General features: G+C 41.2%; 1 long non-coding RNA gene across 2 annotated transcripts; it reads right to left on the bottom strand.

Annotated features, from left to right (window-relative positions):
• Window positions 1-53,993: 53,993 nt before the first annotated feature.
• Window positions 53,994-138,660, bottom strand: LOC109282217 (uncharacterized). Of its 2 annotated transcripts, none has more exons than XR_002089140.2 (3): window positions 138,550-138,660; window positions 118,395-118,558; window positions 53,994-54,094 (listed from the first exon to the last, which is right to left on the bottom strand). It is a non-coding gene; the product is annotated as an uncharacterized LOC109282217 (long non-coding RNA). The 2 variants fall into 2 exon arrangements; XR_002089142.2 differs by lacking the exon at window positions 138,550-138,660 and adding an exon at window positions 129,685-129,799.
• Window positions 138,661-144,179: the final 5,519 nt, after the last annotated feature.

Below are 144,179 nucleotides of genomic sequence, written 5' to 3'. Positions count from 1 at the left end.
AAGAGAAATTGCATCTTAAGGGGGAAAAAAAGCCATTTACTATTGTGATAGATGCAGTGTCTAACTAGGATAGTATGGGACTCTTTACTGCACATGCACAGCAAATATGCAAGGGATTCTACACTTTCCTCTTTCTAAATTAACTATAAAATTCAATTTTAACAATTGCAGTCACTTCTTGCACCCAGTACCAATAGCTTCTCTTTTAAAAAGATGAACTAAAAACAAAATGTATTCTCTTCCTTTTTCAAGCTCCCCATTAAATATTTGTGCATGGAATTCATGGAGCCAGATATGTTCCTGCTCCCCACCCTTTGATCAAAGTACAAAGCAAGTCTGCATCCTTTCCACAGCCATTTAGTCCAGGCCATAGACTGAAATAAGGATTGTTATATTTGCTCCCACTGTAGGCTGCAATCTGCAGATTACATTAACAGATCTATTTTTCCCCTTCCAAATCAATGGGAGCTTTGCCATTAACCTCAATGGATCCTGGATTTCATCTGGGATCTTTTCTATCATAGACACACCAGTCAAATTTCTGTGCAAAAAGAGGGTTTCAATATTTTATCCACCACACTAGCTCATGTGTAGCTAATGTCAAGATCAGATCATCTACATGCAAGAGCTAACGAATTACCAAACCATCATGTAATAAAGCAACAGTCAGACTCAGAGCCTTCCATAATCCAGCGCAGTTAAGTCGATCTCATGTGTTCAGCAGACATAGCACTGTAAAAACTAGTTACGTAATCCATGAACATATGCAGGAGGTCTATATCTTGCTTTACAAGAAGATATATCAGGTGACTCAAGCCACTATTACTACATCTGCTCACAGAAATAAATAAAGCATATTTCAAATACAGTGTTGTAAAAGCAAGGGTAGCATGACTGAGCAGATGGGTTTTCTGTAGGATTTAACTCCATCGCTATGTATCCATAGGTAACCTTATAGTCCTAAAGATTTAATAAAACAAGAGTGATAAAACAATATTACAAAGTCTTCTTAAAGAGGAAATAATGGATCATTAATTATAAAAACATAGTTTATTTCTAAAGCATGTCAATAGAAAACTGCACCCATACAGCTCAGTGGGGGTCTCTGAAAGCTCATATTGTGAGACATGTTTCTTGACAGGGTTTTGGATGTAATATTTAATCAAGATGTTTAAACAAAGCATACCTCTCTATCCAGTTATTAAACACATATCTAAACAGTGCAGACATTGACAGGCAGTCTTTTAGTGAACTCCTAATATGGGCAATGTAGAAGACAGAAAGTGTTTTTTCTAAATGTACTTCAAAAATACAGGAGATTTAAAAAGCTGTTTTTAAAATAGAGAGATGTATAGGTATCTTAAAGATAGATAGATAGATAGATAGATAGATAGATAGATAGATAGATAGATAGATAGATAGATAGATAGATAGATAGATAGATAATGTGACCCAGTTTTCAATTCATAAGAAGCATTTCTTACCATGAGAATCTTGAGACCAAGGCTTCAAGTAAACTGGATTCAGCTTTCTTTTTAAAGGCATCTGCCATACAACAAACAAATAGTATCCAATGATTTCTATCATGGTAGTTGCACACTACATTGAACACAAGATAAAACACAAACCTCATACAAGTACACAGTGTTTTATCATTATAGAGGGCAATAGATGTTGGTTAATGGGACTAAGAAAGTGTACACTTCAACTAGAATTCATAACTGTAAAGGAAAGGTCACATATGTACTCACAGTTGGAATGTGAGTTAATGAAAGTATGAATGATAACTATGGCAACCTCCTTCTAAGCCTATATTACAAACTGCCATTATATAATAAGGCTGCTTGATCTCTTCTCAAAGCTAAATTAAACCCCATTCTAATTTCTCTATAGCACATGAACTATTTGAATCTCAGGGAAGGTGTTACATGAAAAAAACAGTTGCAGTGTCAAATATTGCATCCCCAAAATAAGTCTGTGATGCAGTACAGAAGACCATAGCTAATACCACTCAGCTATACTTTAATCCAAGTTATTCCTGGACTTACCCATCATTTTACTGAAATGAGAAAACATGTTTTAACAAAGAATTTAGTATATGATTATAAATGAATCCTGTTAAATCTATGCTGCATGTACTATATTGTTCTCACTATGAAGCAGAGAAATATTTTACTAAACTATCCTTAGATCATTTCATACCAACAATTCCTAACCTATCGATCAATTTGCCAGCCTTGGGCAAAGCCTGACTAAATCTACTTTGCTTTGAGTTTTTCCAAATAATAGCCTCATTAACAGTGTCACTTTTGCAATCCCCAGACAGCATTATCCTCCAAACATACTGAACTGCTTCTATAGAAAATTCTTAGCCCATGGTCCCAGAGCAGGTCCTGGGCTTTGCCCACAACTCCATCATATTTATGGCTCTTTGGTTCCTTTTGTCCCACTCTTTCATCTACAGTAGGATGGATGCGGGCTTTAATTTTCTCCTTTTTCCCCTCCCACAAAAGGATGAGAAAGGAGTGGTACCAATCAAAACCATGGCCCTAGATCTGCAGTGAAGGATGGACAGAACTTAGGAGGATACCCAGAGGCCAGTACTAGCTCTCAGACCAAGAGCTCCCTTCCCCATAAGCCACAGAAACACAGGTTCCTCCAGACCCATATTGCTGCTTTCCAAGCCACACTCCCCTTTTCTCCCCATAAGGAGTTTTCCATGTGTAAAAACAGATGATGCTGAAAAAGTCATATTAAAAAGTGTTTAAAAGTTGAAATAGAATGTTAGTCTTAATGCTGATTTTATTTGCACTTGTTTTATGTCAAAATCTTTGAGTATTCGGTGGTAGATGTGTTTTTTAAATATATTTATATATGTAATGGGTGTTCCCATGTTTAAAAGGAAACTCCTTCAGGGAAGATTTTAAAGTTGGTATTTATTTACCTGAAAATAAATGTTGCAGAAAGGGCCTCAACAGACAGTGTTCCTAAAAAATAAGTTATTTACCAGCGAATAGTAAATTTACCAGCTCTCATTAAATGTATCATTTATTTGATAGATGGTGGAATAGCTCCAAAGAACATATTCTGGCCTACCAGGTGGGTATTGTAAATATTTATTTGCACATTCTTTTATGATGCATTGAATTTGCGCAGTAGACCAGTATTGAAGAGGTCGTTCTGGTCTATTGGATTAATATAGTGCCATGAACCAAAAATTGTTCCAGTCCCATGAAGCTATTCAAGTTTCAAAGGCCCTGTCCCATGAGTTCCCTTGATGTGGTCCTTAGAGTAATTAGCAAAACTGGATGTATCACCCTGTAGTTCTGGCAGTGGATGCCAGGTGGTGCTATAAAAAAAAAAGTAAATTTTCTTGCACTTCTCTGAATGCCAGCTGGTATCAACCAGCTTGATATAAGATAAATGGCAGATTGTCTCCTCAAATACTGTGACTCTAGAACGAAAAGCCAGACAACCCTGCATATACTATAGAGTGCACAGTTTTACCTGTGAGCATTCACTAGAGAGAACAAAACCAAAGTTAGACTTTTATAAAACTATCACTAGTGAACACTAGGAATATTCATCCCTTTTTCCATAGTAGAAAACTGAATGATTTGGGGGCAGGGAACCTCACTAAATCAACATTTTGTATGAGATTTTAATTCTCCCCTGCCCCCAAATGCTTCAAATTGCTACAGAGGCATGCAGTAGTCCTGTATGCTTCTTGGCCTCCAGTCTGTTGTCATTCCTGAGGGCAGCTAAGTACACAGGAGCGCTCTTATTGGTTATCAACCCTCCTGACCACTCCCTTCCTCCTTCCCCACCCACCCCATTGTGGAAGAAGGTGGGAATGGAGAAGTGTGGGACTCCAGAAGACCACTGGAGCTCACAGATGTTTTTGGAAGCACTTCAAAAGGAAGTGCTGCAAAGATGTGATTCATATTGACACGTTGTTTAAGAGCTTTGGCCAATGTTAAGTGCTGCTTCAGCCATGGATGTTTTTACCCTTATTGGTTGGAGCTCTGCAAAGACACTTAGAGTGCTTCAAATAATAAGTCTTTCTGTAGCTTTAAAGGAAAAATATTGGTATTTAGAAACCATAACTCAATATTCTTGCTTTCCAGTAAATCTAGGACTCCCCTACTTTGGAGGCCTTTAACAGGACCCCTAGCTGGGGTCATGTGACCTCAGCATGCATTCCTGCCCAGGGCAGGGGGTTGGACTCAATGATCTACTAAGGTCCCTTCCATAGTTTCATAGTTGGTAGGGTCAGAAGGGACCTGAGCAGATCATCAAGTCTGACCCCCTGCCATGGGCAGGAAAAGATAGGTGATTATCTAGCCTCCTTTTGAAAACCCCCAGGGTAGGAGCAAGCACCACTTCCCTTGGAAGTTGGTTCCAGATCCTAGCCGCCCTGACTGTGAAGTAGTACCTCCTGATATCTAGCCTGAAGTGCCTCCTGATATCTAGCCTGATTTAGGATTTCCAATCCTAAACATCTATGAAATCTATGAAATCTCGCAGGGTAAACTGAGAAGGCAGAAAGGAGTGTGAGTGTTCAGTGTTCAGGCCATATATGTAGCTGACCAGCCATCAAAGCATCAGAATTACTGTAAGGGCTAGTTTATGTTGCTAATAAGGATCCTGTTGTTCAGTAGATTAAAAGCAAACTTGTAAGATGAAAATGGAATCTTCTTTGGGTGATGGGGCCGTACATTTAAATACTATTAAAAGTACTCAGCATGTCATAATTGCTTGGCCTGAGTGGTTCTATCATGTAAATTCTTTTTTAATCTCATATTGACCGAATTCATGATATTATCTGTTATCATGTCCATATAAATACCTACATTTAAAATGACTATATGTGCTTTTATTTCACTGGAAAGTGTAAAGCAAGATTTAGGATAACTCCCATTTTGCTTTTTAAAAAAGATGGCATTTTGATTTGTTCAGATACAAAAAGTACAGAAGTTTTGGTAAGATAAAAACAGTCAGATCGAGTTTAATACATAAATATTGTTAAATAAAACAGAAGACCTCCTTCCTGGAGTGCCTGATCCTCCATGCCAAGTATGCAGAATGCATTTTTATAACTGATTTATAAGCCTATGTGGAACAGGGGCTTATGTTTAACAGAGGTACTAGTACATCCTGAGTATGCCATTACAGTTGATATAGGTAGCATCAAAGAAAAACGACAGCTGTTTCAGAGACTCCTGCAGACATGCTAACTTTTTAACCCTTGCCAGAAGATATCAAGGGATGAAGAGACTGAGTTAAACAATACTTCTTGGCAATATTATAATTAAGGGATTGTAAGCAGTAATATGTGTCCTGTAGATGAAACAACAACCTTTAACCTACCTGAGAGCAGCTCAGAAAATAGAATGACATCACATGTACCCAGAGCACATTATATCTGTTACTGCTTTGTAGCTTTTTAGGACTAGTGGGTTGATTTTAGCAACCTTAAATCCATAAGAAATACCAGTTTTATTATACCTTTTACAAACATTAGACTTCAGCTATCAGAGCTTTGAAAGCTTATTTATAACAGCCCCACCTACAGCCACTAACCATCATTCCTTACCTAGGACATAATTAAACTTCTCCAGATCCCCATTAACCTGTTCCTTTGATCTCTGCTGTGATGATATGCAAAGCCATCCTATAAGGCCTCATCTCTTACTATTGGTTAGGATTTTTGATAACTGTATGCAGAGTTCTGAAGAAGCGAAACCTATTGAAGATTTTCTCAAGCTATGGACAAATCCAGCTCAAAAGACCAATTTAAAAAAATCCACGTAGCAACTGAAGTGTCTTCATTAGGGTCTAAGGCCTAAAAGAAAATACCAGACCAGGGAAATTCTGAAGGTCTGTGGCTGACCTTTCTTTGGTTTTAATCACTGAAACTCCCGACAGCTTAATAAGTTGAAGGTGCTGGATCACAGTCGAACTTAATAAGGCCCACAGCAGAGCCTTGGCCACCTTTGATTGCTCCCATAAGTCTTAGCACATCTGGTACTCTGTCCTTGGGTGAGAAATGTTTTCCATAACTTTCCTCATGTTCACTACCCTGCATATAAATTGTTTTTATTAAACCACGAATGATACAGCACTGTATATATATGTGAGCTTTTGCAGTTTTCAGCCTTCATCCTACCAAGAGAGATGATTGTTTTCTCCAAAATAGAATTAAACGTGGTTTATCACAAGAATCTGCTTTGCTTTTTTTTCCCCCACTACTTGCTTTAGTATGAATCACATGGGTCAGCCTAACCTTCAGCTATGACACAAGATTAAAGAACTAAAGATCGCAAAAAGTCGGGTAGGGGTGATCTGCAATGTAGCATACTTGTTCTCATAAAAATAAATAAATAAATAAAGGGCCTAGGCAGAGCTAGATAGAATGATCATTTCATTTAAGAAAACATCAAGCTAAGATGTAAGGGGCACCAAAACAAAAACAGTACCTCTTTTTGGTGTGTATATTGTATATGCAATATACAATTACTGAATGCATGAATACAATTATCAGCACAATGTTTGCTAATGCTTATACCCACATTTAAAAATGCTGCAGTTTCTGAGATGCTGCAGTTTTTCTTACTCTAAGTAAAGGAAAACCTGAAACATTCTCACAAACCCCATTATGTTGTAAATACAGACATTTTAATGGTAACCATTAAATATATAGATTATATATATTATAGATATAGCATATATATAAATATATAGATATAGCATGTGCTATATCTTTAGGGTGACCATACGTCCCAGTTTAGCCAGGACAGTCCCAGATTTCATAGGCTGTCATGGCATCCTGGCCAGTTAGTGGAATTTCAAACAAAAGTTGTAAATTAGCACCATCACCTGCCCCCCATACCCATCTGGCTTTTCCTGAGTAGCGGCTGGGGGTAAGCTGATTGGGGTGAGGTGAGTGATGGGGCATCAAGAACGCTGCTGTGAGTGTGGTCTGCTCACACATACATTCCCCCTTTCACAGTCCAGTGCTTCCCTGGGAAATTGGAAGTTGGGTGTTTCAAACCCCTGTCCAGAGGGGAGTGGTGTCCCTCCCTCCCTCTCCTGCCCACCCTTCTGCTGGGGACCCATCTTCGGGTCGGGGGGTGGCTACAAGTTCTGCTGTGAAACTGCATCCCCGGCCGGCTTTGTCCTGCCTTGGACTGGCTACTGGAGACTAGAGCCTGGAGCTCGGTTTAGCACTCTTCCCACTACCACCGAGTGTGTGTGCATGTGTACTGGGGGGGACAGAGAGGGAGGACAAGCTGGAGAGGGAGAGAGAGGAGGGGAGGAGCAAGAAAGAGAGGAGTGAGCAGAGGGTCGCATGGGGGAAGTCTGGGGAGCAAGGCAGTTTGGAGGGGGAGTGATGGGAAAGGAGAGGCAGAGGGAGAAGGAGTGAATGGGGGTGTGAGGAGAGAGGCACAGGGAAGGGATCTGAAGCTGGGGAGGAACAGGGAGGAGTCTATAGAGGGGGCATGTTGGAGGCAAGAGAAGGCTGCTCAGCTTCAACCTCTCGCTGACATAATGGCCAAGCAGCTGCCCAAGGCATGGCACACGCATGTGCCCATATAGCAGCCTAGATCCAGAGCAGCTGCACACACACACACACACACACACACACACACACACACACACAGAGCTGGTGAAAATTAAAACCAGCAGCCATATGTGTATGTGTGTTAGTGTGTAGAGTCCCGGAATCACAGGGACATGGGGCACAATCCAGCAGGGAGACAAAGTGGCATGTTGCTGGGGGGAAAGGCAGGGGCAGCATCCCAGAATTCCTTAAAAATAATGTGGTTGTGCTATATATCTGTAACAGTTGTCCATTTGCACACCAGGATAGCAAACACTTCGGAGCGGGGGAAAAAGCTATCTCCAGCAGTTCGGAAAAATCTTATCAGCCATAGATTTCCAGGCTGGGTGTATTTTTTATTTTTTTTTTTTGTTTTCTATTTGATTTTATTCAGATTCATATTCTGCACTCATTATTGTGGTATGTGAGCACCTTCCAATAATGCAATAAGCAACATGACTAGGATCTGTCACAAGTAATTCATTCTTTCTCTCATCCTCTGCCAGAGGGAGAATTGTGTGCAGCCTAGTTTTTTGTTTAGGGCCTGGGTTTTGAAGGCTTTTTTTTTAAATGTATGTGCTATTGTGCGTTTTTCTTAGAAAAGAAAGTTGAAGTATGTAAGTATGTACCTTTTACTCACAGCAAAAGATAGAGGGGTTTGCGATGGTCCTTCCTCTGGGAGGTCATTCCACCATCTTGTTCCAGTCCCTACAGTATGAACATTCAAAAACTGGTTGGTATATGTTCATGGATGAGTATGGTTCTAATTAAGAGCAGTTGAGTAGTTTAGAATGTTCCAAAATTCACAGTTTTACTTTGGAGTTCATTTTTTTTTGGAGAGAAAATTGGTTAAAGAATGGCAAAGATCATTCATAACAGATTAAAGAATTGAGAGAAAAAAAATATGTTTAATGGATTAAATGGAACAGCTTTTTTGGTAATTGCTGTTACTTACTGTTTGTGCTACTATACTATCATCCAGAATCTTTGAGTACTAGGTGATATTCACACACTGATTATGACAGTCCTTGCCCCAAAAAGTGTGATTAGCCAAGCAAAGGTTGGTGCTTGAGACCTTTACCTGTAATCCTACAAAGACTCTCAGTTTTTAAAATTAGGCACTGGGATAAATGGGCTTGAGTACTGGGTTTAATCTTGAATCCCCTCTGGCGAATATAAAAAAAATCATTGGCTTCAATGGGGTCAACAATTTGCTAGGGGCATAATGTTAAATGTGTGCATAAATTTTTGCAGATGTAAACCTGCAGGTGAGGTTCTGGGTTTCAGCTCTTTGAGGTGCGGTACTGAATTTGCAGCTCATGAAAAGAAGCAGAGATGGGAATTAGACTACTTGAATTCTGGACTGTTACATACCAGAGAGAGCCGTCCGATCTACATTATGGCAAGGTTCTGAGGCAGCCATATGGGTCAGATGCAGACATGTAGGCAGATGCAGTTTCTAGCACCACAAACTGCATGCCTGGCATGTTAAAATGTGCCCCATGCTGCAAATTTGCAGCCCAGAGGCAAAATTGGCTACCTAGAAATCCCGGTAGCAAAAAAACAAATGCCCCCCAAAAAGGTGGTGTGGCACACATGACAGGAGTGTGTGCTGGCAGACATCGAGGCTTGGTCCTTCGGGGTAGAACCAGGGTCCTTCCTCCTCTGGTTCTACCCCAGCTCCTCTAGTATGCCAGAAGCTAGGAGGAGCAAGGAAACAGCTGTTTCCCCTAAGTGAGGCATTTTGCCCCACATCAAACCCCATTGAAGGGGTGTGCACACACCCTTGCATGTGAGGATGTGCCCATGGGCTCCAGTGCACAGTTCTGTGCTATCATTTCCAATGCATCCCTTGCCCCCTCAGCCCTGATCCCATTATGCCTCCTATGCCAGGCTTTATGAAGAGACCTTTTGTAGATAGCTTTATACTTGCAGTGACTTAGCCAATGGAATTTTTCCACCATGCCTTTACGATTCCTACCTCTTTTATGTGGCAGAAAGAGTACAGAACCAAGATAAGGAACTCACCTGGGAACTTTGCTCTTCTGACAAGTAGTTTTTGAACCCATCCTGATTTGTTATTAACTTAGCTATCACCCTTATTGAAGTGGTAAACTGACCAGCCTAAGGTCAACCACCACTATTCCATAGTTGTTTTGAAAGAGGATCTTTTTTCTTTCATGTACATTGCAATATTTTCTTTTTATAACATGCTGCATTTAGAAGTAAGGTAATAGGCAGTTTTCATCAGTCTTCAAGAAAAGTATTCCAGTAGTTTCAAGGTTTCAAAGATTTATTTTTTTTTGCTAGGTCCAGGCATCACACAATTACAGGTATACCCTGCTTCAGCTGACACAGCAGTTCTTACAAGAAAAAAATCCCAGACTTCTGTGATATTGGACATTATGCTGCAAGATATAAACCTCTATGAGATTTTCTTCTTGCCAGCTCAGTATTACTAAAAACTTGAATGTGGTGGTTTTCAATACCATTTTTATATTCCTTTGCTACAGGAAATGAACTAGATGACACCCCCATAAACTACAGTTCCTAATTATTTATTTTATAATGAAGTTATCTTACAAAATAATTATTTTTGTAATTGCTTGACTGAATTTCTTTCCATTATTTTTATTGATGCCTGCCAGTGGCAGAAAATTAAAATCTCCTCCAGAATAAAGTCTGTAGCACCAGTGAGAGTATTTGAAATGTTAAAAATGCAAAAAATAAAAAACAAAAAAAAAAAAATTACTAGGGCTGATTTAACAAACCATTTTCCTTGACAGGATCATGAATGGCCATACCAAAGTTCTGTGCTTTTCTTTATCCTTCAGCACCAAATTCATTGGGATTAAAGAAAAAGGATGGTCTTGCTCTGCTTTGCATCATACTTCTTGTATATGACATTAGTCAAGTCAAGTAATCTCTTTGTTAGGTCTCCTTCTGTGAATCAGTCAAACTTTCTTTCTTCCATGTTTTCCTGTTTAGTTAGTTGTAACCACCCCCCTCCTCACCACAGTGCATGGGTTGTTCCTTGTTAAATGTATATGTAGCCCCTAGCACATTTGGGGGGCTTCCAGGCATTCCTGTAATACAAATAGTAATAGGAATATTAATCAAGAGTAATAAATTGGCAAGCTAAAATAAAAGCCACTTTGAATCTTTACCTCAAATTGAATCATTAATAAAATATCAAAATGTTTAAACTACTCTTATTTTAATTTCCTTTTCACTTTTTCCCGTATCTTCTTGGGTCTTTCCAGACTAGGAAAGCAATACCCACAGATACCACCAAATATTTCCCACCCACAAGGAAGTATAAAAAAAGTCATAGGTATTCATCCCCACATGATTTCCAGCTTAATATAGTCGATTCCTGAGGTCTGTCTTTGGAGGCGCCTATGCACTAGTGTAGAGGCTGTCCCAACACACTGGAATTCCAATGCATTGGAGCAGACTCAGTTAATCAAGCCTGCTGGAGCATGGCAATTGCTGTGCTCCAGCAGCCTCCCGTGTCTCGTGTATCAGCGTCCCCACACTTAAAAATAACGGCGGAGGCTCTTGAACTAAAGCTCATTGAATGAGTTTAGTGCAAGCACCCCTGCTGTCATTTTCAAATGTGGGGATCCTGATATATAAAACGCAGCAGCCCTTTAATTAGAACATCTCTCAGAAACGCTTTAATTAAAGCCTTGCTTCCCACAACCCCAGAGCATATGTAAAAGTGCCCTAGGTGCTCACCCACTGCATAGTTGTTGAGATTCGCCTCTGACTATAAGTTAGGCAAATCATGGAAGCTTTTTTTATATACAAATATTTTATTCTGCTTACGACACTTGTTTATGCAGCACTAAACCAGTTAATCATGCCTTAAGTTGTGACCTAGATCCACATTCAATTAATGGTGTGATAAAACAAGCTACAAAGTTTTCCAACAAATATGTGGAATAACTTTGTAGCTTTTCTTAATGATGCTGTTATTTGAACATGTGTCCAAGTCTTCCCCTGTGGTTGGGAGCCCCATCAACTAAGACACCACCCATTGCCAGCCCCAGAGCTAACAAGGCTCCTAGTGATGGCAGTGTTCCCAGCCTCATCAACCATGGGGCTTGCAGCAGGGAGAATGCTGTCCCACAGTGTGAGCCTGATAAGGCACAGGGCCCACAACAGGGGCAGTGCCATGAATGCTGCCACCACTGTGAGCCTTGTCAGCTACAGAGCTCGCAGAGAGGGCAGCTTCATTGGCTGTGGGGCTTGCAGTAGGAGCAGTGGGAGAACACTGCCACTGCTATGAACCTTGTCAGGTGTGCGCCGTGCAATGGTGGCAGTGTTGTTCCCACTGCCCCCAGTGGCAGCTGTGGAGCCCACGAGGCTTGCAGCAGTGGAAGCACTCCTGGTGCTGCCCCTGCTGTGAGCCATGCACCTGATGAGGTTCGCAGCAGCGGCAGAGTTCTCCCCCACTGCCCCTGCTGTGAGCCCTACAGCTGCCAACACTGCCCCTACTGTGAGGCCTACAGTTGACTAGGCTCACAGCAGTGGCGTTATTCCTGGTGCTGTCCCCAGTGCAAGCCCCACAGCCAACATCAGCTGCACAGCTCACAGAGGGCACAGTGCCCAAAACACTAACCCCACTGTGAGCCCCATCAGCTGCAGGGCTTGCAGCCATGGGAGCCAGTGCAGGGGGAGCTGGGGATCATGATCTCGGGCTCTTCCTGCACTAGTGATAAGGTGTGATAGAACCTAATGCATGATCTAACACAGTTACACCTCCTGCCGTGCATGTGTGGTATGGCAGGAGGTGCAACTGTGTGGATCACTCATTAGATCCCATTGCACCTTTACCTGTACATGCAGAGTGGCCCTTAGGAGCAGCAGAACTCAGGCAAATTGCCTCTCTACAGCCTGTATTCTTCACTATTAAATTCATCAAACCTTATAACTCATATCCTTTCCCTCCTCTTGCCCCCTATTACCAGCTGCTTGCTGCTTGTTTTTTCCTTTTAGGCAAGAGAGTTAGAGTGAAGGATCTCCCATGTGCAGCTGCTAATATAAGACAGGTTTTAGCAACTGGACTAGAAACAAGGGGGAAAAGTTGTTTTAAAAATATATCACCTGGCTTCTTGCCATGGGAGAACTTTCCTTCTTTTGTTGGAGCATTCAAGGCTCTCCTCTTTTTGTTCTTTTGGGTTTAATAAAACCCTTTGTACCCATTCCACTCCCTCTCCCCTTGGTGGTCTACATGACTGCTGATTGAGGTCAGCTGCAAGAGACATAATGCCTTGAGTACAGTGTAGCAGCCTTGAATCTGATATTAGAGTTACAGCACTCTGGAGGCTAGAGACATTATTGTTTTCCTGGCTGACTGACCTCAGCCAGCAGTTGTTCTGGTCACCCAGTGAGAGCCCACCTAGTGAAGGCATTAGAAGAATTCTTTGCATATGCTTTATGATCAGAAGCAGTTCTGCTTTGGAGTGGGAGGGACACACTGGTAGCCAAGATGTTGGTGTCAGACAGGGAAAATCTAGCTGGCCTTCAGTACTCATAAGAGTATTTAAATTTTGGCTTCACAGACTAGTAGAGGCTCTAGAGTCCCAGGGAGTTTCTGTGAGCAATCAGCCATGCTTTGGCATGGTTATTGTATGAGGCTGTTAGGTGAGTTAAAGGGACCAAGTGGGATATAGCAACTCTTAAGTCGCAGATCTTTTTCCAAAGAAATCAGTTTGGCTTTGAATAGAGTTATTGTCTTCTAGCCTGTGGCAGATACTGGTTTCTTATTCCCATTTGTTTAGTTCAAAAAATGAGAAAGGGCCAATTTGTTAGCAAATGTAATCAACCATTTACAAACTTGTCTTACTCTAATATAGATTAGGGTCCATATTCACCTTAATCCATCCTTCTTTGTGTCACCTTGTTGGGCTTTGGGGCCAGTGGTACACAGGCAGGCATTGCACAGAACTTAGCTTTGCCCATGGCACTTCAGCTTTGTATCCAAATCAATTGTGTTTGGTGATAACTGGACTTAGACTTATATGTCATCTGGAAAGCAATTATATCTTTTCTTATAAACATTGTAAAAAAAGTGTGATAAATAGATCCTTAGTGTACCATGCCATACATATGTCTTCACAAGTATAAAAGCTGATTATTTTTTAATGGGAACATCAAGGATTTACTGAGCTGGCAATTTCCTGGAGCATTTTGGCTGGATGGGATTCCATGGATATAGTGCACTTTGTTCGCCTCCCCTACAGCTGAAGCATAAGATTTAGGCAGCAGTATTCAACCTTATACTTCTGAACATCATCAAACAGATGCAAGAAGAACCATCATGGCCTCAAATTGTGACTTTTTTCTGCATGCTGGCCTGCTGTTAAAATGCATCTTCGCATGTTATTTTGGCAGCTCTGTGGTACAGGCATTGAATCATTGAGCCATGAATCTGCTATATATTTTTTTCCATATCTCCACATCTCCTCCTGTGCACCTGAGCCTTGATGTGAGAGTGCAAGACATTTTCCTCCCTTGCCACATTTCTGACACTCAAAAAGAGGGGTTTTCTCTTTTCTCTCTGCTTCCAGAATGGGAGGAGAGTAAGCCCTTTGATTTCCAAGTAACCATTCTGATTTCTTGAAAGCCAAGAAGTCTCTCAGTATGTTATCGTTGCTTCCTGTGTTTTGAGAAACTTATATAGGATCAGTACAATAGCAGGTAATAGATAAAACTAGAGGTGACTTACTTGACTCCTAAGCACTGTTACCAGCATGTTGTCCTCCAAGGAGTTGTGTGTGTCAATATTCCCAATTTACCACATTGCGCTTCAACCAGCAAATCATCAGAAGTCTTTTTCTATATAATGCATATCCTGGTTAACAGGGTGTATAATGCGATCGCACATGAGAGGAAAAACTAGCAGTGCTAGAACTGTTAACTCATGCATCTCACAAGCCTCGTTGCTCAGTGCTAATGATTTCTCTCTCAGGTTTTTCTTGTATGCAGCAGCTGCTTCCTTTGTGCCTGTAAATGTAGGAAGATGTATATTGCCCAAACAGAAGCTTCCACGCTGTTGGAAAACACCTTCCAGTTTAAATGTAATTTGAAGGCTAGTTAGGCTCTTCATGAACATTCTTCACTTTTAGGACAGAAAAGTTTTTAAATGGTTTCCAACTTTGAATTGCAGATTTAAATGTTTTGTAAAGCACATGATTTAATCGAAGTATTAAAGTTGGTGTTGGACTGGTTCAGTGGTTTTCCCTCCTGACTTCAATGTGCCAGAAAATCCAGCCTGTGATAAATATACATAACTGAGGTCATTGTTACTCAGATTCTGATGGGGCTGCTGCTCAGCTGTTGATTCTCCATATATCAAATCCTGATATTTAATCAGCAATGTAATTGATTTTAAAGAGATTCTTTTAACATAGTTTCTGAGGTTTAATAAGCACATAAGAACAGCATAAGAAGTGCCATACTGGGTCAGACCAATGGTCCATCTAGTCCTGTATTCTGTCTCTGACAATGGCAAAAATAGATGCTATACATTAGGACTGTGCGAAGCTTTGGTCCCTGATTCAATTTGGCAGAGATGCAGCGGCCAAATCTCTGAATCTAAATCAAATCAGAGGACCCTTTAATCTCTCCGAATCAAATCTGAACCCCCTGAATCAATTCAGAGAGATTCAGAAAAATTCAGAGATTTGGACATAGACACAGCTTTAAATGTTTTTTCTATGTACGTCTAGATAGCAGGGGCTTGTGAGTGTTGCAATGCTGGGGCACATGGAATGTCCCACAAAAGTGCCAGGGGCTCCCCAGCACACTTGGTAGTGGACCCAGAAGTGGACAAGAAGCACTTCTGGTCCACTTCCGGGTCTGTCGGGGAGCACGCTGGGGGGCCCCCATACCTGCCCAGCTCAGTGACTGGTGTCACCTGGGTCTGGGGGGGCACCCGGGGTCCCCCTGTGGCTGATCGCCAAGCTGGAGGAGTGCAGGGGGGCCATGCATGCTCCCCAGTGGACCCAGAAGTGGACTGGTAGTACTTCTAGGTTTGCCACTGAGCATGTGGAGAGCCCCCCTGCACTCCTGTGGGATACTCTATCCACCTTAGCATCACAGTCTCACAAGTTGTGCTGGTACCTCGATGTACATAGAAAAAATATTTAAAGCTGTGTCTATGTCCGAGTTGCTGATTCTCTGAATCAGCATTGAATCTTCAGGTTCAGATTCAGTCAAATCTAATCAGGGACAGTGATCTGAATCAATGAGTCGAATCAGCATCCTTGATTCGGGCCAAATCCGAATCGAATAGGGCCCACTTCACACATCCCTACTATACATGGAAAGCATTGAACCGGAGAACTGTAGAGTGAACTACCCCTTTTCAAAACAATCCCCAGCATCCACCATTATTGTTTTAGACATGCCAGAGGAAACATCACCAACCATTCTCTTCAGCAGCCATTAATGCCTCTATTATCCATGATAACTTCTTTGAAAATGCATGTTAAAAATTGACATACCCATTTAAAGCAGATTGGTCAAGCAGTTTTCACTATACATGCTGGGGAGAAGGTTAAGAACTAGGTTTGGGATTCTTGATTCTTTGATAGTGGCAGCTGGGACCAATGGTGTAACTAGGGGAGCAATAAGGACAATCACCCTGATGCCAGGTGGGTGAGGTGAAGAAAAGCAACTGCTGCTGGTAGCTGTATGTTTGCAGTTATGAACATGGCAACTACGAGAGGTCACCATTTCCACTTTTCTGTGGGTGCCCAAGCACTTCCCTGCCTGCTGGCTGAGAGTGTTTTGCAAAGGTGGTACCCACAGGGTATCTTTGCACATGCTCTAGGGTAGAGAGGGACATTTTAATTAAAACACCCTCAATGTATATTCAGTGTCCTGTGCTTCAAAATGGCAGCAGGGGCACTTTAACTAAAACTCATTCAATGAACTTTAGTTAAAGCACCCCCACCACCACTTTGAAATGCAAGGACACTGAATACATATGACGCTGAGGCTGCTGGAAAATGCTAATTAGAGTGTTTACAATAACTGGGGATGCGCAAAAAGGGAGTGAGGCTTATAGGGAGGAAACCCAGCTTGATGGGATGTGTAACCCCCCCCCCCCCCAAAGCTGTTCTTACCTAAAAGATAAAATATGATTGCTCTCCCCAGAAGAGTCAGCAAGACTATGGAGAGACTTTTGGATTAGGACTAATATAGAAAAAGATAACCAGAATGATGTCTATGAGAATATCAGTTGTAAAAAACAGATGCATTTATTGTGTGAAGTGATCTCTTGCTTCTGTTTCATGATACAGATGCAATACAGGCCCAGGACTGAGAGCCACAAACTTCTGAATTCTAATCCCAGTTCTAAAAAGTGACTCCTAGCCTTGGGCATATCACCTAACCTTATTACTCAGTTTCATCATTCTTTAAATAGAGGGCTTAATTAGTTAAAGCTGTAAAATGCTCTAAAGATAAAAAAAAAGTCTTAAACAAGTGCCATGTGCAGTCTACTTATTCTTCTATTATTGTACCTGTCTCTGCTGCTTAGATTATTTCATCAAGTGAGTAACCAGAGAGTGCTGAGAAACACCATGTAATTCAATGGGAAATACCAAGAACTCAAATCTGTTCTGTACCATGATGAAGAAAACACTGCCAGCGGGGTAGAGGCAAAAGTGCATATTTATGCATATCTATTCGTTAGAGATATTTAACATAATTAATTTGTGTTGTTTATTATCCAATATAATATCAAGAATTTCCCAAAGGGGGTGCAGTGGCAGCAACCCACATTTCAGGGGTGGCTGCACCCCCTGTTCCCAGCTTTTCCTCCTGTTCCCAACTGATGCACGCAGCCTGGGAACCACTGGGAACTTTTTAAAGTCCCTATAGCAGAAAATCCCCACTCCCTTCCCCTTCTGCCGTCTCCCACCTACTGCTGCTGCTTTCCCCTCTATCCTAGGGAGGGAAAGTGAAGCTCCAGAGCCATTTCCGCCTGCTCCAGCTAGGCTGCACAGGGGCTGGGCTCAGTTGGGAACAGTAGCAATGGGAATGGGCCAGGGGGTCCCCCCTTCCCATACTTGCTTCTATGGGACTAGACAGAGAGGGGGAAACTACTCTCCCACCACACTGTTGCATACGTCCTCCATCCCCAATTGAGCCCAGCCCCTGCAAAGCCTGGCTGGGGCAGGAAGGAGCAGCTCTGGAGCTTCCCTCACTCCTGGGACACCAGGAAAAGCAGAAGTGACAGGCAGGAGAGTGGGGGGAGCACGGAGGGAGGTGCAACCCTGCCAGTGCATCCCCTCTCAGTCTACTCCTCTCTCCAGTCAAATGTCAGGGCTCAATTGTGTGAGGCAATGTGCATATAACACACAGGATCCTTGCCCCTAAGAGCTTGCAATCTACATTTTTTTTAACTCTTATTGCCTGCCCTGCAATTGAACAATCCATAAGACTGCACCTTTGTCAGATCCAGAACCATCACAATGTTCAGTCACTCAGCCTACATGGTTCACCTGTGTGTCAGGTGTTTCATAATAACAGCTCAAGGGATCCCATGCAAGGCTACAAGTGGTATGCAGCCAGGCCCCATTAAAACTGTGTGTCATTTGTTCCAAACTTAGCATTTTGTCATTAGAATCATCAAAAGAGACATTAGAACTAATTTGAGCTTGTGCTCAATTATGTACAGAATAATTAGAAATTCCACAAGAATTTCAGATACAATTTTCTGAAGAACCTAAATTGCCTTTGAAAATCCCCAGAAGATCATTTGGGGCTCTTTTGTGCAGGGAGCTCCAAAGAAGAGCAATACTAAGCTATGTGTAGAGTGAGATGAGAAAATGAAACTAAGATAGGAAAGAGGATGAGTGACAGTGAAGAGTCTCAGCATTTCCTTTGGGAGTATATTCTTAGCCAAACTGATGAAATTATTGTCCCTTTTCCACTTGTCAAGTAATTGGCCTTCCTCTTTCCTCTGTCATGGGCTACACTTCTTTCACCAGAGCTAACCTAAGCAAATGTCTTTGTTTTTTGGTGATCTTCATTTCCTCTTTCTTTACCCCAAAACCAAAGGGCTCTTGTTCCATACATTTCTCATTCTTAAAGATTAATTCCAGTTTGCAGTACCTTTCATATTCTATAGCTCTTAAACCTACCTCTTTTCCTTTCCACAACTAGAGGTCTTTCATTCAACAATTAAAATGAGGATTCAATTTAAGATCCATATCCTTCCCTGTTATACCCACATAAGTGGCATAATAATTTACTGGCAATCTATGAATCCCAGAATGAAGAGAATGTCTGCCAGGGAGCTTCAGAGTACAGATTTCCCATTCTGGGGCTTATCAATGGAAAGAAACAGTATACTCAGTGACCGAACATGCCAACAATTTTGCAATGAGGCGCCAACTAGGGTCAAGTAAAAAGGGTGCCAGACCTGCTGGATATCCGATCATAAAACATAGGGGAAGTCCTTTGAGAATGGCAACACACTTTTTTTCTGAATTGGATAAAAACAGTAGTAGAAACTAGAATATGTACTTGTGCTTTTATGCAGAATCCAAATATGCTTTACAATTCAATTGTAGCATTTAAAGGAGGTTAGACAATGAACTCTTTAGGCTTCATGGATGGACACTAGACACTAATGCAGGAAGCTGAGGCTGGGCAGAAGACATCTGCAGTGAGACCAACCATTTTGTTTAACTGGATTTTCCAGACAGCACTACAAGCAGAAAAGAAAACAGATTCTACCATTAAATTGTGAGCAAAGCAAGGGCTTAGAATCTAGAATAACCTAAATTCTTCTAAATGGAATTGATTCTGGCCTGATTGATTTTTCTTTTGTTGTGGAACCCAAGGAGGAAACAAGAGATGAATGATTAGAAAGATTGGAAAGAGTGAATCTTTAATACTAATACCCAGGAAATTGGGATCATATTTGCAATTAGCTGCATAGGCACTCACATGGATAGACAATCCTAAATCTGTGTGGTAGGATTTATCAGACATGGAGCCTTCACTGTGTGTTCTTTTTTCCAAATGGAGTACACACTGTAATCCAACTGATGCAATCAGTTGAGGGATTTTTTTTTAGTTTTTTATGTACATTAATGTTAAAATTACTTTTTGGCCCACTGAACATATGCCCTGCCTGTTTGTTTATTAGCGTAACTAACCTACTGCTTTTCTTATTTAACTCCTGGCCAGTTGGCCACCAGAAAAGGAAATTATCTCATTTTAATCTACATTTTTAGATTAAAAATCATAGTCAAAGAAAGAACATAGTCAAAATTGTATAGAGGATCAGACAGACTAAGATAGATGTATATTATCATCATAATGATAAGATTCTAATAATATTTTGATATAAGAATTAAATATTCACCTGTCATATGCAAGGAAATTTAATCACTTTTATTAGAATTGTCACTTGTTTGTCATACTTCATGAGTTTGACATACAGTTGGTGAATTACAAGGTTTTTCAGATCACAGAGCCAATGTCAATCTATTGACTCCCAGGGTTATTCTAGTTTAAGCAGGAGAAGAATCAAATATTTTAAACAAGATGTCATATTGAAAAGAGCACAATGAAGAAATGGAGACCAACTAGGGGAAAGGAAGGAAAGATGGAGAAGGAAGAGCAGAAAAAGAATTGAACGTGAGGGTATGAAACTGTAAACAAAAATATCCTTGCAGTAGGAAATGAAAAACTAGGCAACTTAAAATTAAGGCTATAACAGCATTTTGTGTTTCTGGTGAAATGGCAATCCATTCATACCTTTTTTGTGATTTATGATGTCGCCTTTAAACCCTTCAGTGGCATTATATCTATGTCATTCACAGTTGTATGACATTTTTTCTATGTACTGTATAATAACTCATTGTGTAGCTACTTCTCTCTCTCTCTTTCTCTGTTTCACACACAGAGGTACACACAAATCTGAATATAAATATGTGCAGTGAATTTATCATCTATGCAAACCATGTCAATTTAGATATACATATGTGAGGGGGAAAAAAATACATGTTTTGAAGGTACAACCAAGAGCAGAGTATCGGACTATCCTATATTATTCCTCAGGTGCTGACTCAAGAGCCATTGTCTAGTGGCAAGATGCACAATTTGGAAAACATACTGTCCATAACTATTTTAATGGATTTATTTTTTTTTAAGTATTGAAGGACGAATACATGTAGGGTCAGCCAGGAGTCATCATTGACGGGAAATATGTGAGATCACACAGAGATTAAGGAGGAAATATATTCAATTCATCCAAACATTACAATAATAGGATTAGAAAATAATAGGATTATAAATACTAAACTTTTGAGGATAAATTCTACTGTTGAAGAGATCTGTGGCTGGATCATTTGATTGTCTGCCGATCTTTGCACATGACCAGAGGAGCAGGAATCATTTGGAATCTTTCCTGATTTGCAACATAGACCTTGTGGTGTGAACATTAAGCTGGGGGAGATTTTTGGAATGACATATCTCAAGCGTGTGATTAGTGTTTGGCCAGCAGGCCTCTACCATATCTGAGAGTCCTTGATTCAAGGCATTTTTGTTCATGCTGCTGCATTCATAGCAAAAGAGTTACTCTCTAGCTTGACATTAAAGAGAATATGTACAGGTTATTACTAATATATCTTTTATCTCGTCTATCTCTATATATCAGTAAACATTATAAAAATGTTTCTGTGGATTATCTTAGTCAATAGGTCTGGTTCTCAAATTCATGACATCTTGTGTAGTCATTGACATCTTTTGAATGTGGTAATGTTTAACATTCATTTTGGACAGGTACAAATAACTACAGTAGTTTCAATGTTCTTCAGACCTAATGACATACTGTCAATAAAGGAAGTGATAGGTTGCTATCTAATTCTCTGTGCTAGCAGATTTCTAGGTGACTGGCTAGCCCAGAAGGAGCATAATAGTGACAAGTAGTAATTTTGATCCCCCACAGAAGGACACATTGGGGCAAGTTGCATGTCTCAGCCATTTATTCACATTTTAGGACAAATTTCAAGCAGATGTGTGGCTGCATCTCTCCTGTACATGGCTCACAGATTCAACTACACTCATTCAAGAATGAATTTCATGCAATACTGTTCAGAACTAGCACTTCTTCAACAACACTTACATTAGATTAAATGTGTGAAGACATCAGTCCACCTCTTTAGTGGAACACAGCTAAGGAAACTACATTGATATATTGTATATCAGTAACTATATTGCATATCAGTGATTCTGCCTAAAAGATAAATAAATAAATATAAATATAAATCAGACACTCATTTAAACTACCATCAGGATAAAAGAATCTAAGTTACTGACACATCATACCAAAAATACCCCTTGGGGAAACCTCTGAGCCATGAGACAGAAAAGTAGGTTTCCATTTGGAGTGCAAAAGAATTCTATGGCTGTTAGCACACATTTCATCCCCTAAAATACTCCAGCTAAGCTGCTTATCCTAAAACTGCCCCATGAATTTAAAGGTTTAATTTGGTTTCTAGTTATGATCTGTTCCTCTTGCATGTAAAATGTTTATTGACTTCAATAATGTTGAGTGAGGACTGGAGGTGTTAGTTGGGAGATGCTACTTCTCTCCAATAAGAGAACTTCAGTTTTTCTCAATGTTTACAAGGACATTTTGTAATTGTAGCGCTTCACTTCAGTTAGCATATATGTTGTTTATTCTATTGTCGTTTATCCGGGTGGTTTTATGCTATAATACATCTTTGCAGATGGGTTTTCCATTAAAAATGCATGTTCTTTTTTTATTAACTAGTGTCTCATGGTCTCTTCTGGTGTGTACCCTGAAAAACAGTTATTTGGAATATTACATTGCGAGTCAAATGCAAGACACCTAGGTCACGTCCCCACATGCAGGCGGTGTGGTTTGTTGCACCACAAAACGCTTGTGGCACCACAAACAGCACACGGGGAATGTTAAAACATGCCCCTTACAGCAAATTTGCAGCACAGGGGCAACATTTACTACTGGGATTTCCCAGTGGAAAAAAAAAAACAAACCCCAGAAAAAAAAGGGGCATGCTACAATAGCATACACTAGAACAAACAGAGGCTTGGTCCTCAAGGGAGATGATCTGGTTGCCGACCAGAGTATTTCCACTCCTCCACTTGTGCCCTGGCTGCTCCAGCACGCCAAGAGCCAGGAGGAGTTGGGCAAGGGCAGTTTGCCCAAAGCAGAACACAGTATCCTGCAACAAAGTACACATGCAGGAACATGTGCTGCAGCGCAAAGCAGCAACACAAATTTGTGCTGCTACCATTTGTGTTGCTGCAGGCCCCTGAACATCTGGACATGGCCATAATGTTTATCCTTGCACAGTACCTTTACAATACTGTGCAAACAATACTAACAATGCAAATGACTTCTCCAAAGAAGAGAGTACATCGGGATTTAGCCACTATATGGTAGATCACACTCCCTGTGTCCCTTGCCCCTCAGGTGAGTGTTCTTAGCACCAGACTACAGAATTATTCTCTCTCTCTTGCTGGCCCAATGAATGCTTAATTCTTTATAAAAGGAAAAGAGCTTCACTAGGAGATAGTGAAATCCACCCTTGAATACCCAGTGTTTTGGGCACCCTTTTGAGAGATGGGAGATCTGGTTTCAAGTTCGTTTCAAATCTGTTAGAAAGAGAACATGATACAAGGCCACCTTACATTCTAGCTGTTTTCTTACCACCAGACAGAAGGTAGAAAACACTTTCTGTTCCTGAATGATACTAAAATCATCTTGAGAATCTAGGCCTGTGTTCTCAATTTTTTTTTCATTTAACTGAATTGTAATAAAAATAAATGCAATAATTTCATTGCATTTTATCTAAGAATTGCCTTTGTTTTATTGAATTTTAAGCTTAAAATTGATTTAAAAACAAAGTTTTTATCAAAGTAAAAACAAATCTTTGTTTCAGCTTGATCCACAGGGAAATATTATTTCATATTTTTGTTTTACCTCCAAACTGAAAAATCAGTTATCCTTGCATCTCTATTTACTCCACAATAAGGTGAAGACCTTTTAAGTTATTAACTAGTTAATGTACAAAACCTGGAAAATTAATCTAAAGTAATGCTCTAAATATTTTCCAATGCCATTTTCCACTGCTATAAATATGGGCTGAGCACAAAAAAAAAGTGCGTATGTCAATTCGTGTGCTTTTTTCCAGCTTTTGATCAGCTGTCAGTTGTTGGGCTTTTTTTTATCCACAAGAGATGCTGAAAATTAGTATCCCCCATTTGTGTAGTGCACTACATCACATCTTGCTCCCTAGACACCCCCTGCTGCCTAACTGAATAGACATTAGTAATATCAGAGAAGTGAAGGACTGGCTGTCTGAGGATGAGGTGCCAACTGCACTTTGCTTCAGCACCCCTAATAGCAGATTGCTAAAGCAGCATTAACAATGGCAGAAGAGCTTCCCTGCCTTCCTTTGCAGCTAGAGTGACAGAGTAGCAGGAAGAATTGAAGAAAGTGGCCAATGCTCAAATGTGTTGGGGTGGCTACTTAATGGGGAAATGCAAGAGACACTTATCTCCTCGTTATCTTCAGAAACCTTTTCATCTTTTCTTCTTCAGATAAGTTAGGGATACTTATCTGAAGAAGAAAAGATGAAAAGTCTTGTGTAAGTTCTCATCTAGGCTTCAATGGGAGATTATTTTATGTCATCATAAATATCCTGTACTTTAAGTGGTAAATGTAGTGCTTAGAATTCCCCAATTAAGGCTATGTTGACTACTAGGTTTATAAGTAGGGACCTACCAAATTCATCATTTCACAGATTTCGTGGATTCCATAAAATCCAGGCAATGTCCATGAAATCCACAAAATCCACAAAAAAAACCCAACAACAAAACTTATATAAAATAAAATGCTGGCTCTCCAGAGGGAGGCAACAGTCTTCAACACATTGCAGCAGCCTGGTGGGACAGGGAAGTGCGGAGGTTGGGTAGCCTGCTCAAATGGCTGCAGATAAGATGACTGCTGCTCCCACCCCTTGCTGGTGATTGCCTGTGAGGGCTATTTGTCATGTGGACCCACCCCTCTCCTGTGAGGGGCAGGGACATATGATAGGCACCCCCACAGCCAATCAGCGGTGAGGAACAAGCCCACTTATGCCCCTTAGCCAATCAGAGACATGGGGGGCCTGCCACATTACAACAGAGAAATTGCTGCTGGGGCATGTGTTCTACCCACAAAATCAGGGGTAGCCCCTGCAAATGAGGTAGATCCCTATATACAGGTATCTCTGTTATTAAAAGGCTGTAGCATGGACTGCAGCATTTAGCCAATAACTATATGCTGAGAGTCCTGGCTACAAGACTTCACCCACAGAGCCCATGGGGAAGAGCCAATACCAGAACTTACTTAAGGTGAATTCTTTTTAGGTTGAAAGGTCCAGGAGGTTCAAGGAAATTACACTTTCCTACACCAATTTAAGTCAATATGATCTACTGTAATGTCTGGTATCTACTTCTACGTATGCACGTTCCACTCCCTCACCATTCTGGGAATTATTGACCTCCTAGTATGACACCATTAGTTGTTATTTCTAGAAGAGTGAAATCAGAGCAGTAATAAATCTGACATTTCTGATCCCAGAATATTTTCCAAAACAAGCAATTGTGTGAGTGAGTGAGCTAATAAGATACAATCACTCTTACATTTCAGAACCACTTAAAATAATGTTATACTCTGGTAGGTATATAGAAGCATTATACGCTTTGATTCTTATCCATAGGTCATTGGGTACATCCATGATACAATGCTCTCCTTTCCTTACAGGAATAGAGGCCATCCCTCATTTTTTATTTAAAAAGGGAAGGGGAAAATGTTTTTGGAATTGTATTCTTCTAATTGGTTACAAAGCCTGTTCCCCGCCCAGCTCCACACTTATGAAGCTGGGTGGGGAACAGACTCCCCAGCCCTCACCAGAAGGGAGTTCCCAGCACCAGCTCCACAGTTGTGGGGCTCAGGCTGGGAGATAAGGATCTCCCAGTGCTGGCCCCATGACTAAAGAGGTGGCACGGGGAGATAAGGATTTCCCAGCCCCCACCCCCCAATCACAATATTAGAACAGGGTGCTTACAGGTCCCTGCTGTCAGGTCAGAGGGACATAGGCCCTACCCAGGCTCCAGTGGCAGAGCCCACCCTGGCAGCAGGCAGCTCCTAGGGGCAGGGAGCAATCTGCCATCCCCTGGTGGCCAGCTGACCAGGAGCAGATTGGCTCCTGGTCAGGTGACTATCCATGCGTTACTATGCAGTATCTATTTGCAACTAAATTTACCAATTGCATTTACAGGTAGCAAATTTGCTTGTGATTAGCAAGGTTTACTGTGCAGTAAGCATGTGCATGTGTATACCCACATGCTTACTGTGTGGTAAACTATGCTACTTTGCAGCAAAGTGTCTTGTGTAAGCACACCCACTTTGAAGATAATTAGGCAACTGCAGTAAGCATCTCATGTAGATGTACCCAGGATATTTCATATTCTGTCATTTCTTTTTTGAATTATAGGATCCAGGTAGATTTAAAATAATACACATTTAAAAAGGGGAAGGAGGTAAATATCTCAACTGATATAAGAACTGTCATCCTTTGAGCTTAGCTTGCACAAAGTGTATTGTTTGGAAAATATCCATTTTTAATCACATGGAATTTGTCTCTGAGAGCTGGGAATAATTAATTTTTGGTTGACATCACGCAGTTCTGACATAGATCCACATAAACTTTTTTGATCTGAATACTCCCCAGGAAGTTAGCTAGAGTGAGGAAAACCATACCAAGTAGACGAGAGGTTTAGGAAGTAGGAATTTTTGGAATATATGAGATTTATTCTCCTAGTATAAATTCAAGGATTTTTAAGTTCAAATGGTATAGAGAATATTTATGAAATGGGTCATAAGCTTTTCCAGAAAAAATGGCAACACTGACTGAAAGTGAACTATAAAATACTTCCAAAGCAAATGGGACTATCCCAGTACTTTAAGGGACAACATTTTTTAAACAGGGTGTAAAATAAATCTTTGCAATATTTTCAGAAACATCTCTCCCTTCAAAGCTTTTTTTAAAGCCTAAAGCTGTTGAGAAGCAGAAGAAAATTGAGAAATGGTAGCTAGGTGAGTCAATATGAACAGTCAGCTGACCTCTTTCAGAAATTTACAGAGCTCAAATAAATGGACAGAATGTTTAAAATTGGGCTGCACTTAATGAAAGTGCCCTGTTAGAAGTATTAGACACCCAAAGACAACACGAGGCTCTTCAGACAAGTGATGAAGTCTGAATTGCAGCTATGTATTGAAAAGCTAGGGTTGTAAACCAGAAGGAAATTTGAGCAGCATTTCATTAGATGTACTCAGTATCCCAACCATGATGTTTTTTGTGAGTGTGAACTGATGATAAATTGAAAAGAAGGGTTTTGTAAGTAAATACCCATTTAACCTGTTGTCATTTTGTATTCAATTTCTATCTTTTGCTATTAATTTTTCCCAATTCCAGACAAAAATATAAATTTGTTTTATACATATATGCATACATGCATCTAGGCATTTCTGTATGTTTGTGCAGCTGTCATTCTGAAGGAGGTAAACCCAAAGTACCATAATTCATCAGAAAGCAAACACACTGTGAAGCAGTACATTGCCATGCCTGTTTACACAGAAGTATCAAGAAAAACCTAAGGATTTTTCTCTGTCATTTCACCAGATCCTATCTCTCTTTATTTAATCTTTGACATGGAATCTAAGATAGAAAAAGGCTTTTTAAAAACAATAAATAGTTCATGGAATATTGGGTCAGTTCTATAGAAATATTTCTCATTACCTGTAAAGAATTAGAGCCATTCATTTCTGTTTAAAAGTAGGGAGGGAAGGGCTTAACACGTCACTAGTGTGTCACAGAGAGACACTGAAAGGAAACTGCCTTTTTCTCATCAAACAAAATGGTTTCGGTTTTATACAGCCTCCTCCAGGGGCAGAAAATTTCATGGGTGATATCATACCCTGAGAAATCATCTATTCATTTCTGCCCTTCTTTGGATGCCATCTTTAAAAAAAAGGATGATCCTCTGTATGCTCTTCATCAGGAAGATCCTTGAAAGACAATTGTTTTATATGCTCTTTCAGGTTTTTTATTTTAACAAAGCACACCACAGGTTTTAGAATAGATGACAGCCAAGATACATAAACTTTATTGTTATTATTGTCCATTTGATGAGCCAGCGTCCCGAATGACTGCCTATTGGCTATTCAAATGGAAAACAAAAGCCTGTTTATCAGCTGGATAATTATACTGAAATATGAAATAAGTCTCCCAAGATGGAAACTCCCTCCCATATCTTTTTCTCACCCAAAATGTAAGCTACTTGTGAACTGAACACTTTTCAGTGTTCAAGTATTTATCGCAGAGAACCATATCTGACTGTCGACCTTTCCTCTATCAATGACTCAGTTGTTGTCAGATGCATAGTCATAGTATTGAAGTAAACAAGTTTCCTGACATTTTCAAACTTCCTTTTATCTTTATTTCTCACCTCAGAAATGAAATAGTCAGTCACCAAAAGAGTGTGCTCTTGAAATATTTCTGAAAATGAATCTGATGGAAGCACAATTGCAGGACTAGATGTTCAGGGGGTTGATAATAGTATATAGGACCTTTCATGTCTAGGCTGCTATTTCAAATCCAGTCTATATCAGACTGATTGAAAGCTGACACCATCTCAGAATGGCTTAGTAGCATATATGGAGTGAGCTCGGTGGTCTCTGTCTTCTCCCAGTGCCCAGTTATAAACATAAAAATCTCATTGCTGATGAGAGTATTAGTCATTTCATCATTTAAGCCAAAAAATCTGTTTTGTGACTAAAAAGAAGACAGCTCACCAAAGATAACTTCCTAGCAACTTTCACAAGCACCAGATTTTCACTAAACTTGGAAAGGCAAGTTTTAAAAAGTGCAAATATTCACTTTTTTTTTTACGTCATTGTGTGAATTTTCCAAATTTAGCAGAATCATTCTTTGCTCACAGCAAGATAGGAGAGCTGAAGTGGAACAGATTCAACAGTACCACCAACTCATCTGAAATTCACAAGTTACCCTCACTCTTGCTGGCTTGCAGAGTCGTATCCTGTGGCTTGCTGTGCCCTGGTTACATTAATCAAGAAGGAATATTTTGTAGACCCTGTAAATCTCATCTCAATATCTGGTCTGGATAAAAACTCTTCAGGCTGGACTTGGAGGCTAACTAGAGATATTTGGGGGGCTAGGGGAAGGTTAGATCATATTAAAATGGCCACCCAGTATAAGATAAGCAGGGATGGTGGGGAAGGGGCTAGCAGAAGGGCTTGGGGGAATGAGGGGTCAAGCAGGCTGGTGGGGTATTGGGTGATTGGGGGTACAAGCAGCGTCCTCAGTGGGGGTGGGAGGAGCAGACAGCATCCACAGGAGGGATCGGGGGAATCAGAGGTGCAGGCAGTGCCCACAGGAGGGATCAGGAGATTTGGGGACATGCAGGATCCACCAGAGGGATCAGGGGGATGGGGAGGCAGGTAGCAGCCACAGGAGGGATCGGGGCATTGGAGAGCAGAAGGGATCTGCAGGAGGGATGGTGGAGCAGGTAGGATCTGCAGAAGCAATCAGGAGGCAGGTGAGATCTGTAGGAGATTGGTGAGATCTGGGGGAGCATGGTGGGATCAGAGGGTCTTACAGGGTCTGTGGAGAGGTTTGGAGGGACTGGGGGCTATTTTCAGACCCCCCAACACCCCCCTGTGAACCTAACACCCCATCCCTCCTGCCCCTCCACACATTGATATTTACTTCCTTGGCTCCCAGGAGCAGTGAACACTGATAAAACCAGCACCTAGAGTGGTTTGTGGGATGGGGAAGTTGTGGGGGAGGGGGTGGCTGACTGGTCTGCAGGCTGGGGGTGAGGAGCCAGGGGGCTAAAAACAGCTCAGTGTCAGGGAGGCAGGTAGGAAAAGTGCAGCATCAGGGCTGGGGTGAGTGGCTGGGCTTTCCCAGACCTTGGGCTGCACAGGTAACTGTACAGAAGTTCCATTCACTAGTCTAACTGAGATCAATTGAGTGTACATCAATCCAGGTCTATCTTGGACCAGGATCCACCATTTTTAGACTGGTCTACATGCATGGAACTTCTGTTCTGTTACAGGTTTATATTGATTTCCGATCACTGAGACGAAACAAAATTATATATATATATATATATATATATATATGTATAATTATTGTTAAATACAAGACAAAAGCTGTACAATAGACAACCCTTAGCAGACAATTTCCTCTCTTCAGGGGACCACTTCAGAGCATTTCCTTCTTATTTCCTAGCACATTACCTCTGTTTAGTGGGAATGGAACACAAGCCTCCTGAGTCCTAACACAATGATTTAATTACAAAACCACCTTTTCCCATTCATAGAAACTTACATTTTATGTGTTTCCTGCACTCCTAAAGAAACAGCATAATTATATGTTGATTGCTCCTTTATACAAGTGCTTTCTAAACTTGTTTTTTTTCTACAGTTATGATTTATACATTTTCCACCACTGAGGTAGATAGTAGGTTTTATTATTTGTCCACAATATTTTTTACCTCTTAGACCATCATCATCTAATCTATTAAACAGTGGAAAGCAAAGGTTCTCAAACATTTATTTCTCATATGTCAACCATGGTGAAGCAACAAGTTACCTCTCTTCTCAAATTTGGGTAATACCTCTCCAAGTATAGCCTGACTTTTTGCTATCTTTGCAAGCATAGAACAAGTCCTCAAAGAACTTCACTTTTTATCAGGACTGCACCTCAGATGTTAGACTTAATCCTGCTTAGTATCAAGGTGTGCATCTACACGTGCAATTAAGGTGGAACAATAAACTTTAGTGTAGTTCATACCAGAGTCAACTGCTCCCGGGTGCAGTGTCTACACATGCATCCAGGACTGCAGCACTTTGAACCACAGCAAAGCAGCCCAAGGCTGGCAGGGAATCTGAGGGGTCAGCTCCAGATTCTGATTGGTGGCATCTAGTGGTGGAGGGGCTTGCTAGGGCACGAGGTGTTAAAGTGCAGGGCTAGGTGGCAGGCAGCCCCTGCAATTTAACACAGTCATGCCCCAGCCAGCCTCCATCACTGTTTACATGTGAGTTTCAGCACACATAAGTACTCTGCTGTAAGATCTTATGGCAGAGTTAATTAATTTAATGCACCCTAATAATGGCACACATGTAGATAGTGACACTTTACTGTGGAGCTAATTAGTCTACTCTACAGTAAAGTACATGTGTAGATTTACCTAAAATGCTTTTGTGTGATACAGAATTGAGAGTAAGCCTTCTCACATTAGAGGACAGCCTAGTCTTATATTTGTATGCTCTGTAAATCCTTGAAAATAATGCTTGAAAAATAGACTCAGTATTCTTTTCTCCTCCAAAGAATAATCAATCCATATAACTTGTAAAATGATCTGCTCAGTATAAATTAAATCTGCTTGCTTTTTGGAGAGCTGTAGTCTGTGTATTTCTCTAGGTGTCCATGGTCAGGTGCTGTAAAACAACAATTAGAAAATCTTTCTCTGAAGAAAAGTGTGTGAACCAGTACAGAATGGAAGATGGATCTTGAAGCTATGTCAGAAGAGGAAACACATCCTGATTGCCAAGCATATTCCCAGGATGGAGGCAAGTGTGTTTATATCCTGAGATTTTCCTCAAGCTTTCTCACTAGAATGAATCTCAAGAGATGGATCTGTTTTCCAGCTCTCAGAGTCATCATAGTCTCAAATTTCTCATTTTCAGTCTCTTGGTGAATCCCCAGTTCCTATAGCTATAAATAGCTTTCCCAGGGCTCCAGGAAGTACAGGAATAAGTTACAAAGGACAAAAAGGGAAAATACTTGCTGATGTGTCCTCATTCCTTCTCTAGATCATGATTTCTCACTTCAGTTTTACAGTTCCTGAAACATAGAAATTCAACACATACATTGGGATTAGGACCCTTCTGTCCCAAACCATTGAACTCTCCAGTGATTGCAAGTTTACTGGCAAGCAATTCTTGCAAAATGTGTAAGATTTTAGGAACACACTATTCAACTTCTTCTTGCAGGCTGGAAAAAGCCTAATAGCAAATTACATGGCTAGGTTTATGATGGGTTTTCTTGAAGAGAGCCAGGAATGACAAGTTATTGTTCAGGGTCCCTTGTTATCTTATTACATAGTAGCAGATAGTAAATTCATGGCCACCATTAGGACATATGCTTTGATTTTGACCTCCCTTTTGCCAGTGGTAATAAGAGCTCAGAAATTTGGCACGTTAGTCAAGGCCATGGAGCCAAAGTATGATTCATTCTGGGACATAGGCTACATACTACCCCATTCCCAAGCCAGTCTTTCTGGTTCAATATGGTTGGGTTCATTGTCCTAACTCCAGAATTGAGTCCCTAACTTCCCAGACTATTGTTATACTCATTAACAGGCCACATTGTGCAGGTACTAAGGAAGGAATAGAGACATATCATTGCCTTCTTTGTCTATTCTTCAATACGAGGATGATGTCTGTGGGGTGGGGTGGGGGTGTTGCTGGCATTGGTGCAGTGGTCTTCCCATTTAATACAAAGAGAGAAGAGGACTTGCTTCAGGAGATGAGTGCCAGCCATCTGTACACAGTGACCAGCCCAGTGGAATTGATGTTTCATGATTCATAGATTCATAGATTGTTAGGGGCTGGAAGGGACCTTGCAGATCAGTGGGTCCAGCCCCTCCCCGCTCTAGGCAGGAAGACAACTGGGGTTAGGTGACCCCAGTGAGGTGACTGTCTAGTCTCCTCTTAAAAACCTCCAGGGTAGGTGTATGCACCACCTCTGGAGGGTGTTTATTCCACAGCCTGGACACCCTGACTGTGAAGGAGTTTTTCCTGGTATTAAACCTGAAGCTGCCTTCCAGGAGTTTGTATCCAGTCTTTGCCTCAATTCTAGTTATCTTAGCTGCAGAGAGATTGCTGGCATTGGTGCAGTGGTCTTCCCATCTAATGCAAAGTATCTTCCTGAGGCAGTGCTAATGGAACCATTCCAGGCACTTAAGATGGCTTCAATATGTCACCCACATCTCACACCTGTAGAAGAACATGGGATAACCACTGCATTGTAGACCAGGATCTTCAATTCCATCTTCAGATCTCAGTCAGCAAAGACATGATAAAGCAGCTTGCCGAAGGATATGCTGGCACAGCAAGTCCTATGTTTGATTTCTACATCAAGACTGACTGACTGGGAGAGGTGGATCCCAAGGTATGGGAAATTCTCAACATTTTCCAGGGGTTCTCCACCAATGGTAATTTGGAGGGGAGGGGGCAGCTTGTGCTGGGGCAGACTGATACAGCACCTTGGTCTTCCTAATATTAAGAGAGAGTCACAGGCTATGATAGGCACCTAAAAAAATGTCAAGGTTAGACTGCAGATTGGTTTCAGTGTACATGAGTATAACACAGTAGTCAGCATACTGAAGGTTGGTGATGCCAGTCTTGGTAATTTTCCTTTTGTTGTGGAGGTGCTGTGGGTTGAAAAGCTAACCATCCATTCAATAGTCAACCCCAGTTCTGGGAGGAGGGCAGTCATGGATAAGAATCAAAATCACAGCAAGGTAGATGGAGAAAAAGGTTAGGGCAATGACACAGCCCTGCTTGACACCAGTATGGATAATAAATGGGTCTGTCTCTGATCCATTACAAAGGACTATGGAGGTCAGCTCATCATGGAGTAGCCTGAGGCTGCTAATGAACTTCAGTGGACAACCAAACCTAGCCAGTACCTTCCAGAAGGCTTCATGATTGATGGAGTCGAAGGTCTCAGTTAGGTCAATGAATGCCATAAACAGTTGCTTTCTACACTTCTCCTGGATCTGTTGTGCAACAAAAATCATGTCAGTGGCACCCCATGATGGTCTAAAGCCACGCTGGGATTCTAGAAGGACATTTTTGGCAAGGGGGAGGAGGTGATTCAGAAGTATGTGAGTAAGAATCTTCCTGACAACAGAGAGGAGGGCAATGCCTTGGTTGTTCCCACACACTGACTTGTCCCCTTTCTTGAAGATGGTCACAATGTTGGCACTCTTTAAGTCAGGTGGAGCTTCCTCATTAACCCATATTTTAATGAAAAGTTGATGAAGTTTTTGCACTAGTGCTATTCCACCAGCTTTGAAGACCTCCACGGGATACCATCTGTTCCTGGTGCCTTAATGTTCTTGGTCTGAGTCATGGCACACCAAACTTCCTTAAAGGATGGGGGATCAGCAAGAGATTCTATTACTGGGTGTTGAGGGATGGACTTTATAGTGGCAGCTGAAACCTTAGGTTCACGGTTGAGTAGAACCAGGAAGTGCTTTTTTCAGCATTGTTTGATGGATACATTATCCATGAGAAGGGTGGAGATGTCCTGAGATCACAAAGGGATTGGGCCATTGGAATGTGACCCAAGGATGGCTTTCATTGCTTGAGAAAAGCTTCTCATGTCATGTTGATCAGTGAAACTCTGGATCCCCATGGCCTTCACTCACCACCACTAGTTCTTGATGTCCCATAGCCTCCTCTGAACTACAGCTTTAAGCTGGTGGTAAGCCTTGTTTCTGCTGGTTCAAGGGTTCATTCTGCCAGCTGCAGCATGCAGTTCTCTTCTGATGGTTAAGTGCTGGGATTTCCTCATTATTCTTGTCAAACCAAATGGTTCTCATTTTCAAAAAAGGGAGGAAGGAGGACCCAGGAAACTATAGGCCAGTCAGTCTTACCACAGTCCTGGGTAAGCTTTTTGAGAGAGTTATCCTGGCGCATGTCCATGAGGGGCCAGCAGGGGAGATTATGCTTAGGGGCAACCAACATGGGTTCATTAGAGGCAGGTCCTGTCAGACCAACCTGGTGGCCTTCTATGACCAGGTCACAAAATCCTTAGATGCAGGTGTAGCAGTGGACATAGTCTTTCTGGACTTTAGGAAGGCCTTCGACACTGTCTCTCACCCCATTCTCATTAAAAAACTAGGGGAGTGTGACGTCGACACCTACACAGTCAAATGGGTCACTAGTTGTCTGGAGGGCTGTACCCAGAGAGTGGTGGTGGACAGGTCATTTTCGACCTGGAGGGATGTGGGCAGTGGGGTTCTGCAGGGCTCAGTCCTCGGGCCCACACTATTCAACATCTTCATCAGCGACTTGGACAAGGGTGTAAAAAGCACCCTGTTCAAATTCACAGACAACACTTAGATGTGGGGAGAAGTGGGCATGCTAGAAGGGAGGAATAGGCTGCAATCAGACCTAGACAGGTTACAGGGGTGGGCAGATGAGAATAGGATGGGTTTCAACACTGACAAGTGCAAGGTACTGCACCTGGGGAGGAAGAACCAGCAGCATACCTACAAGCTGGGGAACTCCCTTCTTGTCAGTGCAGAGGCAGAAAAGGATCTTGGAGTCATTATTGATGCCAAAATGAACATGGACCGACAATGTGGGGAAGCGGTCAGGAAGGCCAACCGTACCTTGTCATGCATTCACAGATGCATCTCAAGCGGGTCCAAGGAGGTGATCCTCCCCCTCTATGTGACACTGGTCAGGCCGCAGTTGGAGTACTGCATCCAGTTCTGGGCGCCGCACTTCAGGAGGGATATGGACAACTTGGAGCAGGTCCAGAGGAGGGCCATCCCACATGATCGGGGGCAGCAGGGCAGGCCCTACGAGGAGAGGTTAAGGAACCTGAACATGTTCAGCCTCCACAAGAGAAGGCTGAGGGGAGATCTAGTGGCTGTTTACAAACTGGTCGGGGGGGACCAGCAGGCATTGGTGGAGTCCCTGTTCCCCCAAGCACTACCAGGAGTGACAAGAAATAACGGTCACAAGCTGGCAAAGGGTAGATTTAGACTAGATATCAGGAGGCGCTACTTCACTGTCAGGGTGGCTAGGATCTGGAACCAACTTCCAAGAGAACTGGTGCTGGCTCCTACCTTGGGGGTCTTTAAGAGGAGGCTGGATGAACACCTCACTGGGGTCATTTGATCCCAGTACTCTTTCTTGCCATGGCAGGGGGTCGGACTTGATGATCTACTCAGGTCCCTTCTGACCCTACCAAGTATGAAACTATGAAACTATAAGTAGAGTATCCAGTTGATTCAGAACATGCCTTATGAATAACATTCTTAAGTTCCTCCCAGTGTGCCTGGATGTCCTTGATACCATCAAGTAGGTCAGAGAGCCTCTCAGTAAGGCATTACTAAAAAGCCTCATATCTAACTTGGTCTTGGAGTTCCTAGATGTTAAATCTCTTCTGCATTCCCTTCCATTGTTTATGGTGTTGTGGTGTAAGCTGCATGTCCATGATTGATTTGACTAAAGGGTGTTCCATCCAATAGTCAGCTGCACCTCTCAGGGCTTGAGTGATATAGACAGCAGTATGATCACAGGCTCTGACAATAATATAGTCAAGAAGATACCAATGATGGGAGCATAGGTGTTTCCAAGTAGTCTTATAGTTGTCAATCTGTCTGAGGATACTATTCGTGATGAGATAGTCATGCTCTGCACATTTGCTTTGGAGGAGGATACCACTGCAATTGACTTTCCCCACCCCTTCTTTCCCAATGGTACCACTCCAGAGTTCAGAGTGTCACCCAACTCTTGCGTTGAAGTCACCCATGAGGATGAGCTTGTCTTACTTGGCAGCGGCAGCCAGGACTGTGTCAAGAACATAGTAGAACTGTTCCTTGTTGACTTCTTCACCGTCAAGCGTGGGGGCATATACACTGGTGACCATAGCATACTGGATGTTACTGAGCTTGAGGCAGAGTCACAAGGTGTCCATTAGTGCCCACAGGGAGTTCTGAAAGCTGACTGACAATCTTGTCCTTAATGGCAAAGACACACCCATGAATGCACCTCTCTTCGGGTGACTTTCCTTTCCAAAAAAAGGTGTAGAACCACCTCTGTCTTTCAGCTGGCCTTCATCTGCCCAGCAGGTCTCACTTAGGGCAGCAATACCAATATCATATCTTGCAAGCTCTCTAGCTACTATGACAGTTCTTCTTTCAAGACAGTCACTGTTTGGGGAGACCATGAGAGTACGGGCATTCCATTGATGAATATCAGTACTTTATTTTCTTGGTGTTGACTGCAGGTAGAGTAATCCCACTGGATGCTGCAATCCAGCCAGTGGGGCTTGAGACAGCCTATGTTTAGGGCACCTTTTCTAGCTCCTTCCCCATTCAGGGTGAGTAGAGGGGATCCTAAAAAGGATTGCTCAGTCACAGCTGCAGCTGTCAAATTGTACTTCTGTCTCAGTAAGTACAAAATGACCATCACATGACCACCACCTACATGCAGATTTGTGACTAGGGTCTCCCATAGATCACTGTTCCTGTCCCCACTGCCACTCATCCGTAGCCACAGGATTTGGTTTGTGGGAAATGTTAACATCCCTGGCAAAGGCTTGCATGTTACATCTTTTAACATGGAGAAGCCAGTGAGCAAATGACAACCACACAAACTTGACAGGAAGGAGCTCTGAACCCAGTGGCAAGGATGTCCAAGACAACTGGAGACCTCAATCGTGCTGCAGCGCTCATCTGCCTTCATAGCTCCAGTGAACCATAGCTGCAGAGAACCTGCAATTACAGTGTTTCAGAGCAGCCTCACTGCACATGTATAGGCACTCGTAGATATTGAAATATTTACCCTCCAGGAAGCACCAAGACTAGACAGACCCTGATTATCCTGATGCCTTTTGAAGGGGGATGTATCATATACTTCTTCCCATGTGTGCTTCTATGTAGGGCTACAGCTAGTTTATGTATTTTTTTATTAAGGTATTGATTCCTTAATACTCTTTTCCAGTTCAGCGCAAAAGGTTTGTATTTTGCAGGTGTTCTGTCCTTCTTCAGGTGTTAACCAAAGTCAGCTGCAGAGAAGATATGCCTCTTTACACAAGAGGCCCTTATATCCAGTGAAAAGTTGGGTGAGATTGTCAAGTAGGTCAACAGCTGCTATTATTTAAGAGACTGTGAAGAATTACCTTTCCTTTAAAGAGATTTACCTGACCTTACATGCAAAAGAAATCTGTTTATGTTTGGATTACACAGCTTGCTCTGATTTTTTTTTTTTTTTTTGTTCTCTAGCAACTTCTTACATGATATCCTGGGAGTATAGCTTTTAATTAGACACCCAAGTAGGCAGACAAAGTCAGCATGTGAGCTCTTTGTATACGACTGTGAGAGAGTTCTCTTGGGTTGCCAAGTAATTTTTTTTTAAACTAACTCCAGTTCTGACCTTTGCCATTTGCAAATAGTTTCCATGGTTTTAAATATAGACTTTTATTATGACTATAAGATTACTCTTGCAGACTGTCCAGTCATAGGAGCTGAGCCTGAGTTGCAGAGTTCAAATGCAGATTCAGACTTCCATAAAGTCTGAGGCCATTTCTGTTCAGAGGCTTTGTGCATTATTTGACTCCTGTTCCGAGAATACAATCCTTCCACGAGATGAAGACAAACTATAGAAAAATGAAAATACTTTGCTCTAAAACCCTGAATACCTCCCTGGCTTTTAACAGTTTGTTTTAAAGGTTTTATGCAAACTCTGGAACTTAGAAATACCGTCTCTGTCAACTGTAGCAGTATCTTTTCCTCTTAGCTGGAAAAAATTAAGCCCACAAATTAACTTCCTCCTGTTTTTCTTGTTGCATTCCACTTACACTCCCTCTCTCATTTCTTCATTTCTCTCTAAAGATTCATAATGTGCAGTAACACCTGCTAGGGCGGTAACAGCAGTTTGAGCTTCCCCATAATAGTGCCCTGCTAATGTTTAAAGTGATACAGATCAGTATCTCAAACCTTCTCATTGCCCACCCTTCAGTTATATACTTGCTCCAAGGGATAACCACACTCCAGAGCAGTCCTCATGCCTAGTGGGGCAAGACCTAGAAACTTGGTCCTATTTGCAGTTATTATGAACCCTAACAGACTGATGACACTGAGAACAGAATTATTGTCTTTCTAGTACAGATGGTCAACAGACTTAAGTGAGCTAATGCTTTGAGTCCAGGCCAGATCTGTTTTAATTATACTAAATGCCCTATCATTCCAGGTTTGCTATCTCTCTGCTCAGGTAGTTACTTTTAGGACATGAAACATGTAGTTAAATAGCTGCCAACTTAAAAAGCATTATTTAAATAACCCTAAAATCTTTTCTGCATTAGCTTTTTCAACCTTTCTCAGGAAAATCTGAGCATAATTTTTATGGATTTATGGAGATATGAAAGCCTAAAGTAATGTTTCAGCACTAACAAATGTGGGTAGATGTGACTTAAAAACAAGCTGATCATGCATTGGAACAACAAAGACTCAAGGATTAAGGCAGTCAGTAAAGATGAAAGTGTAGGCAAATCTGCAGGAAAAAATAACTTAAGAAGAGATCCTAAACAAGTTGAACACAGGGAAAATGTTTAAAGATTTGCCCTCGTGATTTTTTGAGCCAACAGGTAGATTACAATATCATGAATGTGTAAGTATTCTCAGCTTTAAATATTCCCCATTTCTTCATTTAAGGGTGGGGGAAATGAAAGGAAAATAGTTTCCTGGTCCCTGTGGCCTTATGGCATCATTTAGCAGCGTTATCCTTAGAAAAGCTCTTAGTGATTTGAGTTAGGAATATTTCACACAAAAAATACACTGCATAAGGATGGAAACCCATGTGAAACTACTTAGTTAGCTCTCCTGTAATGGACAAGTGTGAGTTTAAGCATTCATAAAGAACTTTTGCGATATTTCCTTGTTATATACGCACACTTTTTTCCCTAGTTGAACAATGCCAAAAAGTGATAACTTGAAGTCTGAGAATTGTGCTGACAGTCAGCTGTCATTCATTGTCCTTTATTCTGACAACCTCAGGCATTCAGCCATGGATTCATGAGTTTTTCCCTTTCTCTTTATTTTTAAAGGGGGTGGGGGATGGGTGAGTATATCAGAGGATTCAGCCCTGAATAGACTTTTGTTTTGCTCTTTCTTTTGCCTCCTGACTGTGTCAAATGCAGTGTGTGTCTCATGCAGTTTCACTCTTTAGAGAGCCTTGACTGGGCTGGCTAGTTAGTATTCAGAAACAAGTCAAAGAGGATAAAATTCTTCTCTCTGGCTTGCTGAGACTGCAAATAAGCAATTAAACTAAAAGCTGTGTATTGGAAAAAGACGACTTTTCCAGCCTTTGTTATTGACTGGTACCTGCCAACATACTTTAAAACTTTCAGAATTTCACGAGAGAGAGAAATACCAAACATTATAAGGGACATATGATGGTTAAGGTACTGTATTTGGCAGAAGACAGCTCAGCTGAGTGCTGTACACTGTGAGAAGTAAAATTTGTCATTTTGTGTTGTTTATTTATTGTAATAAGAAACAAACAGGGGAGGTTAGTATCAGAAATGGAAAATTCACCTGTCCCTCAGATGTATTTGAGATGTTTCACAGTGAGATATACATGACGGTATATAGATACCTATTTCCATTTCATTCCTTGCTTCACATTAGCTCCCTCTTCAAATTCTTCTACTGCCAGGCTTCTACTTTTCTATGGCATCATGCTCAATCTTCTCATCACTGCCCTCATACCTCTGCTCCTCCACACTAATTCATTCTCATCTCTGACTGCTTCATACTCTTTTCTGCTAGTAATGTCACCCTTGACTTTTTTGCTCCTCCAAATAGTGCATTTTTTCCTTGCTGACCATACAAAGCACCCTCCCTGAAGTCATCAAGGCTATAAAGCTATCCTTGTTCAGATTCTTTCTCAATACCCACGTTTTCAAAAATTCCTCTAAAAATACTAAAGAGCCAATAAGAAAACAAGTTGAAGTCTAATAGATTATAGCTGGTGAATATTTATTTATTGAAGAAAATATTACATTTCAAATTGCCTATATTGGATTGGATTGCTTCTCATCTTTGTAAGGCAAGGTTGGCACCTCTTGTGCATGGGGATATCTCGTAGCATTGTGTAGGCACTGCCAGAATACAAAAAGTAGTAAGAATTAGAATCTAATTTTTAAAATCTGTACAGTGTTTCATGTACCACTTTCTGGGCAATAACATGAAAGGATTCCATGCTTTGAAAACTTAACTGGCTCTCTATTAAAAGAATTATTTACAAGGATGGTACCAATGCAGCTAGCCTTCTAGCCATGAACACATAGAATGAATCCTTGGTGCCTCCTCCAGCCAGTAACCTATGCTCTTCTTTTCAGCTTCCACATAGATGGTTATATATTCTTTTTAAATTATGTTTTTTTTTCATATTGTGTTTTCAGTACAACTGCTTGCTAGGGATCAGAATTTGCTAGTACATAGTGTGTTCTACAGATATGGTTCTTACCTCCATTCCAGTGCAATTTTTCTAGGCTTCATTGTCCTTCAAGAGTACTGGACTTCAAACAAGTCTCCCATTTCTTGTCTGCCTTATCATCAAGGATCCTGGTTTTCTCTGCTTACAAATTGCAAATTCTCTGGGAAACCCCCAAATTCTCTGATTTTAAAGCGCCAAAATCTGTGTTTTTCCATGATTGAAATGAAACACTACTATATAGCTAAGTATCAATTTCACAATGTTTTATTGATATATTTACAATTTTAAAGCAATTTGGAAACCTACCAGTACCTCAGTCATTATAATAAAATAAATTCTAAATACCTATATATTTTGGCACTTGATTTGGGGGGGAAGGGGGGGGTTATCGTGGAAAATCAGAGCTCCTCCTGCCCCCTTCATTTCACCAGGACATGAGTCCAGCTGCGGCTGTCCCCCCACTGATTTGTAGCACTGAGAAGCCCTGATATACCAGTGCCCTGTCCCTGCCCATGCTGTTGCCCCTCACTCCCAACCAGAGCTGACCCTAGGGGAGTATGGGGCCCAGGGCAAATCAGCCTGTGCAGGGCCCTTTTAACCATGGGACCCCCACAAAGGCAGGGCATGGCAGTGCCGTAGCAATGAAATTTGGCACCCGGGGACAAGCAGATCCTATGTGCTCCAGATGAGCCGTTCTTCAGTGGATGCAAAGCTGGTGGCACGCAGCGGGGGGGAGGTGTGGCAAGTGGTCGGATGCCTCTTCTGTGATGCGGGGCTGAGCTGCCAGCGCCAGGCAGGCCCCATGGAAGGGGCTGCAACCACTCCATCTGGCTTAATGGGGCCCCCCAAAGCATGGGGCCTGGGGCGGTAGCCCCAATTCGCCCTACCTAAGAGATGGCTCTGCTTCCAACCCACAGCACCCTGGCCATGCCAATGCCCCTCACTTCCAACCAACAGTCCCCTCCCACACCTCTGGCCATGCTGTTGCCCCTCACTCCTAACCTACAGCCCCCTGGCTCTGCCAGGGCCCCACACTCCCAACCCACAATCCCATCCCTCCTGGTGTCCCTCACCCACAAGACACAGATCTCCACCTTGTCAGTGCCCCTCGCTCCTGGACCACAGCTGTCTGCCTCCCCAAGCCCTGCCAGAAGGGTTCCCCAGCTTCCCCCACCCCACCTGGCCTTGCACAGACTCACAGGATGGTGGTCTTCTGCGACATAGCAGAGATGGCCTCAAGCATGAGGTGCATGCAGGACACCTCATGAAGAACCACGGGCAGCAGCTGGGGCATGACACACACTCCTCGTGAAGCTGAGCATGGCTTTGGCCTGGCCACACTGCAGGCAGCAGGAGGAACATGAAGGACTCCAGGACCTTCGGAAGGATACTAAAAACTAGACAGAAAGAATAAATTTTTGCAGAAACAATTGGTGACAGACAGGGGGGACAAGGCTGAACTCCTGAATGAGTTCTTTGCCTCCGTGTTCCTAAGCGAGGGGCACGACAAGTCTCTCACTGGGGTTGTAGAGAGGCAGCAGCAAGGCGCCAGACTTCCATGCATAGATCCTGAGATGGTGCAGAGTCACTTGGAAGAACTGGATGCCTTTAAGTCGGCAGGCTCGGATGAGCTCCATCCAAGGGTGCTGAAGGCACTGGCCGACATCACTGCAGAGCCACTGGCGGGAATATTCGAACGCTCGTGGCGCACGGGCCAAGTCCCGGAGGACTGGAAAAGGGCCAATGTGGTCCCCATTTTCAAAAAGGGGAGGAAGGAGGACCCAGGCAACTATAGGCCAGTCAGTCTCACCTCCATCCTTGGCAAAGTCTTTGAAAAAATTATCAAGGCTCACATTTGTGAGAGCCCAGCAGGGCAAATTATGCTGAGGGGAAACCAGCACGGGTTTGTGGCGGGCAGATCGTGCCTGACCAATCTAGTCTCCTTCTATGACCAGGTTACGAAATGCCTGGACACAGGAGGAGGGGTGGATGTCGTATACTTAGACTTCAGGAAGGCCTTTGATACAGTATCCCACCCCATACTGGTGAACAAGTTAAGAGGCTGTGACATGGATGACTAGAGGGCCGCATCCAGAGAGTCGTGGTGGATGAGTCGGTCTCGACCTGGAAGGGTGTGGGCAGTGGGGTCCCGCAGGGCTTGGTCCTTGGACCGATACTCTTTAATGTCTTCATCAGTGACTTGGACGAGGGAGTGAAATGTACTCTGTCCAAGTTTGCAGATGACACAAAGCTATGGGGAGATGTGGACATGCCGGAGGGCAGGGAACAGCTGCAGGCAGACCTGGATAGGTTGGACAAGTGGGCAGAAAATAACAGGATGCAGTTCAACAAGGAGAAATGCAAAGTGCTGCACCTAGGGAGGAAAAATGTCCAGCACACCTACAGCCTAGGGAATGACCTGCTGGGTGGCACAGAGGTGGAAAGGGATCTTGGAGTCCTAGTGGACTCCAAGATGAACATGAGCCGGCAGTGTGACGAAGCCATCAAAAAAGCCAATGGCACTTTATCGTGCATCAGCAGATGCATGACGAATAGGTCCAAGGAGGTGATACTTCCCCTCTATCGGTCGCTGGTCAGACCGCAGTTGGAGTACTGCGTGCAATTCTGGGCACCACACTTCAAGAAGGATGCGGATAACCTGAAGAGGGTCCAGAGAAGGGCAACTCGTATGGTCAAGGGCCTGCAGACCAAGCCCTACGAGGAGAGACTAGAGAAACTGGACCTTTTCAGCCTCCGCAAGAGAAGGTTGAGAGGAGACCTTGTGGCTGCCTTTAAGTTCATCACGGGGGCACAGAAGGGAATTGGTGAGTATTTATTCACCAAGGCGCCCCCGGGGGTTACAAGAAACAATGGCAACAAGCTAGCAGAGAGCAGATTTAGATTGGACATTAGGAAGAACTTCTTCACAGTTCGAGTGGCCAAGGTCTGGAACGGGCTCCCAAGGGAGGTGGTGCTCTCCCCTACCCTGGGGGTCTTCAAGAGGAGGTTAGATGAGCATCTAGCTGGGGTCATCTAGACCCAGCACTCTTTCCTGCCTATGCAGGGGGTCGGACTCGATGATCTATTGAGGTCCCTTCCGACCCTAACATCTATGAATCTATGAATCTATGACCTGTCCCACCCAGGCTGGAGCATGGTGACTGTGGCTACAGTACTCCAACTTGTGTGGATGACAGCAGAACAAGTCTGTCCCTGGCATAGGCTGGAGGGAGGAGGAAGGGATGCCTGTGTCACCCCATGCCCTGGGCTGGGCCCCCTGCACTGCACCAGGTGGCCGAGCCATCCCCCCGACCACCCCAAACAGCATCTCCCAGCTGCCTAGCCCCTGCCCCTGAGGGTACAGGCACCAGCCCTGTGCTGCCAGCCCAACCACACAGCTCCCCACTGCCCCTGAAGTGCCCCCCACCCCCTTCCCTGGCTGTAGGGGCAGGCATCTCTGGGCAGGCCACACTGCAGCAGCATGGAGCTGGGCTCATTGGTGGCACTGAGCACTGCCTCAGATCCCCTGCTGTGCCCCAGCCCCAGCACCTGGACACCTTCCTTCAGCACCAGCAGGCACCCATGCCCCCTCATACGTCCATCCCCTTCACACGGTCCTTCCCACTCCAGACAGTCCCCAAGCCCTGGCCCTCCAATCCCCACCGCCAAAAGACTTATTTGCATTCAACTGCCAGGGCTGCTCTCATCACCCTGCCTTGGTGTATTGCTTGCCACGTGCATGTGTGCATGCACATGCACGTGGGACTCCCTGCCTCCAATCACACTCCCTCCACTTCCCCCAACCCCAAGCAGCTCCTTGCAGCCTGTGAGGCTGTCAGCCAGCAAGGGGAAACCCATGGTTTCCTGAGGTTTTCTTCTTTAAAAGGAAAATCTATGTTTTTCTCCGTCAAATGAGAAAATCCACGTTTTTTCTGTAGCAAATGGAAAACCCAGATCCCTTGTTATCTTTGTCAGTGGAAGACTTGTTTTTATCCTGGTTCTGCCTTCATTCTGTCTGCCTCTAGGACAAAAAGCTTTCTGTTCTATCTCCATTGGTCTTCCTCGGCCTTTTTTTACTGTCAGCTTTGTGCCTCCATTGCTTTCTAGATCCTCAGGGGAGATGCCATCTGTTCAAATTCTCATCTGGCGCCAGAGTTCATTTGAATGTAGGTGCATCATTCTGTGACCCATGGTCATAACATCTCAGGTATGCTTTACTTAACCAAATACACCTCCAGTTTCCTGATCACAGTTCTTTCCTAACTGTCCTCCAGCTGCTCCACCTTCCAAAACCTGTCCCATTAAAAGTAGTTTGTGACTCTCAAAATACACAGGTCTATTCCAGGCCTTTTTAGGGTTGGGCAGGGCTTTGATGAGGCAAATAGTTTCCTTTCTTTGTCAGTCATTATATTCTTTGCACAGCTTGTACTTCTCTATGTACACTCTCAATTGAGCATTTCAGTAGATACACTGCCTGGTTCATTCTGGCATTTTCTATACTCAAATACCATGTCATGATGTCAGATCTTAAATCTGGAGAGATTATTGCTTTATCCCTTTAAACCAAATCCAGTCTTGCATTCCTAGCTCCTTTCTTACCAGGTAGAAGGATCTGACACCTGCGGCACTAGTTCTTTGTGATCTGGCTAAGCCTAAATCAGGAATTGCTTGACTGTCTGTAGCAACCCTACCTGGTCAGTGCTTTGCTGCTTCCCATTAGAGGTGCAAAGATATCGTAGCATAGACCAAAGATAGAAAGTGAACTGATGGAATCATTCTATTCCAAGGAGCAGAGCTTCTTTTTAGAAATATATTCCCATCTTCATCTGGCAAATGTTATAGTTTCACATCAGTACTGCTCTTAGACCTCTGTATATGCATTGCACCCTAGCTGTTCTATGTGGTTATAGGATTTGCGCCTCTCACCTGCACTAATTAGTCTATCTGCAGCACCACACTAACGCTAGAATGTTGCACTATAGAGATTGTGCTCCCTCCCTCATTTCTCATTGGGTGAAAAGATGTAATGAAATCAAATTAACTGTTTGTCCTGCCTGTTGTCCAGCAGTGAATGTCCGCCTATGTATTAACTATACTGCTACAAACTCCAGATTCTAACACCTCATTTTGTGGGATTTTTATCAACATCCAACTGGCCTCAGAATGATTTTATTGTATGTTACCAGCATTTGTCCATTTTCTCCAGTCCAATATTGCTGCCTATCCATATTGCTGAGACTATATTGCTCAACAGTGCAGCCTGAATCAATTTGGTTATTGATCTAAGAGCAAGGCAACACATATGGCAGTTTAATGTTGGCAGCCTTCTCTTGAACTTCATATATATTGAGAGTCTATGGATTTCCTAACATCAAACTGCACACATCCTCCACTTCCCAGGGTAACTAAATCATTGGCATATACAGTGGGTCTGTTTCCACACCCTTTGCATCACTGTCATTTCTGCCTTTTGTTTTTCTTCCCATAGTACATTACCTAAACTGTGATGCTTGTTATTTGATCTGTCTCTGTCTTGTTTCCTGCGCTCCTTTAGCTTAAGCATGTGTACTTTCTCAACTGTTATTGTTTTGGACCTTTCCATGGACACTTCATCTTCCTTTCCATTTGGATGAAACTCTCTTGAGTTATACTGGTTTCTGTCTCAACAGTCTCACCTGTAAATTGAAATCATGCATCCTACAAATAATCCTGACTTCAGTCAGGAAATTTTTGAGGTTTCAGAAGTTATTTTAGATACCAGTATGGATGCACAGTTCCCTCTATGGCTTCTTGGTTTCAGGTAGATAAAACCAATATCTCTTTATAGTCTCATTCTCTGTAGGGTCACAAAGCTCATCAAATACCCTTATCGGGTTTTCTAATGTTCAGGTATTATTCCTAGCAAAAAAGTCTCATTCTCAGTCTTTGCTTTCCTGCAAATCACAATCCTCTTTCTTCTTGTTGTTCTCCATTACATTCCCTAGAGCTGCCACCATATTTCTTGTACCATGCACAGGGTAATAACATGAAAGGACTCCAGGCAGTAAAAAGTAAGCTTTTTTGATTTTTTATTAAAGGAACTATTTCAAGAGATGCTTCAGTTCCAGTTGGCATTCCAGCAATGGGCACTATTTCCTGTGTCCCTACCATACTCTTCTCTTCTAAACAATTGCTCTACCTTGCATCACCATGAATGCTGTTATGTCCTGAAGACTTTTCAATCCTATATCATTCTATAAAATACTGTACATTTTTATTGAATTGTTTAATGATGCAGTATAATTCAGTGGTCCCCATATACAGGTATATAAGCCAGCACAGATGCATAGTCCTGTGTGACTGGTACATAATAGCTCCCCTACCAATCTTAGGGACTGATCTAACCCTTATTGAAGTCAGTAGGAGTTTGAATGGGCCTTTAATGTTGAGCATCTGTGCTGAACCCTGGTGTATCATCAATGCCCACCTCTCCTGCAGCTGTGCAAGCTCTTATCTACAGTGAATCCAAAGCCCCAGCTTGCAGTCACCAAAGCTAAACTGTAGGTTAGAATGCACACCATTGCATTAAAGATCTTGGATTGGTAAATTCATCCAATTGAAGGTGGGGGAAAATAAAAGAAAACTAATGCATTAGTTCTTACAATCGCAGACCAACTATACAATTGGGATCTCTTTTACTACTGAAATTGTATTGGAACAAGAATAGATTCAAGCTAACAGAAAAATTGTTAATCATCACAGTTTTACTGTTTGAAGCAATTTGCCTGCAGTTAGTAAGCTGATAAATACCAACAAAACAGGTGCTAAAATGAATAACTCTTCTGCTGTGATACATTTGACTCTACATTGTATTTTACATTTTTATATATGCAGTATTACCTTTTAGAAGAAAGAATCATTGCAACTTTGGTGGCAGCTGAGACACTCTGAACTGTCTCCTAGGAGAAGAAGATATTGTAGTATAACAACTTTTAAAAAAAATTGCATTGCAAATCACAATTTAAGACTGTCAAAAGCAGTTGATCCGGGAGAAGTCATCTTTCATGACAATTTCCAGCTAGACAGTACATTTTTTAAAAACTCTGTTTAAGCAGAAGACATATGTTAGTCTCTTCAGCTGAACACTTTTGAATGTTTTCCCTCCTAGTACTAATAATATAACACCATTTTTTAGGAAACTTTTTAGGGAGAATAATATTTTTTTCAAAACATCTACACTGCTTAAATTTTTTAATTCTCATATTTTCTATTTTCTCTGTTGTACAAAAGCTACAGTTCTACATATGTCTCATTCTACACATACGTAGACATATTTAAAAGTATATCTAAATATATCTATAGCTTTCACATATATCTAAATGTTTTATCTGTCTGGATATTTGTAAAATATATATAAACCCTATATTATTCTTGTCAAGAATAGTATTTATATTAATTTTATATTGATATAAGCAAATATTTAGTACAGAAAATGGTTTTAGTACATAGCCTAATTATATGGTGCAAGCCACTTGTATGAAAGATGTCATTGAGACTCTCTAGATGCATAACAGATATACTGTATGCAATGCAAGATCAGGGCCTATATGATTATGGTATGTAAGTGGAAGGGTTTTATTGTCACATAGCACTTTTTTTAATGGGAAAGGGTACATATTGGCATAGTTTCTGTAGGTACAAACCTTGATAACTAACAAGTATAAGGAAAATAGCTGCATTCTAATTTATAGATCACTTTTAAGGCAACTTGATGAGCTCTTTTTATCAAAAGGCTTTTTAGAATCTTCATTTTGCACTAAATATAAATAAAGATTGAATTTCTCTTTGTATCTAATTATATAAAAGTTTTCTTACATTTTGCTTTTTTTTTCTTTAAACACAGAATTACCTACATTTTTCTCAGTTCTTTATTGCATAAAAAAGTCAATGAAGTAAATGGCTTTTGCTTCTCTTCATGATGGCATTCTGCAGTAGGTGGTAAAGTATTTGAGTCATTCCAAAGTCATGTAAACCATCCTAAAAATGCACTGGGAAGAAAAAAGAGGCTGCAATTCATTATTTTTTGCAATGGATTGACATGAAAGAGAACATTTAAAGAATCCAGTGACTTCGTTTTCATTGTGCAGTAAGTATCAATGGTTCCATACCATGAATGTTTTGCCTATTACATGCATAATGAATTCTTTGATAAACACTGGATTGATTTTCAGTCAAAAGGGAAACAGTTTGGTGGGAATCTGTCTTTTGGTCTGTCTTTTTCCACATAGTAAAATGTAGCATATTGCTGCCTTTTTTTTTTTTACTTTCTACTATCTCGAAATAGTTCTTAAACTCTCACCCAGATTTAGATTTATTATTGTTATTCCTGGAAAGTGGAAAATTAAGGTACTTAAGAAAAATGTTTTTCCCTTATGGGATTATAATTCTCAGATTTTGCCACCCTTTCTCTCACACAGTAGTATTTTAGATTCCCAGTCCAGCAGTTTTTAGGTACATGTGTAACTTTAAGCACATGAGGAGTTCACTGGAAGTTTTGGGAACTTTTCACTTTACAGTTATGCCCATGCTTAACCATCTAGTGGCTGGGGGCCTAAAGTTAGTGCTATATGGAAAAAAAGTGTGATAGAATCTAGCTTGTGGGAATCTCAAAGATTAATGCCAACATTTTGAAGAGAGATCTATGAAAATAGTGGAGATATAAAAGAATTAGGAACTAATGGAATAGACTGGATTTTAGAAGCAATACTGTCTATGCAGTTGTCTTCTAGTATATGTCTCAGTTTAAGACTATGGCAAATGTAATCTCTTGCTTTTGCCATATAATCTATCAACTTGGAATATTTTTTTCTGTTCCAAGCAGTGTCACTTATCATAGCAGGGTACATGATTCTTTCTTTTTTGCATGGTGAATCCGTGATGTTTTTGCCATTCAGAAGCAATGCTGACACATGCAAGAAATGACAGCTGGCATTAGTGTAATAAAAGAGTTAAATCAAAACCAAAGCACAGATGTATTTCTAGTTGTTGTGAAAGCACTGACCTAAGCACCTCCATAGGATTTTATTAGTAAAGTCTAAAAATATTTGGAGGTGAGCAGTACTCTAATAGTCTAAAAGAGCTGACTTGTCATCAACTGTTTGAGATGCCTTTATCTAGAACCAGCTTCATGCTTGTTTGTGAAAGAGGAATTTTTTAGGCCTTTGTCCATGACTCCTGGGAGGTTATTGGGTGTTAGGTGTCAAAGCTTAGACCAACCTGTCACAGATGCAAAAGTGTGAAAAGATGAAAAATACTTAGAGAGACAACAAAATAAAAGCCAGCTTTCTGTAATGGCCAATCTTTTAAGTAGCCCTTTGTCCAAAATCTCAAAATCAGTTTGTGCACAGACCTAGTGGAGCCTTAATGGACAAATGTCACTACCTGCAAAAATGTCAATACAACGTTAATAATCAACAAAGCAGGTGAAGAATGCCATTCTGTACTTTGCCAGTGATTAAAAGTCTTTTATTTTCTTCATGTAAAATGTGTGTTAGATACTAGGGAAAAGGTTTTGATCCCTGTCCCAAAGAGCTTCCACTCTGAATTCTCAATTGAACCCATTTGAGTGAAATCCTGTATCCATGTAAAAACCCATTGCACAGATGGGCCCTAAGTACAACACTGCTTGACTACACCATCTGTAGGAAACATTAACAAAATGGCAATGGCATTTGTTTTTTTTCTTCAGGTGTGAATGATGATTCATTACGGTAATAGGTAAGGAGAGCGGAGTTATATTTTGTTGATATTGGTTAACAGAAGGCCATTCTATATGGAAACAAGGTCAACCCCCCCAAAATGAGACAGCTGGAATTTCAGTGTTGGTTCCATTACATTCCCTAGAGCTGCTTACTTCAGCTCAGCAGAGTGAAGTGGATATTGTGGTGTTTTTCACATCAAGCACTAAAAATAGATAACTAAATAACCAGGCAACCTACTACACTATGACCCTTTCCAGTCCAAAAGCAACTATGCAGAGAACTGTTCAATTAAGCTGTGCAGTTACTTTTAATGAGAGCTGTTATGGAATAATTGGAAACATATGTTACCTATGCACCACCAAAGCGACTACAGAAGTAGAGACAGCATTCTTTTCTATTGATTAGGACTGATACCGTGTCAGTGAGACTCTCAGTAACTTTGGCTTTGATTTCTATCCCAAATTAATTGCTCTTAAAAGATTGTATATTTTTGACTTTACAGTGTATTTCCAACATGTTTGGCTCTGCCTAATTAATAATTGGCCTACTATATGTTACCCAGTTTCACCAGCTATAGCCTGAATTCATTGATATCTTTTCCTTAAAAGTTTGAAACCCCCCAGTGACAGGAATGTTAATGTGCCAACACTGTCATATCTATTTCAGCTCATACATATGCAATGTCTTTGTTTTCAAAGATTTATGTCAGACTTTGCTGAAGTGAGGTATTCTACCATTTTAGATAATAGCATGCCAAAGTGATGTTATCAGGCACATTCAGCACTCAGTCAAGCAAACGGGAAGGAGCATCCATTCCTTCATAGCTTAAACACATAGAAACTGTTATTTATCCTTATTTGATGAGGAAATCTTTCAGGAGGAAATGGTGTATTTTTAGAAGAAGATTATGGTCATCCTGTGGATTATCTTTTAATTAAGAATGGATGATTTGTGCCCACTCTGCTGTAGCAAACGTCTTGCTGCTAATGAAGTTTAAACAGACTTACTTTATTTAATTACAGCTAATCACTAGGGTAAAATGTGGAATTGTCTTTGATCCGCATGTAGAGTGGTAATCCTTGTGGCAGATAGCATCTCTTATTCCCTCAAACTCTTTTCAGTTTCTCCAGGAGGTCCCAGCTTAACTAAGGGTTAATTGAGATAGCTGGACTGGTGTGATTGATGTATTTTTGCTTAGGGAAGCCATCCTGCTTTTCCAAGGACTTCTCTCCCTCTCTCTCTCTCTCTCTCTCTCTCTCTCTCAGTCTGTGCAGTCACCTTCAGGCCGTGTAATGTAGTAGATGCCTGCTTGTTTGACATAAGGGACCTGAGGGGGCCAAGGTCCTGCTGGATCAGTAAGAGAAAGAACAGAAACTGCTAGAGGGAGAGTAGAGGTTAGGAGAGGGCAGCAGAGACCAATGTAAAGCAGAAGAGGGCACTAGTAAACTGACCTATTTCAACCAGGACTGTTATACTCAGTGCTGGTTACAGAACAAAACAGTTGATTTTATATTTGGGGTAGTAATACACATTTTTCACGTTTAGGAATAAAATAATAGCAATTAATTTATTTTTGTTTCTTAAAGAAAGAATTCTCCAATCCGGTCACATAAAAGAAGACTGTAACTTCGGACTTCTTAACATCTATCAACAAAATAACTCTTATGAAATGAATTCCAACAGTTGAGAGAAGAGGAGTGAATGAGATTCAGGCCTGGGCATCTATCGATAATTGTTGACCTAAAGTACATTTTGGGCCCATGTGTCCTTCCCTTATAACTTTCCCTGCCGTTCCAAATATGCATGTTACTTTGTCTGGTAGAGTATAAAAGAACCAATGCTGCCTGTTAGCCATTAACTTCACAATTTTAAATATTTCCATTTTGCTAATCAGCCAATACCAGGACCCTACAAACATTTGCATACATGAATAACTTCAGTAGACTTATTCTTTGGCATAAATTACTCCCATGAATAAAATTACCCAAATAGAAAAAGTATTTGTAGTACAGGGACTCAGGTGCCTTTCTCTGTTTCAGGGTTCACAAAAGTTCTAATTCTGGAGTCTGGATCATTCTGGAGTGCTTTTATATTTTAACACATCCTGTGGAAGTGCTTGTTTTTGTTCTCGTGCTTTATTTTTTATGCCATTTTGTTTATTTGTGTATCCATTGTCTTTATGTACCCCATTTTCATTTTCATACCATGTTAAAATAGAGGAGTGCATTTTACTATGTTCTTTAAATTTGGGTTGTCTCTTTTAAAAAAAAAAACTATTAGTAGTGAAAACATTGATAAAGCAGCCTATTCAGAAATATTAACAACTTTAATTAGCTTGGTCAAGAAAGTTGTTTTTTATTAACTGGAACCATTACCTTTCACTCTGCCTGCAGCAGCGGCAGAAGATGTGGCATATCCCTTTTGTGTAAAATTTAAATAATTAAAATTGAATAGTTTGTGGTTAGTTTCTGCAATGATCTGTTAAACATCTGCAGTTTTGTCTCTCCATCGGGATGCATAGTTGTGCTGAAGTCACATCCTGATAACATCTGCAGATTAGTGATAGCTTTTGCTTAATTCTTTATGGTCTGCTGATGAGAGATTCTTCAATATTCCCTCAGTCATCAGAACCCCAGTTAAAATTTTTGCTAGAGACAGCCTTAAGGTGGCTTGATTTACATTTACCAAATGTCATCATATATGACGATCATTTTAGTTAAAGGTTTCATCTTGGCACCTTTTTGCTTGCTTGCCTGGTTTTGCTTTTCTTTCATGTTATACTGGCTTCTAGCTTTCATTTTTCTTCCAATGGCTGGAAACTCAAAGTAAATTTTCCGTCAAACTCTATTCCATTGCAAAGTATTACAGTTCCATCACTGAAGTAAAAGCCAGTAAAAAAAAAAGTTTTCAGCAAGGAGCAGCACCCCCATTCCTGCTTGCATGGCAACAACAGCTGCATTCACATGAAAAGGCTGGCTTGTTAAACATCATGTAACACTGAAGGTAGTGAATATTTTAAAGGTCAGGTATTGACAGGCTCTGAGCTGCTTATGTTTCCCTAATGACCCCAATTACATCCAAGCTGAGTAAGTAGTCAATAAACAATGGCATTAACTTATGTTAAAAAAAAGTGTTTATTTTACATTTCCAAGACAATTGGCAATCTTCTGGTTGTCATCCAAAGCAGGAGCTAGATCATGGGCTCTTTGATGATCAAGAGAGAAGAGCAAGAGAGTGGCTTGAAAGTCTTAGAGACCTCAGGCCAGTCAGGAATTTCAGGTCTGCTATCTCAGGTCTGTACAAACCAAGTGAATTTATCACTGTGATTATGCTTACCGGAAGAATCTATGGGGAAAAAGATAAATGTAAAAGATTAGTTATACTGTACCTCCTTCAAGGCCATGGACAATAAGTTGCCTGTTTATCAGGAATAAGTAAGGACCCTTCGAGAACTGATCAGGCCTTAATTTTGTTTAAGGAATTCTAACAATGATTCACAACATTTGTCTGTTCTCAGCAATCTAGAATAAGTGAACTTTCCTCTTTATTTTTAAACATTTTCTCTTCCTATATGAATAAAACTTTCTAACCCTGCTTTGAAAAGTATAGCAACTCCATTCTTTGGAGCAGGCATAGAACTGTCAAATAATAAATTAAGCTCTGGGAGGCCCCACGATACAATGGGGAAAAGAAAAAAAGGATTTATCAAAAGAAATTGTAAAATATTAACAAATGGGACAACATGAACTCAAACTCATTCAATCTTGTTCCCAAGCTGCAGGCCAAACTTTAGGGTAGGTGCATTAGTCCACCAGTTGCCTCACATTGCAGCAATTATGAGTGGTTGTTGAAGGAGCAGCTTAACTCCTCTCCCAGCTAGCAGTCAGAAATGGTAGGGTAGCAGCCAAACAGGAAGGTGAATGTAAACCAGATAGGAAGTCTAGGAAATAGACCAGAAAAATGGACTGTTTGTAAAGATTATTTTACTGTAGTGGCACTTTGCCATGTGAGGATGTGGAAAATTAATATTATTAATTTGTCTTACCATAGTATCTGAACACCCCAACTGAGTCACAGTCTACTAGTACTAGGTGATGTACAATACATCATAGGACAAACTTTCTGTAATAAAAAGATTTCAGTCTGCATGAAGTTTTGGAGAAAGAAAGAATTATTATCCTCATTTTACAGCTGGTGACCTGTAGCAAAGAGAGATTAAAGCCCCCCCATCTACCATTATATTTAAAAACATGGTTAGCTGTCAGAGGATGGCCTCAGTACTTAAAATTAGGCACATGTTTGTGGTGTTATATCTATCTACAGTCACACATTGAGTTTTGGCAGGGCCAAGACTTGAAACCAGAGTCCCATGCCAGTGCCTTAACTACAAAGCCACCCACTTACCTCTTAATCTAAAGATTTTCAATAAAGATATACTATCTTCAAAAGGCTGGGGCTCAACAGAGTGTGTCTTGGGCTCAAGGGAACCCCCAAAGCTCAGTGGTATATTCTTGGTCTGTGCCGATTTGATTTGGAAGAGATTTGGCTCAATTCAGGGGATGAATCTCCAAATTTGAATCAAATTGGGAGACCCATTAAAAGGTCTGAATTGAATTACAAGCCTCCAAATTGATTTGGAGATTCACCGCTCACCCCCACAGTAAGCCAGACCCAGGCTCTGTGCCATTAAGTAGAGGGTGGGGGGGGCTGGAGGAGGGAGAAGGAGACCATTGGGGGACCCCTGCCTGGCCCCATCCTTCACCAGCTCCCCCAGTGCCCCTGAGTGTCTCCCCCACCTGGCTCCACCCACCACCTGCTCCCCCACCCCCGCCCCATGGCCGCACCCATGTGATGCAACAGCTGCTGTGTGGGTGCCAGGCAAGAGGGGCCAATCCCTGCTGCCCCATGCATGGGAGGGCTCTGCCACAAGCCCCCAGAGGCCCCGATTGCTGCAGCTGCAGCCGGTGAGTGTGGGGCTTTTATTTTTATTTTTTTAAGTGCTGGGGCCGGGTGGGGCAGCCATAGGGGGAACTGGGGGAGTGGTCAGGGGGTGGGGCCCTGCTCACTGCCGACACCCCCCCCCCGCCACTGACACTGCCACAACCACCTATTCGATTCAGAGGAGATTTGACCTGATTTGGCGGCCAAATCTCCAAATAAGAATCAGCAGAATCGAACTGGGACAGTGATTCAAATCACCAAATCGAATCACTATCCCTCCTAATTGGCCAAATCCAAAGCCAAATCAAATAATTGCTGCTTCAGACAGGCCTAGTATTTTCAAAGTTTCTCGAAACATATCAAACTAGAATGGGGTAGCTTTCAGTTTTGGAGAAAATAAATAGTTAATGGTTTACATTGCAAACCCTTCTGCACTCTGCAAAAGGGAGAAATGAACTGCAGATTAATTTTCATCCACTTATAATGTAACACAGAGTTTGACTTTGGTCTGAGTATTTTCTTATTTTGTTCATTTTCTTCCAACACATGGATAAGTGGAATAACTTGCCTTAACGATGCCCTGTCAACATGGATTTATCTGAAGAAAATCTAAAAAGTATTTGAAGATTTGAAAGAAGTGCTTCAACATGGTCTATTGAACAGAATAAAAACCAACGCCTTTCCTGATACCATCAAATGCAAAGTAGCATTCAGATGTGGTAAACTGTTAGTCTGAAGTGAGTCAGAAGGTAGGGCAGGGTGGTACCTTAGGGTGTTTATACACATGTTCCAGGAATGGGTGGGGGGGAAGGGGGTAATGCTTTAATTAAAGTGGCCCCAAGAACTGCTCTAATTAAAGCCCCCAGATTATCTCATGTATCAGCATCCCTGCACTTCCAAATGGTAGCAGGGGCACTTTAGATAAAGTCAAGCGAGCTTTAGATAAAGCACCTGTGCCACCATTTTGACCTGTAGGGACACTGACACATTAGACATTGGAGGTTGCTGAAGTGCTGTAATTTCCATGCTCCAGCAGACTTGACTAATCGAGTCTGCTCCAACACGCTGTAATTACAGTGTGTTGGAGCAACCTCATATATTCAGCATCCCAACCTCTGTACCTTTTCTTTCTCTCCATTTAGCCAGTCAAAAATCTCTTCCACCATCTATTCTGTTCCTTCTGCCTGATTTCAAATGCCAGGACACATCTCAGCTAATAATTTCTATAGTCCAGGTCATGGCTTCCTCTTTTATGGCTCTTATGGCTACAAGTAGAGGTCTACAAGAAACTGATCTATTTTGGTTCCATGCAAAATTGTTCAAGGAGCGGAAAGGAACTAATGGATAGAGTCAGAGCTGAATGATGAAATTGCAGTGGAAATTCAAAACTCCTGGTATCCATCTGTATACTACCCCAGCTGAAAAGATGCTTCTAAGAATGAACATGTTGCCATCTCTGAAATGGCTAATAGCCATTTGCTCAGTAATCTTTTATCTGGGTTTTATTACATAATGAATAATTCTGAAGTGATTTCATTTTAAGTATTGTTGGAGGAAAGAATTACAAAACTAGCTTCCTCATGCCTATCATTGTGGCAATAGTCTTTTCTCCATTTTACTCTAAGAGTCCCTTGTCTCTATGCTGTCCCTATGTCTCTATGCTCTATGCTCTTGTGTCTGTGTCTTTCCATTGTTTGTAGTGCTCTGAGAGAAGATAGTTTAGGGTATTATCCAACAGGCACAGTTTTAAAAGAATGCTTAACAGATACTGCTTTCTATGACCCTTTTTGTATAGTCAGAAGATCAAAAGGAGAAATAGAATCAGCAAAGGGACACAGGAAGCAAGCAATCAGAAGAACAAACCTGGACACGGCAATGACAAGAAATAAGCTCTGAAAAGTAGACATGAGGGATGATATGGTAAGTTTTGAAGATGCAGGTAAGAAGCTGGAAGTTTGTGTGGAAGAAATGGGGAACCTAAGATTTTGTAAATGGAAATACAGTTGAAGTAACAGGAAGAACTGAATTTAGTCTTTTCATTCAATTTTCTTCCACCTAATTTCTGCTTCCCCCATCTTCCTCTGTATCTCTACTCAGACCTTTGAGATCTATCTTTCTTTTTTCTTTCTTTTTTTTTTGGCAGTTCCCTCTTTTGGCAGCACCAACTCTTCCAAAGACACCAAGGTTGTCTCCCCTTTCCCAACTTGCTGTCCAGAGTAATACCACTGCAACTAACTACACAATTTATTTTTGCTACCCTCTCTCACATTCTGCTTCCCTTCTAACTTACAGTCAGAATTGGAATATGTATAAAATTGTTTCTGTTTCATAAAGTTTTTCTAATGCTCTATGCTTTGTACAGAATTATATTCAACTTCATCCATTTAGAATCTCTTTTGAAAGAGATGTTGCATAGAGTTTGGAGCAATGGTTCCTATTCGCATCTGTGAACCTGAAGGTGGAGGTCCTTGCATGCAGCAGCAATTTTTGAAAGTATATAAGGGACTGGCAAATTTAGCCATCACACTGCCCATATGGCTGCCACAGGAGCACCAGGGTATGAAGGTCATGAACAAAGTCACGCTCTGCCTTGCCTTTGTTTATAAAACTCCCTTGGATTACAATACATGACCATGCAACTGCAGAGGTGCTGCAACCCAGGGTGTCAGTAAAATGCCAGTTTCATTAAGGCTCTTGAACCCTATCGTGTTACACTTCAGAAGTAGTGACCAGCTTATTTAAAACAAAGAAGCATTGACCCTTTTCCCCTTTTTAAACCAAAAACATATGAAGCTAAAGTGACTCATTTCCGGCTTTAAACAAGCTGTAAGAAACATTTTTTCCAAATACAGTTTTTGGGCTTTCCCCTTCCTTCTTTCTCTCTCTCCTTCTTTCCTTCTTTTGCATAAGTATTTCATTCCCTTTCCATCAAGGTCAATAGATTTATTACTTATATTCATGGTGCAGGGTTTTTTTTCTGCTAGCTCTCTTTCTTTTTCTCTTTCTTTCTTTTTTTTTTATCTGCGTTGTTTATAACCATGACCCTTGATCCTCCAAGTCTTAAAACAGCTTGGCTTTCAGCAGCTAAATCTGACAAGGTCAGCATTTTTCTGTTTATTCTGAGAATACTATTTACCCTCTGGGGTTTTTAAAAGTAATTCTGTAAAACATCACTTGGAAAAAGTTTGTAACATTCACAGAGACTTCCATAAACTCAGTGCCCAACAAATAGCAACTTTTAACTCTGGACAGTCCAACAGAAAAAGGTGTCTGCACAATGAAGGAAAATTCCCAAAATCACTGTAAACTCTTCATTCCAAGCATATTGACAGCCTAATAGTAGTTAACATAATCTTTTCAGCAGGGTCAACTTCACTTATAATAAAATCAGACAAACTGTATAATTATCTAGTTCATAGAATATTTGTGTTGCTTTATACGTAGCTATATCATTTCTGTCCCCACAGAAAGATATGTTGTAATCCTGCATTAATTACATTAGGTAGATAGAATCAGTGACACACAAGCAGGATCTCAGTGTGTCTCTAGTCACGCTTCCAACGTCTTTAAAAGTTATGTTGAAGTTGCAGAAATCATTTAACAACCAGGACCAACTCAAACGGCTGTAGAAGATTGCATGTAGAGCTTCCTTGGGCACAGAAAAATGGCAGTTTTGTGAGAGCATGTCATTTTTCCTCTCCCATCTGTTCCTCGTCTTGCTCAGGTACACCTTCACTGGAGTACCATGGAAATGAAATGCTACAGAATGCACAGAAGGGGGTGAGGATGGGAGGCTGTAGAGCAAAACTGATTCCTTACAGAACATAAGGATTTCCACGCACAAAACTAGGCCAAGAGATGGTAATGCTTAACACTTGTAACACCTCCCTGGGTCTTCTCCATAGTTGTTCCTAAACAGTGGCAGGTGAATCCAGCAAAAAATAGCATGGGCAATATTCAAAAGCTGCTGTCTCTTTTTTGTTATGGTCCTATACTCACTGAGAAAATTTCTCCTCAAAATCTGTGCATCCAAATAAAAGATAGTGGCCTCAAGAATGAATGTTCCTCCTATTAAGGAGGTTACTCCTCTTTGTACCCCTTTCACTTCTGTTACAGATTTTTTCCTGAGAGTTAAGGAAGAAATGTTATCTAATACAGTGCTAATCCACCCTTGATTTGCTCCATTGTGCCTTCTGCTAGCATATGAAACCAATGCTGTTTGTGAAGTCATGCCCTGAAATTTATAAGGCCTCTTTTCAGCCTAAAGGCTACTTCTGGAAAGTTTGGCAAGACTCATCTTGAGTTTGAATTATCCAAGCATGAAACAAAAATGTTTTTAGTTTTGCTAAATTTGAAAAAGAGATTTATGGAGGGAGCAGGGAGTGGGGGAGGTTCAGAACTGTAAACAATTTGAAACAACACAGTATTTTGAATGTGCCATTTTCCTTAATGAGGCACTGGATCTCCAAGTCTGCATATAGCTACTTGGCCACTTGATTTGGAGAAATGAGAACAGGCTTGTATATCAGAGACACCTGAGTTACTGTGATGTCTTAGAAAATCAGTCTATCTCTTGGCCTCATTCTCCACATCTGCTTACAATGATTTTATGACAAATAACTGGATACATGGAATGTATGTGGAAGTGCATCTTATTCCTCTTATTAGCAGTAGTGGGAGTGTGTAAGTATCTACCCAAAGGCTTGTCTGCAAGTTGAATTGATGACAAAAGCCAAAGAAATGTCAAGAGGAAAATTTGGTTCTGCCTATATGGCCAACACAAGGCATATAAACCATGTAAGCCCTATGATGTTTGAGTGTGCGTCCTATACTTAAAATATAGTATGCATACAAAATCCAGCACACCTATAATTTGGCCACACTGTATGGATTTACATGGGTCATTTATGAAGGCTGAAAACTTATCCCAATTTACCGCGACAGGAGGTATTAGATATCCACAAGAAAGCTGAAATATAGTTCCTAAGAGGACCGTAACTTTGACTTTTCCAACTTTTCTACATGTAAGATCTGTATTGTTGTATTTACATGGTTTTAATAATTATTTCCTCATACCCTTTCTTGGAGTGAATACATTCTGTTGCTTTAACATTTTATATAAAAGTATGGTCTAGACATGTACATGTACCAGTGGAATTAAATCATCAATAATCACTATCTAAAATGAATTACATTCCAAAAGCACAGGCTAATGATTTATCTTTTCTTCATGGGACTGATCTCTATCAGATTGATTTATGTAGCAGCCAATCATGTTTCAGTAAACTGCAGCATGCACATGCATCTTTAAGTGATGATAAGCTGTGACTGTCAATTTATTTGTACACCAGCAGCAAAAAAAAGAAGAAAAAATCCCCACAAACCCTAGAGCCTAACTGTACCATGCTGCTCCAATATACTTGAGGAAAACTAATGTGTGTTGTTGGTTTTTTACATTCCATGTCAAAGATATGGACAAATTAATCTAGTAAAATGAACGTGCAAACAAAAATATATCTGAGAAGGTGTTGTTAATATTTTTCTACATTTTTATGACACTTGATACACAACCTTATTTTTCTTTGCATGTTTACATTATTTGCTTTGATAGAAGGCACTTTTTGTACATTTACATTATTTGCTTTGATAGTAGATGCTTTTGTTGCTTGTTGGAGTGATTGACAGCTTCATGCTGTTCTGTTTAATTGCCTTTTCTGCTATGTAAGATTCTGTGTTTAGAAGACACCATTTCATAAATAAATCCTCTGTGTGTGTATGTGTGTGCATGTGTGTATGTGAGAGAGACAAAATTGTAAAGGTTTAATTTCTTCCATTTGATTCACTAACCTTTCAGTTACAGCTGCTGCCATCCTTAATCCCGCATTTTATTCGGCTGCATGTTGTATTGTATATATTCTGTATATTTTTTTTCTCTCTCTGAGCAACATGGTACTTGTTTGGATTATTCAGAGGAAGCACTGAATGTCATGGGGACATTTTTTAATTTTTTCACAGAGCAGAGTACATCCAGAGTTCATCGTTTGGTTTTTGCATAAAATCAAGCAAAACATGCACTCAGTGAGAAAATGTTGCCTCAGTTAAAATTATTTCTGTTCTTTATGTTCTATGGCTTTATCCTGTGGATTTGTTCTTTGAGAATATTTTAAAGATTTTCTTCTCAATCCTATTTAAACTATTGTTTTATCTCTCTGTTCAAACTAAATGCTGTGTCTATTCATTTCTTTTCCTGGCAGAAGAAAATGAGTCTTACTTTATTGATTTACAGGGATTGGAAGTAACAGAGACAGTGTTTATAGCATGGTTGATGGCAACTTGAGTTTGAGAGGAGTTGCCACAAACAACCAACTCAAGAACCTAATGCTTTGGTAACACCTTTGCATTAAAAATTAGGCAGCATAATATTGAATTTGCTGTTTATTTTCTTTTCTGCAGCTATAACCAAGTATTCAGGAGAAAGTTTATTTCAGTAGTACATTCATTTTTCTTTGACAAGATAAACGTACACAATTTTAAGGGTTTCATGATACAATAGGCTTATGTTTGAAAGGAAAGTACTTGTAATATTGACATATGAAATATATTTTTTACTAAAACTGAAATTCTGCAAAGCACAAGGGTTCCAAATAGCGGCATCTGATGGCATGATAGAGGTTAGATTTGCTTTCATATTAAAGAGTTTTGAAGAAAATCTTTGTTAACTAAGTTGGTCTGAAAACCTTTAAGTATTTAAGTCACCCAGAGAATTTTATTTCCCTTTCACAACATAGACTATTTATGATATATATCGTTCAGCATGATGGGCAGAAGCAGACTGTTTCTCTTTAAAATGTCAATATAAACTATTGCAATTCTTTTTGAGCAAACTCCTTTCATTTTATTTTTCAGTGGAGATGATGACTAAAGCAGATAGAGAAAGTACCAGCTAAGGATGTCATTCATCAGATCATACTAACAAAGTCTGAAAGATACTTTGGCTAGTTTTATTTAAAACCTTGTCTTGTACTGAAAAAAAAAATGCACATGGTGTTGTGTGGGTGATGACAGTACCACAGAGGATAGTTACAAAGAGAAGTATGTTATTGTATGTTTTACCTCACTGTGAATGCATATTAAAAAAGCAAACGATATGCGATTAATGAAATGGATAAGGGGAAAATGTGTGTCTTTTGTTGCAAAAATCTGGAACATTTTAGTGCCTTCTTTTAACAAATGTATTAATTTAAAATTAAATTTTATCCTGAAAATGAATACATACCAACCAAGAGATCTAAAGCAATTCAATTAATGTGGATTTTATGGAAGCACCCACAGGCTTTGGATCAGGCACTGAGAAGTTGTGCCCCAAGTGAATAAAAGAAGGCCTTTTAAAGGCCACCTTCACATATCACTTCAGTTTACCTCAAAGAGAAAAATACTTCATTTCATTCTCACCTTTAATTTATCTTCCTTTTCCAAAAACTCTGACAACAACTCCAATAATTACCAATCTCCTTTGTTGTAGAACCTAAGGGAATTTTTTTCATCTGATCCACTGCACTAAAATGACTATTGAAATAGGTTAATATTATTTTTCATAATAATGCTTAATGGATTTAGATTTCCAAAGCAATTTATGTATTTTTCCCTCCCCCAATTATGATGTGGGTAATTTGTAAATGATGTGAATTAATTTAGAAGTTATCCCATCCCAATGGCATAAAAGACTGGCAAAACTCAGAGTACTATAAGCTAAACAGAAGAGACAGTTATAGTCCCCTTTCACATAAAAATTGTAAACTATTTCCTGTTGTGTCCTGTCTCTCAGTTGGAATGTGTTACAAGGTACAAGTCCAGATTAGGGGGCAAGAGTAATTTTTTAAAATAATTGTAAAGCTATATTAACATATTAATGATCCTGGTCCTTTCTCAATAATGACTTGGGTCATGATTTCTTAATTATTTGATTTAAACTATAAAAGTTTACACACATACACACACACACTTGCCATGAATTTCAAGGGAAAAAACAGTGTCCTTCAGAAAAAAATGAATCCTTGTGTCTCTGAAATATAAAAGCAAAGACTAATTAATATTATAAATTCTTATCCCCTACAAATAAAATGGATTCTGGTAAGTTTGATTCTGATATAAATCAGGAACAAATGTGGTCATTGTTGCCTCAACAATGATAAGGCTTGCTTAGGCTCCTATATGGTTTCCATTACTATAGTATCGCAAAGTCTAAATGGTTCAAACTAAATGGTAGTATAGCCATAAAGTAGTATATGAAGCCATGAAGTAGTAGCTATATTGTAGTATAGCCATGAAGCTAGATTGTAGTATAGCCATGACATAGTAGCCATGAAACCAGAAGTAGTACAGCCATGTTAATACAGCTTAGCTGGCCCTTCTGATAAAGTCCATTGATTTTAGTTAGGTGTTTAGTTAGGTGTCCAGGCAGTTTAGCAAATCCCACTTGCTACTTCTCTGGCTCTGGAGACAGGATGTAATTATCCTGCTAAATAGGAGGAAGGATGGAAGGGAGGAGGGAGCTAAAAGGGACTTGGCATTCTTAAGAAAATATTGGCTCATACATTGCAAATTTTTCATCTCTCTGCTCCCATTCTGCAGTAAAATAGACCTACATCATAATAATTTATCCCTCAATAAAACAAGTAGTTTAGCTTCTACTTACTACAGGATAGAAAGGACAGACAAAATATTGACAGAGGATTTAGCTGAACCTCAATAAACATGAACCTCCTTCTTTAAAAGTGATATACTTATTTCATCTATCCACATCCTTAGGCACTTAAATACATCTAAAACTCTAGCCTTAAGCAACTTGCCCAAGGTCGCACAGGAAGTTTATGGCAGAATAGGGAATTGAATGGTCCCATGCTATCACACCAACAATTGGACCATTCAGAGTCAGTGCAAGAATACTCAAGACCAAAAAAACTGAAGAAAACCAAAACCTATTCAAAACCTTTCTTTTAAATAAATTCTTATGCGAACACCCTACCTTATTCCTATATTCATAGCTGACAATATGCAGGGATCACTGTTCCTTCTACAGCAGTAGTTCTCAATTTTTTAGAACCAAGACATCCCTCATTAGATTTAAGGTACCCCTTGGAAAATGCCATCTCTTAGCTTTCCCTCATTTTTTGACTACAGAAAAATACAATAATGCAATTGTTCTGTTACAAAGAACTCAGAAAGAGCACAACAAATCAGAATGCTTTTAACTATATGGATTGCTACTTGAAATTTCTGGTTTTATCTTATGAATCATATGTAGGTGTTTGCACACATAACTGCACAAATACTGTGCAGCACTCTGCAAAGCCTTAAAAGGATCACATAGCAACCCAGGTTTCTATGACACCCTATATACCCAATGGTACCAAAGCAGCTGGTGCCTCATGTGCTTGGACCAAGTTGTGATGTTTTTGTCCATCTTTTGCAGTAGACATTGGGGTACTTTAGGCTGCCCTCTCATGATATGTCTCCCTTGACTTGCCCGCCATGTCTTGGCCTCAAACAAACAAACAAAAAAGTTGAAGAAAAGGGAAGCTTCTATGCTAATGCTGATTATTGGAACCGTGTTCCCACTAGTGATGTTCCTATGGAGCTCCACCTCCCCTACACCCTGTCCACTCACCAACCGAGCTTGCTGGGCACAGATGTTGTCAGTCTCGGTGGAATACAGATAGCTCTTTTTCCTTATTTCTCTCTTATTACCTCTATGAAACAACCCAGTAAAATGGGATTTGTGTCCCCCTCTGGCCTAAGGACTCTATCTAACATGGGTCTACCCAGAAAGCTGGGTCCTACTGTTCTCTTAATTCAGGTAAGAACAAATATATATGTGTGTGTGTGTCTGTGTGTGTGTGTGTGTGTGTGTGCGCACGCGCACACGCGCACGTGTGCATGTATGTGTGTATCAATTTCATCAACAAAGTCCCTTTGGAGGGCGTGCCCCTCACCAGCAATCAATTGTGTCCCAATTATCTGGTATGTGGAGTTCAGCTCCTACTTGGAGTCAGGACTCCTCCTCAAACTTTTACATCTCTCACTTCTCCTTCAGGGGTCCTTCCACAGCTGAACTCTGGCATGAGACTTCTCTGGCTTCTCTCCCTCCCCCCTGGAGTGTCATGCTTCTGGTGCCAGGGCATTGGGGTCCATATGGAACTCTCCTCTCTGTTGCCCTACACCTTTTGGTTTCTGGAGGCCTGTGGCAGGGCACTGTTTGTGCCTGCCACTTTAAGGGCCAGAAGACAGTAGCCAGCAGGTGCCTGATTAGGGCAGCCGTTTTAGATTCAGGGCTGCCCATATAAACAGGGCATTTTGCTGCTGGAAGGCCAGGCAACGGCATCATCTGGCTGCAGGGCTGCTGGTATCATCTGGAAGTAAGGGAGGAGCTGTAGGGGATGGTCAGGAGGCTCCTGGTCCTGGGCATGAACTAAAACTGCACCCTGCCAGGAGTGGGTGGCCTGGTGGGGCTCTCAGTGGTGCGGGATCCCCCAGGAAATGCCAGGCCAGTTACCACCCTGGTGAAAGGTGGGTCAGGGCACCTTAACCCCTAGCCCCCACAATGGGGTGGGTTACCCCCTTTGTAGGGTCTGGAAAGTGGACCCCAGTGAGAAAGTGGAGCCATAGACTCAAACCTGTCTTGACATCCCCCAACTGGTCCATGCTGGGGCCAGGACTGGAAGGGTCGAAGGGCCAGGGGCCCACCACAAGGAACACCTAGAGCTGAGGGCCTGGGGTTCCAAATGGCCTGGAGGTGGTCCAGGGCTACTGGAGTCAAAGGTTCTGGGGGGACCACACCCATAAGGAGGAGCATCTCAGGGAGCTATGCAGCTGGGAATGAAGGCAGAATAGGCTGCCTGAATGGAGGGATCTAAATGGGGTTCAACTAGTAGGATTCTGGGGCCCAGTGTGGTGCTGGTGATATGGATAACATCTGGATGTCATCTGCAAGGCTTGGGTTGTGGTGCAGGGGAGGAACAGAGCTGCAGATAGTGCCCCCTGGCATCCAGGGAAGAAATGGGCAGCCTCCCACTTAATCAACATCAATTAATTAACAAGGCATGGCAGGTAAGAAGGAGAGCAGTTAGCTCAGAAATAGGTGGGTGGGCCACTGGGAAATCAGCCCCAAGAAGACCCTCTATTACAAGGCCCCTCTGGGTCTCCAGTCTGTGGGACTGGCATAGCTGCTTACCTGGATACCAGCTGAGTTGGTGTACATCAGTGTGCCACTCTCCTCTCTCTCTCTGACTGGCTTCCCTTGCTTTTCAAACTCCCTTGGCGGGCACAGGCTTGTGACATCACTGGAGTCTTAGCATGCATGTGCTCTTAAATCACAGCAGCAATGATGTGTGCCACTCTGACCTCACCAGCTCTTCTTTTATTGGTAAGTGCCGCCCCTCACCTGCCCTTACCGGGCAAGACAAGTGGGAGTTTGTTGCCCCAGCCAAACTGTTCAGCTCTCCACCCCTGCAACGGCTAGTGGTAGGCCTTGTTGCTCAGCAACACACTGGTTAAGAACCATTGTTCTACAATGATGCACACAATGGTCATTGTAATACCATGCTACACATGGTGAGTGAGGCTGTGTATACATGAGACATTGACTTCACAGTTGCCCAAGACTGTTGCATAGTAGTGTCATGTGGCAGAAAGCATGATGCAACACTACTACACAGTAGTCTCAGACTGCTGCACAGTCAGCTTCACAAAGAAGCTGTTTGTCAGTACTACTGTGTAGTAACTCAGGTTGCTGTGCAGTCATTTAGTACTTGTTTTATAAGTACTATATGACTGCTCAGTAACAACTGTGCTGTCAGCATCTTGTAAAGATGTGGCCTGAGTGTTTGGAAACAGAAAAGTTTACCACAAACTTTTTTGAAGACTTCTTAAATTTTATTTTACATGTTGTAGTTCATCTGCAAGGGATCTATACTTTTTCTTTACTATGTTTCAGAAAAACACATTAATGTCACATCTCCTGCACTTGAGAAGTTATTGTTGTCAATAGAATAAAGCAGTTAAGTGAATTTACAAAATAGTTAAATGTGATTATGACTCTCCTTAAAAGAATAAACATGTCAAGTGTCAAAAACATTGTAAGTCTGATGTGTTTCAATTTGAGTCAAAATAGATTGCTTAACATTTGTTCCTCTTCAGTGAATAGCTGAGAAAAGAAAATGATACACCTGTTAATTTAACACATTTATTGTGCACCAAGGCTATTCATTTGTATAGTAAATAAGTTAAAAACTTGATTTTCATGTAATCCACTATTCAGCCTGACTGACTGTAGAACCTCCCTAATCAAATACATCTACATGATATTGTAAGCTACATTACAGTACATTATTAGCTTGTAAAATGAAATTGCTGCAATGTTATATACTGGTACATTTGAAGCAGTAACAAATTTACCAGTGATAGATGTGCTAATGGATATGTTGTATTGCAATAAATACAAATTCAGAATAGCAATTTGAAAGCATTAAATTTTTTATATATGAGTTTAGTCATTTATGAGGCTGAGCCAGCCAATAGCAAAAACAGAAGTGTACCTGAGAACTGCCACTTCCTTTTGGACTGTTATGAGCAGAAGCTTATAGTGGCCTTTCCTTGCAATAGGACTTCTATGTATAAGTAGCTTGTGATTATGACAGATCTTTGTGTACAGTTGTCACTCCATTCTTAAAATGAAACTGTTCTGTATATCTGCCCCATAGGCCACAACCATAGGGCATCCACCAATTTTTTTTGTGACATACAGACTCTTTTTCTGCATTTGGGACCTCTTTCCCATTTTCCTTATGAGTTGCTATCATTATTTTTCTATACTTCCTGCAGAACTCTTGGTCTAAAATATGGAATTGAAAGTGAAGTGAACAATGTAGTAGCAAGAAACAGTTGAAAACAGTGGGAGAGAAGGTTCAGAATGTCCTATATCTTTTTTGGTCTTTGGGCACCTTAGTTCACCATCTCTAATACAGCATGTCTCCTGTTGCCATTTGCATGTGATTTCATGCATGTGGTATACCTGCTCAGACTTTCAGAATACTGTTTTCCCTTGTACCAGAAAAAAACAGCCAGGGCAACAGGATTCAGACTGATGTGCAATACACAATCAATTCAGGTAACCATAGATTAGTATCTCAAACAGGTCATGACAGGTGAGTAACATACTGGGTTGAAGGCACATGTTATGAAAAAGGTAAGAAAAACAGACCTGGAAGTAAGACTTTTGCAAAGGATTGTTGATTGCCTAGAGAGGACATTGTAAGTTGTTGGTTTCATTAAGCAGAGATGTTATAAGTTCAGAACCATGGGTGTAGGTCACTTCCATGTTCAGATATCATGTTAATTTTTTGTGTGGCAATTAGAGATGCATGTGTTCTATTGTCCAATAATACTTTCTCAGTAATATTTACACTGCATTTACAGCCAGTGTTTTATCTACTTGGTACCCTTTTGTTTTCAACATAGCAAATTGTGGAGTATATTTTGGAATCAGATGCCAAAATGCATCTATGATATCAATAGAAGGATGTCAGAATAAAGATGCAATTATATAGTTACTAGAACTGGCAGAAATACAATAAAGTGTTTAGGTATTGTAATTCATCTTAATGTGAAGTGCTGTTAGTTTGCTTGTCACTGAATATCCTTTTAATTAAGGACTCCTGATACCAGAACACCCTGCATTTGGGCAAAGACCAAAGATATATGCCACCAGTATTCTACACATGTGATAATGATTAAAGTAGACATTCCTCTACCTTAGCAAGCAAAGTAGCATAACAATTTGGTGGGTTAATGAAGACCTGTTATTTTCTTGCTGAAAAGGTTGCAACATTCTATTACTAGGAGATCCAACTCTACACTATTGAATGTCCCACCCAATAGCTAAGGGGCTCCATGTGGTAAAAGTTGTCTCAGAATTTGGCTCTTTATATTTATCCCATTAAATGAGTCACTTAACTTTAACTGACTGACCATGAATGACTGGTGTCTCCTGAAACTGCCTTATAGAAGTGATGGTAGGCCCTGTGGCATAGTTAAAATTAATTTTATCAGAAGAAAGCAAGGCTTGTAATGCTATTGGTCAGTCTAAGGACAGATGAAGTAAAAAGAATCTGAATGTCTGTAAGTTATCAGCATAGCTCAGAAGTTATAAATTGGCTGGCATATCCAGAAATCATTTAGAAAGAAGATACAGCACTGTGAAAGGAACTACTAATTAGCTGTTGACCTGGATCAGTGGGCCTATGGATCTCGAGGAGCCCAAGGACAGAATACCAGAGTCCTTCCTGGTAACCCTCAGACAGTGCTGATCGGGGATGCCTGACTTTGCTGAGCTTTGTAGAAAGAGAAACTTTTCATACATCAGGCATCAGAAGGGACTGCCAATAAGTTGCCGATGTGAATTTTATTATTGTCTGTCATTATCTGTCTTAGTATACTACGTGTAGTCATGTTTTTGTTAAGCTAATAAACCTTTCTTACCTTTCTACCCCCAACCACACTCTCAATCCTGAACCTCCCCTGCTGGTGGCTGGGACAGGTGGTGAGCAGGGACCACCTGCAGATGCTGGCGGTGGTGTTGGCAGCAAGTGGGGGAGGCGGTGAATGGTAAACAGTGAGCAGCGAGCGGGGACAGCTCACAGACACCAGTGGTAGTATTGGTGGTGGGGGCAAGCATTGAGCGGCAAGCAGGGACTAACTCCAGACACCGGCAGCGGTGAAGGGAGGTGGCAAGTGGCGAGCAGTGAGTGGGGACTGCCCACAGATGCCAGCCGTGGCATTGGTTGCAAAGGCGGGGTGGGTGGCAAGTGGTGACCGCTCACAGAAGCCACCAGCCAATCTCAGAGGGGCACATCCCCCCCCCCCATGTCCCTCCTACAAGTCGCCTATGTGACTGACTATCCAATGATTTGTAGTGTGGATAGTCTGTTGACAGTCAAACTACTATTACCAAGTTATACAATATCTTTAGGTTTTTCAAAATTGAAAGATTAAGCTAATGATTTTTGTACTCATGGGCAATTGGTGCTTCCTGAGTCTTGGTGAGGCACCAGATCACTCATTGGGCATGGGGGTGGGGAAGGCTGGCAAAACCAGAAATGCACTTCTGCCAGCACTTCCGGTTTCATAGCTGGCACTTCCAGGGGATGCACATGCCAATTTCAGGGCATGCACGTGCCAATTTTTGTACCTGAGAGTGGAGAATAATGTAGAAAAATCAAGTCATATTCACCAACTTCCTTGATTGCCAACTTATAAATATGTCTTCTGTTAAGACCTTATAAAACTTACTGAATTTATAGAGATGAGGTAGTATTATTATCATTTTAAAAATAGTCACAACTCAGGTACTGTGAGATTAAATGACTTGCCTGCCATCATAAAGATAACCTGTTACAGAGCTTGGGTTTGATTGTGTATAGTCAAAAAAATATAGGGCTTATTGGGTGAAATATTATGGTTTCTCTTATGTAGGAATGTATATTAAATTTTCACGGAAGTCCCCTCTGATTGTGTGCTGAATGGCCAGTGTCAAAGACTTTGCTTTAGTGGTGCAGAACTGAATATTGTCCAGCATGAGTCTCACACTTACTGCAATTTTAGAGGAATTCAGCAAGATTTACTTTTCCAGCATTGTTCTGTCAGAAAGTGGATCATTCTTTCGCTTCTTGGTGAAGACTAGCTTCTCTGCTGCCAGCAGTGAGAACTGCTGAAGGGTTTGGTCTTTCATTTTCACTCCTCATGTCATGACACTTTTTGACACATCATCAAGTCCTATTGGCAAACTCCGAGGTGATGCCTTTTTAGTAATCTATGGATAGATGGCTTTACTGGCAAGACAGGTAGTTAGCTGTGTTAGACTGGAGTCAGACAGAAGGCAAAATGGATTTGCACCTTATAGACTAACTACTTCAAAAATGTATAGCATAAGCTTTCGTCAGCAGCAGCTTCTTTTCTTCAGACTCCACTGCTTACAAAAGCTATGATTGAGTTAGTCTATAAGATACAACTGTCTTAACTGGTAAGACCCATGCCCAGCTCTAATTTATACTGTGCACTTTAATTTTTCAACATTCCTTCGTTATTCTTACTCCCATAAAAGTTATGGATGCCATTGAATGGCTCAGGCTGTTCACAATTCTGTTTCAGTTCCTTCTTGTATATGGAAAAATGTGACTTATCTTGGTAACTGTAAAACTACTTGAATAGAAGATAATATTAAAATCTGTTGGATCTCCTATAGATAATGTATACCTATGCTAGTATTCAGAAAATATTATCCTCAAAATGATAAAATCAATGTTTACTACCTCCAGGCCCAATCCTGATTTAAGCAAGACTCTCTCAGATTTTGTATTAGACCCTAAGGATTTTTGGAAAATGTCCTTTGAACACCAAAATCCAAATCTGTTTTGAGTGTCACACTGACAGCCTTGATTTAAGTCAACCATAGTACAGTAGGACATTATAAAGTTTCCTCAAAATGTTCTGCCAGTCCTAGTGATGGAAGTTATCCTACTGACTGACTGTGTCTCCAAAGATTACCTGTTCTTTCTCAGTCTGAAATTTGACAGGAAATTTCATGAGAAAAATTCTCTCTCAAGATTCCTTCCTGGCAATTCCCAGTTTTCACCACATCACAGTATTCTATGCTATGCCAAGTCCTGGTTAAAACTGTGACGTACAGAAGAAAAATGTGTAAAAATAAAAAATGTAATCGTTTCAATCCAAGTTTTGAACACTTTTCAGTAAAGATTTATGTCATTTCTTGTTGTATTCCAGCTAGTTTTCCTATAATTATTTAATGTACTTCATGGACTTGACTTACCTTGTTATTCAAGACAGCACTCTTATAGATATGAAGAATTCTTCCAAACTATGCGCAGATAAATATTATCTAATCTTAAGCCACCAAACTCATTTTCACTCCTGGGTTTAACTTGTAGGCCAAGTTCATTGATGAGATAATGAGACAATTTTGGTATTTTAATTTTCCACAATATCCCTGTTCATTAAAATGTAAAAGAAGATAAATAATGGATAGTTCAAGGGATGCCTGTTAAAGCAATTCTATAAAGAAAAGGAAACAAGGATTTCATAAATGTTGAATTGCACTACTGTTTACATTTACAATGGCTTTCCTTAAACAGAAAAATTAGATAATCATTACTAGAAGTATTTATAACTTGTGAGTGTTTGCAGGATATAACAGAAATATCAGCAATTCACTGAACATTTAAAAAGGGAAAATCTATAGTATTTATCCCTTAGTGGTACAGAACTGAATATTGTCCCATCAAATGAGTCACTTGATTTTAACTGACTGACCATGAATTACTGGTGCCTCCCGAGACTATGGCAGCACCATTTGTAGTCGGCAGTGAGCAGCAGGCAGGGACCACCTGCAGACGCTGCCTCACGGTAGGGAGGGTGGCAAGTTATGATCAACCCAGTGCCATCTCTCCACAGTAAATTCCAAATATTTTATCCCATCACCCTACTTTTTCATTGAAAATAAAAAACAAAGTCAAGTAAAATGAAATGTATACACAGACCTGACACTGAGCCCCAGAGAAGCCCTGTGAGCAGGCACAGTAGCACAGAGCCCTAATGGGCTGCTGGACACTGGCAAGCAATCCTCCCTCTCCCTACCACATCATTGGTCAGCCACAGGCATCTGTCAGCTACAGGCAGCAGCCCAGTTAGGTTCAATGGTGCTATGTCTGCTCACAGGGGTTCTCCTGGGCTCAATGTCAGGTCCGTGTGTATACTGTGGAGTGCTTCATGACAGGGTTCATGCGGGGACACAGACGCCTCCTCCCTCTCCCCCAACCCCAACACACTGCCTGTTTGAAGCTGACAGGTGCCTGTGACTAAAAAACAATGCAGCATGGGGAGGTGGGAATGCCTGCCCATGCCCAGCAGCCAATCAGGTGTTTGGCTGCACTTAGTAGTCTCTGGCAGCCCATGGAGCCTGCTAGGAGGTATGCAGGAGTACCCCCAACTTGCAGGCATTGTCCAGAGCAGGGAACCTGCCTGCCATTCCACCCCCCACAACCTGTCTAACCTATGTCGCTTACAGCAAACTGCATAACTTAGATTCTGCCTTACGATTTTTGAATGTCTATACTTAGCCTCAATTGAAGTTAATTCAATAGAGTAGCAATTAAGCTACAAACAGTGAAGGTACTGCCTAAGTCACAGGCCAGATCACAGCTAAGCCATGTGGGTTGAGGGGCTTCCTTGATTGCAAATTTAAGGACTAAAATATTGATTTTGCAGCCTGCATGAGTTAGATAAGGAAGCCTGGAGAGCCAGTTGTGATTGTGTTCCTAAGAGGAGACAGAGAGAACCTCTTGTGCACAGAACTTTGGAGGGGAACACTTGGTGGGCAGAGAGAAGATTGAGGAAGTAAATTGTCTGCTGTTGTTTATTTCTATTATATTCAGGAAAACAGGACATTGTGTATAAAGAGAATTAGACCAAAGAATACACCTGACACTGCATTCATATCGCATATTTATAGAAACAATCCTGGGTATTGGTTAATTGCTTGAGTCAATGGGACAACTTTATAGACTTCATAAACCATGGAGGAAGTTCTCCATAATCTATTTATGGAATAAATGTAGGTTGTTTAGAAAACTAAAAAGTGTGGCTATTCCAAGGAGTTTTGCATCTAAGTCAGGGGGGCTATGGTGAATTCTGGGGTGGCTGTAGCCCACCACAGCCCCCCACCCAGCACTGCCACTGCTGCCCACCCGAAATACAGCCAGCCTAGCCCCCCACTGGGAAAAGCCAGGCACCCATACACCCTGGCTTTAGCCCCAGCCTGTAGTGGTAGCCTACCCTCGCCCTGCACACAGATCAGGGGGGCACACCCCCCTCTGTGCTCTCCTGGGGGTGCACAGAGTGGCAGGAGCCACCCCCTCTCTTCACCCCACACTTCCCAGATGAGCCGCTCGTGGTTCCATCCCACACCTCACCTGACCCTGCCCTGGCTGGGCTGCACCTGCTCCAGCCCCAGCCCCAGCCCCACTCTCTCCCTCACCACAGGGTCCTCTGTCTTCCCCCCCCCCACACACACTTCTTCCCTCCCACTGGCCCTTCTTTCCAACAGACTTACCAACTGGATGGTGCGCTCCAAGCTGCCAGGCTGGCTGTGTGCATGCTGCAGATGGGCGCATGCACACGGTATTTATTGCCAACATTATCAGCCACATCAGCCAAAAAAAGCCAATTGCCCATGATGTCAATTTTCCCTACATCAGTCCAGATGATATGGACTGATGTATTGATACACCTCTAATTCCTGCCAAGTTTGTGTAGTAGGATAGTTCAAGATCATGAGCACATGTGCATCTGTGCTTTGCAGTAGGGGTAATTAACCAATCTGAGAGAAAAACTACAGTACATATTTTGATGTGTATTTTCTATCCAATATGAATTGCTTGGAGCCTAGTATTGTTCTCACTAATGGAATTGATCCCACTGGTTCTGAAGCCTTTGGATCATAGCCTTGATTAGCTGGTGATAGAAAGTTGGGCTGTGGTTGGCTGATCTTCAGCATGTGTCTACTGGAGATATGTACCAGCAGCACATGTGCACTTTAACTCCCTTTTCATTCTTATTCCTTAGAAAATAAAATGCATCCATGTAAATTAATCATATGTAATTTTATATAATGTTCCAGGAGAAATTTAAAAAGTATAGACTAAATACTGGAATCCTTATCCTAACTATACTCGGTCCTTATTCAGTCTGCATTCTGATTGAAATCTAGCCTATTTTTGCCTAACTACCAATGGAGTAAAGACTTCAGTATTTGGCCATGGATAAAAAATTCAGCTAGTTCTCCATTCTGATTTTAATAGAAAAAGGTAATAGAATATTCTATCTCCTATTGATGGAGTCTGCAAGATAATGGATGTGCCATCTGATTACATTACAAGAAGGACAAGATAAGCAAATGGTGGTGTAGGTGAGTGTGTATTGTTGAATGGAGATTTACATTTATAACTCCCATTAGTGCTAATGGGAATTACACTCCAAAAACCTCTTCAAGTATTAATAGAAGAATAAAAATCATGCTTTGTATTCCAAGCAAAGTAATACCTAAAGTAAAATACATTGTCAGTATTTAACACTCAAGATATTGTAAATAAAAGAGTAGTTAAAACAATACGTGAACCCGGTGGTAAAATAAAATACAAAAAACAGAACAAAAAAGGAGGAATCTGACAGTTGAACTGAGTTAACTGCATAGATTAGATAGGAAGAGGAAATTAAAACTAACACAAAGTACTGCCTAAAATGCTAACAAGCACAGAACAAATAAAATAATGGATAACAGGAAGGGAACTGAACCAATATAAACAGTTGCAAAGGCTGTTGTTGGCAGGATTTCAAACCCAGAGTTTGAGGAGGACAAAAATACTTAATTGTTGAGTAATAGTTTTTAAAAGATGTTTTACCTCAAGATAATTATACTGGTGAAGTATTAAAAAAAATCATGAGCCATTTGAAATCATAAGCTTTTGGTGCTGAAGAGAGATTCTTCTATTAATTCCTTCTTTATTATTCCATCAGAGCAAGGCCTAGTGTAATATTTGTCTTCCCCAGAAGAAATAAATTACTAGTCCAACCCAAAACTTAGTAGATTTCATGGGATCTATGGGATGTCCTGTACCTCTTTACCAGCTCTAGTTCATAGTGTTCCTGTTCCCTGCCCCTATGCTTCCTGATATCTCAGGCTCCTACAGCTTTTTAGCCAAATTTCCTTGGTCATAGCTATTCTTGGGACGGCTGGAATGTTGTTTGGGACCAGGTTTCATGCATGTAAATAATGTGTTTCATCAGTATTATTGAGAAATCTCCACAGAACTTGATGAGAACCCGGTCTAGGTTTCCTATTTCTCTTGCAGGCTACCAGGCTGCTCTAATCTTCTCTGGTGGAGACCCATGGAGTATCAACCTGAGCTCCAAAGTGCTATTGTCAGGAATAGCTGTTGCTGTTATTTCCAAAAGAGAGAAAAAAGAAACACATATGAAAATATCCCCTCCATGCATCAGTATTGGGTGTCTACTAATCCAGTCCATACCAAAGCAGACGTTCTCAAGCTTATTGCAAAGGGTACCAAAGTGAAAAAAAATTAAAACACAAAGATAATAAATCTAGTAGAGAATCTTTAATTAGATAACTCAAAATCACCACTGATCAGACACCTTTTGCAAATTTTGGCTATCAGCTATAGTTATCCTATTTAGGATTAAACTATATAAGGCATATTAATCCTCACTATTTAGGACATAAACTGCTTGGAATTTGGAAGAAACTCATTGCAGTAGCATATCTGTTGAACAACTTATTTCTGTGAAGATCTTTATATGAAGAATGTGGAACTGGTGAGTGTTACAGAAAAGTTAATTAACAAGAAGGGTAATTCCTAGATTTTTGTGTTCCAAAAAACATGCACAAATATTCATTTATGTTCCACTCTGCCACACAGAAAGCTGAAAATATTTTATAGACTATTTCAGTCAAACCAACCAAAGCAAACTTACTGCTAAACGTTCACCCTAATTTTCTCAATAATATACGGGATCAAATAGCATTTGTCAAACTAGAATTCCCACAGCAGGGTTATCTACCACTAGATCTAGACTGAGCACATCCCTGCTGGCTATTATCACTATTGTTGCCCTAACTGAAAGCTACTCATTCAGAGAAATATGTCCTATAACGGCCTCACATGCATGAAGTCATGGATTTTTCCTATGTGGGCTTTCCACTCACAGAAACTAATCTGCAATGAAAGGATGTGCTTTAGACACAGAGAGTGAGAGAATTTTGCTTATATTAATATTTGACATGGAATGTAGCTGTACACTCAGTATTAAGTCTGAAAGATATTGCCTGTGTTCATAGGTGGATCTAGGATTTTGAAAAGGGGGTTGCAGAATGTGTGGTGCGTTATCACATGTAACAACACATTTTTCTCCAGTTAAAAAGAAACTAAGGCTATACTAATGCACTAGGAGCCCATGCCTATATTATTCAGTTTATGACTGAAGCAAAAACAAATATAACTTTATTGAAATGTTCACTAATCTGCTATATTAAATAAAGACACAACAAACTTGGCAAAAAATCAAAATAGTTCTGTAGTCACTAGGATTAAGTGTACATCTCTTTTTCAGATTAATAAAACAAAATCTAGCTTTCTTGTGCATCCTGACACTGTGTCCAGTACTCTATTGAAAATGTTTTCCACACTTGAGTGAATGTTTTTAGCGAAGGTTAAAAATAGTCTGCATGGCTATGAAATAGGAGCTGTTACCAGGAGCAACTAACAGAGCAGAACTGCAGAAGAAAAGATAGCTCAGTTAGTGGAACATCATGACTATTAAAAATGAGAGGTCATCAACACCTATGGAATGAAAAGTTTAGAAGGGGTGAGGTAGATTATAATGAGCCATGAAGTCAGTTGACTTCCTCACCACTGCCTGAATTGAAGTGCTGATGCCATTGCCAGAAAGTTGGTTTTAAACTTTGGGTGGACCAGGAATCAAAGGGGTATGCAACTGCACCTCCCCTGGATCCATCCCTGCCTGTGCTTCATGAAGGCTCAGAAGAAAATCTAATGAATAGATCACAAATATGGGAATAGGTCACAAACATGGGATTAATTTCCTGGCTGAGCCACAGACTTCCTGTGTCACAGGAAATACAAACTTCCTGTTCCACTTGTACACTATTCTTCAGTTCCCAGTGAAAAGGGGAGATAGTACTTTACCTATCTTAAAAACACATTGTGATGATTTAAAAAAATCCATGAATGAATTTTAAGTATTTTAATGCTATGGTGCTGAGAGCCGTAGCTGGAATTAGAACTGTGGCAATTTTAGCAGATGTACATGTTCCAGCTGGCTTATCTGACATACTTGTTAACAGGATTGTGTACAAATGGAACATTTTAAAAGCCCTAATTTTGAGGGAACTTTGGGCTTTGTTTTAGCCTGTAACTAACTGCAGTTACAGGAAGTGTACAGTGAAAGATCAAAGTAAGAGACACAAGTGTGCCTGTTGAAATGAAGTGTTACAGGCATATGTTCTTCATCTGACAAGATTGTTGACTAGGTGCTTTAACAGCTGGGATACAAGAAAAATGTTTTAGGCAGATTTAGCAGAAGACCCTATACTTCATGTGTTCAGCTCACAGCTTAGTGAAGGACAGTAACAGTTTTGAGTCTGCTGTTTTGCAAGACTAGGGCTGTTTTGCAAGTTTATCTTGTTAACTTTTATAGACTAGATTCTATAAATTATAGCCAATTGGGATGGTACATGTCCTATATCCATAGCCATAAAAAAGAGTGTGGCTCTTGGATATGGTTTAAGATTTAAGAGACGAGGGTTCTATTACTGATAAACCCACTGAGTGACCTGAGGCAAACTTTGTGTCTCTGTTTCCCTGCCTACCTTGTATCTGTCTTGTCTGTTTAGAGTGTAAGCTCTCCAGGCATTGGCAGTTTCCCACCAAAGGCTTCTCTTTAGAGTTTTGCACCAATTTAATTAAATTGGTAGAGAAATAGATTCAGCTGAAACAGTGTACTCTCCTAACACAGCCATAGTAGTATTGGTGTAATTAATTTCAGCAAATTTACCCTGCATTTAAATGTGTTTGTACAGTGCCTAGCACAAGAAGGCTTAGATATCATCTCTGTCTACTAATGCTACTGTGGTGTAATTAATGAATTTGGATTTGGAGTGCATGTGTATTTGTGTAGACTATAATATATATTTGTTTTTACATTGGTGTTTTTGTCTGGACTTTACTATCTTGGAAGGAAGGATTTTAAAGTGCAAATGAATGTACTTTATGCAGTTAATTTCTGTACTCTATAAAATCCCCAGTGTGAGAATCCATGCTACTGATTGAGGCTTTAATATAAACTTACAGGTGAACATAAAGAAGGTTAGATAAGACAGAAATTGTAGAAGCAAATACAGTCCAGGTATTTAGAAGATCAGAGAGTAGCTCATGCTGTGTTGTAATATCTTTCTGAGTTTTTTTGCGGATCCTCCAGACTATTATATGACAGCTTAGCGTCTCACCAAGTAATATTAATCACTTCTTAATCAAGGTATATTGGTTTTCAGCTTAAGACTAAAGAGACATGTTTAACAATATGGCTTTTTCAGAAATAGTTGAATAATTCTTTGGCAGGGGTAGGAGGGTAAATCTTTATTTATCAAAAGAATTAGAATGTTTACTGCAAGCAAGGAACATTTCCTACCCCCAAACCCCAACCTTTCGAAGCCTGCCTGAAATTAAAGTCTAATCACTGAGACTCAGCACACTAAGTACTTTCATTTCAGTCTGAATGCCTTGTAACATGTAAATTTGAGGAGAGTTTTATTTAAATGAAGTCCAATTCTGTTACCATAGCTAATTGCTGCATGTGACTAGCACTGTTAGTTTGTTCTCTATATCTTTTGGTTCAGCCTCACAGTGTACAGTAAGTGATTTGGCACTACTGTACCAAGGATGCTGCCAAGAAATCAGCAACATTTACTACTTTATTTCTAAGTGCATACTTAGTGATTTTTTTTTAAAGAAATCTCATCATTTCCATAGGCTAAAAGCTATATTGGCATCATGTGAAAACTTTGGTACCTTCAGAACAAATAACACTATAACTTCCAAATTGTAGAAATCCTTTTTCCTTTTTTTATGTTTTCATTATTTGTATAATTGTCTACTAAGATTACACCTCCTAACATACAGTTTGTTGTATTCTACCTCTTAAATAACATAATTAGTACAACAAATTCTTCACCTTTTCTCCCTTTTTTGATTGGGATTCTTCTATGTTTTTGTATAATTCATTGATGGTGCAAAATAATTTTTGGTGTTAAAGCTCGATCTTTACTTAAATGTGGGTGGGTGGGCAGGTGGGTGGGTGTGGGTCTGATATCAGTGGAGCTTTGCTGACTTACACCAGCTAAGAATATGGCTCAGAGACAGAACCTGGTTAATGAAGTAATGAGTAACCTGATGCTGTTACTCAGTGGTAAAACTGAAAATAGAAGTTTGTTGTTTGTTCAGAGTCAAAAAAAGGAGGATGCAGACACCAGGCAAATCAGGGAATTATATAAGCCACTCAATACAAACACCTCAGTTATTTCAACCATTGTGAGCCAGCTGTTCTTTAAAATCAATGGTACTCTCCATTCCTGTGGGCACATCTACATGTATAAATGCTGCTTGATGGATTTACTCCAGAGTAATTTACTCTGGAGTAAACCCATCCTGGGCAGGAGTCTATACATGTGCCCATATAGGAGCAGATTTTCTGCTCCTGGCAACAGTCTGCTCCCACCCCCTCCAGCCCTGCACTGGCCCCCTGCGGCAGCTAACACAAGAGCTGGCTGGGAGCATGGGGTCAGGAGACAGCTATCTCCTGGTGGGGGCTGAGAAATTGCTCCCTGTCCCCAGCAGTTGCCTGCTGCCAGAGCAGGCTCCAGTGGTGCAGCCTGGATTTCATAGATTTCATAGACATTAGGGCTAGAAGGGACCTCGGAAGATCATCGAGTCCAGCCCCCTGCCCAAAGGGCAGGAAGCCAGCTGGGTTCATAGGATCCCAGCAAGATGAGCATCCAGTTTGCTCTTGAAGGTGTTCAATGTAGATGCTTGAACCACCTCCGGTGGCAGGCTGTTCCAGACCTTGGGGGCTCGGACAGTAAAGAAATTCTTCCTTATGTCCAGCCTAAAACGGTCTTGTAGTAGTTTATGACCATTCGACCTAGTCGTCATCCCTTGGGGCGCTCTGGTGAACAAACGTTCCCCCAGATACTGGTGGTCACCCCTGATAAACTTATAGGTGGCCATCAGATCACCCCTGAGCCTGAGCTTTTCCAGGCTAAAGAGCCCCAGGGCTCTCAGCCTGTCATCATAGGGTCTGCTTCCCTGACCTCTGATCATGCACGTGGCTCTTCTCTGGACTCTCTCAAGCTTCTCCACATCCTTTTTGAATTGTGGAGCCCAAAACTGGACGCAGTACTCCAGCTGCGGCCTCACTAAGGCCGAGTACAAGGGGAGAATGACGTCCCGGGATTTGCTTGAGAAGCATCTATGGATGCAAGCCAGCATTTTGGTCGCTTTACTAGCCGCAGCTTCGCAATGCAGGCTCACGTTCATCTTGTGGAGGAGGCTCTTCTCAGCCAGACTGGCTGACCTGCTCCACTGGGCTTTAAACTAAGCCCGCTGGGGGATGGGGGCACTACTGCCACTGCTGGCCCGCTGAGCAATCCTTGCAAAGCCAGTAGGTCAAGGCACTTAAGGGAGCCCACCCCTGCCCCAGACCTGGCAAAATCTGTGGGCAAGGAAGGAGCTCCCCAGGGGACACTTGCTTGCCTGTACACAAATGCCAGGAACTTGGGGAATAAGCAGGAGGAACTCATCCTCCTGCTCAGTGCAAATAATTATGATGTCATAGGGATAACAGAGACCTGGTGGGACTCCACCCATATCTGGACCACGGGTATAGATGGCTATACCCTGTACAGGAGGGATCGTGTAGAGAAAAGGGGCGGGGGTGTAGCTCTCTATGTTAAGGAAAACTACACGTCCCTGCAAGCCGATATTGGTGACCAGGGTGGACGGCTGGAGACCCTCTGGTTTAAAATCTGTGGGGAACACAGCACAGGGGACACAATGGTGGGAGTCTACTACAGACCTCCCACCCAAAGTCCTGAGCTTGACCAGGAGTTTGCCTGGGAACTGGCTGAGGCCGCATGCTCCAGGACCATGGTTGTCATGGGTGACTTCAATTACCCGGACGTCTCGCGAGAGGATCGCTCAGCAAAATCTGAGTGGTCGCAAAGCTTCCTCTCATGCGTGGATGACCTCTACCTGACTCAAGAAGTCTATGGGCCAACGAGAGGCAAAGCGCTGCTCGACCTGGTACTGGCTACTGGGGATGACCTAGTTGGCGACCTAGTGATCGATGGGAAGCTGGGTGACAGCGACCACGAGCTGATCACCTTCACCATCCGCCGAAAAGCTGGCAAGTCGGTCAGCAACACGGAAGCCCTTGACTTCAGGAAGGCCGACTTTGACAAGCTCAGGAGGCTTGTCAGTGAGGCCCTAAGGGACCATAACCACAGAGAAAGGGGAGTTCAAGAAGAGTGGTTGCTCCTCAAGAGAGCGATCCTCAATGCACAAACTAAGTCTATTCCATCTCAGAGGAAAGGCAGCAAGAGGGCACAGCAGCCCCCCTGGCTCTCCAGGGACCTAGCAGACCTCTTGAGGCTAAAAAGAAAGGCCTACAAAGGATGGAGGATGGGAGTCACCTCCAAGGAGGATTATTCTGCACTGGTCCGGTCCTGTAGGGAGCAGACCAGGAAAGCCAAGGCTGCAACTGAACTCCAGCTAGCTTTGAGCATCAAGGACAATAAAAAGTCTTTTTTTCAGATATGTGGGGAGCCGGAGGAAAAGCAGGGGCAACGTTGGACCCCTGCTGAACCAGATGGGGCAACTGACAACTGACGCCCAGGAAAAAGCCAACCTATTAAATAGGTACTTTGCGTCGGTCTTTCATCAGTCCCATGGGACGCCCATGCCCACTACGGGACAGGGAAGTCTGGGTGAGGGTGATCCCCTGCCCTCCATTGATGCTGACTTCATGAAGGAACATCTTGAGAAGCTGGATACCTTCAAGTCAGCCGGCCCTGACAATCTTCACCCCAGGGTACTCAAGGAGCTGGCGAGCATCATAGCCCAGCCTCTAGCAAGGATCTTTGAAAACTCTTGCCGCTCTGGTGTAGTGCCCGAAGACTGGAAGAAGGCCAATGTGGTGCCTATCTTCAAGAAAGGGAGGAAAGTGGATCCGACTAACTATAGGCCCATTAGCCTGACTTCTATCCTGGGGAAGATCTTAGAAATGTTTATTAAAGAGGCCATCCTTAATGGACTGGCCGACACCAACGTCTTAAGGGATAGCCAGCACGGGTTTGTTGCGGGTAGGTCTTGCTTGACCAATCTCATTTCCTTCTACAACCAGGTGACCTATCACCTGGACAAGGGAGAAGAGATTGATGTCATATATCTTGACTTCAAAAAAGCCTTTGACCTGGTTTCCCATAATCACCTCTTAAAGAAACTGGCCAATTGTCACCTTGGGTCCTCCACGATCCACTGGCTAGAAAACTGGCTCTGGGGTCGGACCCAGAGGGTAGTAATTGATGGAAGTCACTCATCGTGGTGTCCTGTGACCAGTGGGGTCCCCCAAGGCTCTGTCCTTGGACCCATACTGGTCAACATCTTCATTAATGATGTGGACACTGGAGTCAGAAGCGGACTGGCCAAGTTTGCTGATGACACCAAACTCTGGGGAAAAGCATCCACACCAGAAGACAGGCAGGTGATCCAGGCTGATCTGGACAGGCTCAGCAAGTGGGTGGATGAGAATCTGATGGTGTTCAATGCCGATAAATGCAAGGTTCTCAACCTTGGGAAGAAAAACCTGCAGCATCCTTATAGGCTCAGCAGTGCTATGTTGGCTAGCACTATGCAAGAAAGAGACTTGGGGGTCATCATTGACCACAAGATGAACATTATTGGATGGGAACAATGTCCCCCTGCCCCGGCAGCAGGGAGCTCCCAGCCCCATCTCTCCAATTAGGGGCAAAGGGCTTAGAAAGAGCTGCAGGGAAGAGGCAGGTCCCAGCACCCTGTCCCAATCTGCTGGAAGGTCAGCTACCAGTGCAGTGAGCCCCTGGCTTTGTGGGGAGGGCTTGCTGCTAGCTGCCCCACCAACCGTTTGGGGCTGGGACCTGCCTCCCCCCCACAGCTCTTCCCAAACCCTGTGCCTCGATCACCCAATCAGGGCATGTGACTGAGAAAAATCTGTGGGTCTTGGACCTGCCCCTGACCAGGACAGTTCCCAGCCAGGCCCGGGCTGTGCAGGTAAGTATGCATGTGCAGTGCAAAGCTGGCTGGGAACTGCCCAAAATTCAACAGCCCCCAGCCAGCTCCAGGCTGCATGTGCAGACTTTTCCACATGGCCCGGGGCTGGTGAGGAACTGTCCTGGCAAGTTCCAGCCAGCTCCAAGCTGGGCGGGGAATCTTTCCCATGCAGGGATCTCCCTGCCCCAGCCCCAGCCCCATGGTCATAGTTATGAAGCAGGGCCTGGGACATTGTTCTGCGGGAACTGGGAGATTCCTCCATGATTGCAATCATGGAGCAGGGGCAGGGAACAATCTCCCAGCCCCCACTATGCAATTGCAGAGCAGGGTCTAGAAGTTCCCTGCTACCAGGGCAAGGGGACATTGTCCCTGCCTGGGCTCCACCACTGGCACCTACTCAGCAGCAGGCAGCTCCTGGGGGCAAGGAGCAATGTCCCGCCCCCTGCTGCCAGCTGTCAAGGAGCAAATTTGCTGCTGGTGTGCCGTGTACACATGGCTTACTGCACAGTAATTACTCACCAGTTAATTTGCTACTTGCATTTGCAGGTAGCAAATTAACTGCCAAGTAGATCAAATTACTGTGCAGTAAGAGTCTGCATGGGTAGACAGTGAGCCTTACTATACAGTAATATGCTCTACTGCACAGTGAAGCATCTCATGTAGACATGTCCAGTTTGACTTGTTTGTGAATGTATCCTAAGCAGAAGCTGACACTTTTGCCAAACTATAATGACTTGCTTAATAGTGAATTCCTGTTTCTTTTTATGGAAAATGCAGAATAAGCTTAATACTGTGTAATATTAATATCATATTTTTCTCAGTTCCTTTTCTTAGAGGACCAAACTCAAAAGAATGAATTTTTTCTTTAAAATATTATTAAAAAAAACAAACAACTTACTTGGTTCCATTTAATTATAAATTCTAATTATACTCCTATAAGGTAGAATTTTTAATTATGGTGAAAAACACAAAGCCACTAGTGGGTATAATTGTATAACAATTACATTTTAAACTTTTATCTCAATACCTATATTAATCAATATGATATAGATTATATATAAAATAAATATAGAACAAGTTTCCATTTCTCATTAAATGGAGGATGTTTTCTAAGCCACCCATCTCCTAAGATGATGTTTATAGGTGTAGACAACAAACACACTGTTAATTTAATCTCTGTTTACAAACTGCTAGGTGAAAGGGCAGCGTGTGTTTATTCTGTTTTCTGTCTCATGACAACTTGAAGCTAGTTCTTCTTGTTAATAGCCCCTATCAGTTAGGAAAAAAAAAATCTGAAAAGCTTTTGACAAAGCAGAGCAAAGTACTTTAAAGTCATGTCCTGGAAAGTTATCTTCCAAGTGCCTGAGTAAGACTTTGGAATGATTGAAGAGACCACCCCAAAAATCCATCTCACACTTTACACTGAGCTCAGGGCAAGCTGGCAGAGCAGTTTGGAGTATTAATCAGTGCTGTATATACACCTGTTCAGTAGATACATGTTCAATAAAGCTGTTAGTTGTATACCTTGCTATCAGTTTCCAGTGGTTTGATTCAAAGAAAAGCCAGGAACTAGAAACACAAAATTATGGACTTCAGACATTAATTGGTTTGGTTTCTGTGGGCAAATGTCCACATGCAGGGGCGTGCACTTGTAGCAGCAAAAATAGTAACAACACAAATTTGTGCCTCTACTCTTCACCATTACATGTGCCCCTACACATGCGCTTTGGTGCAAGGCAAAATGTCCCATTTTGGGCAAACTGCCCTTTCCCTGCTTCTCCCAGGTCCTGGCATGCTGGAGGAGCCAGGGTGAAACTAAAGGAAAGGAGATGCTTTGGCCAGCAGCCAGAGTGTGTCCCTGGAGGACTGTGCCTTCATGCCTGCTGGCACATGGTCCTGTGGCATGCACCTTGCCATTTTTTTTGTGGTGGTTTGCTTTTTCTGCTACTGCGGTTTCCCAGTAGAAAAATTTCCCCCACGCTGCAAATTTGCAGCGTAAGGAACTTTTTAATGTGCTAGCAGTGCAGTTTGTGACACCACAAAGAGGTTTTTAGCACTGCAGACTGCAAGGGCAACAAGCTTTTCAAAATGGAAAGGTAGGACACATGGCCACCTTCTCCCACCCTCTTACTCCCTCTCTCTCTCCCCCCGCCCCGCTGGTGCAACTGGAGCAGCTGGAGCAACTGGTGCAACTGGTGCAGCTGGAGCAGAGCTAAATGGATTCAGGCTGCCTGCTGTAGGCTCAGGGCTCCCCACTCTGCTGCCTTTCCCCCAGGAGCCCCACACCAGTTGTGCTCTCCCTGCGTACCCAGTAGCAACAGGGGGCATAACTGCACACGGCCAGCCCTGCCGCTGTCAGGCAGGCAGGGGGTGCCCTGCCATGGCACTTCAGCCAGCACAGGGCTCCCATGGGGAGGGCAGCAGGGTGAGGGCCCCAAGCCTGCCTCGGGCAGCCCTCATCCACCTTACCACATGCACAAATCTTGGGGGGAATGTGCCCTCCATTCTTCCCCGGAGGTGCATGCAGCAGCAGGGAGCCACCTCCCCCCCTGCCGGATGAGCTGTCTATGGCTCTGTCCTGCTTCATGCCCCAGCCCCAAGCCCCATGTACTGCCCTTGGTGGGCAGTGTCCCCAGCCCCTGCTCCACTCCCTCCCTCACTGTGCGGGGCTTCAATCTGCCCCCTCCCTACCCTCCATAGACTTACCTGCAGGGAGCTACTCTCCATGCTTCCTGCTGTATAACCAGCCATGTGCATGTGTGTGGGCACACACTTTCATGTGGCACCCCCTGTGTCCTTCTCCCTGCAGCCCCAAGCAGCCCCTTGAAGACTAGAATGCAGCCAGCCTGCAAGGGGAAACCTGCCACAATGAACAGAAAATCTGGATCCCTGCACAATATTGCAAATCCAGGACAAATGCTGTCCCAGAGTCATGCAGCCCGCAACTAGGACTTGATGTTCCCATTCTGGGACTGTCCTGCCCAATTCAGGATTGGTGGTCACCCTACAAACTGCACATGTCTGTACATCTGGATCTGGCCTATGACTTTATGGGAAAGAACTATAGGCTGAATTCAGATGTGCAAGCATATGCAGTGCCACAAACCTTTTGCAGCACCACAAACCACATGCCCAGCACATTAAAACATGCCCTGTGCTGCAAATTTGCTACTGGGAAATCCCTGTAGAAAAAAAATGCCACAAAGAAAAGCAGTGTGGTGCATACCACGGATGCATGTGGCAGCAGCTACAGAGGCTCGGTCCTCCAGGATGACACTCTGGCTGCTAGCCAAAGCATCTCCCCTCCTTTAGTTCTAACCCAGCTCCTCTACCATACTGGGGGTCAGGAGAGCAGGGAAAGGGCAGTTTTTCCAAAGTGGGTATTTTGCCCCACACCAAAGCAGACATGCAGAGGTGTATGCAGTGGTAAAAAGTAGTGACACAAATTTGTGATGCTACAATTTTTGCAGCTGCAAACACATGCCTCTGCATATGTGTGGACGCGCCCATAGAGTTTTCTGTTCAAAGAGACTGCTTCTTTGCAAAACTAATAGTAAATAATCAGTAATCATCCTAAATGATAGTGGTATGCATAATTATGAATGAAGTTCACTAACAACATGCAGTGCAATAAAGCAGCCAGTGTTTCAGAAACAAATACCATTGCCATCATGCTCAGAGGTATTGATATTTCTGTCCAGTTGAGTTTCTGGTATGCTAGAAATGTGCGTATGCCCTTAAATATAGACAGATTGGGACAGCTGGACACATACTTGAAAGCCAAAACTCCAGTAATTAAAGTGACAGAGAGTTTGCTACAATACTGTTAAACAGAGATTAGACTACTTTATTTTCATTACCTTTCCAATTATATTCTAGGATTTCCAAATATAGAAATAATGAACAGGGGTACTATTTCTCAGAATAATAATTTTGTGGCAATATTACAGCTGAAATAACATTGTTCTTGGGACTTCTTCAGATTGAGTTCAAGAAGTGGTTAATTAGATACTTTAAGCCCTTCAAAAACAAATTCACGGAATTTCTTTTATCATTGCTTTTAATTAAAATGTAAATCCTTCCCAGAACTTCATGGACACTAAAGATCCTAGGCATGGCTAACCCAACTGCAGTCTTTATGAAAACTATGCCTCTCTTGTATGGGGGTGTTTTATAGGGCATAAATTAGAGTGTATTTTAGAGATATGGGCCAATGGATCTATAACCATGTGGAGATACAGCAAGTAGTCTCATGACTACTAACTGGAAATTCCTGTATTTGTGTACCATTGGTGTTTGCACTGAAGAACAGTAATGATTGCTTAAATATTAATCCTGTTAACTGTTTCACTGTGATTATTTTACCAGAAAAAAAGTGTTTAGCTGTCTAGGTCTGACTAGCCTAAGAAGACATACCCGTTTCTAATGGAGGCTATTGGAGGGAGCTAATTCTTTGTTATGGTACAGGGACTACAGAGACAATAGAGATAGTCAATCTCTTCTAGCCTTCCCAAATTTGATGTCACCTCAAGGGTCTTTTTCTCATAGGAGAGATGTATTCTGCTCTAATATCAAAGTCTCTGCTGCTTCCTAGGAATTGAAAACTTAACATGCCTTCCTAGGTGACAAAAGCAGTAACTCTGCCCTACCCAGCTGTCATAACATAAGAATAAAATAAATTTGATTTAACTCCAGAATACATAATGAAGCATGCCACACCAATTATATTGATGCATTGGATAAGAAAGGGGAAAATAATAGTTGTGATATCTCTGTTGCATTATTTAGGCTGAATACACAATATAAGATATGAGCCTTTAACTATATTATAATGAACTTTAAGTTATTGGCTAAATGTCACTCTTATGGATACCCCATACATGCATTCCTCTGAAATCAGCAAGTCTGCTTTGGATACAAGTCAATGAAAAACTCAGTACTATGCTTTTTTCACACTTCTTCCATATGGTCATAAAGGAAAATGAAAAACAAATCTGCAAATAATGCCATGCTAGTCATTTCTAACACAGCCCCGTTTAAACCTGGATTCATCTTTACAATAAAACTTTTGTACACAAACACATTTGTAGAGTTCTGAGAGATCATGACTGTATCTCATTTGTATCATAGCAGCATTTAGCTGTCAAAACAGAGATTTGGCTCTGTTGTGTTAAGCACCTAATACATACATAGGGGATAACCCCTATTTCAAAGAGCTCAGAATCAAAATAGTCAAGACAGGTAAAGGAAACAAAAAGTACCCTAATTTTACAAATAAAGGCCAAATAAAAAGATAATGACTTGCCCAAGAGCACTCAGGAAGCCTGTGGCAGAGCCAGAGATGAATCCATATCTCCCTAATCTATTTAATTGGAAAAAGGTCATTTCTCTCTCCATGACCATCTTCTTTAAATGGTACCTGAGATGCTGTCTCTCCAAATTTTCCTGTGTCCCAAGCAAGTATAAGCTAAGAGAAAAAATATGGCCCTCAAGAATTCAAGACACAGCTCCTGAAGAATACATATAGAAGTTTAGTTTTTTAACAGTAAAAATAGCTATAATGCAATGACTCTTCTCTAATTGCATTTTAATGGAATTGTTATTTATGTATTTGTATCTCATTCTTCTATATATCAACTACAATGTGCAATATGACAGCTGCACTTAAAATTATAAAACACTGTTATGTTACTTTAGGTGAAATAAATAATAGTAATTACAGTTCGAAATAATTAAAGCTGAGCTGGCCATCCTATATTTAAATCCCTCACTTCAGTCATTCTCAAATTTCTAAAAAATATAACTTGTTTACCAAACTGTATGACATACATCTATATCAGTGGATGGAATAATTAACTCCAAGTATAATTAATGCAATCTGAAGGGCTTCAACAGCCGTGGAGTTATTATGTAACTATGTGATAATTAAATGATCAAGTAACTACACAGTAATTTCATGGTGATTTGTGCGATATACAATATTTACTATGCACAAAACAAACAATGCTGGCATGCAGTTCAGAAGGGAAGTGAAAAGGTAGACATCAATACTAAAATGTACGCAAGGTATTTTTTATGCTGCTCCTAAAATTATCACTACTAATGATTGCGTTTGGTGTTATGGAGATGAAATGGCTTGTCTACTTTTACTAAAAATGTGCACTTTAGTAAATGCATACCCATCTGTGGGAATGCATGGAGTTGCATCACTGTAATACTTGAAATCTAAAACAAGGTAGCAGGAAGCAAAACATAATAATGTATGTTTAGCTCCTGGCTCAGGGCCCTGAAGTCAGAAGAAGCCTCACTCTGAATTTCCATTGAATCCCTTCAGCAATCCCGCACAGTTGAGGATGATTGTCTTCCATGATTGTATTATCTGTGTGTCCAAAGATGGCTGATGAGGCCTATCTGGGATAAGCAGACTCTACTGCAGCTTGGGCATGTGTTTCCCTGTAGGGTGGGTGGTGCTGGATTCTTGATTTGGTCCATGACACTGTTTCTGCAGCTCCTGCTTTTCCATCTCCTGTTGTTGTGAGGTTTCAAAGTACTGAGATCCCTTTAGCAGACTCTTCCTCCATTTGGGGTGGTCCTGGACAGTAGTCTCCAACAAATTGACATCAGTGTTGCATTTTTAAGTTGGCCTTGAGGATGTCCCTGAAGCGCTTTCTCTACCCTCCTTTTGAGTGTACTCCTTGGTTGAGCTGGGAAAATAAAACTTGCTTCAGGAGTCTGGAGTCAGACATCCAGTTGACATGGCTGGCCCAACAAAGTTGATGTCAGATGATCATTGCCTCAATACTCATGGCGTTTGCTTGCAGGAGGATGCTAACATTGGTGCATCTGTCTCTTCACTGAATTCAGAGGATCTTGTGCAGGCAGTATTGCTGGTACTTCTCTAACAACTTCCGAGGTCTCCTGAATGCAAGGTGGGGATCACAACTGCTTGATAAACCATGAGCTTGGTTTCAGATCTGATGTCACAATCTTTGAACACCCATTTCTTCAGGGAATCCAAAGGCTTCCCTTGCACATTTGAGACAATGTTCGATTTCTTCATCAATGTCAGCCTTCTGAGAGAGTTGGCTTCCGAGGTACAGGAAATATTCAATGTTCTTCAGAGTCTTACCATGGATTTGGATCACCAGAGCTGGGGACTGTTCATTAGGAGCTTCCTGGTGAAGGATCTTAGTATTCTGAATGTTAACCATCAGTCCCATTTTCTTGTATGCCTTGGTAAAGATGCCGACAACTGACTGAAGATTTGCTTCTAAGTGTGCACACACTACAGCATCATCAGAGTACTGGAGCTCAAAGATTGAGATCAGGATAATCTTGGTTTTGGCTTGAAGCTGGAAGAGATTAAACAGCTCACCATCCATTCAGTAGTTTGGCTCAACTCCAGCTGGAAGCTTGTTGGTGGTCAGACCTAGTGGTGGTAGCATCATGGCAAGGAATATTGAGAAGTATCAGAGTGATGATGCAGCCTTGCTTAACTCCCATTTTAACCTCAAAGGGATCTGTGATAGATCCATTACTGAGAACCACTGATCACATACTGTCATGGAACAGGCAAAGAATGGTGATGAATTTCAGTGGGCATCCATACTTCAGAAGGCTCCTCCACAACACATCTCAGCCGACAGTGTAGAACGCTTCTTTCATGAGGTCAAAGGCCATGTAGAGAAGCTAATGTTGTTCCCAGCATTTCTTCTGCAGCTGGCAAGCTATAAAGATCATGCCTCTTGATGCCTTAAATCCACACTTTGATTCTGGAAGGTGCTCTTCAGCAAATGGAAGGAGATGATTCAGGAGGATTCTTGCAATTATCTTTCCTGTGTTGGACAGCAAGGTGATCCCTCTGCAGTTGCCACAGTCAGACTTGTCTCCTTTCTTGAAGATTGTCACAATCATGGCATCGCTGAAATTGTTTGGGATTTCCTCATCATTCCAGACCTTTAAGATGAAGGCATGTTGCTGTGATGCAAGTACCTCTCCACCCTGTTTGAAGATTTCAGCAGGGATTCCATCTGCTCCAGATGTCTTGCTGTTCTTGATCCGCTTGATAGCTTTCCTCACCTCATCAAGGGTTGGAGGGAATCTGAGCTTATCTCTGACTGGGTGTTGCAGGATGGAGTTGAGAACACTCTTGGCAATAAAGCATAAAGAGCATTAATAAGTTGGTATGTAACTTTTGGCGAATGCAGGGCCTTAATTGTTTTGTAATGGGCAAGGAGTAGAATAACCTCAGATGGGCAAGTGGGGTACCAGCCTCAGGTGCCCACATAGAAGGGGATGCAGAATGGTGGCTCCCCAGAGAGTCTGTGATGATACAGCAGCAGCCCTATGTTGTACCAATAACAGCAGCCAGATGCAGGGACTCTGTGCTGCTGCTGCTTCTGTGTTGCTGCTGCAACAATGAGTGGCAGGCAGACCACTCTGGACTACCAGCAGCCTGGGACTTTGAGTCCTGGGGGGCCTGTAAGACTGATCTCCATCTCTACCTCCCCCTGCCACCATCCAGCACTCAGCACCCTCTCCTGACACAACCCTCACCCTACCGTAGGGTTTTACCCAGGACTAGGCACCCCCAACCCCCCACCCACAACATGAAGGGTTTTGTCCAGGACATGAAACTTGCTATTTAGGCCTTTGCTGATTGAAACCTATAGATGTGAGCAGGAGAAACAGCTGTGTGGGACTGGAAATTAAGCATTCATTTGAATGCAGAACAGCAATCAAGAAAATTTTATAAAAATAGCTGCCTCGTTATAAAAAGGGCAGAGGCCTCTGAGGAGGTAGTGCACTTCTGTTGGGACCCTCCTGCTGAATTCTTTCTTCTAGATTCCCTGTTTATGTAAAAATCAGTCAAAAGCTAATCTATGCAGTCTAAAGCAAGAATATAGCTCTAGATAATATGTCTTGCTAGTTGAAAGGCTGGTCTTTTATTACTTTAGAAGCTGAAGCACTTTAGCTTGCAGTGACATAGAAGTTATCACCTTATCTTCTGTATCACCTCTAGTATAGGGAAGTGTATGCACCATGCTGTATGTGAGATTACACCTTTGATAAATAGTCAGAAAACATCTTGACTGTTGTTCAAAAACCTACAGCTACTCTAAATAAAATATTGTGGTGTTAGTAGAAAAAATCATATAGAGATTTTTAAAAACTATTTTGGCCTTATGTAAAACGACATTTGTAAGAACCCCTCTACTTTTTTCCTGTCTGATTTTCAGCACTTTCCTTACTGATGTCAGCTCATGTTTACCTACTATCACAATGCACAGTGTGGTAATTTTCCACACTTGTTCCGCTGATGGCTCATCTACATGACCCAGGAAGCCATGAGGAGTGGAGGCAAAGCACAGAGAGATATAGGTAAGGAAAAAAAAGGTGTATTTTTTGCTGTGGCCTTTTGCCATCAGATTCAGATGGAGCTACAACTTGGGAAGTGGGGTCTGAATGACCTCTGAAAACACAGTGGGCAATAAGGTCAAGTTTGGCACAGGATACAGAACTTACACAGTCCAGGGAGATAAAAGACATAAGAGACTTTGAAGAGAGAGAAATCAGTGAAGCATGGGTCCTGTCCACTCCACCAATGAGCTGCGTTAAGGAATCTTTTTAAAAAAACAATCTTAATGATCATAATTATTTTCAAAACTATTTTTAAAACCTTGAGCTCCATCCACATTGACCATCATGACTGAAACAATTTCAAAATCATTCCCTGATAATGGCCTCCTACTGTGTTCCATTCATAGGATGATAGAAAAGTAGGGCTGGAAGGGACCTTACAAGGTCATCTAGTCCATCCCCCTGCTCAAGGCAGGATCATCTCTGACTAGACCATCCCAGCTAAGTGTCTGTCCAACCTATTCTTGAAAACTTCCAAGGATAGAGATTTCACAGTTTCTCTAGGTAGCTTGTTCCAATGCTTGACTACCATTAGAGTCAGAAAGTTCCTCTTAATCTCCAGTTTAAATTTCCCCTGATGAAGCTTAAGGCTATTGTCTTGTCTCATACTATCACAAAGAAAAGCCCATCTCCATCCTTTCTGGAATTGGCCTTTAGGTATTTGAATACTGTTATTAAATCCCCCCTCAATCTTCTCTTCTCCACACTTAATAAACTTAGTTCTTTCATCCCTTACTCATAAGTCTTGTCTCCCAGGCCCCTAATCATTTCTCTTGCTCTGCACTGGACTTTTTCCAGACTACCTACATCCTTCTTGAAGCCTAGGGCAGAAAACTAGACACAGTACTCTAGGTGAGGCCTCAACAGTATTGACTAGAGTATCATTTTACTTGATTTGCATGTGACACCCTTGTATGCTGTTGACTTTTTTGTTACAGGAGCACATTGTTGGCTCATTCCATTTATGGTCTACCGTAACCCCCAGGTTCTTCTCTGTAGTACTGCAGCCTAGCCAGTCATTCCCTAATCTGTACTTGTGCATGCAATTATTCCATCCCAATTGCAGAACATTGCATTTGTCCTTGTTGAATCTCATCCAATTGATTTAAGATCATTTCTTCAGTTTATCTAGGTCACTCTGGATCTTAGCCCTACCCTCCAGTATATCTGTAACTCCACTCAACTTGGTGTCATCAGTAAATTAGCTAAGCATACGCTCAAGCCCACCATCCAAATCATTAAAGAAGGTATTAAATAATACCAAAACCAGGACATAATCCTGAGGCACCTCACTTGATACCTTCTCCTAACTAGACATTGAGCCATCATACTCATTGGGCGTGTCCAGATGAGCGTGCACATGATTCTTGTCCTGAATTAAACCCCTTTGAGACAGGGTAAGAGGCACGTGTGGGTATGAAAAAATGTTCCAAATGCTTCAAGTTTGCAGCGCAGGGAGAAAATTAGACCTCTAGATATCCAGGGGTCTAAAAAAACTGAAGTTTAAAAAAGCGTGACCTGAGGCAACCGGAGGCTGCATCCTCCATGGAGATGCTCTGGCTGCCAGAGTGTCTCTGTGGTTGGCCCCTCGCCCTGGTGCTGAAGCAGCTGCTCCAGTGCTGGTGAGTAAGGAGTCAGGGAGGCTGGAGGAGGGGGGAGGGGACTATGGGGGGGACCCTGCCAGCCCCACCCATTCCCCCAGCCCCCTGATCCCTGCAGTGCACGGACCCACCCCCTGCCTGCCCCCCAGGCCTCCCCCCCTGGATTCCTATGGTGCCTGGCCCTAGCCCCCCCAACTCCCCTGAGGCCCCTGATCCCAGAGGTGCCCATCCCCACCCCCCACCTGCCCCCCAACCCCCACAATCCCTGCAGAGTCCCAGTAGTTCAGGGCCCCAGAGGCTCCTGAGAGTGAGTAGTCCTGAGCTACTTGCCAAGGCAGCTTTTTGTACTGCTGGGGCCAGGACAGGGCAGCTTTTTCTATTGCTGGGGACAGCATAGGTGCTGGTCCCAGGCTCTAGCTCCCCCTGACTGAAGATCCAGGAGGAACCAGGCAGGGTTATTTTGCCCCAACTGGCACAATTTGCTCCTCAACAAAGTGCATGTCCAAGCACATGTGCTGAGGCAAAAAGCCCCAGCTCACATTTGCACCGCTTTTATTTGAGCTGCTGCAAGTGCACATGCTTGCATGTGTGGACGCACCCATTGAGTATGATGATCTAGCCAGGTATGTATCTTACAGTATTTTCAACAAGTCTGTATTTCCGTAGCTTGTTAATAGGAATGTTGTGGGAGACAGTGTCAAAAGCATTGCTAAAATCCATTAAATCATATCCACTCCTCTCCTTCCCTCCACCCAACCTGTCACCTTATTATACAAGGAAAGCAGGTTAGCCAGACATTACTTCCTGGCTGATCTGGATCACAATGTTTTCCTCTAGGGGTTTTACCATAGAATCCTTTGTGACCTACTATATAATCTTTCTAGGTATTGAAGTCAGACTGACTGGTATGTCATTCCCTGGATCCTAATTCTTCCCTTTCTTAAAGATGAGCACTACATTAGCCTTTTCTCAGTCATCTGGAACTTTACCTGACTTTTGTGAATTCTCAAGAAAATAGCCAATGGCTCTGAAATTACCTCAGCAATTTCTTTGGCACCCTTTGTGTATTCCATGAGTCGTTCGCAACTTGAAAGCATTTTGCTTTTTAAAGTAATCCCTAACCCGTTCTTCATCATCTGGTAGCTGTCCCTGTTTGTGAAGATGCAAGTAAAAAAAGGTATTATATACTTCAGCCTTTTCTGCATCATCTGTAACTAGACGCCTTTCACGTTCCATAATGGACCTATGGTCTTCCTCTTGCAAACCATACTCATACTTGTAGAATCCCTTTGTATTACCTTTTTGTCTCTCACCAGCTGCATCTCAAATTCTGCCCTTACCTTCATAAATTTCTCCCTGCATGTCCATGCCATGCTCTTCTACTCTTCCCTAATATTATGAACAAGTTGCCACTTTTATTTTTTAAAATGACTTAAGAGATTTCTGTCTAGGCACACTGGTCTTCTGCTGCACTTTGGTTATAAACAGCAAAGAAACTTCAAAAGGGATTAAAGAAGAAATGAGGGCCAACAAACCAAGGAAAGCTTAGCCCAAATCTGGTTGTCAAAGAAGGGGTCAGAGCTGAGAAGAAAAGGGATAAGAAATGTGGCCCATTAGAAAGAAAATGAGAAGGAAAGCGAGAAGGGGAAAATATGACAGTGTGAAAGCATTGTGATGTGAATCCTACCTCAAATGAATATAACTCATGTTTTTCCCACTGGGACTCATTCACAACATCTAGGAACATTTACAGAAGTCAGTATTCTATTTCAAAGTTTCCATTCTAAACTAGGAGATTTGGTAGGAGCAGGGTCAAAGTTGTTTTTGTCTGTGTCTTTTTAGGTGCACCACAGAGAAACGGATTTTGTTTTCACTGTTTATATTACTGAATAAAGTTTTGCAAAATCTGTTGTAGTTGTAATATATGAAAAGGAACTATGTTTTCTGAAAAATGCCAGTTGTCCTTGTTCATGTTTTCTGTATTCAAAAACTGAAATAGTACCTTTTTCTGTGCATTCAATAACTGGCAGAGTGACAAATCCTAAGGCTGAGTTACTGATCCAGCTGCACTTGGTGGTTTTATGCCCTTACTCTTATGGAGTTGTAGTCTTGAATATAGTATACAAAACAATTATTATCAAAGCGAGTTTTATTCCATAGTATGGAAAATATTGTTGGCTTGCATTACTTTCCATACCAATACAAAACTACTACAATAATGTGCAGCCCTACTATTTTCACTGTGGTACAAAGGCAAAGGTATTCATCTAATTACCCTATTTACTCAAATCCAAGACAAGTCTTTTTTCCTCCATTCAACATAAGGAAAAAAGACCCTTACCTTCAATTTCAATACAAGTGTGGAGGTGCTGGGGCAGGAAGCTGCTGCAGCTCTGACTCCATCCCCAACCCGGGCTTGGGGTTAGACCACAGTTGCTGTCATCTCCCTCCTGCCCAGCTGCCCTCCATAGCCCTCACCCAGGTCCCACTCATCATGCAGCAGTGGCAGCAGTGACAGTATCTCTAGCCCTGGCTCTGGATTTGAGGTGCTGGAGCCAAGGCCAGGTCTGGTGCAGGGGCCAGAGCTGCCACTGCCAAACCTCTGCTATGTGGCCAGGCAGGGGCCACAGTGACTATGCCCTCCATGCCACGGGCCAGAGAGGGACCAGAGCTAGTGCTACAATAGAGGGTAAGTGGCAATAGAGGGGGGAAGCAACAATGGGGACAAAATGTGGGGTAGATGCCAGGAGGTGCAGACATGATGGGGGCAGGTGGGAAAGAGGGTAATTGTTGGGGGAAGGTGACAAAGTGTTCAGGCACCATAGGGTGGAGGCAGTTCCCAGTGGCTGCAGGCATGGAGGGACAGGAAGGACAGGTGGCAAATGGTGGGGTGCAGGCAGCATGGCAGACAAGGTGCAAGGGGGCACAGGCAACAACAGGGATGCAGGCAGAAGGGAGGCAAGTGGCAGGGGGCAGGAAGCAGGAAGTACTGGTATCACAGGAGGTTTAAAAATGCCAGGGCGCACACACACCAGGGTAGTAGACAGCAGAGGAGGCAAGCATTGGGGTCAGGCAGCAAGATATGGGGATCAGGCCACTTAACTCCCCTGACACATGGCCCCCCTACCATCTACCTGCAGCTACTGCTTGCCCCACTGCAGCAGTTGGGTGGGGGACAAATTTAAGATGAACCTCCAATTATTAGATGCTACACATGGAAAGTTTTAACAAATTAATACATTTTCCATGTATAGAATCTAATTACTGGGGGTCATCTTAAACTCAATGCCATCTTAGTTTGGGGTAAATATGATATTTGCTATCCATCATCTTCCATTTCCCCTTGTTTATAACCACGCAGCTTTTTTGCCCATTCCTCAAAGTTATATTGGAGACAGTAAGTTTCAGTTACTCTAAGTTCAGTGGATGATTCCCAGCTATGGAAAATCCACCTAAACCCACCTCATAATACAAAATGCCCACAATTCCCAGTCTATCAGAGGGCCAACAGGCACTCAGTTTTGTCCCAAAAATGGGAAGTCTTGGCCAAGAAGGAATTCTTGTCAGAACACACGGGTTATTTCTGACTCAGTACTCATTCAGTCTTGACCTCTTCTACTGGACAGGATGTTTGGAGTCCAGACTTCAAGTTAATGTTGTTCATCCCTGACAGAGACCCTGGGGGATGATGATAGTCAATATATCACCTCAACTTTCCCATGAGTGAATTTGCAGCCTATGGTAGACCCTACTTGTAAAGGGAGAAATTTTCCACCCTCATCATCTATAAGAATCAGCCAATCAAACATAGTAACCACAATGTAGAAAAGTAAGGTAGCATGAATGTTCCTTGTTTGTCAGCAAGAGGCATGTGCCAGTGGTACTATCTCATCCTGCTCTCCTTCCTGGCTTCATTCTGTTTATAGGAAAATGTGAGAAGGATTGGGAAGAGTGATCCCAGGAGTGTTCTCACAGAATCTCCAAGAATAGAGAATGAAGACCCCCACCTACAATCAAAGGCCCCAGGGGAGCAGGAAAACAACACTGAGGGAAGGGGAGGGGAGAAAAAGGGGTCCTATTCAGTGAGTGTGCCCAGATGTGATTAGGTTTTAAGTTCAGAACTATGAGTATCATCCTTAAAGCAGAGCTTCCTAATAGGGGTATAATCTGCATAATGGAATGTTCATCCACTTCTAATAAATGTATTCACCAATTTTGCCAGCATTGGTTTCACTTAAACATTATCCATTATCCCTTTAATGAATCTGGCCCTTTGTTTCACTTTTTCTTTAATCTTGCTCCCCCGTATTCTGTCCCTCGCTAGTGCCCCTGGTGATGGTAGAATGCCACTCATTCATCCCAGTGACATGTGTAGATTGGTAGAACAAAGCCTCACAATTTCCTTTCCTGAGGCAGCCTGTGCAGGGGCTGATTTGTATTTGCCATGAGGAAAGCTGTGCAGTGCCCCTTGCCAACTCCATTGCTTCACTACTCAATCACCATCTTAAAATTTCAGGAACTTAATTCTGATCATTCCAGCCAGGTGTGTTGTACATAAAGAAGCTAATTACTTTACTCTCAGAAATGGCTAATTTACAATTACATATACTTTCAGTGTGTTGATTTAATTAGAAGTTTTTCTTACTAAACACTAAAGGGAAACCCATACATTTTGATGCATGTGATTCAGTCCTATCATCTTATTCAGCTGGAATTACCAAGCCACTATGATAACATGTTCCTATAAGGAAGATTGTTGATTCTTTCTATGTATGAGCAAGCAGCCTTAAAAATGAAAACATGATAATATTAAATTACATTGTGAGTAATTAAATACTTATGGTTATAAACCTTCATCAAACATTTAGTATTAAAGCCTTCTATGGTACATCATGTTGATTGTAAATGAGTAAAACAGAATGCCAATATTAGTTAAAATGCTCTTGAAGAGAGTTAAACTCTGTCAATAACTATAAATGTGTAAATGCCAATAACAATGACTCTATCAATGTCTCTTTTTGTGCTTTTCAACTTGTTGGTTTTACAAAATGAATGACAGATAACCAATTTTTGTGTGTTACGCTAGAAGTATACAATATACAGAAGCAACTCCTCTCCCTTGGAATATTTTCCTTTGTAAATACTAAATCTAAATCAAGAATACTAGGCTAGGGAAGATGCTCAGAGAAAGAGTACCAGGTAATCTTATAGTCTCTGTAGAGGAGGACCAAAAAATAATAAGATCATCAATAGTTGGCTCAAGTATTGGTGCTGTCTGGAAGACTTTGAGATGTTCAAATATTGTTGGGCAATCTGAGGAAAAGGGCTCTTTGAATCAAATGTATGTTACCTCCTTAAATCAAATAACCTCCTGAAATTAAGACATGTAAAACTGAAAGGGATGAACTTTAATGTAAGAAATGACGAGAGAATGTCAAGAAAGAATTCTGCCATCTCCATGGCTGGTTTTTATACATAGGAAGAGGAAAAACATGTAAATGCAGATTCAATAAGGAATATATATATATATATATATATATATTGCATTTATATATATATAAACCCCAGATTATAGATGTAGGGATAGCAAGCCAAAAGAAAATACAAATATTGATGACAGCAGTGGTCAGGTAAGTAATACAGAGAGTGAGAGGACTATACCTAACTGGTTAGGTAATTGGTTGATGTCAGAGATATATGCTGTGATATATGTATACAAATGCAAGAACTCTGGACAGTAAAATAGAGGGACTAAAACTATTCATGCATGACATAAAACTGGGGATAACAGAAACACAAGCCTCGCTAGCATAGAACCATGGATCGGTATGTGTTGTTCAGAAAAAAAAGAAATATAATAGATATGGCAGCTCTGTACATTGAACAAAAAATGTAGAATTCTTCTGTGCAGATCACACAGAGATGGGAGGCATCATCAATATAGAAGAGGATTGCACTATGATTCAGGGAAAAAAAAGGATGATTAAAGGACTAGAATAATAGAAATGGGATATATCTTAATAGCACAGATTTCAAGGCCATATGATAGAATCATAGAAAATTAGGGTTGGAAGGGATCTCAGGAGGTCATCTAGTCCAAACACGTGCTCAAACCAAGACTATCCCCAGATATGTCATCCCAGCCAAAAAGTCTCTAAGACCCACAGGAGCTGTTATTTCTGGCCAGAATACTCAAGGGCACACATTAAGGATCAAACTTACAACCTTTTGGTTCACTAACTAATCACACAAGGCCCTGGGCCCACAAGATACAGAATCCATACCACTTGCCTAACACTTAGACGTTAATAAGACTATGAGCTCTAAACAATAGGTTAACAACTAGAAACATCAGAATGGAAGAAACCTGGGTATATTAGCTGATTGCAAGATGAATGTGTATTACCAATGTCATGAAGCCATGAAAAAGGCAAATATCATTCTACGATGCATCAGGAGAACTATTTGCAAAACAGATACAAAAGTATTAATACTATGGAGCAAGGCACTAGTGGGACCAGGTCTGGAATACTTTATATTAGCCCTTCTGTTTCATAAAGATTAAGTCCTCTAAAATTAGGCACATAGAAAGACTACTAAGTTAAGCAGAGAAATGGAGGCCTTATCTTACTATATATATAAATTAGCATGGCTCGTTTAACAAATAAAATGGAGGTTAGGAGGGGTAAGGCTGTTCTCTATAAATATCTCATGAGGGCAAATATCAAGGAGGAAGAAGCTGAAGTGAAATGGGCAGAAATTCAATACAAATAAATTTAGGCTGGATATGAGAAAAACAACAATAGGGTTCTTGAAAAGGAATAGAAGTTCTTGAGGGAAACAACATAAAATGCCATCAACTTAGGCTATGAAAATTTATCTGCGTCACTAGGGACTGAACTCAATGACTCAGAAGATCACCTCCAGCCCTATGCTCCTGCATTCCCTATTAGCCCTCCCTAATTCAGCTTTGCCCTATCAAAGGATTTTTTTCCCAGTATACCTTTCTACAGCTGGCCTTTTACATTTGACAGAAGTAACCAGCTGCAGCTCTAATGTGGCTATTTGGTAACAGGCAGCAGCTTGTTACATCATCATGTCTTCCCACTGGTAAGTGTCCTTAACTGCTTTTGTGCTTTTCCTTTTTTATGCCTTAATTCCTGAAAGAGTCAGAAATATGTTTATTTTTCAAACTCAAAATCAAGTGGGAGTTTTAAAATCTTTGTTCTGTAAAACTGAGCTTTGCCAGAACTTGGTTGAGGAGCACAAGTATCAGCTTATAGTGTAGGAAGCCACACTGTTAGAAGGCAGGATATGCTATTGCAGTAAACAGAAGTGAAATTAATTAGTATGATGTAATCAAAATAATATACAGCTCAAGGCAAAAGCCTCCTCTCTCATCTGCATCATGGCTCCTGTGCCAGCAGTACAGATCTACACAAGTAACACTCAAGTGCTTCATTGGAGATTCTGCATACAGAATAAGTAACAAATGCCTATGCTGCAGGTACCTGCTTTACAATGTGGCTCTGGAACAGGGTTCAAATTACACTTTGACTCTTGGCGGGTTTGCAAAAATATTGGCCGGGGTCAGGGCTGAGAGCATGGGTCCCCACCAGCACTGCAGGGCTGGAGCCAGCAGTGGTGGCAACTGGACACTGCCACCTGGGCTGCTTAGAAAGGTGCGGGGAGGACTGGGGGCTGTGCATGGTGGGATTCCAGGCTGTTGGGCAAGGGGTGGTGCTGACTGGCCCATAGGAGGCTCTCATCTCTTATGGGGGGGCTCAACCCCTCCCCTCAATGCTCCCCCCAAAGTTCAAACCCTGCTCTGGAAGAAGTATTCCATATTAAGACTGCTTAAATTTCTCCTACCTCCAAGCTTTTTTTGTCTTTTGGGGTGTTAGATGAGAAGTAGATGGAAGAGAAGAGAATATTTTCTGGCCAACTTTTTATTTCCTTCACATGTATTCTATCAGAAGATTTCTAGTAATCTAAGTGCAAAGGACTTCTATGTTTTCTGACTCTGTTACTGGGTGTGGGCCTCCAGTAAGCTATGCCACAGCAGCCTACAAAGCTCAGAAACATTTGAGTTGATTGTAGTATTAGAAACAAAATATGGAGAAGACATGGGATTCTTAATATTTTTGTGGTCTGCGCAGTATTAATAGACTTGTTGTGCACATGTAATATTGGAGGAATTTGAATTCAAACACCATATTTCATCCTAAACTGAACTAGAGAAATGTTTACATAAGAGCTTTAGCTTCAGAGCAGCACAGGAAAGCTAATGCTTTACAGAAAGGTGTCTGGAGACCAAATGAAATTTTTCAACTGTCCAGCAAAATGAGCCTGGTTGCAGTCCCCTGACTGCTATGGAGGTGATGGTCTGATTCTTGGTACAAGCAGCTAAGTCTTTACAGTCCACCAGATTAAAGCACTGGTCAAGCCTTAGAGACTAGATATTCCCACACGAAATATAATACAACATGAAATAGCCACAAAAAAAAAAAAAAAAAAAGAGAGCTTGTGCTTTTAAGCAACTACTCTTTGACAGTAAGGTTGAGTGTAAGCAGATGCTGTTGCTGTATAAACAACAAAGCCCTTTGTCCAGATAGGCCTTAAGAGCTTATGTTCTAATGGACTGGTGGATGGCCTTGATTTACACAGTTTAGCAATGAAGTTGGAAATACCTTTTTATAACCCTAAAGATAACTATCTCTCTAATGCCAAGTATTTTGTGATAACTTTATGACCCATAAAGACAGTGAGTTTACCTAGCAACAGAGCAGATGCTTAAGGGGTCCTGCTAACTAGGTTTTGCACTCTTGTCAAAGGTAATAACTTAAAAGGTAAGTTTGATTTTAAAGTAAAAGCTTTAAAGGTTGAGGTCTATAGACAAAACCCCCCAAAATACTAGTATTTCATGGGAGACTTTCTGACCCCTTCTTATCTACTTCCTGTCCTCTAGCCTCCTTTTTCTAACACAGGCTAACTTTAATTTGGGTATGCTGTTCCTTTCATTTGCTACATCATTTAATCTTTTTAAATAAATGCCTCTTATTGCAATTTGTTTTTATTGTATATAATTGGTGAAAAGAATATGCGTGGGCTGTTAGGGGCCCTTAGGACCAAAACTTAGTTGAGGGCCTTGTTACATGTTACACTGAAGGGTACAAATATTGATCAGCTTAGTGCTAGCTTGCAGTCACACCTTCAATTTGAGCAGCACATGGGAAGTGGCCACACTTTAACGGAACAGGAGCTGGGTCATATGGATCAAGAGATAATGCTGCCCTGCAGTGGTGTAACTTTAAGCTGTATAACAGGTGCTTTAAACCACTTAAAGGTGTTAACGTGCAAACAATCTAAGGGTTAAGAGCTCCAGAAGCTGCCCAAAATTAACCTGCAACAGGGCCCTGAGACAGCAAAGCAGTACTACAAGACAACCAGGAATGTGAAGACATTCCTTAAGACATTAAGTGCAAGATAAGGGGCAAACAGGTAGCAGAAGCAGTGTGTGCCCTACATAGCATTCATGGTCTGCTAATATGGGCTATGCACAGTCCATTGTGCTATATCCAGTGGTGTCACCCCTTCAGTTCAGGACTGAAATACTTATGAAGCATGGGTGGCAGTGTGCATTCTCACTGCTTGGTGCTCCATGAAAACACAGTGTAGGACTTGGTGTATCCATAGGAGACTAATGGAGTGGGCACAACAGGATTTTTCCTTGTTGCTGTAACTAATAAAGTAGCACTGACAAAGAGTACTTGGTTATTCTTGCTGCAGTGCTTTCATCGTATCAGTACAACTACATTATAATGAACCCTTACAGGACCAACACAAAAATTCATTGAGAAAGTACTTGCTATAATAGGGCAGTTAATTTTTGCATCATTATAACAAAAAAATGTTCCTCCTATTGAAATTGTTGCATGCATGGGTTTGTTATAATGCATTTGTATTATATTTGGATCACATAAGATTCATTTTCTCTAAATGGTGTAGTGCATTTCAGCATTGCTGAAAGCAACTTTTCCCAGCAATGCAGAATTATTTTTTTTTTTTAAGATTATAATTAACCCTAAAAATTATCTCCCTGTATGTCTGTCTAATTTTCCTACACTGAATCTATGTTGTGCTAGACCACTGAATCCAAACTATTTTGAACAAGCACTAATAAAGATTTTTTTTCTGGGAAAAATAAATAGCCACTAACAGCTTATAAAAAAAAATGTAATGGCCATATTTATGATTAAAAATGTTTAAAGAGTTAAACATAATTAAATGTTAAGAGTTTAAAAAGTTAAACATAATGTTTAAAGAGTTAACATAATTTAAAATGTTTAAAGCGTTTGTGGTATTTCATCATTTGATAGGATGACAAAACTGTGATATGCAAACATTTGTCTGGCAATAACACTGAAATGTCTTTAAAAAAAGACAATCTCCAGAAAATGCTTAATATGCAGGTTCTTAAATGTATAGATTAGATCTGTATTTAACTCTCACTATCAAATGTTAAAGAGCATTCATGAGCAGTTGTGGTGTTAGTATAAACAAAATGTATTATAAATGACTTTTTAATTTGGATTTAAGCACTTTTCCTCTCTCTATCTTAAATTCTTTATTAATTGAAAGAGACTTTTGAGCTTTAACTCAAATAATGCCCTAAGCTTCACATATTTGCTGATTAAAAAGTTGTGCATAAATCTGATGAAGAATATGTAAATATTGAGCTGTTTTATTCATTTTACTTTTATTTTCTGTAAATAAATATGCTATTTATTTCAAACCTTGGACTAAGTTTTCAGACAAAACAAGGTCAACTCTCAAAAAATACCAGATCAACTAAGAGCAAAGGTCAATGGTTTGTAATGCTGGGTGTTAAAGGTGGTAGGTCAATGTGCAAAGCTGTGGGATTTTTTTTTTTTTAAGAAACACGCATCTTATGCTAAGAACACTGCAAAAGAGAGATCTCGTTTTAAACCATTTATTCCAAAAGACAAATACCGCCTAAACAACAAGCCCTTGACGTCTGTGACACAGGAGACATTCAAAAGTCATTAAGACTATCTCAAGGGAGCTTCTACAGTTGCTTCACTTTAGGGTGGGTGTGAGTATGCTTAAAATTAAATTACTTTAAAATAGAGCACTAAGCAATATCCTGCTTTTGACTCAGCAGGGTTTCCCGTGAGAAAAGAAAGTGGGCAAAGAGAGCTTAGACAGACAGACAAACATATTTACCCCTAGGTGGAAGGTACAAATTAAATTAGCCTGCCACAAAAGGGAGATGTTTTCTCCTTCTGTTCAGATGTCATGGTAGTAAGGAAACATAGTCGGGGCCAAGAAAAATGGCACAAATGCATTCATCTAAGCTACCATTCATCCTGTTCCAAGCTCTAAACAGAACACATAAAAGAACAGCACTGCTGAAGCACTTCCTTTCCTTAGTTACCAAGTTGAGACTTGCAAAGGAATATGGGAGCAGAGGGTAGGGATATTTCCAGAATGTTTCACTGTTATGATGGGAATGACTGAGGGTGTTATAGACCTGATGAGACTGGATTTAGAGAGTCATGCACATAATATGATTCCATATTTCATGGAGGGGAAGCTTTACTTTCTGTTGCTCGATGTGATGTATTTTGAAGGTACACTGCAACTTTCACTCCCTCCAAAGCTGGAAAACAATGCAGACACTTCCTGAGAGTCAAGTATATCTTTTATTGTGCCTCATTAATATGCATGTTTTTGGCACTCATTTGGGTTCAGCTGGTATGCTTTCCAGTACCTCATTCTTTATTTATATGAGACTGGGAGGTGTGACCTATGGAGCCAGTTGGCTGTCATGAATTGGAATATTCATTAAGCCTTGTGAATTATGCATTGGACTTCTTATAATACCGAGATCCACATTTGATCCAGCCAGAACTCTCAACAGTTTCCCATTAGGTGGAATGATCCACAGTTTGGTGAAAGCATACATGTGCTCCTTACACTGCAGAAGGCAAGCAGCACTCCAATATATTTGTAATCCAGAAATGCTTAGGGATTTTGTGATTCATGTTTGACAAACTGGGTTTAATATTTGTACTTGTTTGAACAGCTTTATAGTTGTCTCTCTGCCTGTAAATCACAGTCAGACTGTGCTCTTCTATGTTTTGAGTTTCTTTCCTATCATTCAGCAGCCTGTACAACAAATTATCTTGTTGTCAGGCTTAAAGGTCCAGATCTGGCAAGCAAGCCTCTTTATGTAGATATCAGCTACTATTTTATATGGGAAATTCAGTGCTTAGATTATGGAATGACTCTCAAGAATTCAATTATTCAAAATCGGAAAACTATTGACTGACATAGTTTAATCTATCCATCAAAAGAAATAGGCAGTGACCACTATTTCACACAGGCTAGATTTTCTTTTCAGCTACTGTTTGTGAGTCTTGTATGTATTTCAAGGTTACATTTGTCTGGTAGGACTATTTGATCAGAAGAACTATGATTTTTTTTTTTTTATCATCAAAAGCATGGTCAGCACCCTATTTGTATTTCCAAAACCACTAATTGTATACCCTTCTTAAGAGCTGCATTGTTTCAAATGTACCATGCTGTTTACTACCTAAAAAGACTTAAAATGGAGGCAAGAGGTTAGAATTAAAAAAAAACAAAAAACCCTGAAAAACTTGACAGGTCAAGATAAATGAAGGATTTTAAAAGACTTGGTCACTTCAATAGCATCAACAGGTCTTAGTGCAGAAGAGTTGTCTTGTCACCTTATGACCTTTTAGCTTGAGATTTGTAGTTTCAGTATGACCTATACAAGCCAAAACTGTAAAGAAAAAAAAAAATAGAAGCTCAATCCTCTGAGTGAAATATCTTCACTTAGATTACTGTTTTGCCATTATGGCCTTATGTACTGGCTCGAACCTGTCTGATGTACTGTACCCCCCCCCCCCCCCAAAGCGAGCAGCAACACTGAGAAAAGTAATTATGAAAAGCAAAAAGCTCTTATTGCATAATCTGTATTCACTTTATTATGTGTGATGGGTTCTGTGGCCTGGCCTGAAAGTGGAGAGTCTGATCTATGAAAAGGTCACGGGTGAACCCTGTGTAAAATGGCATTGTTTACAGTTTTTTTAGTAAAGAGATTAGCTGTCATTTATTTTCACATACCTAACTGAAGAGCTTTAAAGGTTCCCAGCAAGAGCATGTTCTCTTCTCTTTCTCAGCCTGTCACATACTTGTCAGTTCCAATAAAATTACTTACCTGAATTATGCAGATGAGGTTTTGTTGTGTCCAACACCCATCATTGTTCATCTCCACTACGGCTGAAACTTCGAGCAGACCCCTTGCTTATACTGTCTGATTTCAGCACTCCTTAGGTCAAGACCTTTCAACCTCAGGGCTTGACTTATGCCACAACCATTTGACAAATCGCCCAGACCCTCACAAAAGCTGGTTGAGCTCCAAAGTGACTGCTCTCTATACACCACTGTTTCACTGTTTTGACATTTCCTTCTCACTTTTCCCCTCAGTAATTAGACAAAGGAAGAAAAAGACATTTGTGTCCAAGGAATGCTTTCATTCGGGACTGTGATAAATGGCCACCCTTTCCAAGGAGCTGCAGTCCAACTGTATGACAGAAAGCTCCTTCACAAGTGGGCTACCCGTGGAGAGCCACCCATCAAAACACTTTCACTTGGAGTTTCATCTTTCACTGTAAAACCTGCCTAAAGTTTCCGTTGATGGTATAACTTTTCATCCAGCCAGTGAAATAGAGTTGAACCGGATTCTAGGTTCATACATTGTTAATAATTTGGCAAGGAATGGTTTAACGTGTTTAGCATAGTAAATGCAACAGCAGCAGAGCAAGCTTGGTACTTCTACTACAGTTGGATTAAAATATCAATAATAAAAACTACTGAATTAGCAACCTTCAGATATTTTTTTTTTCTTCAGTCCCACTCACTCTTAGAAAGTAAATTTATGGTGTTTTCACAGATGTGGGAGATGGGATTAATGCCCCCCCCCCCCATCCTATTTCTGATTCCTTGCATCTTTGGTCAAATCACTTAACTACTTAGCCTCAATTTTCCAATAAATAAAATTGGCATAATGTTATTTTCCTCCTTTATAGGGTGCTTTGGGATCTATGAATGAAACAACAACATAAAAGCTGGATAAATAATAACAGTATTCCGTTAAATTTTCTCACATGAAGTTTATATGTAATTCAAATGCAGCATATCCTCCTCCCTTACTGTCCATTATTTTTCATGTATTTACTTTCTAATAGTGCTAATGTTGGACTATCAGTGATCTGACATATTAGTGGAGCATGACAAATTTGAAATTATTTTTGAGGCATTCAGATCAGAATATTTCCTTTCAAATTCACAAGTATGGTTGAACAAAACCAGCATTGTACTGTAAAAATATTTCTTAATAGAGATAAGTTATGTCAACCATGTTTTTATAAGCTTCTTTCAGATTATTGAGTTAATGCTTATTGTTCCATTGGGGATGAATGGCTGCCAAACATGTAAAATAATTGAAACTGCATGTGACTCAACTGTTAGTTACAGTGAAGAATTAGTGTGTTACAATTCATGTTATGGTTAATCTGTCTCTTCTGTTCATGGTAGTGCATTAATCAGAACACTACCAAATCACATTACCAAATCACTCAACCTTTATGATCCAATACCACATTAGGATTAATAAACTAACAACACTACTCTTGAAGTTCTATGCATGATATATGACCCTTTCCTCTAAGGCTCCCAAGTTAAGAAAAGCACCAGGAAAAACATCTGAATCTTATCTGAACACTTAATTTTGGACAACAGTAAAGGCTAATCATATTTTTTTTCCTGTTGTAGCATAGCAATCCCAAAGTGTTATCTATTCCTAAGAAATCTTAATAAGTTGGAATGGAAGACAGGAGTGGATTATTTACACTAAACTGCACTAGTTTATGTGAATTTGCAAAATAATTCATTTGAAGTATGGCACACTAAAGAAAACAATAAACATCATATCTAAAAACATGGCTTTTAGAAAACCTACCATCCTGCCCCCTTTCATCTTTTACATACATTGTGTAAACACCTGAAATGCACCAAAATTATTTCCAAAATGAATACAAAGCCAATGAAATGTATTAATTTGATTTGAATTTTTGCTCTGAGAGCCACATGAGGGAAAGGGTCTTTAGAAATTTCCCATGTAAATGCACTAGAACAGGCAGCCTGATATGCCTGAAATAATACACCCTCAGGCCTAATACCCCGGATGCATTCCACTTCACAGTTCCTTTCCAGTGCCCGTGAATGCATTCAGTGAGGAAAAGGAAACCATGGGAATTCACTTGGTAAACCTTTAACTAGTATAGCATACACTATAATTGTTTGTTTCTGTTGAATCATTTAACTGGAGAGAGCCAAGCTCTACCAGTCAGAACATATTGGAAATGCACGTTCTGTAGAGGGCAAAGCTATCAGTCCTTTCTTGGACACAGCTTCTTATTCATTTTAGAATCTGAGCCCGCTCTCACTTAGTGAACCATGTTGTTCTAATACAGACTCAAAATAATATCTAATAGTATGCATAAAATTGTACAATTATTTTTCAACTTAGTAGCTTTTTCCTCTCTCTTCTTGACCTCTCAAATCTACATGCTCTTTCTGCATCAGATTATGTTTGTTAAACCTAGCCCATCTCTAGTGTCCTACTATTAACTTTCTTGAGTGCTCTGTGTATTGGTTTTTATGTTTGAAACATCAACTGTTTTTGTATGCAAGAGGAAGGGATTTTTGTGGGTGAAACCTTTTATTCATGAAGCGTGTGTGCCCCTAGCAGGTGTGGGGGGCACAGCAGTGGTGGTAGCACAGCAGAAGCGTGGCAGCAATAAGCAGGGGAGCTCCCACAGATGCCACCGGCACTGTCAGCAGTGGAGGATGGGTGTGGTGAGTGCCATCGAAGGGTTGGCAACCACCCGCAGCCAGTGGGGATCACAGACTGGCAGTGTCAGTGATGAGCAGTGACCACCCGCAGGTGCTTTTTTGTAGAGGGTGCACTGCCACACTCAGGAGGTGCACATGCACCCACGTGCACCCCCTATATGTCACCCCTGCTTTTATTAGACCAGCTACATAGTCCAACAAAAATATTACCCACAGAAATCCTGGCCCCTCACACATTTCCTGGAGGATCATGGCTACAACATCACCCCAATAATATCAACACTTTTTTATAAGTATTGTGTGTAGTTCCTTCAAAGATGAAGTGCAGGCTATTATCAAGGGGGCAGAACAGGCAACTTAGCAAGGTACCCACTGAGATTTGGTCCTCGAAAGAGGACAATGGATCTTAGTCCCCATCATTGTCAGAGAATTTACACTGGGAACTTCAATTAAATTAATAACAAGAGTTATATATGAGTTGATTTCTTATATAATAAGAGTTCGATATGTATCTCTATGCATTATTGTTGTGTAGCAATATTAATAATCTCGCAGTGGCCATATTTTGATTATTTTAAAAAGTACATGATGAGCTGAACCCTATTATTTGGAGTTGCTATAATTAGGTATTCAGCATATTGAGCATATTACTGCAAAGGGAAGAATACCCTGGCATTCCCACATCACAAGTACATGAGGATAATTGCAGAATAGCAAAATATCTCTAGATGAGTGTTGCTTCAACCACCTTATCGCTAATTAAAACAGGGCTGGTCCTAATTAGTACATACTTAGGGTATAAAGACTTCTAAGAAAACTGCAAAGTTCAACAAAGATTTGTGCTGGTGATTCAGTAGATGGGATTCTTTCCTCTGGGCAGTGTACCAAAGTCCCAGCACAATGTTAAAAGACACTGGACAGCTTGGGATTTCAAGCTGGCATTTAAAACCAAAGTCCTTGCCACTTCTTGTGATTAAAAATGTAGTGGTACATTACAAGAGTTCCAGGTAGATTATGTACATAATCAAATTCTACTAGCTTAATTTCCTTCCACACTTTATAGGTAAAGTAAAAGACGTGGCTATTATTTATTTTGCAGACTTATTTTTCAAATAAATTGTGTAGAGGAATTTCTCTAATTAAATAAATAATTTACTTATTCTACAGTGCTACCTAACGTTTCATTGTGTTACTGAAATACGGTTTCTAATCCCTAATACTTTAATTGTATATTATAAGGATATTTTATCTATAAGGGTATATATATTGTGTATATATAAAGGTACTTTAATTGTATATTATAAGGGTGTACATACCCTAAAAATTAACAGGTACATGTAATTATCAAACACTGTATAATAGGAATCAGACTTTCTTAGTGATAGATGTGTATCTAAATTTAATATCCATTATATGTATTGGGGTCAACTGTAACTGACAAACAACAATATTATAAACACCAATAATAATAATATGAAAATGCTTAAAAGTTCAATGTTTTAGTTTCTCATATGATCAAATAATCATATATTTGGAAAATAGCTGAATAGAAAACAACTTGGTGCCAGACATTCTCTAATATCTTTCTTGATGAAGAATAATTTTCATTGTAAATTCGTATTTGTAACAGAAACTTCCATGGCTAACTTTTTTAGTTGACCTCTGTAACTAAATAATTTACAAGCATTTCTTTTTTTTTTTTTTTTTTTCTCCACACAATTATCCTTTATTCCAGCCATTTTTATATAATTTAGTTGTTGTTATCATTTGTATTGTGCCCAACTATTTCATTTAGGGATTAGAGGATTCAAATATCCCATAAAATAGAGTCTCTGCCCCATTCAGTTTACCTGTCTAATTCACCAATTTCCATGCTAGTCTGCAGGCTCTAATATAGGTTTTGCCTACAGATGTACCCTCACACAGAGGCAAACCCTTTTGGATGGAGGGGAGTATGGAGAGGTGCCAGTGAGCACTAGAGTGTTGGGGGTTCTGAGAATGGGGAGCTGGGTGTTGCAGGAGTCTTATCTACACTGGGGACTCAAAAATAGCACCCTGCTGCTGATACTGCTTCTGCTGTGACTGGTGCAGGACCAGCACAGTCATAGGTCTGGGTCTACCCACCCCACTGTTGCTACTACAACAGCAACGCAGTGCTCCAGGGTAGTTGGGGGAGGGGGGCATTACTCTGTCACCTCTACTAAGTTGGCACCCATGGCTGGTGCCCCAATCCCCCACCCCAAGTTATTCTGTTGCCCATACATATGGTTACACAACTGTAGGTTGTATCAGAGAGAATCATATATGTCTCCAATACAACTTTACAGAACAACAAGAGCTGTTGCTGTAAGCCAGTGGTCACCAACCAGTGGATCTCAATCCATCGGTAGATCTCGGAGCCTCTTGGAGTTGATCCAAGGCAGAGTGGGGGATGGGCCTGAGTGCCTGCTTGCACGCATGTGCATGCCCGCAGTGAGGGACAATGCTGCAGAGGCAGGAGCAGGGGTAAGTTGAGTGGGGGCCCGGCCAGGTGGGACTTACCTGGTAGGGAGGCTTTGTCTGACCAACCTAATTTCTAATTTCAATCTTGTCTGACCAACCTAATTTCCTTCTATGACCAGGCAACGCATCACCTGAACAAAGGAGAAGAGGTTGATGTCATATATTTAGATTTCAAAAAAGCCTTTGACTTGGTCTTCCACGATGTCCTCATGGTAAAATTGTGGAACTGTGGCCGTGACAACCTTACGGTCTGATGGCTGGGGAACTGGCTTTGTGGTCAGACCCAGAGACTGACTGTCGATGGAACCAAGTCAACATGATATGTGGTGTCCAGTGGCATGCCCCGGGGCTCAGTACTCAGACCTACAGTACTCTTTAACATATTCATAAATTATTTGCATTCAGGTGTCAGAAGCAGACTGGGTAAGTTCACGGACAACAAATTGTGGGGAAGTGCCGTCACTCTAGAGGACAGGCTGGCAATTCTAGCCAATCTGGACAGGTTCACAAGGTGAATGGATCAAAACTTGATGACATTCAACACAGAGAAATGAAAGGTGCTTCACCTCAGGAGGAAAAATTCACATCATACTTATAGGCTTGGCAGTGCTACGCTCACTCACACCATGACCAAAGGAGACTTAAGGGTCATGACTGACCACAAGATGAATATGAGCCATGAATGCGATGCTGCAGCCAGCAAAGCAAATAAAACTCAGGCTTGCATCTACTGGTGCATCTCAAGCAAGACCCAAGAAGTCATCCTCCCACTTTATTCGGCCTTGGTGGGGCCACAGCTGGAGTACTGCATCCAATTCTGGGCTCCACACTTTAGAAAGGATGTGAAGAACCTTGAGAGAGTCTAGAGGAGAGCCATGTGAATAATTAAAGGTCAAGAGAACAGGCCCTATGAGGAGAGGCATGGGACTCTTCAGCTTGGAGAAGTGAAGTCTCAGGGATGACTTGGTGGCAGCCTATAAGTATATAAGGAGTGTGCTATAGGAACTGGGAGAATATCTGTTCAACAGGACACCCCAAGAGAAGATGAGGTCTGATGGTCACAAACTGCTGGAAGACTGTTTTAGACTGGACATAAGGAAAAACTTCTTTATCATCCGAGTCTTCAGAGTCTGGAATAGACTCCCCCAGAAGTGGTACAAGCACCCACTCTGGATGCCTTTAAGAAACACTTGGAGGCTTATTGAGCTGGGGTGATCTGACCCTAGCTGACTTCCTGGCCCTTGGGCAGGGGACTGGACCCAATCATCTCACAAGGTCCCTTCCAACCCTAATGTCTATGAAATCTTAAAAGAGCTGCCACACACCCCACTTTGGCCATGAATTTGGTATGTCCCTACCTATAAAAGTACTTATAAGGCTATTTTAAGTCACCTGTTGGTCTTCTCCTTGATTAATTAAATAGAACCTTTTACAATATAATGTGCCTTCTCATAGCTCATCTCTGAAATCTTTCCACTTTTTCTATATTTATCTTGATCTACAGACATCAGAGCTCAACACAGTATTCCAGTAGCAATCAAATAGTGCTAAATATAGAGGGGGACAAAAACACTTTGCTCCTGTTCATATTTCAAACTTTATTAGTAAATGTACAAAAAATAGTTAATTATTTACATGGCTTTTTTGTAGAGTTACTCTGTGTACCACTCCATGCATCAAACTAGCCATTTTGGCCTCTGAATTGCACTGTGATGCATGGTTATTCATCATAACACCCAAGTATTTTCCACACTGCTGCTTCCCCTCTTGCAATTTGAGGCCTAGCTCCTTTATTTCTGGATGTTAGGCTTTACATTTAGCTATACTCAAACTTATTTTGTTTTCCTGCACCCAGCTAGGTAACTGTGGGCGCACCTACATGTTCATTAATATGTAATGGTTACTGTTAATTTAATTTAGTACTTGTATCATCAAGTATTAAATAAATGTGCAGTAACCAGAGCACCAGTGATGCTACTAGCCTAATAATCCAGCTCAGTAGCAGATTAAATTCTCCATGCTGAGACGCAGTACTGTGCAGTATTATTAGGCTACTATGAAGTTAACATCTCATGTAGATGCAGCGCAAAAAGCCCAGACATGAACCCTTTTCATTTACTACATTTAATCTGTGTATGCTTGTATGTGTTTTGAGAGGAAGAGCTATTGAAAACTAAAAACTGCAGGGGAAATCCTAGCTTCATAGAAGTCAAAACACCTATTCAATTCAATGGGGCCAAGATTTAAATTTTGGTGACCCAAAGTTTCTGCTTCCATCCTGGGTTTGCAAGGTGAAAAGTGCTACTGGTTGAAATTCTTCATAAGCTCTAACTAAAAAAAAAAAAAAAAAAAGTTGTCATCTTAAATCAAGTTAGCCAGCTCAAGTTAACTTTTAAGAAAAGTCCTAGTGGAAACAAAGCAAAATTGAGCTAAGGATGTCACATTGTAGCTACTGCAGAGTATTAGAATAAGGGTACTGTAAAGTTTAAAGCACTCTTAAACTTTTCTACTGTCTTCTGCTGGAGCTGTATGCAAGGACAACAGACACACGAGTTTGAAATTCCAGGTTATGTGGTCTTGGTGAACAGTCTTTGATTAGTTTTTTTTCTGACTCAAGAGGGGAGCAAAGTAGGTTGAGGTAGCAGAGAGATCTGTCCAAAGCTTTGAAAAGAAATGAGCAGCAATTGTTCTTGGAAAGAGGGCAGAGGTGTCCTCTTTGAGCTTTCTCAGAGAGGGGGTTATCTGTTTGTCATTTGTCGCCATCCCAACTGAAAAAATAGAAATTGTGTACCTTTTGAAAATAAATAAATCACACTAAAAGCACTTAATTCTGCCTCATGAATTTCTTCTCCAAATAAGAAGTTGATCTTTAAGGCCTCAAGGTCTGCTACCTCATGGCAAAGCAGCAATAGCATGTTGAAAGCGAGGAACTGAGGAGATCACAAAATAGTCTATTGCTATTTTTCATTATTTCTGAGTTATTAGATTTAGGCATGGTGACTCCTCACTTTCATGTTTATTTTTATACAGTAACTACATAGCCTGTGCCTGAACTGTTAAGAATGAATTGAACAGTGTTTTGGTTTCTGTTGCTACAAACATTCAAGTAATGTTTCAGGACATTGAGAGTACATACATACATACATTTGGAGAGGTTACAGGAAGGTTAATAATGGCCACCCAATCTAATTTAGTTCACCCTGGTGTGGATCCTACATTTAGATCCCTAGTTAGGTCCATCTCAATGTGGACTGTACAGAACATAGGCGATACATGGGTGGGGCACAGGCAGGGCACATGTCCCCCCTGAGATTGGCCCTCGGCAGCCAGGGAGTGGGGGCACTGAGAGAAGCGCCAGCAGCACTTTCCAGTTTTGCCACCGGCACTTCCGGGGTTGGCAATCGGCTGCTGGAGGAACCCCCCACCCCCCCCACCCCGGTTGGCAATTGGCCACTGGTGCCCCCCAAAGACTTCAGAGGCACCAGTTGCTCATGGTACAGAAGTTCAGCAAGATTAAATCAGCCTAAAAATGGCCAACCTGATCTAAGGTAACTGTACCTTGAACGTAATTTTAACTGTGATCAGGTCTGGCGAGACAAATCTAACTGAACTTCTGTACAGTCCCCAGTGCAGCTTCAGGGCGAGGAAAATCTAGCTGCTGGCACCAGCCCCAGGACTGTGATTTTCCTAGGCCCCCTACCCGCCCCCTTCCAGCACTGGGCTATTTTTAGCCCCCGGGGCCTTGCAACAATCCCAGATGGACAACCTCCACCCTCCCAAGCTTGCCAAACACCTCAGTTCATGAGCTGCTCCCAGTGCCAGTTTTACTGGCGTTTGCTGGTTCCAGGAGCTGAGGAAGTAAATGTGGGTGCAGGGAGGGGCAGGTGGAATTGAGGGGAGGTTGGTTCATTGAGGAGGGTTGTTTGTCCAGGGATGGGGAAGTCAGAAGGCTACAAACAAGCCCTCCCCATCCTCCCCAAGCCCTCCTGTGGATCCCACTCCTCCCCCAATTCCTCAAGATCCCTCCCCCCGCCACTATCCCTCCCATCCCAACATACCTTAGATTGAGTTAAAAATGGCCACACAATCGAACCTACCCAGATGTCCATACATACCCTAAAGGTATCACTGTTGTACCAATTCAACATCATCATGAATTTCTGCTTGGTATTTTGTTATATAAAAACTTACTTGGATTCATGAACCTCCTTCTAACTGCATAATCTTCATGAAGCTTATCCTCCATCCTTTCTCTTCTGCCCTTTTCCATATTTATTCAAAGAGATTCTCTTTCCCAAAATGCTCTGACAATTCCTCCTGAGATCAGTTCTTTTCACATTCATTTCTCTTGATTCCTACCACAGCAAAATAAATAACTTTTGAAATAACAAACCAAAATTAATTGCAAGCAAAGCAGCAAAAAACAATTTAAGGTATGTTACTCATTGGTTGTCTCTGTTCAAAGATCAGAAAACTGTTCTTTTGACTCTAGTTCATTTTCTTTCTTTTTTAACCTCTCCTGATGATGTGTGAACACAAGTAATCATGTGGACAATGTGTATGTAAAAATATGTCAAAGGAAGTGGAATTTATCTTTTGACCTTTAACTTTCTCTGTATACACATGTATGCTTTGTGCTTCATAATGGAGAAGCAAACTCAGTCTATACTGCTGAAAAAGTCTCTTTCGATCAATTTTGTTTACATATTGTTCATATATGTATTATTTAATACACATCTGTTTGCTCCTATTTTGCTGGTACTACTTTTGGACAGCTACATGTTTCTTGTGGTAAATTGTGATACCTTGCAATAATAAATGTTTTTGCTGGATTTACTAGGACTCAGAACTGAAGAGGGACTTCAGTGCCTGAAGTGAGATTTAGGCTGGATTTAGACACCAAAGTGAAAAATCAAAATGTTCAAAAATTCTGCTTAGGTACCTGAACTCCATAGTGCCTAGGTCTTAAAGTTCCTCAGGTGCCTAATGTCCTGCATCTATGCATGCCCACAAATGCCTCCGTCTTAACAGGTCTGAGCAACTTGGCAACTACCTCATACTTAAAGCACTGTTAGAATCTTGCCTGGGGGGGGCTTGATCTGATAGATATCCTGATGTGTGCCTGATGGATGGGGCTCAACATAACGATACATTGCACTAACCACTTTCTTTCTAAAATATAGAATCATAGAAAAGTAGGGTTAGAAGGGACCTCATGAGTTCATCTAGTCCAACCCCCTGCTCACAGCAGAACTATCCCCAAATACATCCCAGGCAAGGCTTTGTCTATCTAGGTCTTAAAAATCTTGAAGGGTGGAGATTCCACAACCTCTCTGGTTAACCTGTTCCAGTGCTTTACTATCCTTCTAGTGAGAGATTTTTTTTTTCCTAATGTATAACCTAAATTTCCTTTGCTGTAACTTGAAAACTTGGCTCCTTGTCCTGTCATCTGTCACCACTGAAAACAGTTTAGCTCAGGGGTGGACAAAATATAGCCTGTGGGCTACATCTGGCTTACCAAAGGATTTTATCTGGCCTGTGGTGGATCCCTTGGCCCCAGGTGCAGGGACCACCCATGCAGCCAGTCTCACCACCCCTGGGCATGCAAAAGGGCTGGGGTGGTGTTGTGACTAGACTCCACTTCCTGGCAGCCCTGGCAGTGGCTCCTTCCAGCTGTTGCTACTAGTGTCACTGCTGCCACCAGACCAGGCCCTGATACTTGGCACCCTGGCCCATCTTCCCCAGCACCTACCACCAGGCGCACTGGACAGAGTAGAAAGTTGGATTCTCCATGGAGACCAGCGAGGACCCACACAGGCAAGGTGTGCTCAGCCAGGTGGTTGGGATGGGGCCATAAAAGGGCAGGGAGCAGCATCCAGAAGTGGAATGGGTAGGCAGGGCTGGGATCAGAGGGTGATGAAAGCATGAGGCCAGGGCCTAAGGCAGAGCTATGACCTGCTGCCCACACATCTGTGATAGCCACCAGTTCCATGGTTAGGGGCATGTGGGGAGCAGATTGCAGCTCTTCTTTGGGCCCCAGTCCTGCACTGTCACCACCACATGATTCTAGTGCTGACCCAGGCCCCACCTGCCCATCATTCTCCCAGACAATGCCCCTAGCCCACAGTCCCATCCTATTCATCGAGCCCAGTGCACCCTGCCTGCAGGTGTCCCGGGCTGATCTGGGACTGGGATCACTGGGCAGTGACAACACAAGACCAGGGCCCAAGGCAAATCCACAATCCACTCCCAGATCTAGTAATCTACCACTTAGGGAGTTTTGGTGAGTTGTTGCCAGCAAATGGAAGGGTGAGGGAGTACTGACCCAGCCCACAACAGTTCACCAAAACTCTCTAAATGGCCTATCAGCCCAAATAATTGCCCAACCATGGTCTAGGTCCATCCTCTTTGTAACCACCCTTTAGGTAGTTGATGGCTGTTATTAAACACCTCCTCCCCACCCCCAGTCTTTTTCTCTAAATTAAATAAGCCCTAGTGCCTCAGCCTCTCCTCAAGTCATGCTCCCCAGCCCTCTAACTAGAGGTGCACTGATACATTGGTCCAATATTGGATTGGTACCAATATAAAGAAAACTGGCTGTATCAGATATTGACCCGATGGGGCTGATAATTTGGCTGATAAATGCCTGTGCTGCATGGAGCACAGCTGGCAGCATGGAGATCTGCCTCTAGCTGGTAAGTCCAAAGTGATGGAAAGGGATGGGGGGAGGGAATTGGCATGGTGGGGCAGATAAATGCTCCCATGGTGAGGGAGGGGATGGGGCAGAGGCAGGGGCAGGAGCAGGGGCAGACGCTGCCCAGGTGGAGTGGGGTGAGCTGGAGCCACAGCTCACGGGGGGGGGGGGGGAGGCAGCTTCCACCACTGCTTGCAACCTAAGATGGCACGGGGGGCAGGGCATGTACCTCCCAGATCTGCATGTGGGGGAGGGGGGGAGGGCGGGCTTCAGCCAGGGCTGCATGGGACTCTTCTCAGTGGAGGCTGGGCTCAGAGCAGGGGCCAGCAGCTCTGGGAGGATGCTGCATCCACCCCAAATTTTGCAGCCATTCCACTCCCAGCACCATTCCCACTAGCCACCCGGCACAGCCCCAGCTCTTCCTGCCACATGGGTGGAGGCAGGGCATTGATCCAGGGCTGTGCCAGGCAGTTCATGGTGGTGGCACTGGGAGCAGAGTGGTGGTGAAATTTGGGGTAGATGCAGCATCCTCCCAGCACCACCGGCACCCACTCTGAGCCCAGCCCCTTCCAAGAAGAGCCCAACACAGCCCCAGCTACAGCCTGCCCCAACCCTGCCCCCCATGCCCTCCCAGAGTGCAAGCAGTGGTTGGAGCTGCCTCTCCCCCCCCCCCCACAAGCTATGGCTCTGCCTCCCACCCGCCTGGGCAGCACCTATCCCTTCCCCCAACTTCACTGTGGGGGGCACTGATCTGCCTCCTCCATGCCCCCTCCCTCCCCCCTCTCCTTCCACCACACTGGACTTACCTGCTGGAGGCAGCTGTATCAGAAATCAAGTTGGTATCGGCCAATATGCCTCTTTAAATATCGACTATCAGTATCGGCCCTAAAAATCTCTACCGATGCACCCCTATCTCGAACCATTTTTTTTTTTTCCCTCCTCTAGACTCTCTCCAATGCAGGGAAATGAAAATGATTAGAGGGCTGGGGAACATGCCAGAAGACAGTATTGACTTACTAGATAAGTGTGCAATATTAGTATCTCATTGTAAGAGCTCTCATCTAGCACACGGGAAATATAGGTTGAACTTCTGCCACTCCAGGATTAAAACCCACATCCCCCAACCCTCTGGAGAATGAAACACTGGCATCAAATAGGAAAATAATGTGAGTTTCCTAGAAATGTCCATTCACTCCTTGTTTATTTTAATTTCATAGCAATAACATTTTTCACTTTAGAGTCACATCTTTTGAGTTACTATATGCAAATTAAGAGGATAGAGAAATCAATCTACATTCCTCCTCATGATTTTCATGAATTGTGGTTATTCCCATATTCTTAGATTTCATGTTTTGGCTGTGTGTGTGTGTGTGTGTGTGTGTGTGTGCCTGAGCGCATTAGCACTGACATGTTTTATTATGATATTTGTAGTCTGCACCTGCTTAAAGGAAATAAAAATTCAAAATATGATTGCCAAAAGGAAGCATCATTATTATATAATTTCCTGTCGCATCATCTGTGAAAACAGGAGATATCACTTGACATAACTGATTAATTTGTTTTTCCTAAAAATTCTTAAAACATGACTTCATTAATGTAATCATTCCAAGACCTCTTGGATTACTAATCATTCTTCATAAGGGCTGAATCCTGATCTCTGATTTACATGGATATTAACTTCATTAAAGTTATTCCAGATTTATTCCAGTGTATCACAGAAGAGATTTGGCAAAGTACTTTTTTTAAGTAAAGTATGTTCATTGGAATTATCTAATATTTGCAGACTTTTCTTACTTTTTTCCTTATCCTCAGCTAGTGTTTTAGAGTAACAACATTGAAGTCAATGGAACTGCAGAGCAGCTTAGGATGTGGTCCTTAGCAAATTTAGTTCATCACATACCATAATCAGAGGTTGCTGTCATATGACTCATTCTGATGTAATATACATGCAAGGAGTAACATAATATTCTGCCACAGTTCCCATTCTAAGTGTAGCCCATTAAGTAGTTGGAACAATGCCATGTCCTGAACATAGGAAAAGGAATACTTAAACTGACCAGCACTATCTACAAATAATTAACTTCAGTGGATGATTAGCTATGATCACTCCTTAAATAGCCAAACACTAAATACAAGTCAATTAAGTGGTTATAAAATATGGTTATTGGAGACAATTAATGTATTTTAGAATGATATTTCAAAGCAGACATAGTTATGCATCTCATACATTTATAAACTGAGCTTTTAATGTACACCAAAGTGTGAACATGCATAGTATTAAAATGTTACTGACAGCAGCAACATCTGGATGATTGCATCCTTGAAAACAAGCTTTATGAAATAGTACTAATTCCCTAATCATTAAATGTAGTTTCATTTCCACCTTTCAGTGAGTGAAAGTGAAATGAGATGGTATTTATTGAGAAAAAATATATAAATTCAAGTAATTTGCATCTCAAACAAACCATATTTTACAATAAATGTGATTTAGCCTCAGTGTTTAAACTTTTGTTTTTAAAGCAGGAAAAACACTGAATATCCCCCAAATGGCTGTTGTGTTGGACAGGATTGTAATGAGAAATTAGACTTTAATAGTTGAACCCACTAAGCCCACTATAGCCTCAAAACCTCTTGTTCTCCTATTAAAAGCTGAAGATTGTCAGCTATTAAACACTGTTAGTAACTGTAGCTAATGCAAAAGTATTTTTATTAGTTACACTCAAGTCCTGTCAAATCTTTAATTTGTGTTGCTGGGTTTTCCCCTTTGATCTTCTGTTCAAGTTCTGGTAGGGGGGAAAAGGGGAGGAGGGGAAGCATCAAATGTGGGGGAAAGAAGTGAAGGTAAAATAAAGAAAGAAAATATAAAGTGTAATAAAAAAAGGAGAAGGCAAAGAAAAAGAGAAAAATATAAGGGTTCAAAGAAAGCATAGATGGAACAGGAAGGCAAAAAGTATTGACAAGAAGCACCTAGACAATGAAAAAAGAAAACAAAGAGAAGCAAGAGGGGAAAGTGCATTCATGAGGGAGGAGGGAACACAGGCAATGAGAAAGGAACAGCAAAAAAAACAAAACAGGGAAGGTGAATAAATCAGTACCACAAGAAAATGCGAAGAGTGAGACTCGCTAAGAAATGGGGACAACAGTGGTGTTTTCCCCTTTCTGTCATTTACTTCATCCATGAATTTCTGAGCAGTGACTTTGTTTTCCAAAATTATTCTGATAAAATTTCATTGGGAACAAATAGATATTGCTATTTTAAAATTACTCTTCCTGGTCAGCACTGGGATTTTCAGGTCGTTGCTAGAAAACAAAGCTCAATGTGAGCTTAGTGAACAAACTCTGACACTGAATATAACCATATGGATTTTCCAGTTTGCTGTTCCTCCCTACTTAGCAATCCCTAAGGAACTCAATCGCCTGTTTTAAAATTTCATTTCAATGTTATGAGGTCCATCAAAAGATTCACTGAGAGTAGCTCTAAAGGGCTCGGTAAAGTTTTCTTTTTTTTTAAAGTTTTGGTGTAAACTATATGGGGATGATCACCAAATCTAGTTTGGGAAGTCTATTCTGAGATCCCACCACATGTATGGAAATTCACTCTCCCAGGAGAAACTCTCCCAGGAATTCACACAAGTTGACATTCACAGGTGTTAGGGGCTCAAAGGGAACTCTCGAAATCATCAAGTCCAGCCCCCCTGTGCTTGGGCAGGAAAGACTGCTGGGGTGAGATGACCCCAGCAAAGTGAGCATCCAAACTTTTTTTTCAAATATCCAGAGTAGATGATTGTACCACTTCTAGGGGGAGTTTGTTCCAGACCCTGGACAATTGAGTTGTAAAAAAGTTTTTCCTTATGTCTAATAAAAAGGGGTCTTCCAGCAATTTATGAGCGTTAGTCCTAGTCTTCTCCTGAGGAGCTGTGGTCAACAGATGTTCTCCCAGTCCCTGATATGCACCCTTTATATACTGATAGGATGCCACTAAGTCCCCTCTAAGTCTTCTCTTCTCCAGGCTGAACAGAATGTTATAGAATGATGTAACCCTGGTTGTCCCCAGGTTATTTTTGTCCATGGAGCAGCCATTTTTACCCTGGGAGAAAGAGCCTTAACATCTCTACATCTCATGGGGCATTTATACGCATGCTTCTGGAGTAGGTGGGGGGGGTGCTTTAATTACAGCAGCTCCGAGAGACACTCTAATTAAAGCTCCCTGAAGCGTTACAAGTGTCAGGGCCCCTCACTGAAAAAAAGGCAGTGGGGGTGCTTTAACTAAAGCTCATCAAATAAGCTTTAGTTAGAATGCCCCCGTCACCATTTTTCAGTGCCGGGACACTGATACATGTGACGTTGGACTCTGGTAATTACCATGGACATTGGTAATTACCATGCTCCAGCAGACTTGATTAATTGAGTCTGCTCTAACGCACTGAAATTACAGCATGTTGGAGCAGCCTTGCTGAATGTGTATAGGCGCCAGTGGTTTCTACTAGGAAAGCAGTGACTCTCCCAGAAGAAAGTGAGTATCTATACAAGGCCCTAGCCTGTTAAACTGAGCTAATTCCTGATTTTTAATTTGATTCTAGAGAATAAAGTTGATAGGGCCGCTGATTCTTGGTGAAGTTAAAACAAGTTGAGCCACTGTTGGTATGTCCCTCAGCAATAGTTTTACCGGCTTCCTCAGACTCTGATGTCCATTAGCCAGTTTCTGCTGGCCAGATACTTGACACGTCAATTTAAACTCAAGGTTCAGTTCAGCCCATAAAACATTTGTCCTTCCTCTACTTCAAATACACCCAATCACTTGTCCAATAAACCTAACCATCTGCCCTGTTCTTCCCAGCCAGCCTTTCCACCAAGCACAACTAATCCATTCCATTACTTTTCCTTCCTCTCCAGTTCCCTCAGATACCCTTTCCTGCTTTTACACTTTTCCACCACCCTGAAGACCTCACCACTGCCACATCAAACACCACCCCAGAAACTTGATTCTTGATTCAGACTCAGAAAAATTATTCTTTGGTCTAACACATACATTTGTTTACTGTTTTCCCCCAATGTATTGACCCATTGAGCCCCTGCTTATCCATAGGAGCCAGTAGATTTCTTTTTTAACTATCCAGTTCCCACAACACATCCTGCCTCTCCAAATTCTTTCACCTCGTCTTTTCCCCTTCCAAATCCAGGAACTCTTTTGACCTCATTGTATGCCTCTATAACCTCCCCTACTAGGCAGGGACACTCTTCTACATGCCAAGTGAGAGCTAATGGAGAAGAGTTTTATCACATCCTTGACATATAAGGTATGTCTATATCAGTGGTTCTTAACCTTTTTAGCCTCAGGGCACCCCTCAGAAAATGCCAGCTCTTTTTACTTTTTTTTTTTGACAATGAAAAAGTAATAGAGCAATTCTTCTGTTGCAAAGAACTTGGAGGGTATGGACACATGAACACCTGGAGTTTTTTCAAAAGGGAAACATTTCAAAAGGGCAGTAGAATCCACTCCAACTTTATCACTCTTTCATCCAGGATTAAAGTTGGAGCAGGTTTGCTGTACCTGAATCATTGTTAGCTCATTCACAAAATAATTTGAACATACCAGTTAGTGCCATTTTGAAATATTCCTCTTAGAAAGAGCTCCAAACATTTGCAAGGACCTACATACATGCTGGACGCCTCCTCCAACACATGCTAATTAGCGCATGTCAGAGCAGACTCAATTAACTGAGTCTGCTGGAGTCTCAGCATATGTATATTCAGTGTTGCCTTGCTTCAAAATGGTAGTTGGGATGTTTTAACTAAAGCTCACCAAATAGCTTTAGTTAAAGCGCCCTTGCCACCTTTTTAAGTGCGGGATGTTGTATATACAAGATTCTGCAGGTGCTTTAATTAGAGTGGCTCCCGAGCACCATTCTAATTAAAGCGCCCCTCCCCGCCACCCTGGAGCACGTGTAAAGATGCACTGTGTGTCCACACCCAGAAAGCCTACAACAGGTCAGAATGTTTTTACCACTATGGATTCCTATTTGAAATCTCTGAGTTTATCTTGTGAATCATGTGTAGGTGTTTGCACACCCATCAGTGCTAATATTCTGCAGCACCTCATGGCACCCTAAAAAAGATCTCATTGTACCCCAAGGTACATCCTGATTGAAAATCACTGATCTACACTGATGGGCATCCAAGTATTCTGTGGCACATCCTAAAAGTCTCTATCATGTGACTTGCCCTTCCCCATATACTATTAATTACAAACCAAATTGATCCACATTGTGCTTTTTAGAGCTCATATGCAGAGCTTTTACATGTCCCAGGTTCTTTTGTGCCATGCAGAGCTTGTCCATGTGGTCTTGTCTTTTCTAATTCCTCCAAAGTCAGAATTGACTGCAACCTGCCAGTGTTGAAGGGCAGACAGGTAGAAGTTATTGGTCCTCACAATGACAAGCAGAAGTCACTGCAGCCCCCCAGGCACTATGCTTCTAATTTTCTATTCTTTTTTACCTGTTTCCAAAGTTCTTTTTTCTCAGCTTTTTTAAACTCATCCCATTAACAATTGCTTCCTCATATTTTCTGTGTGGGTTGCTCGGATGTCACCGTTCCAATCTAGAGTTAGATTTGGTGACATCAGTATGTCACTTGCCTCACCTGTGTGTACAGTATATGAAAATATTTAGCTAGAACTCTTCATCCTTATTGACAAATTCTTGTGTAACACAAAACTGCTGAAAATAACTGAATCATTTTGGCCCTGCTGAAGAACTATGGCAAACATTACCTCCCTGGCCTCTGGAAAAATGACTCATCTTCCTTTCCAAATTCAATTCTTTTATTGTATTTTTCTTTCTCTTTCTGACCCTTTAAGATAGCTTGAATTCTCTCTCAATGGTCCTATGCATGTGGTTGCTTCCCTTTCTGTTTTATAGAATCTGGACCTCTTTTCTGCAGCTGCTCTGTTTTTGGCCTACTGCCCAATTTCTCTGTGGATCCTCCTTTTTAATGAAGTTTATTTTTCTTTGCCATACCTGCTAAATCTTTACCCTTTCCAGTGCTGTCAACCTCCATCTTCCCAAAATCCCTTTAGGTTTTCTGAAGTAATCAAGACTAGTGAGCTTCTAAAGTATGATGCATTTGGGGTCTTTTTACTTGCCTCCTTGTGTCATATTGCCAAGATTTCCTATGAAGTCATGATACCTAGAAACTTTTTAATTTTTTAAACAGGAGCTGATATTTCCCAACAATAATCAAATTCCAAAAGCAGGGGAAGCCTTAATAAAAGCACCAACTATCACAAGACTAAATAAAATCAAGTTGAGCTTCCTGCCTTCAAGCTTGTGCTTTTCCTGGCCTAGTTATTTTTCTCAGAATTTGAGTTGCTCTTTCTCCTCTATTTCTGAGGTCACCTTTGGTGATTGGAGTTATGATTGGAGTTATGGAAAGCCTCCAGCCTCCACATGTTTGGAGTTATGGAAAGAGTGGTGGAGAAAAGGATAGGAAAACAAACTTCCTTTTTTTTCCCAAAGAGTTTTACTCCCTTCCCTCCTCCCCATTCCTTTTTTCCCTCCCCTTTTGGGGTTTCTTTTCCTCTCAAGCAGTAGGTCTAATGCAATTCTGACACTGTTCAGATGCAAACAGGGCTTAGAAAGATACTTGCCTTTTTATTATTAGGAATAACTCAAAAGTAACTAAATCTGCTTTCTATCCTGATGTAGCAAGAACTAAGCCACATTTTTGTTGGGAAAAAAAAGAGAGTTTTTTGTTTGTTTTTTTTACAACTGTAAATTGAATAAGTGTTTAGTGATCATTATTTTTTAACATAGTAGCATGTGATGTCAGCACTATGCTGTTGCCTGCCCATGAGTCACTTCACCTAGCCACCTTGTGGTTAAACTACTATGCCATGTCTCCATTAGGATTTTACTAGAGGGGTAGATAGCATGCAATGCCTATCCTGCAGTAAAAGCATATGTTTGGGGGCAGCAAAGACAAAGCTGTGAAATATTAACACTTAGTGTGCTTACAGGACAGTGAAGTGCTTGTTTAAAAGAGCCTTCCTTTCTTTGGACAGTTCTACAGCTTTTCAGACAGCGATGACTCTTTCTTCCCCTCCACCCTGACTTCTGCGGAGGGCTGACCTTTCCCCTGAATAGTTCTGCTACCCCTGAGCCAGAATCCACAATTTTCCTCGGCTTGAATTGCTCAGAAGGCCTAAGATATTCAGCTTGACCAGGCCATAAAACTCTCTTTGTATCGCACAATAATCAGCCAAACATTTTTTTCCTTGGGTGATTGACCTTTTATGTGTTTCTTCTAAAATGACTCCAATGAGCCATGAAAAGGCAAAAGAAGAAACCAGGGAGTTTTTATTTACTTAACTTGCAGCCGATAGTAGACAAACAACTGAACTATTTGAGGAGAGAGAGACTAAAGTTGACAAACTGGCTTTACAAAATCCCTTGCATAACTACAGAACTCTAAGTTATGTGCTCTTGGTGTCATTCAAAACCTATGCTGCATCAGATCTGCTCATCTAGTATCTACCTGGCTGTTTTAATACTGTATTTACTTGATTAGAAGATGAGGCTTCCCCTCCTGCCCCCTGCATTTAACGTGGAGAAAAGAACCCATCACCCTACAATCAAGCACAAAGCAGTGGGGGCTGAGGCCACAGCTGCTGCCTGCCCCCTCCCCCCTGCCTCTGCACACCCAGCCACTACTCCCCTGCAACCCCCTGTCTCCCCCTTCCCACCATGCATCTTCTCCCTCTCTCTCCCCTTCTCTCACACTCCTCCTTACCTTTGCTCCACAACACCAGGAAGCTCAGTTCTTGCTTCAGCCCAAAGCATGAAGCATGACTCCAGCCCAGCCCCATAGCAGTGGTGTGGAGCTGGCACTGCTCTTCTAGCCTGGCCTCATGGCAGTAGCAGCAGGAAGCTAGTGCTGGTCCTGTGGGGCTGGACAGGGACAGCAGTGCCAGCTCTGTCCTGCTGCTATGGGGCTGGGCTGGAGCCATGCTTCATGCCCTGAGCTGCAGCAGGGATGGAGCCTGCTGGTGCAAAGCAAAGGTAAGGGAGGAGGGGCTGAGGGGCAGATGGGGGTGAAAGACTTCAGGGGTAGGGATGGGAGGAAGTGGGGTGGAGACCTGGGGCTGTGGGTGGAGGAAACAGCACAAAAATGGGGGGCGGGGGAGGAAGGGAAAGGGGGAATCAGGGCAGCCACAAGGGCAAGTAAGATGGGCAGGGGGGTGGGGAGGACAGGCAGCTTTGAGCAAGCTTTCCAGCCTCTTACAGCCTGCCCCAACACCTCTACATTGCCTGCCCTCTACCTACTGCCCCCCACTACTGCCTCCCCCATGGCCTGCCCCATTACTGCCCCCTTCATCACCTCTCCCCCGTCCCCCCCCCCCCACCATCTGCAGTAGTGGGGGAGGACAAATTGAAACTGGTCCTCCAAGAAAGATTCTATACATGGAAAATTATAATAAATGCATACATTTTCTGTGTGTGGAATCTAATTATTGGGAAGTTGTCTTACCTTCAGGGTTACTTTATATTTGAGAAAATATGGTACATTAAAATTTACACTGTTATCAATTCCTCTTGGCCTCTTTTAGATGTTAACACCTGAAGAACTGATTCTGGTCCCATTGAAATAAATGGTAAAAGCCCCACTACTTTCAGGTCTGCAGGTCCAAGCATTAAATAGCTATCTGAGCAAAACCTTAGATTCAAGGGCCTTCATTAGGTGGGAAAAGAGGTGTTCTGAATAAATCCCCATCGTTCCATAGCCCTATCACAGTACAGCGCTGGAGCCGAGGAAATTAAGAGGAAGGAGAGTTTTGTGAAAAGATAGAGGAAAACCCAAGCCCTACTTCTCACCATTTCACCTACACAGCTCAGGGTTCAGATGTTGTCATTCTGAGCTTAAGGGTTTCCCCACTGACAGAAAACTGTAGCAATATGTTTTATTATTTAAACCAGAGTATTGTGAAAATTGCAGCTGAGTAGCTAGTCTTAACATTGGAGGTGTATAAAACCTTACCCTTCAATCAAAGACAGATTCAAAAACTGAAAGATGATTTGTAAGTGTACGTCTTTTCTATAATACTTAGTGAATCATTCTAGAAATAAGCCTTCAATTTGATGAAATATAAGCAGCTTTTTTTCCCTGTTTATTCTAATAGTGTAGCTTTATTTTTATTTTTTATTTTGTATCCCAACTTGATCTTTGAATGTGTTTTCTTTTCTTTTTTTCTCATAATAGAGATATTTTTTACCCCAACATCTGTTGTCTAGCCAGGGTGTGATACCTTCTCTTTTTTTTTTTGCCCTCTGCACAAGCAGTCCTGTAAAAATGTGGCAGATTGCAGAGTTCAAGTGTTCCGAAATGTGAAGCAAAACAGCTGCCCCTAATAATTTGCACAAGTGAGGGTTTTGGAGCTTCAGTTTCAGCTCTCATCTGCCTGGAATTCTGTATTTCCTGTGTCCAGATCAAGTGGCAGACAGTGTCACAGAGGTCTTTGATATATGGATGCCACATTTAGAGTTAGTACAGGAGACCTTTCATTAACAGTCCCTGCACATTTTTTAATTTGATATGATTTCCAGATACTTCTTCCACATTCAGTTTAGTCCCACCAAAGAGATGCCTACAAGTTTTAGAAGTTTTTATCAAGCCAAAGGTAGTTCAGACTACTGAATGAAATGCTTTTTATGCATTTCTCACCAGTAATAAAAAAAAAAAGCCACTTAAAATGTCAAGTATACATTCATACTTGCAACCAACAGAAATTCAGTGTCCTCATTTTTCTTAATGCATCTTGACTGTCACCTAATTAGAACAGTCTTCTCTCAAGAACATGCTGTACTCTTCACTTAAACAGGGTTGTTGTACTGAACTGTCACTGAAGAGTCAGTCCTTTCATGAACACAGCCATGTATGGACCCAACTCTTCAGAGCAAGGCTGCCAAGTAGCAGATTGGTGGTAGCAGTAGCTAGGTTCCAAACTTCAGTAAGTGATCATATACTGCGGCAAAGGGGATAGCACATACACCAAAATAGATCATTAAGATCAAGTCACCCATTTCAAAAGAGTCCTACTGATTAAAAATGTTCCCTAAAAGGTCATCACTGGTGATGCAGAGTTAACACAGTGTTTGTTTTTGATGCTTTATATCATGAAGAAAAGTTCTTCAGGAACTCTCTTCTGATCCAGGAACAAAGGGAAATGGAGAGAGAGAGAGAGAGAGAGAGAGAAAAAACTAATGAAACGCAACTAACGTATATCAAAAGCTAAATTTCCTCTGGTATTGCATCATGTTTTTAATTCCTTACTGTCCAAGCTAAGTAATATTTGAAAAGTAAAAACATAGAACAAAATGATGCATATTAAATTAATTTAAAAAACTATTCTAGTATTAATCATCTAAGTTGCCATTTGTAATACATAAGACAGTTTTTAAATGAGGCCTCTTTAAATGATGAAATTTAACAGTAATAAATTATTAGCAAGTTATAATTAAATATGTTATTTTTCAGTGCATATTGCAAAGTTGTATTTTGTTATTAGGGTTAAACATGAGTGCAGGATTAATTTAATTTAACTTTTGCTATAGCAATTTATCAAACAGAACTTTCTGATCAATGATGCTTTGGAATGTAAAATATGTAGGTAGCAATGGATTTTCACTGCTTTCACAACTAGCTCTGTTTACCAAGCATAAAGGCAAATGCCAGTTAAACTACTTTCAGTCATATCCTTCTGCTGTTTAAGTGCAGGAACAATTATCTCCATCAATATTTAATGGCCTAATCCTAAACAGACAGTGTCACAAGTACAGGCAATAGTCCTGTTAACGTACTGTTAATTTTCAAGCATAGAGACTGAAATGGACTATAGAGATACTGGAAATGAGTAGAAGTACATTTCCCTAAGGTAAAATACACTTAGCAGTCTCTGAATAATGCAATTGGATCTCTTTCATAGTTCTGTTTAATGGGTGAAATCTGTACGTTCTTGTCGGTAATGCATCTCTTCCAACTTCTCCTTGTTTTTTCATTGTAGCAAAACTCATGGCCAACTGACTCGAGCTAGGTGTATTTTTTTTTCTTCATCTCCCCATTAATTTTTTGCTGAGTTAGTACCCTTAATAGTTATGCTTGTCTCCCTAGAGCCCTTATCCCAGTTCATGGAATCTGGGAATTTGGCCTATTATTGTTCCTTTTCTGCATAGCAAAAATTAATGTCAGTATGTCATCTAACAGACATTACAATTAATATTGAAGAAGTAAATGTTTTTGCCAATGTATGAACCAGCTGGATCTTAATAAATATAAAACAACTTTTGAATAGTTTCAACCTTTAAAATTTGCACAGTTATTGCACTTGATGATGTCTGATCCCTGAAATGAGAGTAAATATCTGCTGTCTATAGATAAGTAGAGAGATGATATATTTCAATATAGGTGGAAGAAGGCAATGTAGAGATTCAGAGAGAAGCAATACTGGAAACAAAAGCTCCTTCTTTATTCACAGGCTAAATACAGTGAGGAACAGCTGTTCTGCAGGCTAAAGCCCATATTATCCTAGTCATGACCTCAATTCTGACCTTAGAAGTTTTCATGCTCCACTTAAGAGTAGACAGTACATTTATTTCTAACCTGGCCTGCTCATGAAGATTTTCTGGACACAAATTATCCCTAGTCTTATACAAATAAGCCAAACTTGTTACTTCTTGTGATTCTGCAACATCAACCTTACTATCTGTGAAGGAGCAAAGCCACCAACGCCATTACACCGGAGTTTTGTGAGATGACTTTCACTGCAGGTCATGAAGTTAAAAAATCCAATGTTTGTCCACTCCTATAACATATTCCTAGAGAATAAAACAAGGCAACTACCCATTTTCACGTTAAAATCTAAAGTTGCACTACAAATCTGATTATTTAAAGCCTCATCTTATAAGTGCCATTGGTAGATATGCTTTACTTTGTCAAAGTTTTAAGATTGTTCTGCATTCTTTCTCAGTCTCAAAGTAATTCTGTAGGTATTGGAATGCTAATTAAATGTACTATATATTATTCATGAAAAAGATTGAAATTACTGCATATTCTTGAGCATATTAAGTTAATAAAGACTGATAAGTTAAATACCAGGTATTGTGATGAGGTTAAGTGCCTCCCTCTCTGCACTGTAAAGGTTTATGTTTTGTGCATGGCCAGGAGCAGATCTGTAGGCACATAGGCTACTTGACTTATAGAAACTTAGGTATCTCCATGTTTAGGAAGCAGGTTTGGGAATCTGTATTTTTGGACTTCCATGCTTAAAGTAACCAAAAGTTCACCCTAACTTACCTGGCTAATCAGCTAGGGTGGTTAAAGCACACCAGTTTGGGTTTTTGGTGAATGTGTGTTGTATCCCAAGAGAACAATATGGTTAGCATCACATCTAGCTGTCTTTGACTCCATATAAACCATTGGCTCATTTATAAGTGGGTTGACTGAAGGCAATCTCTGCTAGAGCTCAAACTTAGGTCTCTGGAGTTGCAGCAAGATGCTTTAAATACTCTGCTGCCATACCTCCTTTGGGACTCAAATCTTATCTGTATACCTTTGTTGGATATAGGCCTTGGCATGTATAAAGATTTTAGACTAATCTAGCTTCCTTGAAACATTTAATTTAGCCCAACTTCTCATTTCTGGATCATTCTAGAGCTGAATTTGTTATTTGTACAAACTCTGCCAAACTGCAGACAATAATTTATAAGACAATACTCTACGGCAGCATTTCTCAACCCATGGGTCACAACCCAAAAGTGGGTTGCAAGAATATATTAAAGGGTAATGAACAAACTTTAAAAATAGATTCACCTTTAAAGGTAAAAAAATGTGGGGAAATGTGGCTTTTCCCTTGCAGGCTATCAGAGTTGCAGCCTGTAAGGGGCTGCTTGGGGCCCCCAATGCCCCACACACACCTGCCCCTGCCCCTGCCTCACACACCCACTCTCTATCCCACACACTCAGGGGCTGGTGGCAGGAGGCAGTGGATCAGGACTGAAGGGCACTGGGTCAGGACTGGCCATCAAAGTTTACAAATGGGTTGACAACCACTGCTCTAAAGAATATAGATATGTACATGAATGAAGGCAATTTTTTACTTGAAAGTAGGAATATGGACTCAGCCTCAACTATACCAAAATTTGCTCTGAGCCCTTAGGGGAGTGAAGAAATAGATGTTATTGTACTACAATATGCACATCCTGAGTCTGGGCAAGAAGGTATGTTTAATTTCCAAGGAAATGAAAAACCACCTAAAGGCCTTTATCAGCAGGGATTGCCAGATCTGTAAACCACAAACTGACCCACTCATGCCTACTATATTAGTTGCCTACTATTGTATAGTTGCAAAAAGCAACATATAGAAACAGTTAATAACAACAGAAAAATACTTTTGCCAAAATAGCTTATTATGTTGTGAAACTGAATATAAACTATACAGGCAAAATAATTCTTTATTGGTATAAACTGTGTCCTTACTGGGATGTTGACAGACTTCAGCTACATCAGCAAAGTCTTTCAAGTGTAAACAGGGCCTAATTAGTCTCCAGGAGTAAAAGGCTGAATCTCTAATCTATTGTTCCACCATCCAATCCTTGGTCTTAGAATGGGTTCTCTTTTAGAAAAGTTGTATGGTTTCTTTTCTTATAATTCCTACTATGCAGGTCATATAACCCTCAATAATTCATAAGCTGCAGTGATCCAGAACTGACAGACTGGCATCAAACTCTTTTTTTTTTCCCCTTCACCAGTCAAACATTGCCTTTAGGCACAGAATCCCTTTAGAATGCTGCTAATTTTTAATCACATATATCTTTTCAAGGTTAAGTTTGCCTTTTAAGGATCTAGAATTCTCAGTCCTCACAATCCTTAATAGTATTGATCTAGAGTCCATTTAGATAATAGAGCTGAAAAAATATTTTATGGGATGACAGATTAATATTTTGTTTTCATTTTTGCATGTGTCTGTACTTCCCAACTACAGACATACAAAAAGAAGTATCAAAATATTGAAAAAGAACTTTTAGAAATATTTCCAACCTGGCCAGACTAAAGTTTAAAAATACAATAAGAGAGCTTGTTCCCAAGAGACGTCTCCTAGCTCAGCTTTGTAGGTCACTGGATGCTTGGGTAACTTTCAAATAAGCTATAAGCATAAGGATATTTAGTTGAACTGAACTAAGCCTCCACATTTTTTTTCAAGATTTGCCTGTTGCTATTTAGAGGAAAGTGAACAGGTTTGAGTTCTGATGGTTCTTTTTCTATGGCTTTGGATCCCATACAGAGCCAACAGAGGTTTTTCTTGTAGTTGAGCATGAAGGCACAAAGAGAATCGCTCATTGCAGATGGGAAATTGTATGTACAGAAGTTGCTTTTTTTGCCAAAGCGCTTTATTGCCATGACTTAACAGAAGTGCACAGCTTTACAACACTTTAAAGATGGGTATAGCACTCTACTCCTTGTTAAATGAGGTATTAAATTTGAAACACTGTATTTTAAAGCACTGTAGCAACCTACAGCACTTTAAATAACTTCCTTAGGCTGGTCAAATTTCTGACCATTGGAGAAGCCTCAGGAGACTGCAGAACACCCCCTGCCTCCTATTCTGGAATGTGCAGGGAGGCTCAGAGCCTCCCCTCACCATGTGCTCCTGTCATGTTTAAAAGTGCTGTAACTTTATAGTGCTATAAAAGTAGTCTACATTACAGTGCTGTAAAACATGCATGGAGCACTCCTGTATACACCTTTGAGGATTTGGCAGGGATGATGATCCAGTTAGGTATCTCTCCCTCGCAAACTGGTCTAAAAAAAACAATGTGAGTGACTCTATATTGTCAAAGCACTAAATCTCTTATTTATTACTTGTAACTTGTTTTCAATATCTATTTGTTTGCAATTCTGTAACACTTCAGAAGAAGCCTAGTCAATGATCAATCACTAGTAAGTAGTAGAGAGCAAAAGGAAAAAATACTGATTGACTCGTGTTACGGCTTTTAAAAATGCCACTTGATCAATAGCAATCAGTGCGGCAAACTTCTCTTTTTCAGCCAGAGGACTCTGCTTAAGTGTGCTCCACAGAAACTATCACCAGGATATTGATACCACTCTGTATCTTTGGCAGTAAAAGTTTGTCTTATCCACATTGCCTAATTTGAACGTAATTAGATTACGTATAGAAGGCAGGGCAGGGGTAGCACCTTAAACACTGATTCAGAGATTACACAAGGCAGGAGAAAACAAAGCAGGAGATGTCAGTCTTAATTTTGGATTTCTTATTCTATCATACAGCCCACAGGAGTTGTATACTGACCCAATGGTTATTTCTAACATCAGTATCTTTCACATATATATCAGGAGTAGGCAATATGTGCTTTCAAGAATTATTTAAATGTAGAAGGAAGAAGATGATATGTGTTCATACAATTCATAACAAGAGAAAAAGATTCTGTCATGCATGGTTGTAAATGCACATTATTGACTTGGGATGTGTCTTTTGGAGCTGTTCCAGTCTCTCAGATAAATACACATTTTGGCAGTTTTAAAAATATGCATTATGCCCATGACAAACCAGTCTATCAGTTTAAGTAAGATGTATAAATTCTTTTAAAGGCAAATTGTTATTTAACTATCAAGGCTGTTCTGGGCTATAGTTGGTTATAAATATATTTATTAATGATGTCTTATTTATCTGACAGAGTTTAACAGTTCTTGTTCAGCCATTCTTGTATCTCATGTAAATATAATTTAGGGCACAGAGTCTTCTTATTAAAATTGTATTCTTAAAATCCTCATGAAAATAAGTTTGCTGCACATTCACAGAAGCCATTATTCAGAGGAGAATACCTTACCAGTTTTACTTTTTCCCCTCACATTATATCAAGTGCAATTTTAACATATTAATGACTAATATCTGATTAAACTACATTTATTAAATCAAAGGCAAGTAAACTTTATAAGAATATACAGAAAAAGCATTGTGGACCACTGAAGAGTAAGGAAGGTAGAACAAGGGCATTAGTGTACTACCCTTTCACACCCCTGACCTGGATTCATTTTCTTCCTTTTGTCACAAGTTTGGTGGTCTGAAACTATTCTAGATCAGAAATTTCATAGTACTACTGGGAATTTCTACACGTGAGAGGCCCGGAACTTAAACAAGCCAACAATGTAGGAGATAGATCATGAAAGCTCATTGTGTAGGGAAACAAACCTGCCCACATTACACTCAAATTAGACAAAATGTCCCTGCTTCCAACAGTGATTACAAACGGGGGAAGTATCTCATACTTTTCAGTGCTGGCTTGTCATTAGCTCCCAGTCTGAGTTGATAATTTTCTTTCAATTACCAGGTTAAAAAAAACTAAAAGCATGTGACAGCTAAGAAGGAAATCCCAAATTCTAGTATTTGTGAATTGCTTAAAAATCCTTTTTCTTTGTATCTGAAGAGCTGGAGTGAATGATTTAAGAGCTTTGTTTTTGTATGAGTTCAGCCATCCCCCAAAATAATTCATTACTGTTGGTTATACTGCCTTTGCTATTAATCAGGTTTGTAAAGTGCTTCATTTGGTGCATTCGTATTGTTTAAATAAATCTGGAAACACTAACCTTGTCACGTTCAGGGGTCGAGTGTGGGAATGAATCTTTAGAGCACAGAGGGTAAAATACTTCAAGGCATATCCACAAGAGATTTCAGCTGGACAATCAGAATTTATTTTCCAAGCGGATGGTGTACCCAGTGTAAGTGAGCACTGTGGCATGTTTTAAGGTCTCCTTAACCTGTCTGTGCAAATTGCATAAATCACAGCAATAAAGTCTTCCTATTCAACATGCTGGAGCTGAAGAGCACTGACCAGCTTTTGACCTCCTATTCTGGGCCCCAAATGACCCTAACTTAGAAGTTCAAACGGTCAATAGCAGGTCACTGAGGGCATTTGCAGTGTCATTTTAATTCCAATTTGATTGCAAGGTTAAATCTATGCAGCACAGGTACTCTTTCTTGCCTTCTTTAAGTCCTCCTGACCACCACAGAACATGTGGATCTTATGAAGGAACCAACAGCTGGATGCAAATATATCCAGCTGCAGTATATATATGCAGCATATGCAAATAATGGATGCAGTATATATATATATATATATGGTTAAACTACATTTATTATAAATAAGAAAGCAACTTGAAAACAAAAATATATAAAATATCAAACAAGTTGTTTCTTGTGGGCCAGCTCTACTTTGTCATATACCAAGTTAGTCGTTTATCAGTATAATGGATCTACAGACAGTCTTAAACAATTGTCAAACATTCTTTTAAAACCCATTAGTTTTTCAACTAATATATATCTGTTTTGTGCATTTGTTGAACCCTTCACTTGTCACTGAAAAAGGCCTGTTAAACTAAGCAGAGGCCTGATCAGTTTTCAGTGAGCTCTGAGCCTCAAAGTTCACCTGGGTCACCCACAAGATTTATGAGGCCTAGTGCCAGCATCTGATTGGAACTGTTAGTCCAACAGAAAGCTGAAACTTCTTCCTCCTGCACACAAAGTCCAGTAACTTTGCTTGCACATTCCCAGTGGCTGTCAAGGAGGCAGCAAAATTGATGACTGGTACAGATACCAAAGTGGACATCAATAAAAGGAGATGGATGTGAACCAACAGAGTGACATGCCTTACTGCTGGGGTGGCTGGGGAGAGGGGGAAACAGGTTAAAAAAACACAGGAAAGTTATTTATGTAAGCTTCAAGGACAAGGATCTTGTCACTACTTGTTGGAAAATTTAATCTTAAAATGTTCTTTCTTCTGGCTTCCATCACTCTCTCTTTGACAAAAAGGCTGTGAAGTTATTGCAACCACCAACTAGGTCTGTTGCGGGTAGAAAGTTTTATTTAAATTTGTGTAAAGTCATCATGCAGTGAAATAGAAAGTGCCAAATATTTTACATGAAAAAGATAGAGCAAGTTAGTTAACAAGAAAATAATAACAGTCAATAAAACAGGAATTTACATCCTTTGTTAAAAAAGACAGTGAGAAGCCACACGCAACTACTATTTTCTTGATGGTATTAGGTATGACCCTTTCTAAAGCATATACCTATTTCCAGAAAGATTCCCAAGGACTGCTCATGTTAGTAGGAACTGTATTCCAGAAATTTGTCCTTGAGGAAGGTTTCTGGGAGCATGTTGGTAACAAGCAGACTAGCAGGTATTGTATCTAACATAACTTTATTTCCCCTCTATTTTTCCTTGGCAAACTTGCTGCAAATCTGGGGTAACCATCTTAGGTTTCAAAACATGCTAAAGAAATGAACAAAGAAATGATTTTCAAAATTTCTTTCCATTTTATGCTCAAAGTGTATATTTGCCCTCTGGGACATTTTCTGCATTCTTATGTATTATGCAAATGAGACTGAAATCTAAAATGTGATCTGTGTACTTGGAAATATTATGCACTCATCCATATAAAAAGCTATGGCAGATTGCCCATATCATGATGTTTACAAAGATCTGTTTTACCATCTATATACTGTATTCAGGAATTATGGAGATTTCCCCCCCCAAAAAAATGATGTTCAAAGGCAGTATAGCAGATAAACTGGCAGAAATAAAAATGGAAAATGTATCAATAAATATTTGTATTACTAAGTAGTTATAATAAAATTACACATGACCTGGCATATAAATCTTGGAGTTGGAAACCATTTGTGTATTTGTGGCTCAGACTTATTTGGGAATAAGAATTCATTATACCAATGTGGAGCTCAATTTTATAAAACACTTTCAGTTCCTCAGCTGGAAAGCATTATAAAAGTAGTAGTAATTAAATATTTCTGTCAGTCTGATTTTTCTGGAGGTTGAGAGGGTGAATGGAAATTAATGAGGTGGACACAATCATTCCAAACCAATGTAAACCATTACTAGGAACAGTAATATCAACAGCGTGAGCATATTGGGTCATATCACTTTAGTTTTGTAAATCCACATAGTAAGGAATAAAAAGAATATTGACAAACATATGCTTACTCTTCTTTGCTGTAAAGGGAAGGCAGATTTTTTTTGACTAGCAAACATTACTCTCATCAGTAAGGTAAACAATGTAAACCACAATCAGATCTATGCAAAAAAATTGTTAAGGAAATGGAAAAAGAGAGAGAACATGCATATAGTCTTGAATTTCAGTAGGAAACTAGGAATCAACAGTTAACCTGATTCTTGTGAAATTCTTACTAAGGTTTTTTTTAAAACCAGGCAGAGTGCTGAAGCAACCTTCAACCAAATTGTTGGGAGACCCCCTCTAAGGACTGAAGATCTGGGGTGGAAAAAAAAACTCGGAAAACTGAATTTTTCTCGTGTATAAACTGAACTTGAATTTGGGCAAGTCTTACTCTGAGTTTTGCATTCAAATAATGATGAAACCAAAAGCATAGTACAGATGATTCATACTTAAGTGAAAAATCAAACCCCAAAGCTTTGCTGTCCTGGAAATCAAACAGCTGGTTTCTCATAGCTGTTGCATTTACCACGGTTCTACTTTCAAGTAAAAAAGGTCTAGACTGTCATGAAGTAATCTCAGGGGGTTAGATCCTAAAAACAAGACTTCAGTGCCTAAACGTTCAGAAGAGCAATAGTGTACTTTCAAGCACTGGGCCTCACAAATAGAATCTAGAACCCTGTACTTCATGCCCATGTTCCATATGTGGTGCATTTGGAAGAGTTGAGCACGTCCGACTGGGGCCATATATAGACATTATGTTTTTCTAGGTTTAATCTGGACTATAGCCATCACTATATACACATGGATGACTGTAGTCTGAATTAAAATTGGCTCCAGTTCAAATTAACTAATCCTTATTGAATGAGTATTAAAGTGAATGCAGACTAGGCAGTCCGAATTAGGCAATTTAAATTGTATTAATTAATATGCATGTATGGCATTGCTTTTAGGAAAAGCAGTCCTTAAGAACTCAGCTATGCTTTCGTTAGGAATGCAGATAAGTATTGCAAATATCAGTCCCCTCAAGGCAAAGGGAAACTCAGTTGGGTTTCTGCAACACAACAGTCTACCAGGCACAAAGCAACACTTTACAAAGTGCCAACAAGACCTCACTGGGCATTTGCTTGCACTGTACTTTTAAAAACACCAGGTGCTGCAGCGCGTGCATTTGTATAAATGGCAAAATGTGCGTCAGCGCTGAGAAAATGGCAGCAGCGCACTTTTGAAATAAACACATCAAAGGTATTTTAGTTCAAAAGTGCGCTGCTGCCATTTTCTCCACGCTGACACACTTTTCACCAGTTATACAAATGCACGCAATGCAGCGCTGGGTGCATCGGCTCACATCCGGAACAGACTCAATTAATTGAGTCTGCTGTGATGCGCTGGATTTCCAGCGCATCAGAGCAGACAAATGTACGTGTATAAATGTCCACCATGACTAGGTATCAGTATTCTGACTAGGCCCTCAGCCCTGCCTAAGCACAGGGACTATTGGTCTGTGAAGAAAGGGGCAAACCCCTTTGATCATCTATTAAACCTGAGTTTGAATTGAAATTTGATTCAAACTGTGTGATGCAAATCAGTTGACATGGTTTAGAAAATGGTAAGCACATCTACAAACAGCCTGGGATCCAAAGCAGATCTCAGGTTGAACAGGGAGTGGCTTAAAGTGCAACTACAAATGCATGCAGTTGCCTAGAATTAGATGGTAGTGAGATGCTGAAGATTGAGATGAGTCCTGCCCCTCTCCCTCAGCAGTGTTGAGGAGCTCCATCACCTCAGATATCAACTGTTTTCCAAGAAGAGGTGCCTATACTTGTTCTTTTAAGGAACTGAGCAGAACACATTCTTTTTCTTTTAAAAGGCAGCCCTCAGGCTAAGAAGAGGTTCAACCTTTTTTTTTTTCTTTTACACCCTTCTTGTTAAAGCTGTGCCACTTTGCAGAAAAAAATTCAACATTCATTGATCCAGAAATGTAGTCTGAGCTTTGTAATCTAATGATCTGGGCACTAAACTGGGATGGATTAGAGCTGGATTCTTTGCCATGGGCTTTTTATGCAGTCCATCTTGTGACTTTTTCATGCAAAATACATGAGCAGTCCAGGAAGAAGAAGCTGGAACTTAGGGAAGGGTGTGAACATGCTTGGCAACTGCAGTAAATTGGACATTCGGAAACTTCCAAAAGTCCAGCCAATTCAACAGATGCGGTTACAAACTCAAGAAAGAAAAGACTTTAAGCAATGAACTTGATGTTTTTGACTTAAGAAACCTGCTGTCTTTCTTCCACATGCTTTGCTTAGCCCAATCTACCGACCAAAATGAGATTGATCAAACAGGTGGCTCTCCTCTAAGCATAATTCATGAGAAGTCAAAGGAAATATCTCTTGATCCAGCCTATCCTAAAGAGGAGAAAAAACTCCCTTCCCAACAGGCCGCTGGATTCTCAGGCAAGAATTCATTCTGTGTGCTTATTTGCCATGTGATTCATTAAGAGAGATACTGTTATGTAATCTTACAGTCACGAAATTTTCTTAAGGTTTCCCCCCCACAGTTTCTAACAAAATGCTGTGTGATGCTAGAATGTGCATTATTGACTTGAAATAATTTAGATGTATTTGTCTTGGTAAAGCAGTAATATGGTATAAGCAACATTAGGAGTCCTTAGGTTTTTATAATCAGTGCAGGATTCCTAGAGTTTATAAAGGTCCAATGAGAGTTTATAAACTCTACAGGAGTTCATTCAGAGTTTATAAGCTCCACCACAGATCATGTGGAGTTGACAAACCCTCTGGAGTCCAGTACATTTTACAACCTCTACAGGAGTTCTTGCAATTCTTTTAAACTGCAGGAGAACTTGTGGGGTTTATAAGCTGTGCAATAGTTCAGGAGGATTTTATGAAACCATTGAGTTTTTATTCTTTGCCATATTCATCCTCTCATCTTCAGGGTGTCTAATTTTTACAAAGGGAATCCCCACCAACTCCCCAGTGACATGTCTAGCCTCTGAAGAACCCTTTAGAAGGTTGTACAATACTCACTCAGTTCAACTCATCAGTTTAGGTAGACATTTAACCTGATTGGTTCTGCTAAGAAAGTTCTTGAAGACCCCAGTTACGTACCTAACAGCTCAATTATTCTACCAATAAGTCAATACTACAGGATGATAGAGAAGTATATGCAACTGAAAGCCCTAATTTCAAGCCTATGTTGAAATATCCTTCATATTTACATATCAAACACTTCTAG

This window comes from Alligator mississippiensis, chromosome 3 (genome assembly GCF_030867095.1).
Source record: "Alligator mississippiensis isolate rAllMis1 chromosome 3, rAllMis1, whole genome shotgun sequence".
Lineage (NCBI taxonomy): Eukaryota > Metazoa > Chordata > Crocodylia > Alligatoridae > Alligator > Alligator mississippiensis.
This window is presented reverse-complemented; position numbering and strand designations above follow the sequence as displayed.